We start from the raw sequence: 144,179 nt of genomic DNA on the forward strand, positions 1-144,179 counted from the left end.
TTTAACCCTGCTTTCTGAGGTCATTCCCCCTTGCCACAGACTCAGTCACAGAATATTCTGAGTTGGAAAGGACCCACTAGGATCATTGTCATTCCAGGCCCTTGTCCAAAGCCCATCTCCAGCTCTCTTACAGCTCCCTTAGGCACTGGCAGGGGGTCTAGAGGTGTCCCTGGAGCCTTCTTTTCTCCAGACTGAACACCCTCAGCTCTCTCAGCCTGTCTCCAGAGCAGAGATGCTCCAGCCCTTAAAGCATCTCAGTGGCCATTCATTCTTTACCCAGCCTGTGTTTGTGGTTGGGATTGCCCTGACCCATGTGCAGGACCTTGGACTTGGTCTGGTTGAACTTCAGGAGGTTCACACAGACCCACTTCTCCAGCCTGTCCATATCCCTCCCCATGCCATCCCTTCCCTCTGTGCAGTAGACATGCCACTCAGGTTGGGTAGACTGGGGAAATCATGGATGTGGAATCTGCCCAAGCTGAGTGGTGTCTACTGTATTTGATGCAGCCGCAGGAACTTTATCTTTTATGATAACACACTGAAGGAACACCCATGGGGACATACTAAAGGTTATACTGTGATCTTTAAAATTGTGCAGACAGATAATGACAGCCTTTTGAGGTGGTTAAAAAATTCAAATGACAGTTTCCTAGGGTATCTGTAAATTACACAGGGTCCTGTGTAATGCCATATACATGGGTGAGTTGAGCAGTACTCCTCCAACATTACTGCTCCAGTGTCTGCTCATAATTAGGGACAAAAGAAGCCACTCCTCAGCTGAAGCTTGCAAATACTCTGCTTAAAATAATCCAACAATCCTAATTAATGAACTAAGCACTGCAATTCAGGAATGATCTGGGTTATTAAAAGGCTGCCATCATGTTGAATGGTCATTGTGGGGAACTATACAAGGCAGGTACTAATCCTCTCAAAACTCATGAAAATCAGATGTAAATCTGAAACCTTATCCCTACAAACTTCTCATGGTATAATGTCCTTGGAAATGGTTCTTTTTTATGCTGACATAAAAAAACCCAACAATAAATCTGAAATTTAGAATGAGGCCAAAGCTTGAGCTAGCATGAACTGGAAATCTGCCAGGACTTCTTTTCAGCTGTATGAGTTACACTGCTACAAAATCACTAATAAACCCACATGGGTTTTGGGATCATATTTGAATTTTTCTCTGGGCAATATTTTACTTTTTAGTCCCTGAATTGTGGGTTAGAGCTCTCAGTCTACATAAAGCAGTAAATGCAATCTCCAGACACATGGCAGGTGAACTGCTATGGTAAGTAAATCACTTGAATTTTCTAAATATCACTACTTTATTATCACAGTGTGATTCACAGTGTGTTCCTGTGGAAATGAAGAAAAGTGGGAAAATTCTGCTATAGTAATGATGTATGGACTTTAAATTCAGCTAATCTAAGTAAATTAGTGTCCTGGTCTTCTCTGGGATACCCAGAGTTAATTTTCTTCTTAGTAGATGGTAGCAGTGGTTGTGTTTTGGATTTAAGATGAGAATAATGTTGATAACATACTTTTAATAGAAGGAGAAGGTGAAGAAGTGGGGGAAAATCAGTCACAGAAACATGTTTCATCTGAGGATGGACTTATTTTTTTAAAAGATATTTTGTTTTTTTGTTTTATTTTGGGCAAACAAGCAGTGGCATCTTCACACTGCTTCCATAAATTGTTTTTAGTGATTTATCTCAGGAAAAACTATTCTTACAGCTATGATCTTCTCTGATTTTATATCAAAGTCTAAGTTAGAATTAGTTTTGCTCCTTGGAGGAAACATAACAAGAGTCTCAAAGGCAGAAAGCATTCTCAAAATTTCTTGATGTTTAGATAATTTTGTCATTCTTAATGCATTTTTCACACCTTGAGCAAAGAAACAGCCCTGATTTCATCATCAAAATCAAGTTTCAATCGTCCAAGGCGAAGATGGGATGCTCAGAAGGAAGGAGAGTATGTCTTCTAATCAACCAGAAACCAGGAGGTTAATCAAACTGATACAACAGGTCCAAAATTACTATGTTTGAACTTCCTGATCTCAGCATGTCTCAGGAGTCTAGGTGCTTGAAAATAGTACACTGGCTATAGAAAATAGTGAAACAGAAAGGTTTTTTTTTATTATTCAATCAGAAGGAAAAAATGGAGATACACTTGTTCCCAGATCTTCCAAAAAAGGCCACTATATTTAATTATTTTCTGATCAGAGACAGCAACATCCAGATCTCACACAGAATACCAGGCTCAACAATGTCCAAAACTTAAGCTCAAGGTATCAAATTTATTTGATGCCTACATGCAGAATCAAACAATTTGGGAAAAAATGTCCATATAGATGTGTTACTATGGGATACACCAGGGAATCACCCAGAGGAAAAGTTTAGCATCTCCATTTCAAGTAGGAAGCATTTTGGAGAAAAACAGACCATGGTGACCAACTGCAAAGAAGGACCAGGATGGAAGATGATTACTTCATCCCACAAGGATGACCATCAAACCCCAGAAAACTTGACTTTCCATTCCAATTTTCATTTTAATTCCTCTTTTTAACAAGTTCGCTTTTTAATACCCTAGACCAAAATAAGTGCTAAAGACAACTCTATTACAGCACCTCACCACAACATGGATATTACAAACCCAGGAGTACTGCAGGTGAATGAAGGCTTACTGGGCTTCCAGCAGGAAGGTCTCCATGGTGTGGGAGATGCATAGTGCTGGGGACTGGAGGAGAGGAGGAGCAGAGGACAGGGTTTTCCAGCACTGTACAGAACACTGAACCCCTTCAGAGCTGTCCAGCCCAGTGAGAACGGGCATTTTCAGTGCTGTGTCACACACTAGGGACAGGCATTCCCAGTGTTTCTGAAGGGATGGCAGGACTGGTGTTCCCAGCAGTGCAGGGACAGGTGTTTTGGCTCAGTCCCTAATGGTTCCTGGCAGTGCCATGAGGATGGGCATCTCAAGTATGACCACGTACGCCAGGCAGGTGCTGCAGAGTGCTGTTGGGATGGATGGCCCTGGTGGGGTACTGGGGCAGGACTGGTGCTCTGAGAGTTGAACGATATGTGGGGATGGTGCTGTTCCAGGTGGGCATGGTCCCCCCTCAGCTCAGGATGGATGTTGCCTGGGTGGGATGGGATGGAGGTAGGTGCTGAGGAGATGGTTGCATTGGGTTTTGGTGTGTGTAGGCATCATGGTTGGTATGATGCGGCATGAGTTGGCCTGATGTGGGATAGCTTGGCATGGAATGGGATGTGTCCATGTGATGTGGGATGGGTTTCTCTGATATTGGGTTGGTTGGCACAATGTGGGGCAGGCAGGTCTGTTGTTGGACAGGTTGGGGTGATATGAGACAGCTTGGGGTGACATGGGGCAGGTGGATGTGCTGTGGAGAAGGTTGGGTGATGTGGCGCAAGTGGATGTGATGTGCAGAAGGTTCATAGAATCATGGAATAAGCTGAGTTGGAAGACACTCATCAGGATCATCAAATCCTATCCCTGGCCCTGTGCAGGACACCACAACAATCCCACCATGTGCCTGAGAGCATTGTCCCAGTGCTTCTTGAGCTCTGTCAGACTTGGTGATGTGACCGCTTTCCTGGGGAGCCTGTTCCAGTGCTCAACCACTCTCTGGATGAAGAACCTTTTCCTGATATCCAACTTAAAGCTTCCCCACCTCAGCTTCAGGCCATTTCTTCAGGTCCTGTCATTGGTCAGGAAAGTTAAGAGATTGGTACATGCCCCTCTGCTTCTCCTCCCGAGGATACTGAAGACCTCAACGAGGTCTGCTCTCATTTTTCAGTCTCTCCTCCAGGCTGAACAAAAGAAGTGACCTCAGTTGCTCCTTGTAAGGCTCTCCAGACCCTTCGCCATCCTCATGGCCCTCCTTTGGACCCTCTGCAGCAGCCTAAGGTCTTTTTTATATTGACACGACATAGACGGATGTGACGGGCGGCAGGCTGGCCTGCTGTGGGGCAGGTGATACATGGGGCAGGTGGATATGATGTGGGGCAGGTCGGAGTGATGTGAAGGGGTGGTGAGGATGACTCCACTGCCGATCCAGAGCCGGGTCCAGCCTCGCAGCCCCTGCGGGTGCCATGGCGACCGCCCCCCCGTCCCCTCCGCTGAACTATTTTCCGTCCCACCACGTGATGACAACAGCTCCCGCACACGTGACGGACGGCGTGCTGTCAATCAAACTCTGTCTCCTCCAATCACTGCCGGCGGTTGGGCGCTGTCCCGCCTTCCGGAAGCGCGCCCTCGGAATGACGCCGGCGCGCGTTCCAGCGGTTTGACAGGGCCGGCGGAGCGGGGAGTTGATTTGCGTCAGATTAAACCAGTCGTAACTCGAGAACTCGGCTGGGCTCCCGCCCCTGCGGCGCCAGGACCAATGGGCCTGCGGAGGTGGCGCTTCCCTCGCCGCCTGGCACTGCGGTAATATGGCTCCGTAGCGGGCGGCCGGCTCGGCGCTGCTGCCGCCATTAACCCCTGCGCGCCCGGCAGCCTCGGGGAAGTGGAGCGGGGACCCTGCGTGAGGATGACCTCGGCTGCCGGTTCCGCCGCATTACCGCCCGGCTCCGCCGCCCGCGCCCTGCATGTGGAGCTGCCTTCGCAGCAGGTACGGCGGGGCCTCGGGACGGCTCTCGGTGGGGGCTGAGGCGGAGGAGGGTGTCCTGAGGTGAATCGGGGGTGTCCCCCGAAGTGTAGGGTGTTCTGAGGTGAAGAGTGCTCTTTTAGGTGTGGGACGCCCTGAGGTGTACACAGGGGCGTGCTCACTGAATTGTGGGCTGTTGTGGGGTGAACGGAGATGTTTCCGGAACTGAGGGGGGATCCCTGAGGTGTACAGGGGGTGCTCCCTCGGGTGAATGGGGGTGCTCACTGTGGTGTGGGGTGCCCTGAGGTAAAGGTGTGGACAGGTACTCCATAAGGTGTCAGTGGGGCTTCCCCGCCGTCTGGGGGTACCTGAGGTAGAGTCCTCAAGCTGATGGGAGTCCCTGAGGCAAGGGTGAATTTAAGCATCTTTTAGGCTGGTAGGAGGGCGAGAGGAAGCATGGGGCTAGGGAGTCTGTGCCTCTCTCCTGGGGGACTCAGGTGGTGTTCCCTCTCCCAGGAAACTACTTCTATGTCTACAAAGGATCTGGAGCAGACTAAAGGTGGGAGTTGCAGCAGGAATAACACCCTCAAAATCGATGTTAAATTTGGGCACTTCGTGAGGCCAGTGCAGCTGGGGTGCCCTCTCCTTCTCTTGGTGGGGTGGGGCACAAGTGTGGATATAACATGAAGTGTATTCTGAAAAGTGGTGAAATGTTCTCTCCCCGTTGCATCCTTCCTTCACCCCCCTTTACCTGTTTGCTTATAGTTGGCTTTTGGTTTACTGGGCATTTGTCACATGTTTTAACTTTGGAGAGCATTAATTTTAAGCGAGGAAGACTAGGTTCTGCCTGAGCATTTAGCAATCCCTATCAAACTGACTCTGTGCCCTTTCCCCTCATGCATGTGGTGACTGATTGTACAGCAGCTGGAGCAGGAGTGGTGAAAGTGGGAGTAGTTAGCAAAGTTTTGGTTTTCTTTAGAAATACTGTAAGATGTGAGTGTTGTTTTGGCTCATTGGCTTGGTGCAGTTGATATTATTATCTGTGTTACTTGAGCTACAGATGGGAATATAAAGAGTGCCTAGAGAAAAAATCAACAAATGTTAACATGAAGTGGATCTATAACTGCTCTTTTGTTAAAGATATTCTAGGAGACATCCACTTCGGGGCAAAGGCAGGGAATAGAGATGGCTGTTGGCCACCCGACCCTACTTTGCAAGCAAATACGTATTCTGAAATCTGGGTGTGTTCTATGCAAATAAACATAAGCATGAACACTGCTCTGTATGAACAGCAAACAGTTGATTGTCCATGAGATCAAGTATGGCCTTCTCCTTGCTGAATTTTTGGTTTTCTTCTTTCTCAGGCTTCTGCAAGGATCAAGTGAATGCTGCAGGGAGAGGCCTGAGATATTAGTCATTGGACTTTGTTTGTGAAAGTGAGACCAAAACACAGCCTTTTTCTCCTAAGAGCAGAAACTTTTATAGGAGTTCCTAGGAGCAGAAATTGAGTCATCAATTATAGGATGTTCCAGTTCAGTAAATATTTATTGAGGATGCTTGTATGTTAATTGTAGCAAATATAAGGCTGTGATAGAGACTGAGGTATTGTTCTGCTGTGTGCTCTGCTGACACAAGGAACATGTGCTGAGGGATCTATGTACTGTGTCCGTACTTAGAATCAAATTGAGAGGCTCAGCTGAACACACTGACAGCAAATCACTCTCTGAGTTACCTGAGCTCAAAAGTCTGTTACTGAAGTGCAAGATACCTTGAAGGGGGTCAGCACACTGGAATTATTTTACTGCAGAATTATGGAAAAGTCATTTCCAGTACCACCTCTGTAATGCCATAGTCTGGCTGATCCAAGCTATGTGGTGCTGTGTATGGCAAGATAATTGTTTGCTATGTGCCAGCACAGAAATCAGCTTGGTGATTTATTTCAGTAGGCAGTTTTCTCTAGAACAGCCAGTGCTACATTTTTTTGAATATAAGGATCGAGAGCAGAATGGTCTGAGTCATGGCTATAAATCTCACTAAAGACAAATTCTCAACTGTGAATTCAAGGTGAGTGCTTTTAATGACTGTGCTGGTTTTGTATGACTGAAGCGACTTTTTAGGGGCATAAGTACTGGTGATGTAATTTGGGTTTACTAGTTTTAATTATTCCAGTAACATTCACACTGATTAGAAAACAACATTCCTGGTACTGACACTTTTGCAGGACTGAAAAGTTAAGTCCAAAACCTTTTGCTACTGTGATCACACTTAAGTCAAAACTGACTGACCTCTTCTTTGACTTGTTTGTGTGGTGGGATGTGTGGGGCATAGAATGCTTTTTGCTGTTGTAGTGTGTATTTTAAGGAAGAGAAATAGAGCATACATCTGTGAAGAAATGCATCTGATTAAACATAAAATTCCCAACTGAATCCCTTAGTAATTGTGTCAGGATGTTGTTCTCTTTTGCTGTAAGAGTGAGCACAACAGAACTGAAAATGTGAAATAATTGCACTTTAGGAGCACAGATTCTTTAGTATTATCTCTTCCCAACTGCTTAACGTAAGAAAACTGGGAGTGTCATGGTAACTTAAGGATTTCTGAATGCTCAAAATAAACTATTAAATCCTGTCATTATAAGCAGTTCAATGCAGTGGGGAGGCTGGGGAATCCAAACCTTTTAGATTCTTATATATCCTCAATGGAAGGGACTGGACAGAAAAATGAAGCTTGAATGTAGACAGGCAGTCATGCCACAGTCAAATGATCTGTTGAATGCTACTGTGCTAATTGCTGGCCAAAACAGATTTCACATGTGGTTGTCTAGTGACAGGAGAGCACATAGTCATGGACTCCAGAACCAGTGCCTGGGAGGGTGTATGTGAGGAAGGGAGATGTATCTGCTGAGTATGGATGTGGTGGTAAGGAGGGACAGGGTAAATTGTGCCAGTGTGCACAGCCATGAATAGTGTCAGAGCAGGTGACCCAGTGTTTTCTATATCTTTCAGTTCACAAACATCTCTTGACATATAGTGAAAGTTTCTGTAGAGAGGAGCAGCAATGAGGTTTCAGCTACAGGTGTCAGAAGTGTATGTTTAGGGTAGAGCAAAACAGAGCAACCATTAATGAGACTTCTCAAGGACACTCTGTAGCCTCCATTAACGCTAATGCTGGGATTCCTAAAGGTCCAGGTGGAGTTTTGTGCACTTCTAAGAGTCAAAGAGCAGTGCTCAGCATACTGCATATTGGCTCCTGTGGCTTCCATACTAGTTTAACTCTGGGACCATCTCTACCCTTAGGATTTGACCATCCTACCAATTTTTTTTCCATTTAACAGTCCACTCATCAAATCCATCTCTCCAATTTGGAGTGGTGGACCATGTCAAAGCCTTTAGAGAAGTCCAGATAAATGACATCTCTAACTCTTCCCTTGTCCACTCTTGTAGTCACCCCATCACAGAAGGCCGTTGCGTTGGTCAGGCCAGACTTGACTTAGGTGAAGCCATGCTGGCTGTCAGATCACCTCCCTTCCATGTGCCTTAGCAAAGCTTCTCAGAGGATCTGTTCTGTGATCTTCCCAGGCACAGAGGTGAGGCTGACAGGGTGGTAGCTCCCAGGGTCCTCCTTTCTGGCCTGTTTTAAGATAGGTACTATGCTTCCCCTTCTCCTGGGACTTCACCCAACTGCCATGATTTTTCCATTATCATGGGGAGTGGCTTGGCAGCTAAGTTAGCCAGTTCCTTCAAGACTGTGATGCATGTCATTGGGTCCCATAGACTTGTGCACATTCAGGTTCCTCGGGTGGTCATGAGCCCTATCTTACAGTGTGAGGGCCTTTGTTCCCCCAGTCCCCATCCTGCTACCCATCCATTCAAGCGGAGCAGGAAGAGAGGCTGTCATTGAAGACTGAGGCAAAAAAGTTGTTGAGTACCTCAGCCTTCTCATCACTTGTTACCAGTTTTCCAGCATTATTTATCAAGGGGTAACACCTTCTTTGACTTTCTTTATCTAGGTAGCATATGTGGAGAAGCTCTTCTTTTGCATCCCCTGCCAGGTTCAGTTCCAGATTCAACTTGATTTCTTTCTTTAAAGATGTGTACGCGAAATCATTCATGTGTACGCTAAAGATGTGTATCATACAACATTTTGGGCAATGTGGCAGAAAGGGATGATTCAAAGTGTGCTGGCAAATGTGTTTGATGGTCTTGTGTAGGAGAAGTGAAGGAAGTTACTGTATGGGCCCAGGGCTGCACATGAATGAGACTTTCAACTAAACAGTATAAAATATAATAATAAATCAAATAGTATCCTTTTAAACAATAGTTTCATATTCCTCTTGTTATATATTCTGCTGAATTAACTGAAAAAAATAAAAAAAAAGACTGATTCTTAAGTATTTTACTTCCCCTTTCCTACAAAACATGGAGGAATCAGAATAGTGGATGGAAAGTGTAGTATTAGAATATTGTTTTGACTTCTCTTTGACACACTCTGTCTTTAAATGCTGAGTGGGAGGGAAGTGCTGCTCCAGTGAAACACCACAATGTGAGTTGTGACCTGCTCATTTTACTCAGTTGTAACCATACCCAGCTGTTTCTATGTTTAGTGTTTGTTAGAGTCAAATTAGGAGGAATAATTGTTAAAGTTGCTGGGAAGTTGTAATTTCAGCCCAAAAGGCTGGCTGTTAACCTGGGGCTGGAATTTTTAGTCTGCAGCATACTACCAGTATTCTGTAAGGGATGTAGGTGTGTTTTGCAGACCAAATGATCTGTTGGTAAGTTAGAGAGACTGTTATGTCCAAAAGCCATACTAAATTGGTTTTCATGCTTTATTTGGGATATTTGTAGTGGGTTGTGGAATGCTCTTAATTGAGCAACTTACTAGCTAAAGACTGAAGTCTCATTTTTGAAGGGAAAGTGACTTAATTGTCCTTGATTTATCATCCAGCAACAAGATAAACATTAATATGCTTCAGGTTATTAATCATCATATACTGTTTGCCTGTGGAACCTAGAGCATCCTTAAGTGCTTCTTTAAGGTCAAAATTGCCTTTGCTCTGATTTTGTTGATGCCCTTGATAATGTAAGGCTCTGCTTACTTTTTGGGTGCTTTCTTCTGAGTATCATCTTGATATTCTCAGGTTATTCCCACAGCTAATGTGGACTAATGCTCCCTTCCCCAAGGTCACGTTTAGAGGCTTAAGGGACTTCTCTCAACTGCTTCAGTGTGTTATTAATGAGGTGGGACTTGCACTCTGATGTTCTCTTTTCTATCTGGTGGGTTAGTTCCCATGCTGTGTCAAAGAAGCACATGTTAATGTGTCAAAGAAGCAGCTACAGTTTCAATCTTTCATCTTGAGACTAAATACTTACTTAGACAAACTCAGAGAAAAACAATGAAAAGGGAAGATGTTAATTCTAACTACCCCTTCTAAAAGGTTTTGGTTAAATATAGAAAGACTGTCTAGTTTCCTGTTATTTGCATCTTATGTAAATACCTAGCAAGAAGAGCTTTGTCTGGCCAGTGGGCAATATTTGTAAGATTTTCTTAACCATGGTGTAGAGCAATTTTTTTAGGGTGTGCTAACAGTTCTTACTCTTTGGAGCTGTGATATTTGCCAGCTTGCTGGATCTGTCACTCTTGATGTTATAGTGACCATAACCAAACACAGCTGTTGAAAGAATACACAGAAAGGACTTCATTTGCCCAAGACCCTGCATTTTTGAGCCCTTCCTGCTAAACATTATGTTTAATTCTGTGTATTGAGTCTTGTTTTGCCATCCCCAACCAGCTATCATGTTTGTGTCCCAAGACTGAATGTGTCTACTGTACCTGCCCCTACAATATGTTTTAAATAACAGGCTTTTACAGTCTTTCTGCAGAAATTAGCACAAATTCTGGATGAGAAAAAAAAAGGATAAAGATGCAGAAGATTAGTGAGTCATGTGGAAGTCATGAGCTTATATCAGTTTTAGTTCTTTCATTCATTTTGGACTCTAAGTGGTGTAGATTTTCTATTATTATTATGGGGTGCAAAGAGAAGATTTCTTGCGCCAGCTGAACAGTTACCAGCTGTTTACATCATTTCATGGGGGTAGAGGTTGAGTTCTGAGTTGCTTCTCAGTGTGAATGCAATTACTTAGTGAGGAAAGAGTTTACAGGGTTAGCTAGTAGGAGAGGGTACAGGGGAAGATAGACCAAAGAACACAGCTGGCTTTCAAGAGTAATACACAGTCTTAAGTTTCTTTCAGTTATAGTGTAGTTATCTAAGTTTTAATTATCTTCTGATTCTACTGTTGCTTTAATTAGTATTAAAAAAGCAGATCATGCCATAGACAAACATATTTTGGTATATCTAACACTGACTTCAGATGTTGCATTCTTTAACTCCATACTCACCTTGCAAAGGGCTATTTTGCATTCAGATAGCTGGAAAGGAATTCTATTTCTGGATGGGCCATGTCAAGTATTGGGATATTCTTTATCCTTCCTGTTTCACTTTCTCCTTGTGTGAGTCAGGGCAGACTTGATGTTTTTTGAACATCTTCTGTTTGCTGACTATTCCTAGTGAAGCTCTCACTGCAGAAGCAGGAGTAGCCATGGCATGGGGTATGGATTGTTAGAAACCTGTATTGACCCTTGATGTGTTCACGTGAAAGCTTCATAGCTGTTTACCTTATTAAGGGAAACTTTCAAAAGCCTTTCAGCTGCCCAGAAGTGTAATGGAAAGGAGGCACATTGATTTAAGGAACTATAAACTAAAATTTGCAATTGTGCATCTTGGAAAACTTTGAGCCTGTGTTGATGAAATGGCTTTGATTTTTCTTGTGGTCATTTAGGCTTTGACTTTTCTTGTGGTCATTTAGTCTGGGTAAATCATTCAGCACAGGTTCAGTGTATCTGGTTCCTTGCATAAGATCTTCGGGAATGTGAGGTATGTTATGTATGTGAGCATGTTGTACCTTCACAGGTAAAAAAGTGCAGTTGTGTTCCTACAGTGCGTCTTTGAACTGGTGTTGTCCTCAGTCCCGATTCCTAGTAGAAATATTTTTAAAGGCAGTTCAAGAAAGTAGCTGAATCTTAAAATGGAAAAGGAGTTCCTGGGTGGCTGTTGATCACTTGACATGAGGAAACGGAGATAGGAAGGAGGCACAGTTAGGAGAAGAACCACAAGTGATTCACTGAACTAATTATGGCTGTGTAGCTTTGAGGGCCTAGATGTCTTCAGGTGTGTACTGGAAGACAGTAAAATAGAACTCCTAAAAATTCCTTATGGTGTGTCCCACAAAATTGCATATCAAATGCTTCTGCTTTTCATCAGAAGTAGATGTGAAAGCCCATTTGATTCTCTTGACTCTGAACTGTGGAAAACTGCTAAATTGTGAATTTCATAAATCTTCCTAGCAAGTGTGTAAATTGGAGTATGAGCATTTTCTTGCCCTTCCTATGGTTTTAAGTAACCATACATCTGTGTAGTGCCTGAACTTCCCGTGTACATTTATGGAATATTAAAAGCTTTGTGTTTTGCAGCAGAATTGACCCAAACCTTCTGCGAGATATGCTCCACTTCAAAAAAAAAGGGTATTAAATTGGAAAATGAGGCAGCTTGAAAACTCATATAACATTAAGCATGAATTCTTGTCTACCATTTGACTTGCAAGAGATGGGATAATGTGATTGCTTCTTAATATTCAAACCGGCATGGAGAGGTGAAAGCAAATAGTGAAAATCTGATTAAGTTGAAAGGTGCAATATGGAGGTGTAGAACAGTGCTGTGGTAATAAATAATGCTCATGTTGGCTAAATGTAGATCATATTTTGATAACTTTTTTTTTTGTTTCAGGGCTGGAGGTTTTATGCTTTTTAAGAAAAAAATTACCCACCTCAACCTGTCTGCTATGAGCTACAAAGTACACAGGGCTCTCTGTTTTAATATGACTTAATTCTGACAAATATCCAGACATCTAAATAGCTGACATTTCAAGCTCAGGTTCATTTAGTTCAAGAACACTGGATTTGCTGTAGTAACATTTGTGTCGCTAACTAATCTTTGCCTCCTGCTTTAATGCTAAAATAGTTTGAAGGATTTTGCTTAAATTCTTCCAGAGCTTCTGTGGGTCATAAATCAAGGAACCAAGCTACGAAAGTCATGTGAAAGCCAGGTAAAAACAGAGCATGTGCCATCTTATACAGAGGTCAGAGCTGATCCTGATCGGAATTCAAGGAATTTACTTCCTTGACAAAATTGTGAGGAGGCCACCAGTCTGAAAATAGAGATGGTGCCCAGAGATGAAAACTGTCTTGGTGTGTCTTGATTAAAAACTGTTTGATAAGTAGGTTACTCCATTAAAGGCTAAGGAAGAAGATCTGCTGCTGAAATTTTAGCCAGTGTTGAAAGTTCTTTGTTCTGGAAATACAATAATTGCTTTTCAGCTCATCAGGTGTCTGAGAGAACTTTGAGTGGTGACATAATTTTGGTGAATTTGGGCTAAGTAATTTATGTAAATTTCTACTTTGCTTGTACAAGACGATTTCCCAGCCTTCTTAATGCTGCTTTTAGCATTGTATTTACATTTCAGGCTAAAGTAAGTTTCTGGTTACATGAGTTGTATGGAAAGTCATCAGGAATGGGTAGGTGGGGCAGCCTTTTTCAAATTCAGTCAAAGATGTATAAAACTTTCTTCCTGGGCAATTGAATTTAAGCTTCATTCTGGAAAATGTATTGCTGTTTATAAAGTCCTTAAATAATCTACCTGACAGAACTTCTGAAACTTGCTTATGGCCATGGGTGCAGTGGGCCCACTGTTACTTAGTAACATCTCCAAGTTTTCAGTCAAACCCTCCATTCACAGAGGGGGCTGTTTGATGGCGTCTTGGATGGTTCTTCCTGGAAGAAACCAAACTGCCTACCTTGCTTAAGTTCAGATACTTCCTTGACACCTTTGCAAATTTATTTAACGTGTCAAGGGCTTGGTAAGAGTAGAATTCATGAATGGCTTTGCTAAAAGTGCCAGTGCTATAGAGAAGGCAGATGTGGGACAAAGAGATGACAGACCTCCCCCTTTTCCCAGCTGTGAGCCATTAGATCAGCTCAGCTGCTGCATGATAGGCTCCATGTGGTAAGAATAGACTTTGCTGTTGCCCATATTTGTGACCTGAGCTTCAGAACTGATACTTGGAGCCAGAGCTAGAGTCAGTGTGATGGCTGAGTACCAGAAATAGAAAATGGTGTTTGGCTGTGTTCTCAACCACCTTGGATATACTGACATTATTTTTGTTTTTTCCCAGGATCATCAGATTCTTGTAAGGGAATAATGAAGTGGTTAAGATGGAAGAGGAGTCAGAACTCCCCATGCATGCTTTTGCTACCCATTATATAACCTTGAACAAATACTTATGAAATTTCATGGATACTTGAGGCTGTTGTAGGTAGTCCTGTTCTCCTGCCATGAACAGTCCAGACCTTGTGTTAACCAGTGCACTTCTCTCTCATTTGACTTACTCCCTTTTCTTACCTCCCTGCTGTAATTTTTATTAATTATACCGGATTATTAGACAAAAAAAACAGTGAATATCTTTATCATTTCTGTTTCTCAGACCTGGAGGTAAGCAAAGAGTGGCATCTGGATCAGCTTAAGCTGTAAAGAAACTTAAGTGTTGAAGTCTGCTTGCTCTGTCCTCTTTTGTGGTGGGCACATCTGTGTTGCTGTAGGGAGCCGAATTGGAGTAACTTACCTAGATCTTGCCTTTACTCACACAGTTAGTTAGTCTTAGTAACTTGTGGTTTTGGCAGCTTTACCTTGGTTCAATTTGCTGACCCTTACCATAAGTCTGCACAAAACACATTGTGCAGGATGGGAGCATGCATCAGGATGCTGAAGGTGACATTCTAGGCAGAGGTAGTGAAAGATTATGGCATCTTAGTGTTGAGGGAACTAAAACATGAAGGGACCAGACATTTTCACTTGACCTGGTAGATGGTCTGGAATCATCTGATGAAAAAGCTGTCTTAACAAGGTTGATGATGAAAATACTTGATTCTGGAGTAATCTGATTTATTTATGGCCTGTGGTAAATCTGGAGGGGTTCCCAGAAGGTCATTAAATGGGAACACTGGATATATTACAGGACTACAAATAGTTCTTCAGAATGATGAAAGCTGTGTGCTTCTCTGAGTTTTGAATGAAGCTGGTGGTTGCTGAGCAGGGATGGTCTTGCTGCACTCCACAGCAGCTCTGTTAAGATGCTGTTGTAGAATTCCAGGAACCTGCTTTTCTACCTCTGCAGGCATGAGGGATGAAACCTGATGGTAGATCTGCTCTTCAGATCTCCTGCAGCTTTCCTGATTAAACTTTGTATTTATCTTTGGGATATCTGTCTGCTTATAACCTGTGCTATCTTTACATGCAGCAGTGCTTTTAAAATACAAGCTACTCAGGATTTCTCCTAATGGAAAATTAGTGGCTCTCTTCTCCCGGTTTGTAGTCATTTGTCTTCAACATAGAAGGAAGCACTAATTTCTTTCATGTGAGTCAACACGTAGTTGCTATATAGCAGTTGCTTTTAATCAAACGCAGCTTAGAATGGCAATCAAAGCAAAGGATAACCAGGCCTGCAGTGTAATTTCACTGCTCTATTTGCTTTCTTGGGAATTGCAAAGGTCTAGGACTTGTGTCACAAACCCCTGAGAATGAGCTGTTAGACTTGTTGTACTACCATGCTAATCACTGATCCAAATACGCCACTGTTAAAGCTGTGTGTGCTGAATTGAGAGCTCTTGGAAAGGTTAAATAACCCTTTCCATGGTATTAGTTCTGCAAAAATAACTTTTTTTGCTGTGGTATATCTTATTAAGATACTTGCTGTAGATGGCTGTCTGAGGTCTTCAGTCTTGTATTGCTGGTAATGTGTAAACACTTTGAGGAGATGGCAATGAAAATTAGCTATATTCATTGAATATTTAGCTTCTTTTTTTTTTTTATGAAAGCAGGTCCTACACTATCATCTTGCACATCAGGCCTGCACTGGCCTTTTTGAAGTTAAGTGACTCATGAGACATTTGTGTTGTTTTTTAGCCCTTTTATTTTGATTTTTAAGATGGGCTTTTTGGAATGACTGTTCTGGCTGCAGAGCATTTTATCCTGGGGGACTCCTTCATGATGATTTCTTGCCACTTTTTTAGGAAGAGCCAAATAGCTGAAAATTGTCACTAAAGAAAAGGGACCTTTTTTAGCACTTGACCCAGAGGGAGGAGGAAAGCAAAGAATCGTCTATTATTTGCAGCTACTGTATTCAACATAGAGTGTACTGGTTTATTCTCTAAAAGGAGTTGCTTTTGCAGTTTCAAATGCTCATTGTGAACTGCCTTCCCCTTGGCTTGTGTCAGTTCCAGACTCTGTTGCTCCATGTACACTTCAAGCTGGTGGTTTCATCCCCACAGTTCTCTGCCACTGGCCTCTTCCTGCTGTCCTGTCCCCTCCTTGGTCTGCTTGTCCAGATATGTGGTGAGCCATATTGAAGAACTGAGCTGGTGAAACTAACCTAGGAAAAGGAGAGGTGGTTAGTTTCCATCCAGACTGGTTCCCAGATACAGTTCTGTGAGCAGCCTCACAAGTGCTTATTTTTGGTGGAACGAATAAGAAAGGGTGATGCAGTGCTGGGGGCTGGCAGTATTTGATGCCAGTGTTAGCTGAGCTACAACACAGTGTTGCTTTTGTTTGTGTATTCCAATGTCTCCAGCACAAAATGGTATGAAATGCATAGGAGGTAACACTAGAGATTTAAAACTTCCCTCAAAATAATATTTGCTTTGTCACAAAACAAAGCCCTTGATGAGGAATTCTAGAGCCTATTTCAGTTGTCTTTGGCTGTGTCTTTGTAGGTGATAGTCTTCTGGTTGAACCTTATTATCTTTCATCAGGAGAGGTTAATTAACTCTGACTGTTGCCTCTGTAGAGTTCTGAAGAAATTTGAATAATTGAGTATAATATCAGCAAATATAGTGGGCAAATGGGAAGATTTCTTTTCAGGATGCAAGTCTCTCATCATGACCTCACACTAAAGAATGTGAATGATAAAATTGTCTATGTATTTGGAAATTTGTTCCCTGTCAGCCAGGCTAAATGGATAGGAGGACAGTACTGACTAAGCTGGAGATTCAAATAAACACTCATTACCTGTTGCACATTGAGTTCTGAACTCTGTTGTGGTCTCATAGCCCCAGATTTAATGATCCTCTTCCAACAGGTTTGGAAGTGAGACTTTAACCTCCAGATCCTGAAGGGTGCAAGGAGGTCAAAAATCATGGAGATAAGGACTCACATCTTGTTCAGAGGTGCAGGTGTAGGTTAGGACACAGGACAGCTTTTTTTTTATTTTTCAAACCTCATTGTGTACTGTGAATGCTAAGAAACTTGTTTGACATTGCTTGAGAGCTAATCAATGAAACATGCTACTTAAAACAGGCATGCAAATTGGTTTGTAATCCTAAAGAGACCTGGAGAAAGTTGCTCTCTTTGTTAGGGTGCAATGTGGGCTGTTCTTTGTAAAGGATGAAAGGAAACAAAAAGTTACCAAAAATGAAGGGAATGAGCATGGTAGTTGATTGATTTCTGTGCTACTGAAGTTAATTAAAGGAGGTGGCACATAAAATTCTTGAATCATTTTTATAGGTAGCAAAATGCATATTCAAAGCTGTTTCTTAAGGAGTGTTTCAGCTGCACGTAAAAATGGCCAGCAGAGCTATGCAGCTTTGAGGTTAGATATGAAAAAATGTTAAAGGTCCATGTGGCTTCTTTTAAGTGAGGCTTAATATTTCTGTTGACATTTTTGATACCAGTTTCTAAGAAAATAAGACCATGTAGTCCAACAGAACATTGTTGGTTGGAATTTTTTGTTTTTAATTTTGTAGTTGATGTATATACCAGACATACCTAGGCATCCTATGTCAGGCTCTGTTTTTAGTCTAAGTTGTAAATAGACTTTGAATGGAATAAATCCATCAATTACTTTTAGGCTATCACGTGAACAGAAATTTAGTATTCCTCATACTTTTCCATGAACGAAAACTAATTTATCACTGGAGTGGTGTTAAGTGGTAGAAAGTGTTATACTATGATTCTAAAATAGATGGTGGCCTTTCAACTCTTGTTAAAAGCCTTTTAAGACAAGCTACAAACAGGAAAATTGTCTTTTGGTTTCAAAAGCTTTTAAAATGTGCTTTTGATCAGTCAGCTTTTAAGGTGGATTCAGCCTTAAAAATCAAGATGCTTTTGAGAAAAAATGGTGTAAGATGAACTCTGAGGTAAAAGTATGCATGAAACCAGTTGTTTGAGGCTTGTTGGCGGATTGTGGTGGTCCACGAAGTACGTGGAGTCATTTGTCAACATCTCCATGGTATTGGTGAGACACTGGTGAGTTGAGAGATTGATTGGGAAAATATGACACTGAAGGATTTGGTGAGAACTTTATGTATTTGAAGTGGCAGTTCGCTGAGCACTGCATTCATAGGAGAGTGTTTGAAGCATGGGTCTTAGAAGTTACAGTAGAAACAACAGCTAAGCAATGCTGTTGGAGTTGGATGAAATCACTTAAACGAAATATTTATGACATATCCTACTGTATTCATTCCAAGAGAAAAGGACTCTCATCACAGCAGATGGTAACTCACAGTGAAATTTACTTGTGCCCTTTATTATCCTTGAAAGTCTTGATATGTCTTCCTGATGTATTTTACTTTTATTTAAGGTTGTTAGAGCAGTCTCCAGGTTTACTGTGAAATTAGGAAGCTTTGTTCAGCCAGTTCTTTATGGCTCTGGATTAGGTGGTGGTTTGTTTGAGCTCTTTGTCCATTAATGCTTGTTGAAAATAGCTTTGGCTGGAAAGTGTTTCCAGTGTTATGATGCAAAACATCTGGGTGATGGTGCTGCTGTGTTTGAAGCTGATAGTGTCACATATTTGCTTTAAACTGCTCAAAGACTTGGGGTGATTTAGTCATGTGGGATAACAATGACATACAGGACATGAATAAGAATAGCTTCTTGAGTATCAGTGTTGCTTAATCCAAGCTTGTAGGTGCTTGTTGCTTGTCCTGAGGCTTTGCTAAATCTTGGCTGTTTACAATTGCTGTCTGACAGAGAAAATTGAGTGTTTGGTGGGATTTTTTTTCTTTTTTTCCACAACAGTGCTTTAGGAATCATTAAAATGCTCTGAAAAAAGAGAAAGGGTTAATTTTCCATCTAAGATACTTCTTCGAATTTTCTTTTTCTTATTTTTAGCGCCGGCTTCGTCATCTTCGGAATATTGCTGCACGTAACATTATTAATAAGAATGGTTATCGCCTCTTGGATACATATTTCACTCTTCACTTGTGTGATAACGCCAGGATCTATAAAGGTAAACCAGGCTTGCTGTCAACCCTTTTGCTAGTTAATATTTGAATTCTTATGATATGAATTCTCTTTCTTTTTTTTTTATTTCTTGACAACTTGCTGCCATTAGTTATGTCACTTTTGCTAACACTGGAAAAGAGCTCTCCAGTTTCCTCAATTTCATGAAAGTTTTCAGTGTTAGCAGCCAAGGAAGCAAAACAGATGACAGGTTTTGTAGTCTCCTAAATCAGCCTATTTTTGTCATTGCTCTTCCCTGAGTGATGATGTAAGAAAAGGGGAACTTCCAAGGGCACATAAAAGTTAAAGCTTTTGGAGCTTTAGTTGTCCTTTGTGGGAAAGAGTGTCCCACTTGGTGTATACCAGTTGTTTTACAGAGCATATATCAGCACATACTGTTACCAAAGTTTTCAAAAAATAGAATTGTCAGCCAATGACATGAAGCATCTAGGCATCTGTTCTAGTTTAGATAACTGTGTCCAAGCATTAGATCTCCTCTCTTTCTTGCTTTTCTTTCCCACTACAGTATATAGTTCTTCATCATGAAGAGATGTCATTAAAAATGTTTTATGCTTATTTTGGTGTGATTAAGAGAAAATCAAAATTCATCTCCAGTTTTTATTTTCATCTGACACAGTGACAGATCTGGCATCTTGCCTTGCTTTTTTTACCAAGATTGGTGTTTTAGAAGGATAAGAATAGAAAATGTGAGCTTGTTGCCTGGACTTTGTTGTGGTGGTTGGTTAAACCTGTCACTGATGACTGTTTCTGCAGTGTTAGGTGTTAGGGACTGTTTTGCACTTCATCAAAGCTTTATCCTTGGTCTCCAGTGGGCTGGGATACTGTGCTAAATCTGTGTTCCTGCCTCTATTCCTGTATATCTGAAGTCTTCTAAGCTCTTGCTTTGACTGGGAAAGCCAAGGTTTGTGCGCCAGAAGTTGCTTATTCCCATTTAAATACAGGATTGTTGGCACGTCTGTCAGGTAACTTGGCTGTTCCCTCTCTGAGTACCTAGAACAGGTCGGCATCACTCCTCTGGAAGGTGCTGTAATTAATTTATCCAAGCTGCTGTGTCCCAGGAAGATGTTGTGTGGCAAACCAGTCATTTTTGCAAATGTCATCCAAATACTGTTAAGTATTGTGCCATGTTCTATCCTCAGAAATCGAAGCCTCAGTAAACCTTGAGGATTATCATGGGTATAAAGATGAAATACTAAATTTAAATAATGACTTGTAATAAGTACGTGTGAAGGAGTGATTTTAGTCAAAAGCATGACTGCATTTTGAAGTATCTTATCAATTGATTACTAGTAAACTGGGTCCACTAACAATTGTTATTGTAATTTTTTTTCTCGGTTTAAATACTAAGATTTGTATCAGTGTTTAAGCTAATCTAAAGGTGCTTTTTTACTTATTTTTCTTCAGAATTTTATAAGAGTGAGGTGATCAAGAATTCTCTGGTAAGTTACTTCAGTGTGGAAAAACTTTGTTTTAAAAACTGTTTATTTAGTGCATTATATTGTTTTCTCTGCTAAATACCATAACTGTTTAATGTGTCTTTTCACTGTTCAGTTCTGTTAGGAGCATTGTATTCTCCTCCTTTTCAGATTCTTTTCATTAGGGTTAGAATAGGGAGCTACTGAGCAGTAGAAATGCTGATTTCTATTAACATCTTTGTATTGTGTAGGAAAAGAGCAAGGAACATTTAGCTGCCAGATATATATGTATATTCTTTGAAGAGCTGATAGCTGTAGGAAACTGAAGATTGAAAACATGTTAGATTTTCTGAATTTTTCAGCTTAGATGAGGGGGCCAGAACTGAACAGTTTATTTCAAATGAGGAAGGGTGATAATAGGCTAGGAGTAGGATGTTGCAAATGTTAGCTAAGGGAGTTTGAAAACCTGCTGAAGACTTTTTAATGCCTGCATTAACAAGGTAGAACTGCTCCATTTATAGCACCCTGGGTAACTGTTTTGAAACCCTCCTGAATGATGGAAAAGCTGTCTGCATACTCAAGGCTGCTAACTTCTCCAGTTTCTCTCTTAAGTTGTTAGGATTTTTAGGTCTGTCTATTCTAAACCAGGAAAAGGAAAAACTGAAAAAAAACCTAAAAAAAAGGGAAACTAACCACAATACCTAAGAGATGGAATGACAAAAATCTAGATAAAACATGTCTTGAGGACATCCTGTATATAATCTATGGGTATTTTAATGACCTGGTATTCTTGTTCCTCAATAGCTATGAAACATTCCTTCTTGTTAGTAAGACCTGATTAAAGCATTTATTCTGTAATACTTACTGGGTAACTTTGCCTCTCCATTCTTTGCAGAGGCATCCTATTTCAAATAGACTCATCCCAGTTCAGGGATGCTAGGCCTTTTCCAAGCTGCTTAAGCAGTACAAGAGAAGGCAAGTTCTTTCATGGAGTGGTGGGTTCTTACCTTTTGTTTTGGAGGAGCTGCTGTTTCTGTGTTTAGCAGAGGAGGGAGAGAAATAAATATAAAAAAAAAGCACTTTCCCATTTCTGCTTTTGGACACCCTGTTGTCTCTTGGCACTAGTAATGTTGGATTGACTTGGTTTTGTTACAGCTTGGGTCAGTCCTTTAGGTGTTGTTAGGGATGAGTGGAAATTTTTGGAACACGTCGTGTTTGCAAATCTGAGTTGTGGTGGAATTTGCAGTTTAGCTTAATATGTGCTGCTTCTGAAAAGCTCCAGGTGCAAGTTTGATCTTGTGGAGTAAAGATGTGACAGCATTTGAGGATTAAGCATCAGTCAAAGAGGAGAGGAATGTGAGCAAATATGTCAGCAAGTTCTGCAAATTTAATTATTGGGGACTAGATCAGCATTTAACTTTGGGAATACAAGCTATATTCTGGTTTTCAGAAACTAAATTGTAACTGTGAAAGGAATATTACTTCTATTTTTAAAGTTACTGATTTGGTTAAACTGAATTAGTAATTTCTGAAGTAAATTCTTTGAAGTCTTGTAAAGGAAGGAAGCAAAACCCATTCACAGTTTCTGAAGTACTTTACAGCATGTACCTTTTAACTGAAGAATTCTGTCTAGCAAACAGGGTAAAGAAACAGCAGAGTTTGAAATGACTGCTGTTCCTCATTCTTAAGATTCTTAAAAAATCTTTGAGGTGGGCTTTGCTACTTTCTGAATTGTCAATTTATGGACTAGCTTCAGCTTGTTTAAATTGTGTTTATCCTTTGAATACTTAGAATCCAACATGGAGGAGTCTGGACTTCGGAATAATGCCTGATCATCTTGATACCTCTGTCTCTTGTTTTGTTGTGAGGATCTGGGGTGGCAAGAAGGAGCACTTTCAGCTTTTGATTGAATGGAAGGTCAATCTAGATGGGTTAAAATACTTGGGCCAGCAGGTAATGTGAGAATATTTTTTCACAACTTCTTTCTTCAGGAAACAAAACATCTGGATGAATTAATATAGAGAATGCTAAGAAAGGAAATGAGTGTGTTTGAAGATTGTATTTTAAAGTTTGGTTACAGATATTCATGTTAGTTTACATCAGAGCTTTAAATCATAAAATCATATAGTGGTTGGTGTTGGAAGAGACCTTAAATATCATCCTGATCCACCCCCTACCATGGGGGGGGGGGGGGGGGAACGACACTTTCCACTAGACCAGGTTGCTTCGAGCCCCACCCATCATGGCCCACTTCCAGACATGGAGCAGCCTCTGTGGGCAACCTGTGCAAAACTAGCACACTGTGCCAGGACCTCACCACCCTCACAGCCAAGAGTTTCTTTCCAATATGCCATCTAACCCTGCCCTCTGGCAGTGAGAATTCATTCCCCCTCGTCCAAAGCCTGTCTCCAGCTCTCTTGGAGCTCCTTGAGGCACTGGCAGGCACTATTAGGTCTCTCTGGAGCTTTCTGTTCTCCAGACTGAACTCTTGAGTCTTACCTTTGTATAGTTTCCAGTTCTCTTATTTATTCTTGTCACCCAGAAATGCGATAATAGGAAAGATCCTTTGTCTAGTGTTTCTGATTCCAAATTAGAATGGCTGAACATGGTGACAGTAAAGCTGTGAAGAAAACAGGTTTTCCATTATTGAAAGAGTTGTCTGTGTGGTTTTATGTACTTCTAGAATTACAAGTGATAAAAAAACTGCTTTAGACTTTTGGTGAAATTTTTGCTCATTTGGTGGGAAAATTTGCAGTAAACTGATTTGTTTTCTTCCTTCCCTACAGATCCATGCAAGAAACCCAAATGAGATTATTTTTGGTCTCAATGATGGTTATTATGGAGCTTCATTTGAACAGAAGGTAAGGGTGTCTTGTATTTGTTCTGTCTTGTTGGTACTGGTGTCAAACTGAAATTCAGCCTGTGAAACTGATTTTTCACATTTGGATGCTTGGAACATTAAAATGCTTTGTTTTGAGAAGGAATAGTTTTTTGACATGACAGATGTGAACTAATATCTTGCCTTGGTTGCATAGATATCTGTGATGTTTTGAAAATATTTAAAGTGTAGCATTTAGGGTCCAAAAACCTTCTGGTTACTGAAAATAAGCTTTGACTGTATTCTTTGAGGCAGACATTTCATTCAAACATAGGACATATTGAAAGTGATGTGGTTGTTAAGACTCATTTTCACGGCAAATATAAACCCACTAAGTTTTGTTTATCAGTCTGAAGCCTAGATTTCGTAGGTCTTTAATGGGAAGCTATTTATTTGCTCGTGCTGCACCTGTTTTACCCCATGGATTTTTTTCCCTAAGGATTCATGTAGTATTTGTGCCTATCCAGCCAATATTGTCTCTGGTTATTACCTCATTAATGATGAAAAGGTTTAAATTTACTTGTTGTAAAATAGTGCATCTAACATTTTTTTTAATCTCAAATTGTTGGTGGCAGTACTGTGGTATGGATAGGTTGTGTTAAGGAGTCCCTGGAAGCTGGAGAAGGAATGACTCCTTGACACACAGCTGCATTCAATTTTCCTGAAGCAGGATGCAATTGTAGTTTTTCAAAATTTCAGTACTAACAGCCTGGGCCTGAATTTGAAGATGGGAACATTATCTTCTTTTTCTGATTGTTGTCAGGGCTTGTTCCCTAGCTCATAAGGTTTAAAGGTACTTCTTGGTTTTGTTTATAGAATTGTATCACAGAATCGTTTGGGTTGCAAGGGATCTTCAAGACCATATTGTTCCAGCCCCCTGCCATGAGCAGGGACACCTCCCTGATTGCTCCAAGCCCCATCCAACCTGGCCTAGAACACTTCCAGGATGGAGCGGCCACACTTTCGTGGGCAACCTGTGGCAGGGCCTCAACACCCTCACAGGGAGGAATTTCTTTGAAATTCCTGATCTAACCCACACTCTCAGAGTGAAATCATTCCCCCTTGTCGCAGAGTCACAGAATACTCTGAGTTGGAAAGGACCCACTGGGATCATTCTGTCTTTCCAGGCCCTTGTCCAAAGCCCATCTCCAGCTCTCTTGCAGCTCCTTTAGACGCTGGCAGGGGATCTAAGGTCTCCCTGGAGTCTTCTCTTCTCCCCCAGCTCTCCCAGCCTGTCTGGCTGTACATTGTACACCCCCAGATCTCTCAGCCTGTCTTCAGAGCAGAGGGGCTCCAGCCCTAGGAGCCATTTTGTGGCCTCCTTAGACTTGCTCCAGTAGCTCCATGTCCTTCTGATGTTGGAGATCGCAGAGCTGGAGGCATCACTGCAGGTGAGGTCTCTCACCCTGCAGGTTCCTCATTCTGTATCTTGGTAGCAAATACAGTCCTAGCCTGTCATGTAGAGGAGCAAAGTAGGAAACTCTTGTAGCATTACTGGTGGGGAAACTCTAAGTATCCCAGACAATTGTAGTATAGTAATTGTCTTACCTGAGTTAAAGAACCATAGCCAGAGCCTCTTTATTGTTATTGTCACTGATTCTTAACTTTTTTTTTTCTAGAGATGCCATAAAACTTTTAAGTTCTGTATCCTTGACCATATATAGGTATTAGGAGCTTTACCTGTCTTCTACCTCTTCTGTCCAGCAGCAATTTGACTGGTCTCTTGGATTCATGCTCTTACTCAAGTTGCAGGTTTTTTACTGCCATGGATCCCTAGCTCATGGCAAGGAAAAAGATTGGCTTTCAAATGTTTCAAAAACCTGTGTGGGTGCTTTCTGAGCTCTGAATGGTAGTCTTTCTTTACTACAGATGTCTGACAGCAGCTCTTCTAGTGTTTACAGCTTTTCTTCTCAGTGTAAATTCAAAAGTGTGCTGCCAGTATAGCTGCTTTGTTCTTGATCACATTTGACTTTCAGATAATGGTACCTCCAACTTCTGGACTTGAACAAGTTTATTATTATTTTGTAGAAGTATTTTTACTGGAAGATTTCAGCAGCATTCTGCTGATCTCATCAGAACCATGTCCAATGTATTTCCCTGTTTCCCTTCTGGCACTGGACCACTGAAGCACTTTCTCCTCTCTGTTTCACCCTCTCTACTGATCATACACTCAGCCTTTTTTTGGAGTAGCATGAACTGGACTAATGTTTAAATAAGATAGATATGTGCTTCAGGGATTTATTTTGAAGCTGTTAACCTGGATTTAAAGTATTCCTGAACCTTGAGCAGCTTTCTGAATGTTTGGTTTTTTCTGAGCCTTCATGCTTGTGTGTAAAACCAGTATTTACCGAGGTTCAACATAATAAATTCTAGATGCTATACTAGATTACCTAAAGCCAGGCTTCTTGTCATGGTTTACTCAATCCCTTCCTGACTTACACATTGCCTTTCAACTGTTTTATGCTTGCTGCTTCCAACTGATAAAACTCACTCTTGTTCTTGCCGAGATACCTTTTCAGAAAGTGCATTGAGGGAAGAAAGTGTAGCTTCTAGTTAATGACTAGCTTTCTGATTTCTCCTTAAAGAAGTAAAAGCAGAACTAGCCAATACAGCTCTCCATAGCTCAAATGTTGTCAGAAACATGGAGAAGAGAAACATAAGTTGTATTTTTCAGGGATGCTGAATTATAGCTTCATTTTCAACCATCAAGAAGGAAAGAGCCTCATCTTTGGAAAGCTGCATCTCTCTATTTTTTCAGTCTGTGGTGTCCATCAATGTAGGCAGAGTCTTCTCCGCATATGCGTATTAAGTAGTTTTTAGCAGCTAGATTCTGGCCACTTTGTACAAGTAAAACCTTTTTGTGTGTATACAAGTATATGTGTCTATATGTAGTAAATGAGGCAGAGAAAAAGACACACTCCTTTTTCAGAGGGTAAACTTCTTAATAGCTAAGTCTGAAACCCTTAGATGTTCTGTAGATTTCCTCAGGGTAGAACAGTTTGCATATACCACTTGGTGCCTGACTGTTTGGAAAATTCCTTTCAAAACTGTAGTGGGGGGGAAAAAGAAAAGGCTGAAATAGGTTGCTGCTCCAAATTCTTTCACTCCTGAAACCAGTTATTCCATGTCAGTCCTCTTGTTCTCCGAGAAATGTAGCACTTTGCTTTCTGAAGGGAGTGTTTGTTGAAACACCATCAACTTCATGCTATAAAATCCTAGAACGGTTTGGGTTGGAAGGGACCTTAGAGCTCGTCCAGTTCTACTCCCATGCCATGGGCAGGGACACCCTCCACTAGATGAGGTTGCTCCAAGCCCCACCCAATGGGGCCTTGAACACTTCCAGGGATAGGGCATGGTGATGCTGGTACCTTGTGCATTTTCAGTTTTCCACCGTCCTAGTTCTTTCACACATTAAGATGATGTTATTTTGGTATTCTTCTATGGACAGATATCTGGATTTCAGCATTTAGCATGCAGTGTCTTGGGTGCTGAAATGAGGAGCTGGGATGGTGCCTCTACAGCAATGTGATGTGCTACGTAGTGTGTAGATCTCAGGATTGTTTAGGTGGAGCCATATATTTGTTGGAAAGGAATGTCTGCTGTGTGGCCTGTGGTTAACACACTTGTGTCAGGAGATGTTGATGTTTAACTCTGAATTTCAACATCTTCTATATGGAGACAGACTCCCATTGGGACAGGAAAGAATCTTTAGGAAGGGATTGTGGTACTCAGAATCTATCTGTTGGAAAGCTGGCTGATCACAGGATGGGGCTGCTTCATACACTAAAGTAAGTGCCTTGTTTCCTGCAATCCATAATCTTTCTCACAGTGCTGCCAGGTGGCTTGACTTGCTTAAAATTTATTGTGTAAAGCAACACTTCTGAGTCTGTGACTTTTCTAGGAATTTATGTGACTGTGCCTGATACAGAGAAGCTCAATATTTGACATTTGCAGCGTGAGGAATTGCTGTTTGTCTGTTACTGTTTTGATACCTGTTGTGCAGAATCGACACTTTGGTCTCTTGAAAGAACAACCTTACATTATTCTTACTTTTTAACTTCCAGAAACTTGTTCACATCACGCAAAACTAAGATTTCTTTGATTTTTTAATGTATTACAGCATGGATAAAGGGTAGAGCTTTATCTCATGTTCATGTAATTCTCTGGCACGTGGCTCTCAGGGTTCTCAGTTCTGACTGAAGCTGAAGAATGGCAGTGTTGTCAGTTGCACTTTTCAGTGTTTCTGTGCATAAAATTTGGGCAGTTATGGATTATATAGTTCAAGAAAACACACTATGTATCTAGAACACAGGAAAACTGATAGGTAAACTTTTATACCTTTATATGTAAGTGTATAATATAATACATTAATATATATAAAATATTATAATAATAAGTTATTGCCAGCTTAAAGTGTTCCTACCTGCCACAGATAAAACATGTGTAAAGACAGATTTAAAATACATTAAATGCAAGATCATTTATTCTACTAAAAGTGCATGCTCTTAGTCAAGATGGATTTTTTTTTATTTTTAAAATAATATTCTTTTTTTTTTCCTCAAGGATCACTCAGGTACCCTGAAGAACATTCTTCTCCAGGTGGATCAGAACTGTGTTCGTAACTCTTACGATGTCTTCTCTTTGCTTAGGTAAGGTTTTGGATAATACTTTGTGTAGCTCCTGTAACTTCTGTAGTGTCTGTGTGGGAGGAATCTTTCCAAATATTGAAAAAACCCCAACATTCTGGTGTGGAATGTGCAAAGGAGATAGCAAGGTTGTGCCGATACTCCTGTCGTTCCATGGTGGTCTCTGGGCTTCTGATGTGTAAATACTTGAGTACTCTGAATTAGGACTGACTGTAGAGCTGGCCCATGGACATGCCTTGTGAATGCCAAAATCATGGAGCTTCTTTGTTGGAAAATTTCTGTGGAAAGCCTCTACTCTGTTCTCAACAGCAATAAAATTTGTTTAACTAGGCAAGAGCACAGTCAGGACCTAGTTACTCCAACACAGATGTGGTATAAGAAAGGTACAGTGTTTTTTTGCTTTTGAGTGGCTACTTAAATGTCTGTGGTGATAAAAACCATGAAGTGCTAGTATTAAGTTAAACAAAATGTCCTTTTTCAGATCTGCTTTAATTATAATAGTTCAAAAATATTAGTTATGAAAAAGTATAATTGTGGTCCACCACTGTCAATAAGTTGGTTTTGAGGAATCTATTTAAATTGCATCTTACAAGACAGGATAATAACTTCAGTTCTTCAGTAAATGCAGTAGATGTGATATGAAGGAAACCCTTGAGTAGGAAATGTTTAATATGCTTTCAGAAGTCTATGTAAAAATACATTTGACTTTTTTAATTAGTTGTACAAGTAAAACCATTTGACAGTGTTGACAGTAGGTGTCAGTGTTGCCTGTCTAAAGAGGGAGGAAAAGTCAGCTTATGTTGCCTACTCAGATGTCTTTATTTAAGCTCTCTTAAAATTTGAATGTTGTTTCTTGAATCTGTAAAGCATATTTAAACTGATGGCTGCTTTCTAAGTGTTTTTTTTTTCTGTGCTTTTAGTGGGAAACAATCAGGAAGTTCTGATTACATTCTGGCACTACCTAACATTAAGTCTTTGTTAAACAGAGAAGGAAAATATGTGCAGTGTATCCTGATTACTTCATTGATGAGGGTTTTTCACATTTAGTATGCACATCTATGTAGTATGAGGTATGTTCCAGAAAACAAGACTCACTATGGCCATGAACTTGACTGCCTGGATCCTTGTCCAGCCCTGTGTAATTGATTGGTAATCCTTCTTCTGAACATGCCTGACTGTTTTTCCTCAAGCTGACAAGAAATTAAGATGTCAGCTGTGATAAAGTTCACTTTGTTGAGTCCTTACCAGTGTGTTTTAAATCCCGACTACTGGAGCTTCTCTCAGTTTTGAGGATGTGAGAGTTCAGGCTCAGTCTCTCACAGTGCCTAGGTATGCTGTTTGGTTTAGTTTGTGTTAAGTTCTGTCTCTGAGCTGAGATATCCTCCTTTTGTATTTTTTTCCGAAAAGGAATAGTGTTTTCCAGACTTCAGAACCAGGCCTGTTGCTGAATGTATTTTAGTGGATTCTGCATACGTGTCAAGGGGTTTACATTGCATTGTTTTGTTCCAGCAGAAGTTAGAAGCTGTAATTTGTGACTCTACCTAGGTGTCATTTTTGTTTGATTTCATTGTAGTTAGGAAGGTTCATCAGGAACTAAGGCAGAGTCCTTTGTGTAATTTAGAATCTGTTCTATTCCCTCTCACATAAATTATGGTTTTTTATAGGTGCATTTTCTATAGTGCTACTTACCTTTGATATCAAGCTGAAAAGCCTGGTGATGGTGTTTGCTTTAAAATAATGTCTAGTCAATTTTTGTCAGGTGTCTTTTTTCTTCTACTATGCAGTTTGGTTTGCCACCTCCTCCAGGAGTCCATGCTTGAATAATGAGCCCATCCCAAGGATCATTCATATGAGTGTGTTGTTCTTTGAACAGGAGAGAGAGATGGGCATAATTTGAGTTATGATTCATTAGACAGGATGTATTTTGGGAGGAAATGAGTTGCTGTCTTCCTTCTTCTGTCCATTGGCTGTAAAGAGAGTACTGAAGTGTCCACACCATGAAGTTTTTCATCTAGTCACATAAATCCCATCTTTTGAAGATTTTCAAATAATAAGATATCTGTCTGTAGTAAAAATTCACACTCAATTAGGAAGCCGTACATGCAGTTTCCTAATGTTTTCACAATAAATGTAAATATGAAGAACAGCTTTTGCTGCCTTTATTTAAACTTCTACAAAAGGAAGCAAATCCTGGTGACAGTGGGATCTGAGTCCCAGTTGTTGTGGTGGTACTTGTGCTGCCAGATGTGGCAAAGCCACTGATAGCCAAAATGGAGAGAACTGCTTCTAGCTCATCCCCTAACTCTTGACTGCACAGTGAGAGCTTCTGTGGTTGATTTGTGTTTCAAAACTGCTTTTGAGGGAAGAAGTGATGTAGTTTTTTCCTCAGAAGCGAATAGCTAAAATTTATGAAGCTTGTGAATAGACCTTAATGAAAAGTGTATGTTTGGCTCAAATTATGCTGATTAATGAAATTAATTGGGAATGACAGAGTGTGTTAACAATAGAAATTTTTTTGTGTGTTGGATTAAAGTAGTGCTTGTGTGTTCAGATGCTGAGTTACATGTTTTGCAAGTTAATTAAGCAGGAAGAAAGAGTTAAATGTCCAGGCAACTTCTCTTTACACGAAGAACGTTTCAGCACCTCTGCAGCTCATGACCCTGCTTGTCCTAGGACAGGGACAAGATCCTCAGGCAGACATGGTGCTGCTTGTTAAGTTGTTTGCACCATATGGAAGTTACAAATGTTCTTCTAGCCATTTGCTTTAAAAGGGCTAACTGACAAAAATTCACCACATCAACTGGGAAGCTCAAATTTTGAGGTTTTTGTCCCTTGTCATATTTCCTGAAAAAGAGATAATTTAATGACTTGATAAACATTATGTTGCTGGTAGTAATAGGTTATACAGTAGCACCTTTCACACAGCACTTGGGATGGGCCAAATTCATCTGAGGTCATGTTCTGGACACATCTCAGTCATCAAGTTCTCAGCACGTTTGCAGCACTAATGGGAATATTTAGTATTCTCTTGGTTTTCTAGCCTTTCTTTTCTTAAAGCTTTGCAAAATGGACATTTAGTATTAAGTGGTGTTGAAAAGATGAGATCACTAAAGAAAGGGCTTAAAATGCTATGTAAAAAAACGTTACTTCAATTTCTAAATACAAAAATTAGTACAGTGTATTCTGCAACAGCTTTTTGCGTTGTTGTGACACTTAGAGAGCAATTGGCTTGTGCCTCTAAGTATGTGAATGCCTGAAATCCTCCCATATTCTGCCTAGAGACAAAAAGAACTAGTGAAAATCTGCCCCTTTGAAGTTTTTCTTCCTGTAGTTTTTGTTACTCCATTCAGAACTGCTGTCTCTATGGCTTAACTGTTCCTTCAGCAGATGGCATGGTATGTTTGTGGTATTTAGCCAGCCAGTTAGTGCAAATTGAAAACAATTTGCTTGTGTTTTTGCTTAAAAAAAGTGGTTTTTTTACAACAAAACCAAAACCAACAACAAAATCTGACATTGGCATAATTTGAGTGCTGGGATGGGCAAAAAGACTAGCTTTAGGCAGTTGCTTAACATTATTAGTGTCTAATCTGGCAGAATTTGATTTGAATAATACCTCTGGGTATTAATCTCTCATGGGGCGGGGTATGCTTCAAGTGAAAGACTTTGCTTCAGTGTTTACCATCTGTAATGTAACTGTTCATTTAAAAAAAGAGTGCATGTCTCATCACTGAAGAGATACTATTTAAGAATATAAATGTTGGTAGTGTTTGTCTGTGATCTGAAACTGTGATATTCATAAAATCACCTTCTAATGACCAAGGCTAAAACATGTTGTCATGATATAAAATCAGCTTTTGTTTAGCTCTGCTTATTTTAGGAAAGATGGTTTTAAACAGCTATTTTGTTTTTGTATAAAATCTTCCATCTTTATTAACAGTTTTATTGAACAAACAGAACTTTATCTTTGAAACTAGAAATGAAGACAAAATATATGGTCAATGTAGGCTAACACAATTTCTTCAAGTCTACAGAGTCACTGGGATTGCATATGCCAAATGTAGTAACTGTGTTTGTGCAGCTATTTTTAATTCATGGAAATAATGCTGAAAGTGAAACTGTTTTTCTTAAGCTCTGAGTAGTGAATAGTAGAGTGGCACAAGGGCTTCATGGGCTCAAGCTGCTCAGTGCTTAGGTATATGTCAGGTACATTGACTTGTTTTCTGTAAACTGGTCCTTCTTGAACAATGTCAGTGTCTTGTCTGATGGGAGGTCAGCCAGACTTTGCTATTGTATAGTTGATTTAAGTAGCAGTTCCAAACTTTAGGCTTCCAGTGGTTTAGTGGGGTAAAAAGGAGGTAAAGCTGGAAGAAGACATGCTCTCATCACTGGCTGTCTGACTTAAGAGAGTTGCACAGCATCTAATAAATCTAGATATAAGCCATGCAAAGCTGTACTGCCTTTTGAACTTTCCTGAAGTTCCTCTATTTCCATCTTCATCTTCATGAAAGAAGTGAACTCAATGGAGCCAGGCAGTAGATGGGACTACATGGAAGTGAGTTGCTTTTTGCTACTCTATTCCTTGTGGTCTGCTGGTAGCTGCATAGAGATAAGGACAGGCAGAAAAGATCTAGTTAAATTTTAAAATATGCACTGACAATGAAGTCTCCAGTTTCTGGCTTTTTTGCTTTGCTTGTCCTTTAGTCACAGAAGGGTCCCAACTCAGCTGTGACCAAAACATCTCTAAACATTGCAGTTACAGATGTTTATGTGGTGGAACAGTCTCACTAAAAAAATAACCTGATACCCTGATACTCTTGCAGTGGCTTGCTCTAGCTTTTTCTGAGAGTATCTTGGTAATCACATTGCAGACTTTTGGACTTCAATGTTGTTGCTGCTGCTGCCATCATCCTCTCCCAGTAGATGAAGAAATATACCATCTAAAGTGTGAAATGCATTGTAGGAATCCTCTTACCTGCTCTTAAATCACAAAGTTCCTCTGCTAAAACATCCCTGTGATAGTGATAGTGTCAGGTGGGTTTTTATGATGGCCAGGTTTGATGTTTCTAAACAGGAAGAATTTACACCTGGAAGACTTGGCACTTTTTACCCAAGAGGCAGCACAGACCAGGCAGATATCCTCCCTTAGCTTTGGACAGGCAAATCCAGGCGGCCTAAAGCCAGGATGAATAAATAGGAGCTGGAATAGGACCTCTAGAGTGCCTCTGTATGCGTAATTAAGCAGTACTGAAATGGATGAACAGTTTAACAAGTGTCCTCCTTCTTGGCCTGAAAACTTTGTGAGTTGGAATTGTGTTGTGGTGGCTTCCTGAGAAGTAGCGATGCAGATGAAAACTGGGATCTGATTTTTATTTATATTTTGAGAGGTTCCTTAGGGATTTTTATCGGTGACATCAGACTTGTAGAGATTTGTCTCTACAAGACAAATCTGTTCCCAGGCATTTTACCTCTATAGTGCTGAGCTCTATTGGAACTGAGGCTATTCAATCATTAGAACACTAGATTTACAAGCCTGCCTATTGCCAAAAATCTGTATCAGAGAGTGGCATGGGTCATAGCAAGTTGAAACACTCCATGAAGTGTAAGAGGAGGACATGTTTATGAACTGCTGGGTTAGTAGTCTGCTGCTACTCTGATCTTCAATTTTCCTAATATGCCATGTGCAATAAGCTACCCCTGCAGTGGCACATTTTTAGCATAGATATATTGCTAGCTCTTGGTCAAAGATACATTGCTTGGCTCTTTGGTTTCAAAGCACTTTAGAGAGGAATTACACAAAGCTGTGCAGGGCTTAAAAAGTAGCTTTATTCTGTCTCTTTATTTGTGACAGTGTGTAAAAGATGGTATCAGTGAAGCAATACTGAGAAGTCAGAACCCAGTCCTGCTCCTTTTTTGGCTCTGTGAAGTGCATGAAAACCAGCATGTTGTAGAATCTTAGAACAGTTTGGGTTCAGAGGGACCTTTAAAAATGATCCAATTCTGTTGGCAATGGAGAGAGACGGGACAACTGAGTGGTAATCAGAATTGAGTTTACTCTGGGCTACATATGCTTATATACTATTCTAGGAAGGCTAGTAATTTTTACTACAATGATTGGGTTAAACATCATACAATTAAACTTACACATTTTTGCAACATCTACTTGATTCAGTCTTCTTCCCTGTAGCCAGTCTGATCCAATCCTCTTGCAGTCTTCAAAGCTCTGTTTGTTCTTGACAAGGCATCCTGATTATCAAATCTCTTAAGCTAATCAGGCCCAATGTACTTTGTCTTTGCAATACAGTTCCACCTTCCTGCCATGGCAGACCATGTTGCTCCAAGCCCCATCCGGCCTAGCCTTGAACACTTCCCAGGATGAGGAACCTTGAACAACTTGTACCAGTGTTTCATCATCCTTTTTGCAGAAAATGTCTTCCTTATTTTAATCTAAATAGCCAGGTGTCACCAAAGGAGGATGTAAGTAATTACCTGAGGATACCTGAAAGATTTTAAGAAGGAGGATTTTGTGAACATCAGGATTGTTTATTTTGTTACACCTTTGTCCTAGATATGGCCATGAGAATGGTGCTATGAGTTGCTTTCCTGAGCGAAGATTTTGGTGAACGCAATCATGTCTCTAAAATTCTCAGAACTATCCAACCACACTGGGAAAATCAAGGCAGGATTTTGACTGAGAACAAATAAAATGGATGAAAGATCTTGTTGTGGGGAAAATGCTCTAATGGATTTGCTCATTAAAGCAGGGCAGGATAGGGAATGCATGGATATCCAAGAAGCTGCAGAACACTCCTGAGAGTCTTACGACCATCCGGTTAGGTAGGAGTTTTCACTAGTATAGCTGGAGAATTCTGCTTCTCTTGGGGAGAAAACTCAGATTTGAATTTGGGGCTGGCTTCCAGGAGGAAAGTGCAGCTTTGAAACACGAGTCACCTGAATATTGGCTAGTGTTCTACCTCCTTCCATTGCATAATCCTGCATTCTGCTGTCACAAGCACTTTATCAGCTGTGTGGCCTTGAGTGGAAGAATACAATCAAGTGGAGAGCAAGTGGTTTCTTTTTGGGTGGAGCCTGGAACACACTCAGTCTGCTTCCTTTTCAGTTGTTCAGTGAATCCCAGTCTTGGGTTTGCTCATTGTCTCAGAGTGAGAACTGAAACTTCTATGAAGATTTGTTAGGAAAAGGCTGTTGAACTCTACTGGTGTTACTGTCCATCTGGCTGCAATCATCTTGACATGTTTATGCACTTTAGAAATATGATTTGCATCTAATTTACCTTTTTTACTGAATACAGTGGCTTGAATATGATGTTGTGTGCCCTGGCAGCAAGGTTTCTGTAATCACAAATGGTGAAAGAACAAAAAGAAGCTTTCTTTGTAATTTGCCACATTTGTTTTTTGAAGTAAAAAATATCAACCCATAAATCCATCTGTGAAAAACAGCGTAACTCTTCAGGATTTTTAAAAAGTTTATTAGGGAATAAAATAAGAGACAAAAGTCCAGCACTGGGGTGTTCCTGCTGAACAGCCAAAGAGCACCCCATAGATTGGAAGTAGTTTGTATTTATACTGTGTCATTCCAGAGGCTTGTGCATATTCATATATTTTATTATTCAGACTTCCTTGGGAACTCTTGATATTCCAGATTCTCTTCTTGTTTGATTTTTAACCTCTGACCTGCCTGCAGGATATTCTATAGCTAAGGTGTTCCCATGTTCCTATCCTGTTATTTCGTACTCTGGATGCTTATTCATCAGTTCACAAATGTAAGGAAAATTAGTGGTTTTGCACCTTTCTTCAAGCTGGTTACATAGAGGTATTTTTAGTCTCTATTTTTAACAGTTTGCTAATGCCTACAGCACAACGTATTTATTACATTACTATTCATATAAACTCTACAGTGTACATGGAAACTGACTGATTATACCATCCAAAAGTAGTTAAAAGTATAAATTGTTCTATATTAAAATAGTTGTGAAACAAAAAGTTAATATATCAATGCAAAAGCTGATATTATATTGTTGTCTATAACACACCCATTTAACTGGCGCTATATGTGTGACTTGGAATAAGAGAACTTGAGACATCTCACATTTTGTTGCTTCATTTCTCAAAAAAAAATGTGTTTCACCTTAAGGGTCTCCTCTTCCATTCATGCCCTGTGAGTATTGAAGGTGATCTGTCCCCTAGCTAGCATTCTTAAATATTCCTCAAACTGGAGGCTGGAACCTGCCCTGCTGACCATTTGACAGACATGTTTTTTCCTTTACTTTGTTTCCAGATAGCTCAAAGCATTCACTGTTGCAGTCCACAAATCCACGTGAACTTGATTATATTAAAGCTTAATTTGAGTCTTAAATGTGTAAGGCTTAAATGTAGACTCTCCAGTGTAAACATAAGGCTTACATGCAAGTGATTTACATGTGTAGGACTCGGAAGTGTTTGAAAGAATGATAGAAAGTTATCTGTGCTGCAACAGCACTATCTTGTGTCAGTTTCTTACAGCATTGACTGTTGTAGAGGTTTGATGTCATAAACGATTAAGTCAGACTTGAATTTTATTATTTTCTTACTCCCTACTGTATTTTCTTGCCCTACATCTGCTTTTGACAAACTGTAGATATAAGTTTCTGAAGAAATTGAAAAGGGAGTATATGGTTAGAAATTAGGAATTTTTTGTTGTGGAAAATCACATGTAGCAAATTGTGAAAAACAAGGTTCACTGTCCTGGTAAAATTTAAAAGGTTTAATAAAGACAATAAGAGACACAGATAATAAAGCAAAGGATAACGGCCAGGTGCTTGGTGCTCTGCCAAGAGCACACCTAGTGTTTTGGAAACACCCTTTATATACCATTTCTATTGCATCACTTTTGTGCATATTCATAGACTTTATACATATTCAAACTTTTCCATTAACTAGTTTACATCTTCCAGGAACTGTCTTGCATGGTCACTCCTTGGAGCTGCCTTTTTAGAGCACGCGCATTTCTTGGCTTGTGGTTTTAATTCTTTTCTTATCATCTTTTAATTTGGGCTTTGGCTCCTTCTTTCCACAGGGATGAGTGTTGATAGCAGCCAGGTCCCCATCACCTGCTCACTGGGGGTTATCCTAACTTGTGGGCAGTTCAAACATACTATATGAATTATTACCACTTATGCCTAAATTTTTGCTAATATCAGGAGAGAGAAAAAAAACAACTACATCCACACAGCAAAGCCATTCTAACATTATACATATAACATTCATCTTAATACTTGCTAAAAGACAGTATTATAATAGATATTTATAACAAAATGAGGGTTTTAAGGGGTTATGAAAAAAATCTTATAGCTGGCTGGCACTCTCCAGAATCTAAATTTGTGGACTGACATAAAGTAGTGTGTATTCTAGTTTCTGAATTTGATAGGAAAGTCTTTAATAATTTTTTCCTTTGATAATAGTTTTGGGTACTTTACTTTTAGGACTTGTCACTTATTGCCAGGAGTGTTCCATTCTAGTTTCTAAATACCATGTTGTAATTTTCAGTTTAAATTTAGTCATGCTGTAAACTAAGGTTGCTCTGGCAAATATGACCAGAGGCATTTATTTCTCTTGTGAGAAGGAGCTATAATATGCGACTGCTATAACTAATTGATGTATTTATGGCTTAAAGTTCTGCATATGAAAAATCCAGATTTGTCTGATAGAACGTAGATATTGGGAGTGGATGATAGAACTGCAAAATCATGTATCAACTGACTGATAAGGTGAGACTCATTAATGTAAATATAAGCATATGTCTTAATGTTGGGGGTTAGGATTTTTCCTTTTGTTTCTTTCTCTCCTAGTATTTTGTCCCGTCTGTTGCTAAGAGACAATAATGACCAGTACTTAAAAGAGACAAAAAATGTCACTAAGGGGGATGGGGAGGAGTGCAGCTGGCTGCACTACGGTAGCTGAGGGGCTTTCTCTTGGGAAGGGCAGAGATACTGCCAGATTTTGACAGGGCAGTGCAGGGCTAGGCTCCTCTTGGACTCTCGGGATCGGAGGAAGGACCCGTTGGTCTGCAGTCGCTGCATGGAGGATTTGCTGCCACTGCGGACCTTTTGCCCTCGCACTGCATCTTCTACCGTGGGTGAGCCTGTGCTCATTAGAGAAGCTGTTGGATCGGGCCCTTATTAACACCTGATCTGACTGGAAAAAGGACCCTCACAATCTATTTGGGTGCCCCAGGGGGAAACCCGGGAACCTGACCCCTTCCCTATTCCTGGAGGGTATCTCCCTGGCTGCAGCATGCATCCAACCCCTGTGGCTTCTGCTAAGGCTGTGGAGTTTTCTATTACATTTTGTTTGCAATCTCAGGGGGTGTGCCTGCCTCTGCCATCCCAGCCGCTGCTCCAAGGTTCCTGCTGCCGCCTATTTTTGACATCCAGCCCGCCAGGCGTTACCATGGGAAGTAGATGCAACTGACCCGGCACCACAGCACCCCTTGCAATTTTGGGGGAATCATCACACCTGCCCTGCCTGGCTGGGAGCCAGCAGCGCTCCTGCCAGCTGTTACTGTAACTACACCAAAGGGGAAAGTGCCTGACAGCCGAAAGAAGGCTGATTTTACTGGGTTCCTGGTTTTGTTTGTTGTTGCTGCCATTGTTGTCGTTTGTTTGCCTTGTTGTACACATATGTACTAGTAAAGAACTGTTATTCCTTTTTCCATACCTGAAAGCCCTGTAATTTCCAGGTTATAATAATTTGGAGGGAAGGAGGTAATTTTTCCATTCCAAGGGAGGTTCTTGCCTTCCTTGACAGATCCCTGTCTTTCAAATCAAGGCACTTAATAGGCACAACTCTCACTACACTCCAGCTTTCAGTTTTTTAGAGATTGCTGCCAGAAATGAACTTGCTATACAAGCTAGCAAATCACTGGATTTATGCATGATCAAGAGAGACTAGGATACTGCAGTGTATTATAAAGGAAAGTGCTCCAGCTGAACTTTCAAACTTACTGCAGGCTTAAAGAGAGTGAATGTGTTGTTACAGCACATTCCAAAGTTTAAAAGTCAAGTTATGTTGGACCACTGCACTGTTCAGTCCTGGGAAGTAAGGAAAGCTGATTGATCTTGCAAACAAGACAAGAACATTATGTCAAGGAAGTCTAGTAATAATGAAGAAGTCCAAAACTTGGTAACTATTTTTTTCCCCATCCCCATCCAGGCTGGTACCCAGATTGGTTTCAAATCTTACAGCCAATGTAGAAAGTGGGTTGTGGGCCTTTTTTTGCAGCGGGGAGGGGACAGTGGTTGTTGCGGAAAGCATTTTGATGTAAGACTTGAAAAGCCTTGAGGAAATTATCTAAATTGCCTGTATTTGAGGAACTTGGGATCTAGAAAGTAGAGGAGAGACACTGAAATTTTATGTGCTGGTCCTCTGTAGACCAAGTAGGGATACAGCTTTTGTTAGTCTTAGCTTACAATACATGGATTGCACTTTTAATGTATCCAACTGTTTTCTAAACTGTCAAAGGAAGAGAGAGTGTTTTGTGTCTTTCTAATCTCCCCATCTCAGAAAGCAGGTGCTATGGGGATGGAAGTAGAACAGCAGCCTTGTGGATCTCCACCTCCAGTCAGTCAGGATGCTCAGGAATTTTAATGTCTGCTTTGCTTTCTGATTCTTTCCCAGGCTACAGCATGGAATTGATCTGATGTTGGACAATTGCACAACATCTCTCAGGGCCCCAAGCAACAGCAGTAAATTTGTCACACTTCATGTTCCAGTTGCTCTGCTTCTGGCTGACAATGGCTATGAGCTGCTGCAGACACTGGATGACAACACGGTTGGCTAAACTTATCCCTTTAAAAAGGCTGGAGTTTCTGCTGTAACTGGCTTGGCTTTCCCAATTGCTGGAGGAAAATTGGTAGCAGGCCAGTGGCCTCTTCAAGCCCTCAATTAGCTTTTAAAGTGCTGTGGAAGTGCTAATTTTAATAAAATACATTAAAAAACGAAGTCTTGGTCAATATAGGAAGAATCCCATGTTGGCTAATGGCATATAGGGGATGTAATCAGTTGGCTTACGCTATTGTTTAATAACCTGGTATTGGTTATTAAACCAAGCAGGATTGTGCTCAAAGTACAGCTTGTGCTGACTAAGCTGTAGCATTGGACCTGCATTTAGCCTCGAAATGGAAACAAGATGTGGTCAGTTAGAGTTGAAGTTTCTCTCTGTTTATTCTGCATGTGTTTTAATCCAGATTTATGGCCTCAGCTTGCTGATCTCCATTGGTGTAATCGTAATTGCTTCCACCAAAGTCTGCTTGTGCAGAGGTGATAGACAAAATTTCCCTGTTGGCATTCTTACAGCTTAATTTGTATTCGTCTTGTTGGATGACCAAAGATTTCTATGTGGGGACATTTTCTTGGCTGAGAAAAGAATTTCTGTTGATAGTTGCTGTGTTTGTGACATAAAGTCCCTAATCTTGGTAGATTTAACTTTGGATTTGGTTATGTTACCATTTTAAAGTTCTTAGAACAAAAGTGGATGTACTGGGATTGAGTCAACCAATATCAGTAATTTTTCTGTCTTGAAGTGTAAATGGCCCTCTTTGGCATCAAGGCAGCAAAGTTTAACTGTGCAAAGAATGAGTGGATGATGCTTGGCTTAAAAAGAAATCAATTTCTTATTAAAACCATATTTTATTGCTGAATTATTTTGTATAGCAGTTTTTATATGTCAGGAATATATATTTAGATACTGATTCACCCAACTGAACGAGTATTCCACTGTATGTACTGTTTTGAGAAGTCAGTCTCTGTAGATATTTATTCCTTACCCTTTGGGCATGGGTAGGAGAATTTAGAGACTACACAATTTGTAGGTTGTTAATGAGTATTGATCAAATCACTGTGAGAAACTCACGTGGCAAATGACCTTTCTAACAATTTCTCCATTCCGTAAATACTTTCAATGAGTAGAGCACTGTAAGACTGTCTCATGATCACCTAATAGACTAAATCAAGAATGTTCTTCCAGTGTTAAACTACATAAAAAGGGGAAATGTCACTCAGTAAACTTGACCTAAAACTTTTAGCTTTCTTATATGTAGAAGGAAAACATTCCAGACTTTTGGAAAGAGACAAGTTGGCAAGTATGGAAGTAGAAAACTTAGCTCCTGCTGGATGACATGACAGCAGAGCTCTGAGTGATGTTCAGGATGGTCAGCAAACCTTGGCTTTGACCTGCGTAACCGCATGTTCTCTAGCCAGCAGCCTCAGGATGCATTCACAGAGGTGGGAGGTGTAAGAAGTAGTTCCCAGTAGGATCAGAGTTTCCAGGAGGTCTCAGTTCTTCATGGAGCATGTTAGACCAAGCCCTTGGGTGATGGAAGACTTTTGGTCTCAGTAGTCTTAACCCCCTCTCACCCCCTCAGCAGCCAGCAGAGTAGTGTTTCTTAATACAGGATGGAGTACAGCTGCTCTTGACCAGCTCTGTCACTGCTGGTGCTATGAGCAGTTTGAAAAACTCAAGAGAAACCAAAGAAATTACTTAGATTCTTGTTTTAAATTATACTATTACTGGTGTTTAGGAGAAGGAGAAGTGTGAAGGAGCTAAAGGCATCTGATGACTTAAGTGTATTCATTTAGAACCGTGACATGTATAAGTCCTAAATCACAAGACCTTGTTTATTAATATTACTAGCATTGTTTGTTTCCATTCCATTCCACTCCTCTCTTTTTCTAATAAATACAATAATTTCTACTCCATGTTAATTTTAAGAAAGAGGTTAATGTCTCTTGTAGACCTGTTTTTGCCATCTTTTTTCTCTGATTTTTTTTCCAATAAATATGGCAAATAATTATTTTTCTCTCTTTACCCTGAAGCCAGGGCTAACAATCAAAGTAACACATCATCATAACCTTTTAATGTTTTCAAATGTGATTCAATTATGAAACCTATGTTTTTGCCACAGAAGGGCCTGTGGCATAGTGGGAAATGCTGAAGAATGTTTCATGTTCTTGGCTGGGTAACTGTGTTAGCTAAAGGATACTTGCTCTTTTTGTAAAGCTGGCCTGTGTTAACAATGTTTGTGTATATCCATCTTCATGTTAATGGTGATTTAACTTAAATGCAATACCCATAATTACCTGCTCTCTCTCCTTCAGCATGAGCAGCATCTGTTGAATTGAAAAAATTAGGAAGAGATTTTGATACTTGATGAATTTAAAGACTTTGTGGTTTTCTTCATAAACTATGCAAGTTATCACAGAATGGTTTGGGGTTGTGGGACCTTAAAGCTCATCCAGTTCCAACCCCCTGCCATGGGCAGGGGCACTTTGCACTAAATCAGGTTACTCCAAGTCCTGTCCAACCTGGCCTTGAACACTGCCAAGGATGGGGCAGCCACAGCTTCTCTGGGCAACTTGTGCCAGGGCCTCACCACCCTCACAGGGGAGGAATTTAATTCCAGTATCCTGTCTAACCCTGCCTTCCTTATGCTTCCTCATTTGGTATTTTGAAGTAGAAGCTGACAGTCTGAGTTTGCATTCCTGCTGCTGGTTTTGAGGTGTTTGCACATGTGGGGAACCTTTATCACAGCTGTAACTTTCTCCTTGCAGGCTCCACAGAGCTCAGTGTGCAATTAAACAGACTCAGGTAACTGTTCAGAAAATAGGAAGGGAGATTGAAGAAAAGCTGAGATGTACATCTACAAGGAACGAACTGGTATGTTTGATTTATTAAAACTTTATTTTATGGGCTTGCTGAAGCATCTGGCTGATGTCTTGACCATAAGCTTGGTTTTTATTTTTAACACTTGAACTTGAAATCTTTATTTACACCTGTCTTTTTAAATGGGAACTCATCTGAGAGCTGTATAATATCATCAGTATGAGTTGTGTGTGTTGCTCAGCTGGACTGCTGATCGCTTATCCTATTTTTACCTTTATTTTGTACAATCATGCTATCAAAACATAAACATTGCACAGTGTATGAAAGAATTCTTTTAGAAAAAACAAACTTCTAATGATTTATATGAAACATGACAGGAACTTGTGGTGGATTTAGGGTGAGGTGAGTCTACTGGGTGTATCTTCTTGCACCCTGATTCCTTTTGGATAAACAGAATTCATGCAAATGCCACCACTCAAGTGACACAGTCATTTTGAGCAGAAATTGTTCTAGATCTTACAACAGCTTTTGACAGTTGGTTTTGCCTGCTCTCCTCCCTTCCCCAGAGAAGTCTGTTGACATTAACTTCTGCTTTCTGCCCAGGAAAGCTGATCTTGGTTTAAAGATGAGTTGACAGAACAGGAATGGTTTGTGGTTCTTTATTACTTCCATGGACTTCATTATGTTGGTACTGGTATGTGTCTGGTGCCTTGTAAAGGGCACATTTGCAGTGTGAAGTTCATTTATTGCTGTGAAGCAGATTCTGAGTTGAGAGTACTCAGCTAAGTTCCAAAAGTGTCAGGCTTGCTCAAGGATTTGACAGACTGGGAAAAATAGAAGCTTGTTTACTGGCTGTAATTACAGGGGTTACATTGTAGATGAAGAGGTGAAGAAGTCACCTTCCATAAGGGACAATATAAAATCTCTTGTGAGTCATTCCAATCCAGAGCTTCTTTACCTTCTCCTGGTATTATGACTGTTTAACCATAATCTTTTCAGTTATGGATATGCTCATCCCTCCTTGCAAAGGCTTTTCATTTTTAAATATCTGAGAGCAAAGCTATATCATACAATCCTAGTATGTTTTTGGTTGGAGGGGACCTTAAAGCTCATCCAGTTCCAACCCTCCTGCCATATGCGGGCATACCTTCCATTAGACTAGTCTGCTCCAAGCCCTGTCCAACCTGGCCTTGAACACTTCCAGGCACAGGGCAGCCACAGTTCCTGTGGGCAGCCTGTGCCAGGGCCTCCTCACTCACCCTCACAGCAAATAATTTTGTTCCCAATATCCCATCTAACCCTGCCCTCTGGCAGTGGGAAGCTATTTCCCCTTGTCCTGTCATTCCAGGCCTTTGTCCAAACTCCCTCTCCAGCTGTCTTGGACCACTGGGGCGCTCAGGTCTCCCGGGAACCTTTTCTGTTCTCTAGACTGAACTCTCAACTTTTTCCTTATATCCTCTTATTCTCATTGTCCTGAAGCTGGGAATTGAATCTAATAGTGCAGCTTGAACATCTCCAGCCTTTTTCCAGTTCCTGGGAAAAAAAACCCAAAAAATTTCTACAAGCTTCTTACTGCTCACCTTCCCTCTTGCTGGTGAGCCCTTTGCCAGGGAGTGAATGCTCATCCTGCTGCTAGTGCTGTGCTGTCAGTTTTTATGTCCTGGTGAAGCACTGTTCTTAATTTTTGGTCTGGGCTCAAGAGAGGTGATACAACCCATAGGAGGAGCAAGCACTGTGGCACACAACTGTGTTGCTTTCCTTCCAAAGCAGCAAAATTATTAGAGTCTTTGGGAATCTGTTTCCTGTGGTAATCTGTGAACTCAGTTCTTAGACAGGTGCTAGTCTTGTCCTGTTTTTTCATTCCCTCCTATCACCTTTTTATGAAACTGCTTTTGTGCAGTGAAGCTTTTTTTTTTTTTTAATCTGTATTTCTCCCCGTAGAAAAAGGAGAGCGAATGTTTACAGTTGAAGATCCTGGTGCTACGTAATGAACTGGAACGGCAGAAGAAGGCCCTTGGTCAAGAAGTAGCCTTGTTGCATAAGCAAAAAAGTACTTTGCTTGATAGAGGTAAATGTAGAAACCTTAGCCTAGTTTATGACCAGAATGAAAATGCTGGTTTCTTTTCTATTTTCATTGCCTGGCTGTAATGTGCTTGTGTTTTTTCTCTATCTGAAATTTGCAGCTAGGTGTAATTTCTTCACTCTCTGTGTTATACTGAGTTTCAGACAGCAGTTTCTGGTATCTTGTCTCTAAATAACTTCTTATTATGACATGTCTCCAAAGCAATCTTAAATCTATGTTTGACATTTTATGAGAACATCAGAAGAGCTGCAGTATAGTACAGTAAACATTGACATGATAAAGAGACTTCATAATATCATGAGGGAAGTTGCTGTACCTGTGGTTTGGATTCAGTTTTAAGCATTAGAAGACAAAAATCCCTCTTAATATTTTGATATGAAAGTCACAAATGAAATGCTCAGCCATCTTGGTATCATTCTTTACCGGGCAAGTCTCCTGTAGTGAAATGCTGTATCACTGCCTCTTTGGAGCTCACCAAGACCAAACCAGACACATGTTTGATCTTGTTGCAGGATTTTTTGTTTCAATACTTAGTTGAGTCTAAAGTAATTAGTCACTGCTAAAAAGGATGGTTTTTACCGTGTACTTTATTCTGGCTATGCTGATATTGAGACCTGATAACTGGATTACTGCACTGTGTGGTTGTGAGAGGAATAGGTATTAAAGGAGGATGAAATCTGATGGGTTGTATTTGGCTGGTGAATGGTGTGTAGTGCATGAAGACAAGTGTTCCTCCTGTGATGGCATTCTCTAGTTTGGGAGCATAATATGGAAAATGGGAGGGTAAGAATAAGTGGAGGATTATTGCCAACATTTTGTGAGTATCTACTTCTAAAACTTTGGATAATTAAGAAAATACTTCATACTGGTTTTTTTTTTTTTCTCTGATTCCTTATGTTCCTTAGAAAATGCATTTGGAACTGAGTACCAGAAACTTGAAGAGCATAATGAATCTCTGTATGAATTAAAAAAGGAATGCACTGCTAAGAGGTAAAAGGACCTATGTTTATTCTGTAACTAAAAAAAAAAAGACAAGCTTGAGAGTAGGCCATTGAATATGGGACTTCTGGCATCAAATTCTTCCTCATGTTGTCCTAAAACTTCTGTTAAGACATCCCTGCTACAATTCATAGATATCTAAAGTAATAATTACCAGTGGCAAGTCTAGCAGAGAAGAAAACAGAGGCTTGGTTGTATGTGTTGACTCTGATAGGACTTCTAGATGTGCTTTAGTGTAACACAGCTTTGTAATACCCGATTCTGGCAGCTATATGTCTATAGCTATATATGTCTATAGCTATATATAGCTATGTCTATATATATGTCTGTAGCAAATATGTCTATAATGTATGGTATGCGTGAAAACAAAAATTAGCTTTTAAATGCTGTATTATTTTTTTGGGTGGATTTACCTAACTTTTTGGAGGATAGGAGGTGATAACTGGAAAGCTGCAAAAGGGATGTGACAGCTTGGTACCTTTATTTGGAACTTTTGAAGAAAATAATGGTTTTGGAATCTCTTTCCCCAAAGAGAACAGTTTTTGAAGACAAATGCCCAGCAGACTATTCGATGCAAGCAGTTGCTGTCAGAGCTATCCTACATCTACCCTATTGATTTGGTATGTTTTCAACATCCTGACAACCTGCTCAATGTGAAATGGACTTCCTATACTGCAAGCAAATATTATGCTTTACTTGTGACAGAATCTGCTCTTTGTTCATTCTGTTTATTTCAGCTTTTTCTTACATTTGGTCTTTAGATTATGAACTTTACAGGGAGGGAGCTTGTGCCAGCGCCTCTTACACAGTGCCCTCTATGAAAATAGAATAGCTATAATTTAATGGGTGTTTTCCATTTTGTGTACAATTACATAAATTAACCCTGACAGTAGGCTAGCTGAGTGCACAGAAACATATGTTAAAATGTTGAGCTTCATATATTCATATATGAATTAATATAAAGCTCTTCACTCTTTAGAAAAGTGTTTTATTTTTTCGAACTGTGTGAGATGCGGATTAAAATACTGTCAGTCACTGTAAGTTTAGTTGAATGTTTAGGTTTTTTTTATTTTTATTTTATTGTTTGTTAGGTTTGTTGTTCCATTTAATGAAGGTTTTGGTGTTCTGGGTGTTATTGTTCCATGCTCACTTTCCACTGTTGATTTTAAATTTACAGAATAACCAAAAGGATTACTTTGTTTGTGGAGTCAAACTTCCTAATTCTGAAGACTTTCAAGGTAGCTGCATATTCCTAATGTAGTTGTTACAGTTAAGACTGCTTCTAAACTTTGTAAAATTAATAAGCAATAGCTTGGGGTCCAATTTTTGACCAAAAAGATCTGGTCAAAATTAAGAATTATTTGTTGGCATTTCCTAGCTAAAGCAAAGGTGGTTTCTTTTGACTCTTAGCAAAGCACCTCTGTGTTCTAAGACTGCATATTGAAACACCGGAACAGGTTACCTAGAAAGGCAGAAAAGTCTGCATCCTTGTGAATGCCTAGAATCCAGCTGGACACCATACTAGGGACAACCTGCTCTGACCTGGGGTTGAGGGCTGTGCCATTCCCAGAGGTACCTTCCAAACTCCGTGAACCTGGAAAATATTTGTGTCTGGCCTAAAATTCTGTTGGGGCTACTTTTAGTCCATAAATCTTGGCGGGGCAACAGGCATGAATCCCCATTTGATTTGCTGTAGTTGCTGGTGAACTTGTCAAATAAATACCTTGCAAAAAAGTACTTTGAAACTCTCTAACAGTATGGAGTACTTTATAAGTGACATTCTACTTTAACTGTCAGCTCTCATCCTATTTCAGAAGCAAATATATCATATGCCTGCCTGTATAACAGTTGTACGGTAACTGCATGCATTCATCTACAAATGTTTGATGTGAACTGGCAATTCATTAAAATCCCCTTGAGGGTTTCTTGTCCCCAATACTTATTCACTCTGGTTTCTTGAGCAAAAGTCTCCATCTCTTTAAAGCCACCTCATAGTAATTACCTTGTACTAATAATGTGTATATTGGATACTAGAATATTGGAGGAATAATCTTTAGAACAAATTTGTTTGTCAGTAGGACAAAATTTATCAGTCTATTGCTTTGTTTCCATGATTGCATTAAATGTGAGGATGAACTCAGTTTGCTGACTCTTGAGAAATCAGTGGTGTGCCATCTTCTGGCCAATTTTCAGTTTCCTGGTATTAATTCATTGCAAAAGAATTACTAATTCTTTATCCAAGTATCTAGAAGTATTGTATTGTAAGGAAGAAGTACTAAGCATTCAATTTAGTGAAATGGGCAGTTAAATTTGAAACCCACCTGTCTGGCATGGATCTTATCTCAGACTCAGTAGATACTATTTTTAAAAAAACTAGGCATCTGAAGGATGAAAAAAAAATTCCCTAAAAAGCCAGTTTTGCTGCAAATTTTCAACATTTTTTACAAAATCCATTTAAACAGGGGTGTAACTTAAATACATATATCATGACAGGCTCTGGTAGAGCTCATTATGGTCATTAAATTTCATTATAAGCTTTCTTGAAGGTCCTCTGTTCAGCTAGTTTTATGGATGCACCAGAAGGGATGACTATTGCTAGTGCTGTCTGTATCCCTTGAAAAAAATTAAAAATAGCAAAAAGAGAAAGGAAAAGCCTTTATATGGCTAAAAGATGTAGTTTCAATTGCAAGATCTGTTCCTGGCAGGTGAAGCTTTAATGCTAAAACCTTAAATGTCAAATTGAAAATGATACTTTAAAACTAAGTTTTAAAGTCAATCTAAGTTTTTCCAGCTATTGGCAAAGAACAGAGTTCATAGCTTGGGGTTAGTGTCTCTCCCAACTGATCTCACTCGTGAATAAAGTTGAGGAATGCAGCTTTCCCTATCCCACTCTCATGTGTCAACTCCATCTAGAGAAATGCAAAAAGCTTAATACTTGAGTTTTGTCTTGGGAATTTTGTTTTACTTTTCTCATCTTTTCTTTACCCTCCCCCATCCTGGCAGTGTAGCTTTGAAAGTAAAATTTGCAGGAGAACAAGCCATCACCCATTTTCTGTGCCTTGTCACAGGAGGCAAACACAACACAGTGAAGTGCAAACACTTGTAAAATGCTCCAAAATTACTCCAGGCCTCCTTCTGTCCCTGAGTTCTGAGAGCTGTATTAATTGTTGTTCTCTGAGCAATAAAGATGAATACTAGGATTCAATGGATACAATTAATAATAGAATCCTTTTGTCATTGACAGCAAAAGATGATGGAAGCATCGCTGTTGCCCTGGGCTATACTGCTCACCTGGTTTCCATGATATCCTTCTTCTTACAAGTGCCACTCAGGTATCCTATAATTCACAAGGGCTCCCGGTCTACAATCAAAGATAATATAAATGACAAGCTGACGGAGAAAGAGCGAGAGTGAGTATATTGTAAATACACTGATCTACTTTCTTCAACACAACACCAAAAAAACTGATCTTAAACAGTTTTGGGTAGTCTGAGGTGATAGGAATTTGAAGTTACTTGTTACTGCTTTCAGTAGCCATGGAATAGTCGTTGAGTTTCTCTTGTTGGAATTTTGGGATACAATAGAGTAACTCAGGTTTGTTATTTTGGGTCTGTTGGCACATATATGGCTTTGATTTGGCATCCACTAATGCTAGAAAAATTTAAATAGTGTTTCTTAGTGTTTCATGAGTTTTAGAATTTCAGGAGTTTCTATTTGGAAAACTTGCCTTTTATGTTTTGCTCTTGGCTGTGGGAATAAACTGCTGATAGCAAGTGTAGTTTCACAGAGGAGCTGCTGCCAGTGCCTGAATAGTGGTTGATAAATGGGAGAAAACAAATAGCTTTCTTTTAACACAGTTTTTTAATCAATTGAAAAAGCACAGTAACCTGCCACCTACTGTAAATCTTCCAAATATTCAATGTAGAGCTTTTCATTTGTTCTGTTATCATTGTCTTTGGTCATGTAGCTACATTGTTACTGTTCTCCTTCTAGGAAATTGTCTTGCTGTCTCTAAAATCACCCTCTGAATGTCGTCTTCTGTGTTTTGGAACTTTGCTTATTTTCCCACTGTCTTTGCACCTGTGTGCTGTAACATGAAATTAGTGGCAATTACTGGGTAAGGTTCCCTTTGTAGCCTGAAACCACTGAACTGCCAGGAATCCAGCACTTGGTGGGAATGTCAGCATTTGAGGGAGGCCAACTGCTCTGTTCAGTTTCTGGGCACTGGCAAAGTTTTCCCAGAGAGTTGATGGACTACCCATCCCTGGAAGTGTTCAAAACCAGGTTGGATGGGGCTTGGAGCAACATGGTCTAGTCGAAGGTTTCCTTGCCCTGGCAGGGGTTGGAATGAGATGAACTTGAAGTCTCTTACAACTCAGGGATTCTGCAACCTTGTGTGTGTGTATGGATGGCTGCAGTCAGGCTTGTAGCATCAATAACTTCATTTTTCCACAAAACTTCAAAAAAAGAGCAAAGGAAATGACTGAGGGGAAATTAACTTGAGGAAAGTAACTGACTCTACTGACAGGAAGCTGTAAAAAGCCAAATTCTTCTATTTGGAAATAGGGAGTCAGAGTATTGCAGCATTTTAACACTAATTCCTCATAATCCAAATAAAGACAGATGGGTTTTATTGTGCCTAGTTGACAGGATTGGGATGCTTGAAAGTGTCTGATTTCTCTTTAAAGGTTAGTGACTTTTGGCAGGACAGGCAAGGTAATTTGCCTTAAGATTTAAACTTGCTGAGGTCTTTCTGTTTTGCCACCATAGAACACAACTCTATAATTATGTTTTGCAAAGTAATTTTGATACCATTTTAACAACTTAACACACTTTCTGGGTGCCTTAATAGAGCATTGACCTGTTTTGCTTCAGTGTAATTCTTGAAGCAGATGATCATTCTCCTTCTTGTACATCACTTTGAGAAAGGTTGCAAACTAGAACATTTTTATCCCAAAAACGAATTTCTGAGTAGTAGAGCTCCCTGTATCTGGGTCTGCAAAGATTAATCCAGTTTCCTGTTCTCTCCTACAGATTGAAAGGTTTAGTCCTTCATGTTACAGCCTTCCAAACTCTTGTGACTTAATACTTGATTTCACAACAGATTTTTGAAAAGGAGAGAGTTTAACTAAGTATATGAATACCTGTTTGGATATTTACCTGTGTTGTGCAAGATTTTTTCAGAATCAGCTCCTGCTGGAGATCTCTTCCCACCTATTGGAGAAACAGTCCTACCATCTCCAAGGTCTTATGTCAAATATCTTAAATTGCACTTTTCTTTCTAAACTAATACATCATGTTTCTCTGCTCCTAATTGTGTTGAGCACAGCAGTTAGCATGCATTATTAAATTTCTTTATCAGTTACCTGTTCTTTATCACCTTTTCAAACTCCAACATATGTTGTTGAGTAATTGCAGTGATATATTCCCTATATTTGATCTTTACTATAACACATAGTTTCCTCATTATTGACTGGCTTATACTTACATGCTTGGCTTTTTTTTTTTTTCATTGTAGGGTGTTGGAGGTTAGGATTTTTCCTTTTTTCTTTTCTTTCTCAGGAAACTTTTCTCCCATTTGTTGTCTCAGAGATGGGAATGACAGATACTCAAGAGAGGTAAAAGATGTGGCCAGGATGGAGAGGGGGCACAGTTTGCTTCTCTTTCTTAGCTGGGAGGTTTTCTCTTGGCAAATGTAGAGATACTTGGAGAATTGGCTGAGGGCCAGGGACTGGGCTCAGCTCACTCTCTTGATATCAGAGTGGAGACAGTTGTGGTTTTAGTGCCAAACTGCTGCTGCCCCCGGGGATTCACTGCTGCTGTGGAGTTTTTTTGTCTTTCACTGTTTCTCATTTCCGTGGGTGAGCCTCTGCTCGTAGGAGCAGCTGTTGAACTGGGATCTTTTCAACATCCAGCCTCACTGCAAAGGGGACCTTGACCTCTCTCCAGCAGGAGTGTCTCCCTGCTGCTTGTGAAAGCCTGGCTGCTGCTGCCCTGCCCTATTGTTTTCTGCTGGTGCTTCAGGCTTTTTTGCTATACTTCAACTCCACAAACGGTGTCCAACCCCACGGCTTATGTCACTGATTTGGAGTTTTTGCTGCACTTGTTTTACCATGCTGGATCTGCTTCTGCTGTTCCAGCCTGCTGCTCCAAGGTTCCTGCTACAGTCTGTTTCGCCATCCAGAGTGGCCCTGAGACCAGCTGCCCTCCATGAGTTTGCAGAGGGAGCCCCTTGTCTCTCCCACCAGCTGAGGTGCCACTGACCGTGTGGAGAGAGGTTGCTGAGCTCACATCACAGTGCCCCCATCCCTGCCCAGCTGGGAGCCAGCAGCACCCCTGACAGCTGTGGCCATAACTACACCGAAGGGGAAAGTGCCTGACAGCCAAGAGAAGGCTGTTATTGGGTTTCTGATTTTGTTTGTTGTTGCTGCCATTGTTGTTGTTGTCTTGTTATACATATATATATACTAGTAAATCCCTGTTATTCCTTTTCCCATATGTTTGCCTGAAAGCCCCAAAATTTCAAAGTTAAAATAATTTGAAGGGAACGGGTTCATATTTTCCATCCCTGGAAGGTTCTCGCCTTCCTTGGCAGACACCTATCCTTTAAACCAAGACACAGGGTTTCTCTGAGATCTTTATGAGGAGTTTCTAAAAATTGTTCATTGGGGGAAATAGCTGAGGTTTTCTCTCGAGAGTAAATTCATAACTCCAGATGTTTGTTTTTAAAGTTACACTGGATAAAGATGTTACTACACTTTCAAGTGTCTTTACCAGCTTTTCTAAGTCCTCCTTTTGAGCTGCTTAAATATTTTGAGAGCTTTCAGAATGTAAGTAAATTCTGGGAAATGTTTTGTCTGCTTCAGATTGGTTTACTTGCATGATCCAGGTCACTTCTATGAGGACCTTAAGAATTTACAGGTTTTTTTGCATGCAATATGTAGGAAGAAAGAATCCTCAGAAGTTCTGGAGTCTGAAAGATTTCAGAGCAATGAGTGAGCTTTGAGTCAATTTGCAGAGGACACTGTGTTTGGCAGGAGTGTTGACCTGCTGGAGGGGGCAGGGAAACTCTGCAGAAAGATCTGGACAGGCTGCATTGATGGGACAAGGCCAATTGTATGAGGTTCAACAAGGCCAAGGGTTGTATTGTACCCTTGGGTCACCACAGCCCCATGGAACACTGCAGGCTTGAGGCAAAGTGGCTGGAAAGCTGGGAAGGGCCCTGGGGGTGCTGATTGACAGTGGCTGAACATGAACCTAGGTGTGCCCAGGTGATCAAGAGGCCAATGGCACCTGGTCTGTACCAGTAATGGTGTGGCATCAGGCCCAGGGCAGTGACTGTCCCCCTGTGCTGGGCACTGGTGAGGCACCTCCAGTCCTGGGCATCTCTGAGCAAGACAGACATTGAAGAGCTGGAGTGTGCTGAGAGAAGGGGATGGAGATGGGGAAGGGTCTGGAGCACCAGGAGAGACTGAAGGACTTGGCAGAACTAAGGCTGGAGAAGAGGAGGCCTTTTCACTTTCTACACTTCCATAGGAGGGTGGAGCTAGGTGGGGGGTTTCTATTCCCAGGTAACAAGTGACAGGATGAGAGGAAACAGCCTCAAATTGTGCCAGAGAAGTTTTAGGTTGGATATTAGGAAACATTACTTCCCTGAAAATGTTGTCCAGCCATGGTCTGGTCTGCTACAGTGGTAGAGTCAACATCCCTGGAGGGATTTAAAAACAATGTGGATGTGGCACTTGAACACGGGTTAGTGGTGGCCTTGGCAGTGTTGGGCAGGTAGTTGGATTTGGGATGTTCTTGAAATCTAAGAACCTTAATGATTCTGTGAGTCCAAGGGTATGTAACTCCCAAATTAAAGCTACTTAGGCAGCAACATGGTCCTCTTTCCAGTGATGAACAAGCTTGCTCGCAGAGTAAATCACCTATTCTTTGGCCGTGTTCTGGTGAAACTGAAACCTAACACTTCATCACATGCTCAACAAGAGTGAGAATGCTGAGAGGAAACTACTTCTGATACATGTCTCAGTTTAGAAGACAGGTGTCTGCTAGGGAGGGCAGCAGCCTCCCTTGGAATGAAAATGTAGACCCCCTCCCTCCGAATTATTATAATTTTGATATCAAGGGGCTCTCAGGCAGAGATGTGGGGATAGGAATAACAGTTCTTTACTAGTGTGTATAACAAGGCACACAAACAACAATAACTACAGCATTAACAACAAAACAGAACCAGGGACCCCGTGACAGCCTTCTTGGCCGAGACGGGAAGGGATGGAGGAGAGGCTTTGCTTCACAAACCCCTCGGGCAGTCAGTCCCGGTGCTCCTGCAGGGCTCTGAGGAACACTCAGCTGGAACAGCAGGGATGAGCTGAGATCCCGGGCTGGTGGCTGAGGTGTATCAGCAGCTCTGTGGCAGTGCCTGGTACTGCAGGATGTCCCGGCAGGACGGGGGTGCGAGGCCCACAAAGAAAGAAGGAGGAAGCAGCAGCAGCAGCTCTGTCTGAGTGATGGCAAATTCCCTTCTCTCAGCCGCAACAGCTCCCAGCAAGTGTCTCGCTCTCAAGCTGAAGAAACCAGCCAGCCCCCAGCTGCCCCCGCACCCACTAAGTACCAGCAATCAGGTTTTCCCCAAAACTAATGGGTAAAAATTCGATAGGTGAGCCAAAACTAAAGGAAGGACACCTAACCCCCAACAATATATTCTGATACTGTATCTCTCAAGCCCTATATTTAATGCTTCTATTAGTCTGCTAGCAGTTAGATAGTCTGACTAGATAGCTAGCCTTTCAGATTTTTAATAAAGAATGACTGTCAGTTTAGGACAAAATAAGGATTGTTGTGGCTGGAGTGAGACATATGTTTTGACCTTCTGTGTGTTGGTGTTGCTGCTCATGTCATAGTATTTTTGAGTATAAATAGCTTGGAGATACATATATATATTCCTCTAAGAAGAAAAATAAGGTTTTTAAAGTTTAGTCATCTTTCTGGTATGCTTTGTATATCTGGGCAAGTGAAATGCACATTCAGGTGAATTATTTATGTTGAATTTTTGCACTATCACTCCTACTATATCTTCAAGATTTTCAAGAGCTCTTGCTTCCCTGCTAGGTAATTTGGAACTGGAAACCATTTCAATAAATGGTTTTACTAACATTATTTCTCTGTAATAATAGTACAGAGAAATCAAATAGTGCACACAAATCTCATGGATGCTACACCTTCTTCCTACCAAAGTGTGTTAAGGGAAGACTAGTAGGAGCAGTAGTAAGAAAGTGGCCAGTGTCATATTTCAGACTGGGGAAAAAATGAAGGTGTAGAAAATGGCATCAATGCCTAAAAAGATTTTATACTTAAAAGGTAGCAAGAACATTGTCATTTCCAAGCATAGCTTGGCATTGCAGAGTAGTCTGATCTCCAGAAAGGTTATTTTTTTTTTTCTTGTCATATGTTTAAATATTGAACTTGTTGGTCTTCAATGTTATAAAGGCCAAAAGTATATATGAAATCTAAGATAAACAGGACCCAGACAGTAATGGAAGAAACCTGATCTAGTCTGGTACATTTTTTGCAGGAATATTTGGCATTAGTTGGCCTGAGATAACAGATCTAACTAACTGAGTAAACAAATATAAAGATTTCCTTGGAATTTTGTAATTTATAGAAAGACTTTTTTTTCTTTCACTCTGCCTGACGAACACAGACAGCAAAGGTCAAAGGATTCAAACAGCTACTATGCATGTCTTGGGCATGTACATTGAGGCATCTGACATCTTTGCAGTTGTTTTATAACTTCGATGTACCTCAAGAACCAAAAGTTGTATGAAATAGTGTAAGGTGGAGTGAAATTAAGGATGCTACCATGGGTTACTTGTCCTGTCTAAATGCCTGGTTTTTGTCATTAAAATAGGAAACATCTGTCTATTGTAACACTGGGTCCTCATAGAAAACAGGATCAAAATACAGCTACGTGATAATACAGCTAGAAGGGATAGGTTTGTTCCTGAAGTAATTTCCTGGAAACTGTTTCTCTGATGTGGAGCTACACCTCAAATTTGTCTCTTTCTGCAGCTCAGCTTGATCATTACTGAGAACCTCAAGCATGCCAGAAAATTCCAGTGATTAGTCAGTTTTTGTCTTGATGTTTGATTTCTCTAGGTGCTGATACTTTAAAGGCCAGTTTGATTTCATTGTTGTAGCCCTTGTGGGAAGGGCAGATGTATAAATAAAAAAAAACAGGTCATCCTCCACTGGGATGATGCAGACTTGTTGCAACTGATGAGTGTATCAAGCATGAACCAGAGATGCCCTTCTTGGGTCTTCAGAGTGGTTATGGATTCCCTTAAGGATGCAAAACATTGAGTAGGTTTATCTTAATACGACTAAAGTTGATGTACAAGGTCTGCAGCACCTTTGCGTGTGGAGAATGTTGGTGTATCTCCATAGTTTGTTGACTGAACCTTGAACTCAAACCCCAGCACACTGAATTACTGCAGTTTGGGGTTCTTTTCATTAGTTTAGGAAACCAGATTTCAGATATGTGGAGAAGATTAAGTAAATCAGGCAGGACTGATTTTGAATCTGCACATACTTAAGCAATTATTTTGGACATATTTTGAATCTGCGCATACTCAAGCAATTATTTTGGTACATTGGTGTTGTATTTTAGACCTACTCATTTGCACTGCCCAGGAAAACTTGTGTGTGGTTCACACAGTGTTAAACCATGAAAAGTGAGTTACTGACAGTGGAAGTTCTGATGTAAAAAATTTATTTTCAGCCTGTGAATAAAGCATACATATGGGATTCCTTGCCAGTTCTGCTCCAAAAATGCTTCCAAATTTTCTTTCTTGATGTATTGTCTTTAATTTCTTTTAAGTGTGGCAAACTGGATTTGCAGATAAGTGGAGCTAAGCGTTGCTGAGCTGGACTATGGATAATTTTGGAGCATTTGCAATCCACTTGTTGAATGAGTATAATCTGTAAGTGATCCTCCTTATTGTGACCTTACTTCAGTTTGGAAGAATGGGATTTCAGCTGCAGCAGACTTAGTGCAACACGGCTGAAGTTGTTATTGTTCTGTGCCTGGTAACAGAGAAATCACTTGCAAACAAAGTCTGAAAAACTAGAACACAAGCATGTGAAGAATAACTTTTCACTGACGTTTTTTCCAACTCATTTGAGAAGTCTTTAATCATATTTAATACTTTGGCTGAGGTAATGAAATGGCAGCTTTGGGAAGAAACCTTGGCAAACTTAGATGGAGGGAGATGGTTGCTTGAGAAATCTAATAGCTATCAAAGAAAAATTGATTCTTTGGGTTAGACTGAGTGTGTGTTAAGGATTCAGCTGTATTGCTCAAAGAATGCTTTTTGCCATGAACTTATCTTGAACTATAGTTCTACGTTCTACAATTTTTGAGGGTATTTAGCTAGAATCCTGGTGTATTTGAGTCTTGATTAGCAAAATAACAATTTTGCCTTCATTGAGTCAGCAAATACTGCTGTGTATAGATAAAGTATTAGATCAGGTGTTGTTTAATGAATTTAGATATTTAGATACTGTTAACACTTTCTGGGAACTAGAAGTTTTTACATGCTCCTGGCCAGTATGAGAAAGCAGATTTTGTTTACTCAGTAGATGAGACCACTGACCCCACACATCTGAGACCAGCTGAGAAATGTTTCTGTGAAGACATACTAGTCTTAATTTACTCCCATTGGAACACTATACTCCTGTTGAGATTTTTTTATTCCAAAACATTACTTCATTTTTTTAAATAAGCCAGGACTTGACCTGTATATAGTGTCTTCTAGTTAAAAATGATCCTTCAGTGGCAGTGAGATTTAAAGTCCTGATAGTGAGGTTGTGTGCTCTGTCCTCACAGATTGTCCATGTGTTGTGACGTCCATCATGGCTTCTATGGTGCAAGCCTTGAATCCAAGCTGCAATATGTCATAGAAATGCCCGGTTTAGAAAAAGTCATCAGTGTCACTGGCTCTATGGATTCTTTGCTGTGATTTTGAGGTGTTTGAAATTATTTGCTGAAGCAATAGAATGATACCCTCCTGTACAAAATGGTGACTGTCTTGTCAGGAACTGCCTGACTTTCATAATCTGGATGTTTGCTTTTATTTTCTCTCTACGGTCTGTACGTACTGAAGCTGTTCCCCAAGAGCAAGGTCACAGCAGTTACACAGAAAGATGCTTCTTCTTTTGATTATCATCATCTGAACTGTTCAGAAAAGCATTTTGAAAATACATTTCATAAAGTTAAACTAATGTTTTCTTTTCCCAGTAAACAAATTATTTATGTATTGTATAAAGCTCGAAGAGGGATATGCTTTTTCCTCATGGCACTCTATGTTTTTGTCAACAAATTTGTTGTACAAGTGGAGCTTTTTCTGTTAAGTAGGAACTCAAAACCACATAGTAATCCAGTCTTAATTTGCTTGTGATTTGTAATTCATATTTATGTCTTAATCTGTAATTACAAGCAAAGTGCATGCTTGTAGTCCTTTATTCTTTTATCCTGTAGTCTTTTCATTTAATTTTGGGTCTTCTGCAGAAGATCTCTGGAGTCCTTGCTCTGAAGCTGATAGAGCTGTGGTGCAGCTTATCTGAGAAGGAAACAGGTTTTAAAGCTGCGCAGCCAAAGCTTCTTGCGCCTTGATCTTCAGGTGAAGTGCTAAGATGTTAGGAATGCTGGATATTTTGGTGCTTGTAGCTCTTGAGTAGCTTATTTGTCCTAGTATTTGATTTGAGTTGTCTTGGGGAATTGTGATTTCAAGAGAGCTGTCTGGAGAGTGGTGGTCCTTCTTACTTAAAAGGCTTTCAGAGTTTAATTTCTTTGGGTTCAGAGAAGCCCCAGGACTTTTAAATAACACAAGCTTCCTCCTCTGGATATGACATTCCATTATAGTGAGCAAACAGGATGTGGTTAGGTTGGAGGGAAAACACTAGTTCTTTCCTACCCTGCCTGCTCCTCTTGCAGACCCCAAAAAGGGGTGAGGCTGAAATAACTCAAACTTAAGTAAATATTTAAACCTTTTCTTGTACACTCTTCATACTTCAGCCATATCAAACAAGAACTTGTGACTTTTTCAGGCCATTATCTTATCTGGATTGTGCTATTTCGTCCTATCCTTGTATAGAGTGTCCTATCCATGGTCTAAAGCTTGAAACTAATTTTTTCTTAACTGACCCATTTTTAGTAGTGTTGTGTGAGATACAGTTGTTCCCCCAGATCTGATAGATGACTCTGTTAAGTATGAATGACTTGCAATCACAGAATTTACATCAGTTCTTTATCTGTATGATAGTGAAAACTGGGTTTCAGCTGCAGCCACCTCCCTGCAGTCATTCTGCTTACTGTCCTTAAAAATGAGAAGTGAAAGAATAAGCCAGGTTGAATTTGTTCTCTGACAAATTTGACACAGTTGGGCAGGAAGTATCAAAGATAGTGTAAATACGATGATGTGAAAATGTGGTGGTGTCAGCTTCATTTAATCTTTGGATTAAGATTCCAATCTGCACTTAACTATTGGGTAGTGTCTTAATGTCCAAAATGGACAGCAGTGACGATTGGTGTTCTCATGATTAGGAATTGTGATCAGCACTGTTTAACTTCTAAGTCAATGACATGGGCAGTGAGGTGGAGTTTGCCAGTGACACCAAGCTGTGTGGTGCTAGAGGGAAGGGATGGCATGCAGAGGGACCTGGACAGGCTGAAGAGATGGGCCTGTGCCAGTCTCCTGAAGTTCAACTAGGCCAAGTGCAAGATGCTGCCCTGGGATTGTAGCAATCCCAGGTACACGTTCAAGCCGGGTTGAGGAAGGATGGAGTATGGAGTATGGTAGAGTATGGATGGGTGGAGTACGGAGAAGGACAGCTTGGGAAAATGAGTTGATGAGAGACTGGGCATAACCTGGCCATGTGTGCCAACACCCAGAGGGTCCCCCCACCTCTGTGTGCTGGGCTGATCCCACAGCATGGGCAGCAGTGGAGGGGGGAATTCTGCTCCTCTGTCTTGCTCTGGTGAGCCCCCACCTGCAGAATTGCCTCCAGCTCTGGGGTCTAATATCAGAAGGATGTGGAGCTGCTGGAGTGAATCCAGAGGAGGCCACAGAGGTGCTCCAAGGGCTGGAGACCTTCTGCTCTGGAGACAAGCTAAAGAGCAGAAGGCTCCAAGGAGATCCGAGAGCTCTTTCCAGTGCCTAAAGGTGCTCCAAGAGAGCTACAGACGGATTTTAGGTAGGGGCCTGGAGTAACAGGACAAGGGAGGATAGATTCCCACTGCTAGATGGCAGAGTTAGATGGAATATTAGGAAGAAATTCTTCCCGGTAAGGGTGGGGAGACCCTGGCAGAGGTTGCCCAGAGAAGCAGTGGCTGCCCCATCCCTGGAAATGTGCAGGGGCAGGTAGAATAGGGCTTGGAGCAACCTGGTCTAGTGGGAAGTGTCCCTGCCCATGGCAGGAATTTGAAACAAGATGGGTTTTAAGGTGCTTTCCAACACAAACCATTCTGTGATAATTAAGTATTCTTAAAGTATAAGTGTCCTGATTTAGATTATAAAGGTGCAAATATTACTGGTCCTTAAAATTCTGAATCACTTGGAAAGTTAAGGCTATGTAAAATGATTCCAAACTGGATTCAGAATTTTACTTCGATTTGCCAAATGAGATGTAATCTGATATTTAAATTGCACCATACTCCAGCCTGTGCAAGACAGTTGGATGTGATGTATAAAAAACAGTTTTTTACTTACTTCTTCCCTTAAGAGCTTTCTGAAGTACAGTTTAAACAGTGATACTTTAATATAATTTGGGATATGGCAGAGATCTGAACAGATGAGAGAATAAAAGATTTAAAACATATAGTGTATTCCCAAGTAGATGCAGGTGAAAGCAGTTAAAAATTAAGCAATTTCATGAGCTTTAAAAATAGTTTGTATTAAAGGCAGGTGGTTATAGGCAATAAAAGTGGGCCATCAAGTATGTTGGTACATATGTGATATTTCTGGATGCAGAGTTCATAAATCACAGAGCACAACAATAAATGTATTTGGACTTGAATTTGTAAGAGATACTTGAGGACTGAAATAAATGTGTGGAATAAGGATTCGTTCCGCTTTTCCTAACATTTACCATATTCCTGAGGCAGGAATTTTGTAGTGATTCACTTGAGTGTTCATCAAGCACCAGAGTGACAATGTAAAACATCTAAAGATGAGCTGAAGGTATGAAATTAAATGAGATCCTGGTGGCTGATAAATACTTGTTAAGGGTCAGCTGGAAAAAGTAGGACAGTGATGAGTTTTTAGTGGTTAGAGTAAAATACTTAGGACAATTTATTTGAGTTGTAAGAATGGTCTAATGCTTAAAACACCACAAGTAGTCTAATCATAATTCTACCTTTGAAACATGCCTCTGATTTTCCAGAATCAACATCTGTGGGCAACTTTAAAAGATATCTTTTTCGGTAGTCAGTTTTCTGGTTTTTGAATATATCAGTATTAGTGAGCAGTTTTGGTTGAAGACACTATGTTAGCTGATTGTTGCCTGTGCTCTTACCGAAGCCAGGGGGTTTTAAAAGTCAGTAAGAGATGGATTGCAACCTTTAATTTTGTTGAGAAGTCAATAATATTCCCTATAAGGTAAAAAGCCCCACCAGAATAGATTATGGAGATGAACTGCAAGCATCACACCTCAAAATGTAAATATGAGAATGAAAAGTCCTTGCAAGTGGCTTTTTCTCTATCTGCCCCTCAAATTTCTTGGTTTTACTTTCAGCAGCACATGAGCACAGTCTTCGTTACATCCTGAATCATGGAAAATACTTAAATTAACAATGGAAGGTGACTTTAACAATCTTCCTACCCCTAGGAAGGATGAAGTTTATTTAGAGGAAAGTGTTAATATAACTGAGTGTACAGGGTGGTTTGAACTTGCCTTAGAGGTGATATATTAGGCTTTCTTGTGCCTGTAGCTTTATGTTTACAGGATGATCTCCTTACATCTGGATGAACAGCAACACAGAGCAGTGTCTTGTGGTCTCATGGAGACCTTGGGATCAGAGGATCCTGCAGGGATCCCATGGAATTAGAGAGCTGACTTCTACCAGAAATTCCTTCTGGCCCCTAGACAAGCACAAATAGCAAAAGTGTTCATCTGAAATCCTATCTGCTGCTCCTGTACTGCCACCAAACCACTAACGTGTTTAGACATATTCAGGAATCTTTCTTGAACTAAAAATTGGAATTTGCCTTGGTTTGACACTGAGATTTCTGTTCAGCTGTTTGCATCTGCATAAGTTGACTGGAGTGGAAATGCTGACAACCAGCCACCACTGATTTTTCATATGGACTGGAAACACATATATTTGGTTTATCTTTTTAATAGAAAGACTTTAAAACCAGAGTGGATGATTTAGTATCCTGTCTAGTCTTTGTAATCTTGATGTGATTTACTGTAATGAGATATTATACTTTGCTTTTAAGTTTCTTAGAGTTATGTGTGTTTCTTTTGCCTACAAAGTGTTCTATTTGATTAAATGCCATGTTAGAATAAAGTCTAATTAGATAAACGAAGTAACAGCTCCCTGAGAGTCCTGTTGATGGCGTACCTTTAAGCTTGATACCTACCAGAATATTTTTTAATGCAAATTTTCAAACTAACTATTTGAAAACTTAGCATTTGTGAAGTGTTGTCAGGTCCTTGAACTCAAAGCTTAATTCCATTATTGATGGTAGTGTGCTGGTTTTGTAGTTTCAGTGTAAATTATAGGTAGATTTTCAGCCCTGGGTTTTATGTAAAAGCCTGATTTTGTTACTTTTCCCCATCGGGGTAACTGTGAACCAAGTACATAACCTCTGCCTCACTTTTTCTTTTTCACAACTCTGTTGAGCCTTGACCTGCTCACACTTGTTTCCTTACTCATTGCATATCAGCAGGTCTTCCATAGCTTTAAATATTTAAATATTAGGTGCTTTTGATAGAAAAGCAAGTTTTAAGCTGAAGAGTTCTTTATCCAGTAGCTGATGTCTGCTTAGGAAGTGTGGCAGGAATTAATAGGGAATGGATCAAAATAAAGTGATGGATAATGACTTGCTGAAATGAAGATAGCAGGTAGAGGAGGTATCGGGATTTTGCGAGAGAGACGGGACCACTGGGAGACGTTTTAAAGCATGATTTATTCTTCTTCTTCTACAGTCTCATGAAAGAGTGAGTGAGTGCGTCTTCACCTTACTCACCAGATGTTCTTAGTCAGTGGTCACAATACTACAAGTTACAACATCTTTTAAAGATTATTTAACCAGTAAACTAATGCCACAAAAGAATGTTTCTACTTTCACACCAATAGCTAATTATTTTGTTTTATATGTCTTTGCTGCAGTGTGGACATTCTTAACCCATCATATAATGACACACAAAACTACTTGTTATACCTTAAACTTATTATTTTTATAATTTTATATACTTTTATAATTACTTCTATATCTTAACTTTAAAACCTTAAAACTTCTTACAACCTAACTTAATATCATTCTGTTTAAACTCACATTCTTATGATTCTAAATCAGAAAGCTTTCTCCAAGGTCTATATCTATGCTTACATATGTAAAATTTTGAGAGCTTTCTGTGCTTGGAATTCCCACAAGGAGGGCCTTATTCTTGGAACCCTCTAAGCAGAAGAGATGGGAGAGAGGTCAAGTGGGTGAGGATGAGAGAGGTAAGGTTAGGGCAGATGAATTGTCATCTCTATTCTAAGCTCCGCTAAAATGAAGTTCTTCACAGATTATTAAAAGTGTATTTTATCTGCTTCTATTATTCTGGGTTTTATTTTATTTTTTGGTCACCTGTGAGAAATGACAGACAAAACCTCTTATTGTGGGGCTGGAAATGCTTGGGTCTTGAACATAACAGTGTTGGTTCACTAGGGGAGAAACTGTTCAGTCATTGTGGCATCACTATAGAAAAACACAGATTTTGTCTAAATTGACATGCCATGGAAGGAGATATGAGCTATGTGCCTAAAAACGTCATGTATATGTTTTGTCATTTATTACAGATATTATATTTATTATAGATATGCATTATGATGCAGCTGGGTAACACTGGCCATCTGACTTGTATCCCAGCAAGCCCTATAAAACAGAACATGACTCAAAAAAAATTAGTAAAAGCTTAGTGTTTGTCAAAGTCCTATAGGATTAAATAAGCAAAACATGCGACTCCCAAAACAAATAACTTTTAAGATCAAGAATCTTCTTTATATTATCTTAGACCTTCAAAGCACATATTGACCATCTGGTTCAAATCAGTCTGGTGCGCAGTTTGGATCACTCTTATCCAGAGTTCTCCACCTTCTGAATTGAGAGTGAGGGTTTAATTTTGGCATGCTTGGCACAATTGTCATAGATCTAAAGCCACCTTTACACATGCTTGCAGGCTGATTATTCCCTTAATCAGTCGTGGTTCTTGTGCTTTTCCTCAGCATAGGTTCGTACCATTGCTGACATGTCTTGAAAGCAGTGGGAGCACCATATGCAGAAACAGCTCCAAATGGGGTAAACCTGTCACAAGTTACTAAACATGGTAGGTTTTTTCTTGCATCAGGTTAATGTTCTCTAAACTAGGATCTTTAGAAGTCACTGTTAAAACTGCTATTGCTGTATTTCCTATGTCTTTATATACAGAAATAGTTCATCTACTGTAAACTCCGGGTGTGTTAGCCCTGTATTTTAAGAAGTCTACATGCTATTGAAATACTATATCCGTAGTTGTATGTAAATGACGACATATTTTTACAAAGACACATGATGATCCTCAGTGAGAAAAAGCTGTTTTGTTCATAATTCCTAACTGTTCACATGGCAGATGCTTGGTTTCCTAGAGTGTATAAGTACTACTCTGAAGAGGACCAGAGCTCGACTTCTGAACTATGTTCTGGACCGAGAACAAATTTCCAGCACTTGATAACTTCTCTCAGATAATATTTTCTGTTGATTATAGAAAGGGTACCTGTAGCTTGTGGTTTTTGAATCTTTCTACTAAACATATCACACTCAGTTGAATTTTTTATCTGAGAATAAGTATCTGTGTTTTGCTTTAAAGGAGCTTAGTAATTTTTTTTTTCCCCCAAATATATCGGCAAGAATGGAAAGAAGGAAGGTACACTTTGGGGTAGAATAGGTAGGTGAATGCCATTTTGAATTTTATTATGTGTTTTGTGATTATAAAAACAGTAAAATAGTGTTTCTCAAAAGTATTTATTTATAACTAAATCCTTACACAGCAGACTCAGCTTTTTACAGCATGCCAAAGGGAGACATTAAGCTTACCGTCAATGCTTTTCTGTGGAGCAGACAAGAAGAATTTCACAGAGGGAGGCAGCAAGTTGGGTTCAATTATACTTACTGAAGCACTATGTAAAATGTTTGGGTTCCTCTCCCTTGAGTTTATTGCTTGTGAACAGCCTTATTGGGAAAACAAGATAAAACACAAAGAGAGAGGCATAAAACTTAGTAATATTTTTCTCTTGAGTCATACATGTGTATATGCAGAGACATCCACTTACAGTTTTCAAGACTTGTTTAAGTGATTATGTTGTGAAAGCTGACCTGAGAATATATGTGGTTTAAAGCCTTTCGAGATTAATTAGTGGAAGTTAGAGGATAGAAATGTGAGTATTGGCAAAGAGGCAGGATCAGCATGATAAGCAGAAAAGCCTGATTTTCCCTTTTAAAAGAATCTGTGTGGGAGATTTCAGCAAGCACCATAAACCAGTTTTTACCCCCTTTCTATACGTGGATCAAAGAGCTCTGTATCTAATAATAGAATACATGGTTTCCATTACCAGTGACTTCATGAAATGCTACCTTCTAGGGAAATATGGTTTGTGTTCTTAATGGTGCTTTTATTGTAAAAAAAATTGGTTAGTTTTAGACTGTTAATTGTAAAGTTATCCTTTGAATCTAACCCTTGCTCTGTTTTGGGTAGTGTAATTGGAGATACTGAACCGAATTCCTCTTGCTTTGCATTTTACACTTCCAATAATATGTTGCAGAATTTTTGTAGCATGTGTTCATTTGGACAAGTTTCATTTTCTTGCATGGGGAACTAGTCTGATTTGTAGATCTATTAAGCAAGGTGAGCTAGATATATACTATTCACAGAGATTTTTATGTTCCTTGAGTTAAAGAGACCTAGTAAGTTTGAAAGTAGCATAAAACCTGAAGCTGAAATCTCAGTATTTGATCTGCTGTGATCGTGACCTGTTAAACTTCAGCTTTAATGGCACTGTATAATTCTTAAAATTACAAATGTACTCTACTGTGGGGCTGATGGATGATAAAATTCACTTTGCCTAATCACCTCTCCAGAATGTGTGTTGTTTCTACTAGATATTGATCTCGCGTATTTGTTTTTTGAGAGAGGCTTTGGTTTCTGCTGTAGTGTGGGGCTAATGAGAATAATTCATTCAGCATCTTGATTAGGAGCTGCATGATGTGTTTGGTGAAAAGGCAAAAGCTTGACTCATGCCATAGTTCCCATAAAAATAAATTTTAGTTTGTACTAAGATTGCTGAATTTACCATGATGACCTCATAACCTCTGGTGCTAAGGAGGAGTCGAAAGACAATCCTTAAAAGTACAGTGTACAGCTGTTAAAGTTGTTTGAGAACTGCTTCACTTAAGCAGAGGTTCTTTAAGCAGATGTATAAAATTATATTCTTTAATGCAGAAACTGTCAAGGAGTTTCAGTATTTAAGGGACTAATGTTTTGGTTCTCTTGTCTCACACAGCAGTGCCAAGCTATGTTCTTATAAAATATTTGCTAAATCTGAGTACCTAAAACGGTGATCAATATTTCTTATGTAGGAAAAATAAAGACTAGTAATAAAATGTTCACAAGGGCTGTAGTGACCTTTGGTACTGTGACTCAAGTGTGTGTGAAGTTTGTTGAAGGAAATCAACTTCTATTCTGAATGTTGTTGTTCTGGTAAGTGAGCCTGCATTGCACATTTCTTTGTGTGAAGGGCTCTTTGTGCTCTGTCAATCACAGGATAATGATCAAAAGAGAACACCTTTTTTAGAAGATTATTTCTGTTTGTAAATGAGCTAAACAAGTGTGACTGGCTGAATGCAGAGGGATAACAGGGGATCTGGAATTGTGCTGTATGCTTCTGAAATTACACTTTGATTGGTGAGAGGGATGTTGCAGCTCTGGGAGAATTATCAAGTGTATTTTAGAAACCTGAAACACTTTAAAAAGTGGAATTCCATAGCTGAGCGTTGACATCAGTTTTTAAATTCTGGTTGACTTGAGCTGCAGAGGGTTCCTAAATACATCCTATGGACAGATTCCTGGGAGAAGTCAGCAAGGGAAGCTTTTTAAATCTTCACCTTCTCAGAAAAGGAATCTGGGGCTTTTTGAAATTTACATAAGCATCTGAATAATTTCACCTTAAATACTTCCCCCCCCTTTTTTTTTTCTCCTCATCAGATTTCCTTTATATGCAAAAGGAGGGGAGAAGCTTCAGTTTGAATATGGAGTTTATCTTCTCAACAAAAATATAGCACAGGTTGGTACACTTGAGATTATTTTTTATTACTATTATTTATATCTATTTTCTGCTGAGTGTGCATGTGTTGTCTTGTGATGCTGCTCTCTGTGGTGAAAACCTTGAAATAAGAAAAATGTCCTTGAAAACATAATTTTCACTTACCTTACAGCTTTGTGCTTGAGATTTGCTTCTGTGGTGCTTAGAGAAGAACTTGCTGTATAATAATGAAACTTCTCAAATAGTACATTCTATGAGTCTATAAACTTCATACTGGTTTGAAAACTGTAAATATTCTCTGTTTTTATTCTGTCGTATTTGAAGATCTGTTTGTGTAATTCTTGCTCCTGTGTTTTTGATTTTGCTGTACTACTTCAAATAGTATTCTACCCTTATAAGAATACACAATACGTGGAAAACGTGAAGTATTGCAGATGTGTGACTTTTATTTATAAAATCCTCTAATCAACCTTACTTCCTTGTTTTTAATGTATTTTAAAAAACATCCTTTACTCTGAAAAATGCAAGAGACTTTGCAAACTTGTATTTGGGATGACGGTAATACCTGCAGCTAACACACTTGGTATGGAATTGAGAGAATGTTCAGAAAGCTGGTCTGAAAGAGGCCTGGCTGTTTCAGCTGGTATGTAGTCCTAAAGCAGGGTCAGCTGCTCTTATGCTGTCCCTGGTGATGTTCTGTGAAAAAAAGCCTGTGATAAAAGTACTGCTTAGTTCCAATGCTTGACTCCATTGGCCACTAAAGACATCTAATTTCTGACACTGAATCCAAACAGTCTTGCCTCTGTTTATATATTATAATAATCTGACCCATTTAAGTCTCTTCCTCTTTGCAAACTTTTATGCATTGAAAAACCACTTTTCAACACTTCTCTTGTCTCAAATTCTCCATCAGAAACCACATTTTTCTTGAAATGCAATGCCCAAAGCTGGATAGAGTGAGCAACTGTTGCTTTCAAAACATTGAGTAGGATGGAAGAAATACTTCCCAAGTCTTGTTCTTTTATTTCCAGTTCATTGGTTTCTAAAATATTTGCGCTCTTAAAAGCCTAGCAGAGTAAATCTTACTATTCTGTGCTACCAACAGCCCCAGGTATTTTCAGCACAGCATCAAAACAGTCCATTCTGAATTTGTGCAGGTGACTTGTTTAATTCACATTTTATATGCTGTACCTTGAATGTATTGTATTCTTAAAGATGAACTTTTTTTATTCTTAATCATGTTTCTGCTTTGGTGACATAACATCAGAGGTTGAGAACTCAGCTTTATTCTGGATCCATCTGAGCCTATACCCTATCCACATTACCTAATTAAAATGTTGGATAGAACTGGGGTTCCTAGAGCTCCATTTTGCTACCACTTCAGTTGTAGCCATGAACCATTCTTTATTGCACCCAGAGTACTTTCTGTGGATTCACTTGTACTTCATCAATATCCCATTAACCCACCATGGTTGTGAGCATATTATACCAGAAAATGCCACGAGATTTAAATTCCAACAGAAATTGAATGTTTCTGTTTCGAGCCTATTTGAAATTATATTAGCCTTACAGTTTTATTCCTGAAAAATCTGATCTTTTTATGCATAGTTTCTAAGTCTTATTTGTCTTTCCAGTTTTCTCTTCCGTCACTTCTTTGACATTCCTTACCCCAAATTGAGGTAAAGCTTCCAAGTTTTTCTTTGTTGTTTTTTTTAAGTTTGGATTGCATTTATCATTTTCCAGACTTGCCCATGCTTAGTGTATTTTGGACAATAACCTTTGAAATTACTTAAAGGCTAAAATATCTTAAGATGAAGTTAATCAAGTCCTACTAATCTTGGAACTTCACTTAGCCAGGCTGTTAATGTATCTTAGACTGTGCCTACTTGTTGGTGGTATTAGTGATGGCAGACAGATGTTCACACTTGACCTCCAGAGGGAAAATCAATGAGAAAAAGGGATTAGTCTTTCCCTCAAATGCTTTGATAGATCCCTCTCTTCATTACTATCAAATCAATGCTTTCCTTAATCTCTGCTTCCTAGTTCATTCTGCTTACACTAGTTAATTCTGTAACTTTTCAATCATGATGCTGCTGGCTTTGCCTTTCAGCCCTTCCTGTTTTTTTACCTTATTCTAGACTTTCATTCAGTGATGTGATGCAAGCAAAAAGCTCCGTCATTTTTTTCATCCAAATGAGTTTTTCGTTGAGCCCAGGGTGGTTGTCTTTCCTGTTCATGTACTTTGGGTTACTTGACACTTGTGCCTGTAGTATTTTTTTATAGGAACTGTCACCACTTCTCATATTTTCTCATTTATCTCTTTGACTTGTCACCTTTGAGTTGTTACCACTCTTGGACCTACTGAAACCTCTCATTCTGATTTTCTTGTCCTGTTTCTGAAAGAGTCTGGGTAGTTGAACACATGATCACTCACCCTGTTGCCTTCCAGTTCTTTGCAGTTGGTTTCTGAAATCACTGGTGTGTGTTTATTAAACTTTACAAAAGTAAGTGAAGGCTTTAAGTATGTATTGGTATAAAAAGAGTTTTTAACTCTACTTGGGATCATTGGTGCTGGTGCAAGCTAGTCAGTGGGCACACTTTAAAGTGGTTGATACAATACTAGGGGTTCACTAATGCTTGAGATTGTATGCTGTTGGATATTAAAATGCAATAAAAGTAAATCGGAATTTCTGAGTGTGCTTCTACTACTTATTTAATCATGAAAGTGTTGCTGATGTCCACATAAACTGTTGTAGTCACCTTTGTTTTGATGTCCTTGGTCAAATATTGCTTGTTTTTATAATTCTGCCAAGGGGAAATTCCATCGTGAAAGCAGAGCAGATAGATAATGTGCAGAAATGCATCACAAAACCTCTGTGCTCTGGGGCTGACTTGACCTAAAAACCCAAGATTGTCTGAATCCTTTGTGTGTTCCTTGGGATGCTGAAATGTTGAATTTACATAGCCTTTACCAGACCTTATGGCTGCTTTTAGAGAAGTATCCAGATATGCTTAGTTGTTGTGAATGTGTGAAAAATTAAGTTTGGACAGAGAATGAGCAGCTGTCTCTCCCTTATCTCCAGAACATTACCCAGAGGTGTTTGCCTTAATTCAGAGAATCAGTACTCTTTGTCAGGAAAACTAAATCAGTTGCTTATTTCCCTCTGTGTGCTGTGGGAAGGTTAGAGGTACCTGGGAAGAATACTGGTGACTTCACTGTAGCATGAAAACAAGACCCTGGGTCTCTTTCACCTCGCTTGAATCATTGATGCAAGTTTGGAATACTGTGACAAAGAGCCCAGAAAAACTCTATCAACTTAAAGAAATATTTTGAAATTATTTGTATAAGCTTCTCTGGTTTCACAGATTATTATTTTTTTCCCTTTCACAATTACCTGAAATTCTGGCAGCAAGGAGAAATGTAAATGTGGAAGAAATGAGATGGGCTTGATATTAAATAAAATTACTAACAAAAAAAATTCTTCTAGAGATAAAGTGGTACAGTTTTGTAAAACAGCAGGATAATAACACTAGAAACCGCATCTTGCACTCAGGAGAATTCAGCTGGAATTAGAAGCAGCTTAGTGCTGGCTTGGTATAGTATTTTTTGGAGAAACTTGCTTTGCTGTTACATTCCAAAGCTGCAACAATGTGTGTTAATTCCAAGAGTTCATAATAACTTCCATCTGTATGTGAGCACAAATTGTTTCTGTTTTTAAAACTGAATGCTTCACAAAGTTCACAGAGGAGCTTTTTGAGTTGGATAACATTATCTAAGGCTATACATTTCCAGTTAAGATTTCAGCTATTTGACTCTCACTAGCATAGAAACATGGGGGTTTTTTTCAAAAAGAAATTAGTCACTTATGTCTAATAATACCTACCAAAAAATTCACTGTCATTGTCAAAGGTGAAGTACAATAGAGTTGCTAAAAACGGAAGTGAATTACACAGCCCTCCAAAGTATTAGACAGTGGGAGAGCATTCAGCAAGTACTGGCCCCAAATTCTGTAGGTCCTAAGTCAGGGATATATATAGAGTATCTGAGGAAGCTGAGCCTTTAGTGGGAGAAAGAAGTGAACTCTTGTCCTGGTATTCACACCAGAGTTATTGAGATTACACCATGAAAACCTCTTGTTATGGTGGATGAATATTAGGAAATCCCTGAAGCATGGTGAGTTTTTTTTGTGGGTGATAAGTGAACACAGAACAGAGTCAAAATGGCATCTCTCAGTGTTCTTTTTGTTCTGAACATACAATGTGGGTGGCATCCAATGTGGGTGGCTGGGACACAGACATGAACCTTGTGGAACTGAGCTCTTCTTACTTGCCTTTATTCCCAGAGCCTTAATTGCTTTGGGCTGACTTCTGTATAGATTCTTCATTGCACATGATGAGTTGGTCTTAATTTGGTGACCATCCTCCTTGAGGTGAGTGAGTCTGTAGTGAGCACACCCAGTGTTACTGTGGAAGAATAACTCACCTAAAATTGTATATCCAGAAAAAGATGAGGGTGGTAAGGCCCTGGCACAGGTTGCTCAGAGCAGCTGTGGCTGCCCCATCCCTGGAGTGTCCAAGGCCAGGTTGGATGGAGCTTGGAGCAGCCTGGTCTAGTGGAAGGTGTCCTTGCCCATGGCGGGGGGTTGGGATGAGATGTGCTTGAAGGTTGCTTCCAATCCAAACAATTCTGTGATTCTATATTAAATTATTTCTGTCCTGTATTGGTCATTATGTCTAATGCATGCATTTATGATGTGTAGCCACTGAGGAGAGCACATCCATCTTGTTCATCAAAGTTCCAATTTCTTTAGGTATTTCGGTGGTTGTCTCTTGCATGATACTTAACAGGCATTACTCCTTGTCCAGTTGCGAGACTGCTTGTAGAGGACATAATTTCAGTGGAGCTGTAAAGCCAGTAAGAAGGGAATTTACTGCAGCTATTTTCTTGCATAGGGCAGTCCAGTGAAGTTATTTACACTGTAAGTGTCAAATGATTTGCTATTTAAGTCAGCCACTGAAGGACATCAGATTAATTTACCTCTTGATCTTCTGGGTTTCTTACTTTTAGTCTTATCTCAGCTTTACCACAGAACCAGAGGGCAGCTGTATGACTGTTGTGAGACTCCTTTTATTCTTTTGCTGTGACCATGGTGACTATCTCCATCTGACTATTGGATGTGGCCTCAAGAATGGTTGTGTTCTGTCCTTGTCTAAATTAATGGCTTTTGAAAAAAAGGTGCTTTTCACACCTTTTTTGCAAAACCAGGTGTCAAATAATTTGGACCATTTTATACCTCTTTGTTTTCCTGCAGCCAACCCAAGTAGTGAATGCATCTAGTCTTAATTCATAGAATCACACAACAGTTTGTGTTGGAAGGGAACTTGAAAACCATCTTGTTCATGGGCTGGGACACCTTCCCTAGACCGACAGCTTCCCAGCGCCAACCCTAGACCAGGTTGCTCCAAGCCCTTACAACCTGGCCTTGAACACTTCCAGGGATAGGGCAGCCCCAGCTTCTGTGGGCAACCTGTGCCAGGACCTCATCACCTTCTGAGTAAAGAATTTCTTTCTAGTATCTAATCTAAATCTGCCCTCTTTTAGTTTAAATCTCTTCCCCTTTTCCTATCCCTGTCTGTTCGTGTAAAAAGTTCATTGCTGTTGTTTGTTAGTGGTGTCTCTGCATATGGTGTCAGACAGAGCATCACGTTCGAGGCATCACTTCCAGGTTTAGTGAAACCTGTGGAATTTGTTACACTGTATGAGTTAAGGTTATTTTTTCTTCTGTTCAGCCTGAATGCTGTGGTCAGGATCGTTTCACAGGGAAGGCTTCTTTTCTCATCCTCATTTGTTTTGTCAGACCACTATTGAGTTGTGTTAGAGTGATACTCCTTACTCACATTGGCATGACTTGCTCAGCCCTGGCCAAAGAATAGTTCTGCTGTCATCTGACAGTCATTAGCAACGCATGAACTTTGCTATTTGACATGAAAAAAAAAATAAAAAAAGTCACTCTGGTCAGCTCCCCCAAGGTTCCTTTTCTCATCAATAGAGTACAGATCCAGAGAAGTAACAGATGTCTAGCCCTCCTCTTAAGTCCATGGCCATTGTGTCCACATGGTGGCAGGTGGCGTTAATGTGCTTTGTGTAACCTGCTTACAGGAAGAGAAGCTGAGCAGCCAATGCTGCTTTCCTGGGAATGCTGCTTTGTGGGTGAGTGGCTTGTCTAATGCACAAAGAGAGATTTTTAGTACAAAAGCTCAGGATGAATGAAGTAATAGGAAGTAAGTGTGCCCATTTCCTATAATCCAATAAACATCAATTAGTGATACTGAACCCTTCTCTGACCTGAACCTGTAAAGGTTATGCTATATAGTTTCATCTTATCAAGCTATAGATGCAGCAAGACTGCAGTAAACATGGTTTTAGTTATTTGAGTGCTTCACTGGGGAGTAGGGGGAGCTTTTTGGAGGCTCTATCTTCTAAATTGCCTTTTTTAATGTTCTTTTATGAAACAGTTGTGGCATGTGAGCCTTTATGAGCGTGGGGGCCCATATATGTTGGGTTTTGTAACAAGCCCAGTAACTGCAAAGTTTTACAGGAATACTTTACTTACCAAAGTGGCTATTTCTCCCAGCCTGTCTTTGACAGTGGTTCCTCTTACTGGGACACCAGACTGAAACCATGAAGGCTAATGTTGGAAACCTCTGTGGAGGGGTGTTATGTTTACTCTCAAGAAGGGCTTCATAAATATCAGTGAGGGAGTCCTTGAGGAAACATAACTTTTTGGCTCATCTAAATGTTTACTTCTACAATGTGCTCTACATGTACTCAAGTACATACTCCTATTTTCTTATTTTCTTGAGGTCTATCTCCGATAAACTCTATTGCTGTGAACTCAAAATCCAGTATTAAATATTGCTGCAGTTTTAAAAATTAGAACACTGCTTCATAAATGTTTGGCAGAATAATATAAGTTGCTGTGTATTTAGAATTGAGGCTGCTGCTGTCTTTGAATAAAGATCAGACTTCTCTGATTGCATTTTGGTGAATACGAGAGGAAGAGGCAACTGACTTCTATCAAAGAATTCAGACAAATCAAAGAAGATAAAAGGGAAGTATGCCTGTTATCCTCAGATGAGAATATAGTTTCCCTGCTCACTTCTGAATCATTCCTGTATGTAGATTTCATGCATGAGTTTCCCCTGCCTTTCAGATAAAAGTGAATTAAAATTATCCAGGCTGAGAGGAGAGGAAAGTAGATAGGCTGTTCTTGGGGCAGGAAGAACCAGGCAAGAAAAAGTTTCCATCTCAGTTTGATGCAATTTGTGAGAACTGAATTAGCCAGAGGTCTGTGAGGATATTTTGCTCTGTCTTGGTTCTAGAAGACAGGTGTCTGCTAGGGAGAGCAGGAGCCTCCCTTGGGATGAAAGAATGTAGACCGCCTCCCTCCGAATTATTATAATTTTGAAATCAAGGGGCTTTCAGGCAGAGATCTGGGGATAGGAATAACAGTTCTTTACTAGTATAACCAGGTAAACAAACAAACAATAACTACAGCAATAACAAGAAAACAGAACCAGGGACCCCGGGACAGCTTTCTCGGCTGAGACGGGATGGAGGAGAGGCTTTGTTTTCACAAACCCCTCGGGCAGTCAGTCCCGGTGCTCCTGCAGGGCTCCGAGGAAACAGTCAGCTGGAACAGCAGGGATGAGCTGAGATCCTGGGCTGGTGGATGAGGTGTATCAGCAGCTCCACGGCGATGCCTGGCAGGACAGCGGGTGCGAGGCCACCAACCAAGAGGGGAGAAGGAGAAGAAGCAGCTCCGCGACCCAGCGCACGAACGTCCTTCCTCCCCGACGCCGAGGAAAAAACCAGCTAAAAACTGTCCCCACCCTCTTTTTTCTGCCCCTTTCCCCCGCCACCCTGGGCCCGGCCACTCTTTGTCCTTTGTGAGCACCCCTAAGTACCGGTAGTTAGGTTTCCCAGCACATAATGGGTAAAAATTCCCACCTAACCCTCAACATGCTCTAATGTAAAGATGAATGTTTCTGAACTGTACTAGAGACTGTCTTGATCCAGGGACTGTGTAGCATCTCCAGTGTTAGTTATCACTGTTACAGGTCAAAGTGAGAGAGTGAGGGGTCCTCAACATCAGAAGGACATGGACCTGTTAGAGTGAATCCAGTGATTCACTCTATGAATCCTCCAAGGGCTGGGGCCCCTTTGCTCTGGAGACAGCCTAGGAGAGCTGGGGGTTCAGCCTGGAGAAGAGAATCCTCCAGGGATTCTTTAAGGGGGACCTTAAAGCCCTTTCCAGTGCCTAAAGGGGCTCCAAGAGACCAGGAGAGGGACTGGAATGACAGGACAAGGGGGAATGGCTTCCCACTGGCAGAGGGCAGGGTTAGATGGGATATTGGGCAGAAATTCTTGTCTCTGAGAGTGGTGAGGCCCTGGCACAGGTTGCCCACAGAAGCTATGGCTGCCCCATGCCTGGAAGTGTTCAAGGCCAGGCTGGACAGGTCTTGGAGCAATCTGGTCTGTGGAAGGTATCTAGGCCCATGGCAGGGGTGTTAGAACTGATGAGCTGAAAAGTCCTTTCCAACCCAAACCATTCTAGGATTTTTTGATAACAGGGAATTATCTTATTGATATCATCATCTCCCTTGTAAATGTGGGACAAATTAGGATAGTTCAAACTAAGCATGCTTTAAAAATGACTGATTGTAAGTATCCTTCAAAGGTACAGCATAAAACACAGTTATCTCCTCTTACTGCTTTGATTGCTGTTTGTGTGTCTTATTTGCTATTGCTAAATCAAAATTGTGATGGGAGTCTTTTATGATGGTTTTAGTGAAGGCTTTAGGCACGCTGAGTCTGCTTGAGGAACTTGAAAGCATACGCTCAATGGATTAATGAAGGACACGGGTCTTCAAGGATATGGATGTAACTTGCTTTGTTGTTAATTTAATACTCTTGAATGAGTTACAAAGTAAACGTCTGCTTTTCAGCTGTAACTCTGGGAGACAAACACAGGCATATGAAGTCATAATATCTATTGAAATAGCTGTTTTATTTGAGCACTTCCTCTTGCTTGGATGTGGGCTGTCACTACTGTGGCAGTCCTCTATTTCCTCCTTCTGAAAGCAAGATTGAGGACTTCAAGACTTGAGGACTTATTATAATTATAATATTATTACAATGATTTTTTTTTTTTAGCTCCTACTTCCCCAAGAATCTTAAAAAAGTTTTAAAAACCTTTTTGTTATGTTTAATTTGAAACTGTAATTGATGCTTACTGATAGTCTTTTTAAGTATGAAGAATGAAAATTATTTTTAGATGCTTAGTTTGGAGGTACATTATCTAAAGAGCTATTGATACCACAACTTGTTTCACTAATGTCGTCGTTTAAGGGTTTTTCAGTAAACCCACATAGGTGTTCAGAGCTAGAACAACTGGCCAGATTCAATCAAACAAGGGCAAGCAACATGTGAAGAGTTCAATAATCTAAAGCTTTATAATTGCCCCCAAAAGGTATAAACACAGCTGTTTATATAGCAGCAGGCACTATTTCACTGATCCCCCATAGTTGTTTATGTAGCAACAGGCATTATAACAACACTTCCCATTTTCATTATTGCAGTGCTTAGTCATCTGAATCCCTGCCAGTGCTCCATAATACCCTGAAAAGTCACCCATGAGCTTGTAAAACAACTAACTATGTCATTTTATTTAAACATCTAAAACTTAATATTTCTGTCCCAGTCTTTGACATTCTCTGAAAACCTTATGTAAATGTTTGGCTTGTGACCAGCTCTGCAAATTTGATTAAAAAAAATTTTTACTTCTATTTTTACTCTATGTTTTCACATTTGTGGAGCAGATGTTCTTTTGAAATCATTGATGCTATCAAGAGAAACTCCTCATATATCTGAAAATAATTGAAAATTTCTTTTAACTGTCTTAATATTTTAAGATCTTTGCATAGTGTAATAGTGGGTTGAGTCCACCTATTGTGTAGGTACAGGTGCTGCTACAACATCAAGAACTAGTTGCCTGCAGTGGGGACTAAGGGAAGTCCAAAATACAGCAGATTTTGGCGTAGACTTGAATATTATGCACAATATATACTGAAGTGCCTGCTATTTTGAACTTTAATAACATATTTTGGCTGTTAGACTGCTTCTACATGGCTTAGAATAAGATGAATATGGCTGGGGAAACAATATGAGAAATTATTAACAGATGAGTTTAGAATTGGAGTCATTCTGCACTCACCCCCCAAAAAAAGGTATTTGAGTCCAGGTACTCCATGGTTTCTGGCTGGAAGTAAATGTATAAGCCAGTATACCATTACTATTTAAATACTGCTGAAAGAATTAGGGTAGGAAGTGGATGGTTGTTCTTTGCACATAAATGTAGGATATCATTATTTTTCTTAAGAGCAGGCCCAGATTGGCAAAACCCTAATTTTGATCTTGGATACAAACTGTAATTGCCTGGAAGTAGAAAGATAATTAAATGGCTTCTTTTTAAGCCAACTTTAATGAAGGACTTAAGTAGTCCTAGTACTTCTTGTGGACTTTATAGGAAAGTAACTGAACCTTTGCAGGTTTGTATTTTAGTTATTTAACAAATGATGTATCTCTACTGGTAGATTTGATGAATGGACATTTTGCTGTGGAATGTGTTACCTTTAGGAAGGCAGTAAGCTTTTCTATTGCCTAACATGATTTTAGGTCATGATTTTTAGGTCTAACAGTCCAGTTGATGAAATAAAACCTTGGAAGCTGTTTGGTTGGCAGTAGAGTTGAGGTGTTCAGATTGGAGCTGGTTCACTGCTGGGGACAGACACCTTCCAGTGTAAGTTCCAGACCATTGCAGAGAAAGAAATACAGGTAGAAACTGGAGCAGATGAATATTATTTTTTCTCATTCTAAAGAGTATAAAATAATTATTTTGTTTAGTATAAAATATAAAATAACTATTTTGTTACAATTTAACATCCGTTTGTTCTGCCTCGCCTTCAGCTAATGGTGTGATTTTGTTAGTATTAGTCTTTTAAGGAAATTCAGTCTTTAAACACTTTCTTAGAAAGCTAATAGAAGTTTTTTAAGAATAAATCTACCTTTTGCTCTGAGAACCACTGTTTTAAATGCAGCTTATTTTAACATTTATGGTTTTCTATGATGTTAGAATATATAGGTATAATAGAAAATGCCCACTGGTATGATTGGCTGGTCATCTGTAGAGAAGCTGGCCTTAAAGTAAATGTATTATCCTATTTCTTCAGATTTCTCCATACAGATAATTCTTTAAGTTCTTCTGCCTTGAACTATTCATAAAATATGATGCATCTCATCTCCTATATCTTGTTTCTATCGAGTAAGTGTTGCAAGTAACTAATATGAGAGCAGCACTTAGGAAAAGAAAGCTGTGCATAGGAGCTAAATATTGGTATGGAAATCAGAATTAATATTTTATCACTGGAACATCATTTATGATTTACTCAAAGTCCTGTGGAGAATACATGGTATTCTATGTGAACACAAATCTTGGGACACCTCTTCAATTAAAGCAGACGTGTTTTCTTTGGATGGTTGGGTCTGTAATGTCCTGAAGAAACGAACTAATCTTTAAAATCCTGTATAAAATGCTACTTTTGAAAATTATTGCATGGGAAATCTGTTGGATCTTTAATTTCATCACTAATGGGACGCGACTGCAGGTAGGCACTCTTTGAGCTTTTTATTCAGTGTCAGCCTCATCAATACAAGGTGAGACAGGAAAGATGTTGAAAGCTTGTGTCATAACAGTAACAGCTAAACTGTCTTGGTTACAACGCCTTTTAAAAAACTTTCTAGCCAATAGCATAATGATAAAAGCTTACAAGTGTTTGCTTAAGCTAATCATTAAAACTACATGTATACCTTGCCTCTAACAATTCCTGCTTGTCATAGCTTAAAAACAACGGATAAAGCTTTATTATTAAACTTCTATTTTTCTATTCTCTTGCTTACCATGTTTTCTAAGGCCTATCTCTACACAGCTCAAAAACACAGCCTTATTATTTCCTGTCCTTGCATATCTGTATTCTTGCACTCTTCTATTCTGAAATCTGCTTTCACACAGCCTCTGAGAGTTTTCTACCTTTCCTATTTCCCACAGTTCCCACTCTTGGTACAATCACAAAGAAATCCTCTTATTAGGTTTGTCAGTCATTAATTACTTTGCATTACATAGTTCTATTACAGCACATTTTTTCTCATCTAGTAAAACAGCGTTACGAGTTTTTTACACAAGGTTAGATTAACAACCTTTAAAGTTTATTACTTAATACGTTTTTTTTTGGTTTTTAAAGGCACTTGTTTTAAATGTTTTTACTTTAAACTACAGTAGTAGTTTTAATGTTGCAAAAGATCTGGTTGATTTTAAGGAGGTAAGTTAAATCTGGTAGTAAGTGCTATTTCTTGATTTGTTAAGTCTTGTCTGTTCTAAGGCCTTGAATCAAAGCCTTTATCTATGTCCACATTTGTGTACACTACCTTGGGATCAGTAGACAACTCTAAAGATCCCGTGATCTCTTTTTAAGATTTTGAGAATTTTCTCTAATTTCATTTCTTACATTTTTTTCTTGGACTGCAAAGGCTTTTTTGATGGATCTGTCCATCATCTATTGCACCCACTGAAGTGCACTAGGCACTACTACTACTATCACTACTAAAACAATCAATACATATAAATCTCTCTTGCAAAGCTCTCTTAACTAATTTGCAAAGCTCTATTCCTCAAACAAATAATTTAACCATGATCTATCATATTTTTTGATTTGAGATGTTAAATCTTTCAGCTTTTGTATGATTTTATGGATGGACTTGGAGTGGTCAGACAAGTTGATACAACATAATCCTTCAAATTTTTCACAACCATTTCCTTGTGCTAGTAAGAGAAAATTAGTTCTATTTTGTAGGGTGGCATTTCTAACAGTGCTGACGTCTGTCAGCGTATCACTGATTGCAATGGATGTGGCATTGGTTTGTTTACTTAGCAAGCACTGGAGTTGATCTAATTGTTTCAGTGCCATGGCTGAAGTAAACTGGGCTAAAAGCAAACTTGCTGAAACCCTTTTTGCAGTGTTTCAGGGTCTAAAATTGTTCTTACAATTTTCTTTATATGGATAGGCAAATTTTTTCCCCCTGTGTTTTTTCTTAACGACTGCTGTAGCACTAGGTGCTATCACAATGAGCATTCCAATGCTACATGGACCACCTTCAAGGTGTGATGGCATGCCTTGTTGAGCCCTATTTCCATAAATGGACTCATATCTTTTTGGTAGTTGTGGATATTGGTCAACCCTGGAAAGCTCATCCTGTCAGAATAATTACACCAAAAACTCAAATTTCTGTGTGCAAGGTAATGGGGAGTAACATTGTACTTTGGAGGATCACTTTCTTCCCAATTACTAGCTGAAAATGTAAGGCAGAAATCCATTGTTAAAGAGCAACGGATTTCCAGTTCTTGGGGTTTGGATACTGCTTTGGGAAGTTATTTGGTCCAAACGTCCCAGTCAGTCATGCTCCTGTTGGCAGCCTCACTTGGCCAATATTTTACTGGCACACTGACTAGACAGGTCAAAAAATGCTTTTCTGGGTTTGAATTAGACAGGCATATGGTGTCCAAGCCTACAGCCTTGACAAGGCAACCCAAACATTTGTTTTTGGTTGTCCCACAGGCAAATCCACACTGCATGCAGCAAGCAAATCTAGCAAGCACTAGTATAGCAATCGATTTTGCTCTATACTTTTCATGAGCTATTTTTTGGCCAAAGACTTCTCCATATATTTCAACTTCTAAATTTGTTTGGGGGTTAGCCAACTGTAGCAAAAAAAAAAAAAAGAGTAATTTTACCTTTACAAATTTGGTGGGAGGATACACCCCTCTTTCATTAAGTAACATAATGGATACCAAGCTTTTGTCAAAAGAGCTCTAGGAAACCAATGATTTCCACACTTTTTCCATTGACATGAAAATCAAGGTTTGTAGGTTCCACGGATGAACAAGGAACATCAGATGTAACCCACAGTCTCTCTGTTTGGCTCATGTCTGTGTACTTGGTTCTCTGCTCTTGAAATTGTCTGTGCGTTCTTGTGTGTGGTATGGTTTGACATTCTTTGCTGGAACCCACTTCAGGTCCTGCACCTGGGGAAACACAAGCATACCTTTTGCCCTAGGTTATTAGTCAAAAAGGACTTTCAGTTTGTCCTGTCTCAGGGTTTCTAACCAAAATGGGTATTTTTTTTTTCAATTTTGTCTGTGTATTATTTGAAAAATGCCAAAAAATTGGCAGATCGGGTTCTGCAAAAGAGCTATTAAAAAAATTAAAAACATATAAAGCTTTGCTCAACCTAGTCACCTCTACTCCCCACTTCTGTTGGTCTAGAATGTGTTTTAGGGTATGAAGTGTCCTTTATACACATACCTTTACAATAATAATTGCCTGACTTGCGGGGGTGTAGGGAATACTAGAAGTGTGGCAAGCATCTCAGTCCATTAAAAATGTGGTTAATTTTTGGGCTGTATATGCAGGGCCATTGGCTGTTTTTACTTCTTGGGGTACACCTTGTGAAGCAAATGCTTGCAAAAAATGTTGACAGGCGTGATTGGCTGTTTCTCCTGTGTGGACAGAAGCAAAGACTATGTCTGAGAAGGTGTCCACTGACACGGATATTTTTAAATTTCTTAAAGGAAGGGTACTTAGTGATATCTGTTTGCTATAATTGCAGGCTTTGTAAGCCTCGTGGGTTGACAGTTCTTGTAGAGACAGGAGGTTGTACAAGCTGACAATCAGGGCAAGAACTAATGATAGCTTTTGCTTGACTTAGAAACATGAAACATTCGCACAAGTGCTTGTGCATTGTGGTGAAAAAAGGCATGACTTAGTTTTGCTTGTTCAAAAATGTTTGGCAGGGTGTTTGAAACAACTATTGTCAGTTTGTCTGCTCTTGCATTTCTTTCTGCTAGAAATCTTGGAAGCAAAGAATGAGCCCTAATGTGAGAGACAAAATATTGGTTAGTTCTGTGTTGCAAAATAGTATGAAGACACGAAAGCCAATGATATAGGGTATTATTGCCAACATTTTTTAAAACCAATCCTTCTATTTTTTTAATTACATTGGCTACATAAATTTGTAATTAAATTAAAAGGTTCTGAAAAAAGCTGAAAGGCCCTGACTACCGGGGCCAGTTTGGTAATTTGAGGGAAATCTTTTACTGTTTGAATATCTGATTCTTGTGTTTTAGTTCTTTGGTTTAGCTATACTACTATTGATTTGTGGTTTTCTCAGATCTATCAGTGAAGAGAGTTATAGCACTTAAAGGTTCTTCATTTAGCATACGTTTTTCTTTAAAACTTAATTTTACTTGCAACAATTTGTGGCTTGGATAATGAATAGAACAAGCACTTGAAAATTTTACAATGTATTTTGTAAATCATCTGAATTTTGTAATGCCTAATCAAGGTAAACTTTTTTCACAGGTAAATAAATAATTGCAAAGTCTTGTCTTGTTAAGGTTAACAGTTTTGTTCTGGCTTTGATTACTTTGATTACTAGCTTTGATTTGTGCTGTCATTTCTATAGTTGCAAAAATTGTTTTTAGTGACTTGTAAGGAAGAAAAACCTACTCTATTTTTAAAAAAGGATCTTTCTCAGAAGAGTCCTGTTGGAAGATGAGGCCATAAAGTTTTTTCTTTTTCCCCCTGTATTTTTTAGTACTGTTAGAAAGAAGGGCTTTTTTGGAGAACGATGATGGGCTTGTCTTTTCTGGAAAGCTTCTTTGACTTTTTTTTTTTTAAGATCTGTCTGTGAGTCAGGTGTTAAAGTTCTGGGAGATGTGATGTTGCAGTCTCTTCTCAATAAGTCAAAGAATGGGGCAAGCTTATCATTGGCAATTCTTAAAATAGGCCTGACCTAATTAATTTTTCTTAATAGCTGTTGTAAATCTTGTAAGGTATTGACACTGGTTCAGAGTAGTATTTTCTGTAGTTTAATTGTTTGTTCTGTCGTCCTTCATCTCAGATGTTTTTAGGGTGGGATTTCTTTTTTGTTTTTTTAACGCAGAAATTTCTGGTGCAGTATTTTTTACTTCGGTAACAACACTGTTACAAGTTTGTTCTATTTCTGTCTGTGTTGGTGCTGCAGTGAGCAAATTGTCTATGTAGTGTAGAATTATGGATCGTGGGTGCTTCCGTTGAGCTGGAAATAGAGTTTGTGCAACAAAAAAGGTATTTTTATAATGGATTGCCTTTATTGTTAGCTGGAACTGAAAAGGCAAACTTTGGTGCGTCTTTTGGGTGCAGTAGAATGTTGAAAAAACAGTCTTTTAAATCAGTGATAACAAGGGGCTAGTCTCTTGGAATCATTGACAGAGAGGGAAGTCTGGGTTGTAAAGGTCCTGTGTTTTTGATAACTTCATTGATCTTCTTTAAGTTGTGAAATAATCTTCAGGAGTCAGAAGTTTTCTTGTGGATGATGAGCACTGGTGAATTCCAGGTGCTATTTGTGGGAGTGATGTGATTTTTTTGTAATTGCTCTTGTACTAATTTTTTAAGGATACTTATTTTTTTCTCTGATAAAGGCTATTGATCAATCCAGAGAGGGTTATTGGTTTTCTACGATAGTTTCAGAATGGCAGGCATTGACATGGTCTCTATCAAAGGCTCACTTCGAATCTGGTTTTCTACTGGGACAGGACATCTCTCCCCCATACTGTGATGGGTTTCTGCACAACAAAAGGACAAGTAACAGCTGTCTTCCCTTCAGGACCTGTAATATTAATCATAGATATACTTTGCAGACACACAGTGGTACAGTTAATTCCTGTGAGGGCACCCATAGGTGACATTAAATTCCAACCACTTGGCTAAAACATACGAGAAATCACATTGACATTAGTGCTGGTGTCTGGTATGTTTGTGATGTAAACTGTTTTACCAAGGTGAGTCAGGTTGCAAATTAGCTCTGGTTGGTCACGGCTAACACATTTCACCTAAAGGACATCAGACACTGGGGTAGGATTCTAGCCAGTAGTGTAATGTTAAAAGCTTACAAGCGTTTGCTTAAGCTAATCATTAAAACTACATGTATACCTTGCCTCTAACAATGCCTGTTTGTCATAGCTTAAAAACAATGGATAAAGCTTTTTTATTAAACTTACATTTTTCTATTATCTTGCTTACCATATTTTCTAAGGCCTATATCTACATAGTTCAAAAACACAGCCTTATTATTTCCTGTCCTTGCATATCTGTATTCTTGCATTCTTCTCTTCTGAAATCTGCTTTCACACAGCCTCTGAGAGTTTTCTACCTTTCCTATTTCCCACAAGTGTGGAGATGGGTGACCTTTCATAGCAACAATTGAAATTTGAACTGTTTCTTAGGAGAATCAAGACAGCACATGGTTATCTCTGTCTGCTCTTGTTTTCCTGCCTTCTTAATCTTAAGAGCAAAGCAGCTTCCCCCTACATTTTTCTCTTTTTACAATTGATTTTGGTGTTCAGAAGTACCTGTGTGAATCCTACTGTAACAGGTCACAGGGAATCATCTAATAGTTTGGATTGGAACAGTCCTTAAAGATCATCCAATTCCACCCCCCTGCCATGGGCAGGGAAACCTCCTCTAGATCAGGCTGCTCCAAGCCCCATCCAACCTGGCCTTGAACACTTCCAAGTCTGGGGCAGCCACAGCTCCTCTGGGCAACTTGTGCCAGGGCCTCACCACCCTCACAGCCAAGAATTTCTGCCCAATATTCCATCTAACCCTGTCCTCTGTTAGTTTGAAGCCATTCTCCCTTCTTCTGTCCCTTCAGGCCCTTGTCCAAAGTCCCTCTCCAGCTCTTGGAGCCCCTTTTGGCACTGGAAGAGGCTCTGAGGTCTTCCTAAAGCCTTCTCTTCTCCAGGCTGAACACCCTTAGCTCTCCCAGCCTGTCTCCAGAGCAGAGGTGTTCCAGCAACCCTTGGTGTATCATCATGACATCCTCTGGGTTCAGTCCTTATCACTGTTGTTCAGTGCCTTATTATTTATTGGATGAGGTGGAGTAACTAGCCCTGCATGTGTAGTGTTGGATGTTAAAAAAATTTAACTTAAGGGAAGGTGTGTGAGAAATGTCTTACAGATTGGGGGAAAAAAACCCAGTCCATTTTTTTTTAACTTTGTCAGAGGTTAAGGAGAGGAGGAAGAGGAGTTTTGATCTTTTAAGTAAAAACAGTTGTTTTTAAGCTCCCTCCACCTCCATGTTCCATTTGCTTGGTGTTGTACCTGTAGTGGCCTGCATGATGCAGCAAAGCAGAGATTTCTTTGTCAGGATACGTGAAACTTCTACAGAATTATGTGAAGCAGGAGTTAACCTTTGCTGTATTAATGGAGAGGTAATTTTGTATCCAGACTAAAATCCAATTCATCAGCTCATTTTTGTATGTTTTTTCCTGTCCCTAGAAGGCAGACGAGTTTTTCAGCAGTTTTTGGGTTTGTAAATACTTCAGCAGCAGCTTGTTTTGATGCAGACACAAGGTCGTATTGCTTTGTTTTTAATCTGTTACAAAGCCAAAATAGTATGCAGTTTATGAAGTTAAATAATAACTTTTTCTAGAGGTTTCGTATAATTTGCATCCTAACTTTATTTAATATGCATCTCTACTATTGGAAATCTGAAAATGTCTTTCAATATAAGCAGTGGTTTTGCTCATGTTTGGGTACTGGGGTCTCCCATACATTCTTCTCATCTTGGCTGTTGGAAAGATCCCTGAATCCACCTTATTTTCATGCTCTGAAACCTTAAAATGTAAGAATGACTATTAAAAGGGGTATTCCATGAACTTTTCATTGTTGGAGGAGGAACAAATGTAAAGTTTTTGAGGTTGGTGGGTTTTTATTTCTTTTGCTCCAGGCTAGTTCCCCTGTTAACCAAATCCAGTCTAATCCCATCAGGAGAATGTGGTGATGGTTTTGTAATTTATATTGTATGGTTGTCTTAATCCAGATTCTGTCATTGTGGTAGAAAATACGAACCCAAGCCCACCATATGATTTGGCTTTGTCCATATGGAAATAATAAACTGTAATAAATGGCTGGTGTTGTACAGTGCAGTACTGAGGGTTATTTTCTTCCAAAGTAATTTTTCTTTCTGAAACTCAGACAAGCATAAAAATCATTCCAAATTTCAGGAATATTTTTCTCTGAAAAACTGATTGATTGGGAGAAGTCAAAATGTTTTGAAACTTAAGATACTTTCCTGTATCTTACTGTCAGGAATTATGGAAACAGGTGTGTGATTCTAAACAAAAAAAATTTTACTTTGAGTGGGACTGTTCCATGTTTCAGCAAATAGCTCTATCAGCACTGAATGAACATACTTATTGTGTGTGCCTCATTGGAGTCCAGCAGAGACTTCTAGAGTGTGTTAACATATGCTGAGAACTGCTTATTAAATTGGTAGTGCATCTTTCCAGTAGCTTTAGAGATACTAGAATGTAGGGTGTTGGGGGTTTTTTTTCATATTTTAACCACAAGGGATAAATTTCTTTGCAAAGTTTCCCTGAAATTTTGAGATTCAAACTTGAAAGACAGACCTTTTCCCTTCCATGTGCTCTTTTCTTCAGAGGTATTTTTAATTTGGTGACTTGTTAAACATGGAGTTTATAATTCTCAGCAGTGACAATTAGCTCATGTGAACAACATAAGAACAGCTTGTCAGAGTCAATATTCAGGTTAAAGTATGCCAGTGTTTAAAGCCTTTCCCTTAGCTAAGTAGCATCTGATTTGAGTGCTGGGTTTAATTATGATACTAATAACAGGAGTTTAAATGCTGATATAAACTGTGTAAGGAGCACAGATATTGATCAGTTGTGTGACAATATGTATTTTTACTCATTGATGTTACTATAATAATTCCATTACTGATTCCAGTATACACTGATACACACAGACTGACAAGTACACAGAAATAAATATTTGTAATTCATGAATATAAAGCTCTGTGATGGAATTTTGTCTCTTCCTATAATAGCCTTGTTTTATTAAGCTGTGATCCTTCTCTCCTGTTGCAGATAGTAAATGGAGAAAGTGTAAGGAGGTTTAAGAGTTAGGCTGACTGATTATTTTGTCCCTGTTCTTGGGTGGATTTCCTAACACAAGTAGTAAATGGAACATTTCCTTAAGGGGAATAAATATCTTGGAACTGCTGGATAATCATCCTAAACTTTCTGAAAACTTGGTAACTTAACTGACCATAATGATGTATTCTTTGGGATTTAGAAAGCTGTGCTAATTTTAGGATTTTTTTTTCTGTTTTTGTAGCTTAGATACCAGCATGGGCTGAGTACTCCAGATCTAAGGCAAACTCTTCCTAACCTGAAAAACTTCATGGAGCTTGGGCTAATGGTTAGGTGGTAAGTATTTATTTTTTGTAATTTAAAAGAAAGAGGTGAGTGCTACAAAAAATTGAAGGTAAGGATCTTTCTCAAACAAGCAGCTCCTCTTCACAAGCTGAGCATGCTTGGTGAGATTATGACCCTCCGAAAATACAGACCATGTAACTGTCCACAACATTCTACTATCTGTTTTCTTATGCTTTCAAGTTATTCCATATGATGGGCACACAACCCTTCTCAGAGGTTGATGTACAGAAGGTGCACCTTCTGTATCAAATCTGCTTAAGCAGAGCAGGTCATAGCCTGGGTAGTCCCTGACTGTGAAATTCAAGTGAGCTGCATAGGAATCTAAATGATAAGCAACACAACCTCTGTGTAGTGTAATTGCTGCTAATGAAAATAGCTGTTGCATGTTCAGTGTTCTTGCTAAATGAGAAGCTACATAAATAAATAACTGAAGGTTATAGTATCTTCCAGGAAAATCCCATGTAATTCTGATTTACTTTACAGGATTCAGATTCATCTTCCACTGTCTGCAGAAAATCAAATCAGACAGGTTTCTATGTTTTAAGGCTAAAGTTATTTTAGGTTTATCTTGCAGCAGTTGTTCGAGCAGGAGGCTTAACCAGTTCTCCTTAAACAGAGGTGAACTTTACTAAATGTGAAGCTCAATTTACTGTCCAGTGTGTTTCAATGGGTGATAGATGGTTTGTATTCATGTGTTTTTAATTTATGCTCTTTGAATTGTATGCACTCATCAAGTCTCTTGTTTTAAGCGATTATTTTGTCCTACATTCTCATCTTATCATATAATGATAGAATAGTTTTGTTTTCCTGCCTTCTTTGCTCTCATGAGCAAAGCAGTTTCTTCTCCCTACATTTTCCTCTTTTTAAAATTGATTTTGATGTTAAAAAATACTTGTGTGAATTGTACTATAACAGGTCACAGGAAGCCATAGAATGGTTTGGGCTGGAAAGACCTTAAAGGTCACCCAGTGGGACATGTCCCACTAGAACAGGTTGCTGCAAGCTCCATCCAACCCTTGAACACACCCAGGGATGGGGCAGCCCCAGCTTTGCTGGGCAACCTGAGCCTGGGGCCTCACCATACTCACAGAGAAGAATTTTTTCCCAATATTCCATCTACCCCTTTCCTCTCACAGTGGGAAGCCATTCCATCTTGTCCTGTCATTCTAGGCCCTCGTCCAAAGTCCCTCTTAAGCTCACTTGGAGCTTCTTTAGGCACAAACATGGGCTTTATGGTGTATCTGGAGCCTTCTCTTCTTCCAGGATGGACCCCCCCCACTTCCAGGTTGCTGTTTGGAGTCTTGGCTAAGGAAAACAAATAAAGGAGTAGAAAGTTTCCTCTTTGAGCAATACTGTAAAAAGTGTTGCTTGATAGAAATTCAGCTCAGCCAACAGGAGGAAGTAAATAGGTCCTAAAAAAAGGAAGCTCAACCCCTTGTTTAGCTTTATTCTCTAAGTAATTTCAGGCACAGCTGAAAAGACTCTCCCTGCTTTTATTTTTTTCCCCTAGCAAGATGCATAAAGAAAAGCCTTCTTCATTGGGAAAATATCAGTGTGAGTTTTCGTGTGGTATCCATCACAGTAGTGTAAGAATCCTCAGATGATGTGCGGTCCCCTCAGAAAATCTGAAAATTAAAGGCCAGACTGTGTTATCTGTAGCACTTCTCTCTGCTCATCAGTAGAGGGGGAGGGGTGAAAGTCATGGATGTCTCCTACAGTCTTGAATAAGCAGAAGTGGGTTGACACTGGAACATGTGAAATGGGAATAATTTTCAGTGTGGATGCCTGTTCTTCCTTTCTGGCATGTGCTGTCTCTGAAGAACTGATCTGGAAACTTTAGTTATGCCTTGGAGGTTTTGCCACCATACAATCCTGTTGTTTTCTATAGGTGTTGCACAATCTTTAACAAAGCAGAGCACTTTTATTTTTTGGTTGAATAATACATCCCCGTAGGAATATTAAGCATCATTCTTCAGGAGTATTATATTCCTTTATTCTCCCCATGGATGTCTATGCCTCATTTTTTTCTCGCTTCCAGAACTTGTATGAATATTTGTTAATTTTTAACTTTTTTTTTTTTTTTTTTTACTGATGATTTCTAACAATGCTTCTTAGTGCTTCCTAATAATATAAAAATGGAAATGAGGCTTTACAGAGAGTCTGTCTTGAGGGGAAAACTGGATAGACTTTCATAATTGGGCAGAATACAGATGTCAGCTGTCCTGTGGCTAATACCTGATTATGAACACTGAAATAAGCAGAAAAGCCACTAGTTGTTAAAATGACTATTTGAAGGAATTTTTTGTTTTCAGGTTACTGTGAGTCATCTGATACCCTCTGACACAAACTGTAGACCATAAAATATTTCCAGGTTATTCTTTGTTTGAAGAATAAGAGCAGGGAGACAAGAGGTTTTCTTATCCACATATTCACTTGCACTGCCTGATTTGTTTGGTCCCCTTGCTGGTCTTCAGTTTCCTTTCTGAGCACTGTAGCTGGGTTTTTCTGAATTTAAGTTCTGTTACCACCATAATCATTACCATTTTAAATTAAAAACAAACCCAAAAAATCCTCCATGGCTTTTGTAGAAGAGCTATTTCAAACATCTATCAGAGCAAATTTGGCTCTAAAGTCCCTGCTTCAGTCTTCTGCGAGTTCCCCTGTTTTGCCTGGAGCTCTGGGATAGCCTTTGGACCTTTGGAAGGTCTGCAGAGTTCAGTGTGCATCAAGGTTTAGTGGCTAATTCCCTGTGCCTGGTGAGGTTTGTGTTGTTTTGGTTTTTCAGGCATTACACTTAAGTGATTAATACATGTTTTCACATCCCAGCTTGTGTGATTTATTGCAGCAAGCTTGCAGGTCTGCAAGCTCTGCTTCCATCTTCATTCCATGAATGGTGGTACCATTCATGGTATTTTCATTCCATGAAGAGGTGCTATGCTTCTCATTGGTGCCTCTCCTGGTACCAGTATCCTGCTGTGATTACTTTTGTCCCCCAAATCTTTTCTGTTTCCTTTTGGGAATACTTCTCTTTGTGTCTAGTTTTTCAGTCCTGGAATTTCACTGGATTCCAGAAAAGTGGCTCAGTTTTTAGGTTAGCTTTTGTGGATGGAAAAGACCCTACACAGATTTTGTCTTAAATTCTTTTTCTTGTGAGCAGGTGGTTTATTCTAGCATTTGAGACTGAATCATAGAAAGGTGTTGATTGGAAAGGACCTTAAAGGTCATGTTGTTCCACTCTCCAGCCATGGGCATGACCTTCCACTAGACCAGGTTGCTCCAAGCCCTGTCCAACCTGGCCTTTGAACACTTCCAGGGATGGGGCAGCCTCAGCTTCTCTAGGCAACCTGTGCCAGGGCCTTACCACCCTCACAGGGAGTAATTTCCAATCTCTAATCTAAATCTACCCTCTTTTAGTTTAAAACCAATCCCCCTTGTCCTGTCCCACTCTGCCTTATTAAAAAGTTGCTCTCCCTGTTTTTCATAAGTCCCATTCAAATCCCCACTTTTGTGTAGCCTGTACATTTTTAACATAGTTTTTTTCTTTTTGCATGTTCAGATTAATCTTTCACAAGTCTGGGCTCTTTAGATCACGATTGCTTTAAATCAAGAGACTGACTCATTTTCTCTCCTATTCTTCAGCTTTTTTTTTCACTCTGTAACTTATGAGGGATAGTATATGTGATTAACAGAAAGTAAAGAATGTGCTGCAAACCTGAGCAGTCCAGCAAGAAGTTATTTTCTTAGTGAATAGACAGTAGACTTATCTAATGCTGGCAAATACAAGATACTCCTTTGGAATGGCTTGTCTGTAGGCAAGGAGATGCCCTTTTGATCTGCATTTAAAGGCTTTCCTCAAAAAAACTTGAGTGCCAAGGCTTAAATTTGTGTTTTGAGGCTATGTCTTGATTAATACACTGCTAGAATCAAGAGGAGCTCAAAACTTCTTAGTTATGAAAACTCTACTGGCTTGATTTATGAAGATTTCATTTTTAAAAAATGTGTTGCAGAATTTCTTAGCTGCCGAAAGATGCAGTTTTGTCTTAACTTCATATTGGCAGCCTTCCTGTTCCTATTGTACATTATTAACCAGTAATCTCTAAGAAGGTGAGAAACTATTATTGCTTTTTAGCACAGTTGACATGATATTGGCTCTGAACTGTTCGTGGAGCTTCAAGCATTTCAGATGGCTATAAACCAGCTAAAACACCTTCATTTAGTATTCTTACTGCCATGAGGTCATAGTTTTCAACACAAAATGATCAAATAGTGTTTAGGTTTTTGCGGTTTTTTTAAAGCATTCTCATAGCAAAGAGATGTAGCTGTGGATTTTGGCTTTTGGCCAAGCAATCAAAATTTAGTATTTTGGCCAGCTGTGATTCAGTAATGTTCCTCACAGGAAACATTTTGTGGGGAGAAAGAGATACATATTTGAGCCTGTAAATGGTATTTTATCCCTCGTGTTGTTTTACAGTTTCTCTGAGCCATTTGCAGAGAGATTAAATAATCACGGGTGAATCTGACCAAAGAAACGTTTTATCAAAACTGCAACGAAAATGTGCTTACTAAGAAAATAATTTCAGAAATGTTTGTGTCTTACTTCAGTCACTTTATCTTACCTGTTTACAGTGCGGAGTCCGTGTCTTCTGCCTTAGGGCTAAGAATGCTCAAACTGACTATTTGTTAACTAGCAAAAAATAATATTTTGAGAGTAAATAGCTACTTTTGTCATTTTTCTGCCAGAAAAACTTAGAGCTGAAGTCAGACTGGTAGAATTGGCTTTTGAGATTTGGATGCAATTGAAACATTGAAATTGGTGACTAGAGGCTCCTCACTGTTTTGTTTTTTTAATTTAGAAATCCTGCTTTCTGACAGGAACTGCACATACCCATATGCATAACCAGTTCTAGTGTCATCTAACCTGATGACTAAAAGCCATTAGGGCATGATGACAGTTAATCAGATCGGTTTTTATACTCCACAAGGCACAAGCCATTCTTTTTGGACAGACGTCCACACTTGTCTGTTGTCTCAGGAGACTAACCAAGGGATTGTTGCTGGAAGCTGAATGAGCCCAATTTGAGTCAATTAAGCTCAGGGCTGTGCCTTAGAGTAAAGGGCTGTGCTCCTGTGTAAGCCAAACCCTTCTCACTGGGGACAATGGAGACTTGACAGTCTCTAAAGTTTCTGAGTAACTGGATGATAGTTTTCTAACATTACTTTCTTTTTTATATACTTCTGTATATTTTTTTATTAATTTTATGAGCTGTGAAGCTCAAAGGACAAGGGACAATGTCTTTAAACTGATGGAGGGTGGGTTTAGTTTAGAAATTAAGAAGCAGCTCTTCCCTGTGAGGGTAGGGAAGCCTGGCACAGGTTGCCCAGAGAAGCTGTGGCTGTCCCATCCCTAAAAGTGTTTAAGGCCAGGTTGGATGGGGCTTGGAGCAACCTGGTCTAGTGGAAGGTGTCCGTGCCCATGGTAGGGGAATTGGAACTCAATGGTCTTGAAAATCACTTTCCACTCAGACCCTTCTGGGACTCTATTCTGAGATTCTTTCTCTGAACTTCACCTTGATGTGAATGCTGTGAATTCTGGTAACAGTACAGCCTCAAGGGAAACACAATTGGAAAAGACATCCTTCATCAGCTGCTTGTTTTCATAGGTGTTAATAGCAACCTTGTATTTCTGTGCTCTGTGCTGCTGGGTGACACTGGTGATTCAGTTCTTTTCCCCAGGACTGAGACTGACGAGAGAGAAACTTGTTTTCATGTTCGGGCTTAGGATATTTATTTTTCCTTATCTATATTACATATTTACAGAGTACAAGGAGCTATATACACTAGGATAACAAGGTGCAAAAGGGCTGAAGAAGTATCTCTTCAAGGTCTTTTAAGTGTCAACCCATCCAATAATGAAATGCCAAGTAACTTATTTTCATTACTAACCCAATAACCTGACACCTGTGTCCAGCAATGCAGATTCTTTCATCCAATGACCTAATATTACCCAAAAATCCTAGAGGAAAAGGAATAAGAGGAAGAAGAAAAGAGGAAGAAGAAAAGAAGAGGAAGAAGAAGAAAAGAAGGAGGAAGAGGAAGAAGGAGAAAAGGACAACACCCTAAATCCTCCATATTGTTTCTTATTCACTAATATAGCTTAAACCCTAAACTCTTTCTCATCCAGTGACTTAATATAATTCTATCTAACTTACACACATTCTCAGTTTCTAAACTTAGTTCTTGAAGCTTTCTTCGTGGCTTTAGGTTAAACTCAATATTCTCTTGACGGTCAGAGCCTGTCAGCCCAGATAAGGGAATATTCTCTGTGACTCTGACTCTGACACTATGCCTCTGTCTAAACATTACTTTTGAATTAAAACCTCAGTATAACTTCCATTCTCACCTGGAGACATAACAGTTTAACCCACTATTCCCAGAGTCCTTATGAATTTGTTTTACTTGCCTGCAAGACTATGATCATTGTTCTACTTAAAAGTCTATAGAGAGCTTTCATCTTCTCATGTTTGCCTTGTAGACACTTGTCACTCAGCCTGAGCTTGTTGCCTAGGTTGCCCCCCTGTGATCAGGAAGAGGCATCCAGGGAAGATGACTTTCTCACTGATCGTAACTGGCTCTCAAATAGAGGATTACTACCCTTTCTTATTTTCTGGGCTCCAAGGCAATTAGCTCTTGAATGGCTGATCTCCAAAGCCCTTCTTACATACTCACTTCTATCTAGATGCCTTAGGTAATATTTGATAAGCAGATAAACCATACTATTGACTTCATTCCTCCATTCTCAGATTTGGGATGTGTGATGGATTGGCATTTAGGGGAAAAAAAAGTGAGGAACACCCACAGAAGTGAGGGCTCTGAGAGAGGCTGCTGGGAGTTTCTTCTCTGCTTGAGACATGGCCAATAGCTGGCCATTTCTGAGAATTGACAGTGTTTATCACCACTGAAAAGTGAGATCAACTTTGTGAATACCACCTTTTAAACCTAAGCCCAGGAGCTTTTGTCTCTCTTTGTTTCTGCCTTTGAAAGGTAGCAGAACTCTGTCTGGCCCCGCTCCCCCTGCAGCCTGTCTGGCCTGCAGGGAGGGGGCTGAGCCGGACTCCAGCGGCTCCTGGGCAGGGAATATTGAGATTGAGGGGCTTTCCCCGAGCCCAGGCTGTGGCCAGGCTCTGCTGTGGCTCTCCTAGGAAGCCTTCCCGGTCCTATTCCAGCAGGGTGGCTGAAGCCTTTCCACAGGGGGCCCCTGCCCTAGGCTGGGCTGGGCCAGGGCTGCTGACATCCCCCCATGGCCTGCACAGACAGCTCTAAGCTGAGAACTGTCTGCTCCTTCCCTAGCTGCTGGGCTGAGAAAGAGACACCTGAAATCCAAAACCATGAATACCTGCCATGGCGTGGGCCAGATTTTAACCCTCTCACTACCCAGATGAGACCTGCAGACTTAAATCTCCTCTCCAAGAAAGGAGGAAAGTGGGAGCGATCAACATGTAAAGAGACAACATGAACCATCAAAGTCAGTGAGGGAAGGAATCTAGCCTCAGATAGAAGGAGAGTGAGGAGATGCTTAATTAAGCTAAAATATTCTTTTGGTAAGGCCATGGAGATGAACAGTAATGTTCTAAAAAACTCCTTTAATTCATGAAAGAGTATTTGGGGGGAATGAAGTATGTCAAAGACCTGAGCAAAGGTATCCATTGATAAAGCTAAGCAGATGGTGGAGTAGTTGTGATCCCATGAGATGCTGGAACAGAGAGAGAGAAATGAGAGTTGATGAAGACCCTTGGCCCCCAGAGAGAAAAGGAGAAAACTTCTATTCCCAGAGATGATCACAGAGACAGACGAAGAGAACCTTTGCCTTTGAATAACTCATCCTTAAAATAATACCCCTTGAGTTCATGGCCCATGAACACCCCTCAGAGTGGTGTGAAAATGGGAGGAAAGCATGATGGCAGAGTTTTTTTCTGGGCAGCTGTTAATCATGGACATGAAAAGCCACAAGAAAACTGTTTTTCTTGTGGAGAACTCTCCATGAAATTACAAGAAAAAACCTCTCTCTCTACAAAGATTAATAAAAAGACTATTGTATAATTGGGACTGTTTTAACCAACAGGTTTTGTCTCTATGTTGTCAGTTGAGCAGAGAAAAAGGTTGAGTGGGGAGGAAAGGTTTCTGGAGGTTTTATTCTAGTTTCTTATTCTTGTAGTTCTATTAATAAACTTTATTTATTCCTTTGAAGTTTTAAGCCTGTTTTGCCTCCTAATCCATATCTCACAGCAAGAAATGAGTAAGTTTTCTGGTGATTTTTAGCTAGTGCTTAAAACCACGACAGGATGTTATCCCTGTATTTATTCCCGACTGAAGCTCAAGCCATCCTATTCATATTTATTGGTAACAATGGATGGTTTCTGAGTTCTGTCCCCATATTTCTCCAGCAGCTTAAAACCTAATTTTAAAGTCTTAAGGTCCTTTTCAGTGCATGTCATTCAAGGAATCTGGCTGCAAGCACTTCTTGTTCTAATACATTAATTTGAATATCTACACAGTAAATGGGAGTAATTCCTGCTTTACTGCCCTATGGGGAGGTACATAAGTACATAGCCCTTATGTACTCTGCTAACGGAGAAGTTACTTTGTAGATGAGAGAGATGAACAACTTGCTGCTGCTACGTTTAGATCACTTGGTATAGATTGTTCTGCCAGTTCAATTTAATAAGGAAGGGAAGATTTTTTGGCTGCTGGACTAAAGAGGTATTATTCAGGCATACCTAACATGCTGGCTTGAGTAGCCTTGTCTTAACAACCTCTTAAAAAACTCTCCTGGTCCTGCAAACTAATTTCTCACCTTTTTTTCCTGTAAGGTCTAGTTTTACAAAGGAATCTAGGACTTTTCTTTTGAGGGAGAATTTAAATTTGTTCATCCACTGCAACAGTTTTTAAAGCTGTTTTTCTTGTGCTAGACACCTCAGTTTTCACGTTGGTTTACTTGGACACTTAAATTTCTTCTGCTTCATAGAAGAGTTGCTGCTGTGCCTAAATTGAGCTGATCAACATTTTCTGAAGAATCACAGAATATCCTGAGTTGAAGGAGCACACAGGGATCATCAAGTCCAACTCCTGGCCCTCACAGGGCACCCCAACAATTCCACCCTGTGCCTGAGAGCATTGTCCAAATGCTTCTTGTGCTCTGACAGCCTTGCAGGTGTGACCATAGCCTTGGGGAGCCTGTTCAGTGCCCAACCACCCTCTGAGGGAAGAATGTTTTCCTGATAACCAACATAAATCTCCCCGACACTGCTCCAGCCGTTTCCTTGGGTCCTGTTCCTGGCCACAGAGAGCAGAGATCAGAGCTGCTGCTCTGCTGCCCCTTGGGAGGAAGCTGCAAACTGTGGGGAGATCCTCAGCTTCCTCCAGGCTGAACAAGCCAAATGACCTCAACTAGTCTGCACGTAACTTGGGGTTTGCCAATTAGGCAGTCCTATGCCATTCTGAAGTCTGTCCTTTAAAGAGTCCAGCCTAAGATAAGTTAATTTGAACAAGTTTGAGACACAGCACAACAGATAAGAGGTATTACTCATTCAAGATGACAAAGAGACTTTGCCTTGGGTTTGATCTTTCCTAGAATTACCTGTGTTTTGCACAACAGTATGCCTCTGCAACTTCAGAAGCTGGGATTAAACGTGCTTTCAGCTCTCCTTTCCCTCCATGTCCTTCTCATCTGAGATGGCACTTATTTTTGTGAGGTCTTGCATCTTGTGCTGCAAAGTGATGTATTCAATAGGAGAGTCTCCTCCAAACCCATCTATAGGCTATTCAGGCCACTGTGGAACTTATCTGAGCCCAATTCTGACTGCTTATGTTCCAGGCAAGAATTTTTATCACTCAAATATAGTGTAAAGGGTAGATAGTCTTGTCATTATTTTGAAAAATGCACATCTGTACTTAAATCCACAAGGTACAGCTTGAAATTCTTCCTGAACTAGATTTTAGTCTCCTAAATACCTATTTTAACCTGTGGATGATTGAATAAAACCCAGAGAAGTGGCAGAATTTCCTATAAACCTTTTAGTCATTCTGCCTAGAAGGGGAGATGGGAAGCCCTCACTGCTGTACAAGGTGTTACAGATCTGATGCTTTGACGTCAAACTCTTCTTTTACTTTGGGAAGGATACAAGTGTCCGGTACCATAACTTCTGTAGCTGCTAGAGACTGTTCCTGCTGTTGCTGTGGAAGTCTCTTGGTGAGCCTGAACATAAACTGTTGGAAGAAGAACTAACATGATACATCTCTGCATCTGCCTCTGCACAAGGGGGAAAAAAAAACTATCCTTCCAGTAAATCTTGTATTGTAACTAGTCTTGGGGTTCTTTTTTGATTTTGTTGGTTTGATTTGGTTGGTGAGGGTTTTAAAGTATTTTTTAAATTATTTTTTTTTAATTTTTAATTTTTTTTTAATTTCAATGTGGGAATTGTTTCTGTGGATTGCAGTCCCCCTCAGTTCCAATTCAGCAGTAATATATTTCCATTTCCTTACATCTTGATAGAAACCAGCGGAATGATTTTTATCATTATTGTTGCAGAGGGTATAGCACTGACAGTAGTTTTTGGGAATGGCCCATTTCTTTTGGAAAGGGATGGCAGTCATACAACCATTAAGACTGGACAAGACCTCTGTCATCAAGACCAACCATTCCCCAGGCCAAGGCCACCACTGTGCCATGTCCCTAAGTGCCACATCCACACATCTGCAATAAGTGGCCCTTGAGTTTGAAAAGAAGCTCCTGTGGGAATGGTGTCCACCCCATCTTCTTTGCATACTATTTTAAATGCTAATGGCCAACTGATTTGTCAGATATGTCCAGACTTAAATTATATACAGCTCATTCTAGAGCTGCTAAAACTTAAAACTCTCTTGCATGGAGGCTCCTTTTTGTACTCCTCCAGGCTTGAATCAGACTTAAGCTGCTCTTAACAAAAAGAATAGTCCCAGCCTGTGCTCTGGGATCAATTCTGTAAAGAAGAGGGAAGAAGGAAGTCAAATTCTGTTGCATGGAGCCACTGCCTGGCCTTCTTTCTGTAGCTCAGGGAGGGACATGCATCATGCCACACCTCTTTGGTAACACATGCAAATCACCTTGTTCTACACTGTCCTTCCCAAATAAGAGAGAGAGAATTCAGCTCTGCAACGTGGGTGTATCTAGGATGGGAAAGGCAGCAAAACCTGAGATCTCTTGCACTGAAAAGTACCACTACTTCTTTGCAAATTGTCCTATAATTTGAGTAGTGATCTGTATATTCAGCTGTCACTTGTCCTGAGCAATTAGTTCACATAAAAATGGGATGATGTGGCCTTTTACCTAGTGAAGTGTCTTGAATATCTGTCTTTGTGAATATTTGCATATCTTGGAATTTGGGTAAATTCCTAGAACTTGTCATTTAACTAAAAGATAAACAGAATCTCATCAAATAAGTAATACAGAGTATTCCTTTATTTTTCCGAATGAAGGCAGGAAGCACTGAACTGAGGGAAGGGATGCCAAAACAGATATAAACAGATATAAAACTAATATATATTTGCAGTGCAAATTGCCCAAGTACAGTCACAAGTCTCCTGCTGCAGATTCTTGTGTTTGTTGTATTACATCATTCTGAAAATAAGTGGTTGATGGTTTAGGGGTTGGTTGAAAGACAAAGCTGTAAAGGCTTTGTGGAGTTTGCTTTCAAGAGGTCTGAAACAGCTGTTGAAATCTCAGAAGAAAGTTGGTATGTTTGCTGCTGCCTTATGTGTGGCCCTTACCTCTCTACTTCACTGTCTCCAACTGTGTATTCTGAAAAACAGCTTCTCCTTAAGGTGATTTTAGGGTTTTGTGGAAGAGACAGAAGCCCTACAGATGCATTTAGGGGCAGCCTGGGAGGAGGTAATATGAGAATGGAAATTGAACAGCAGTAGCACTACTTACTGCCCTCCCATGGAGACTCTTACTCTTCACAGAGGGACTTGTTGCAATCGACTTCATTCTATTTATAAAGGGGAGCAAAACAAGAAAATTAATGTGCAAAAGGATCTGCACTAGGCACTTCCCATAACTGCTGTTTCCAGACAAAACTCAAAATGTATCAGGCCTTAAGCAGAAGTTGCTTTTAAATGGAGTTCATGAAGGAGTTTCATACTGACAGTGGTTGACTCTTCGAGTGGTTGACATCAATAATAGCTGGGAATTTCACTATTTTTTTTAATTTGGAAGGAAAATTAACCAGCTGCTTATGTTTATGTACAGCATACTATTTGCATATAGGGTAGTGATTATAGTTGGGTAAGTATTGAGCTGATGAAGGAAAATTCTCATAACATACCCAAGATGACATAAAGTGGATTTTCCAAATTACAGAGGTTGAGACAGTGCAAGTGTCTTGTGGAACTGTATTAAACAGTAAATTAGACTTGTAAAATAGGCTTGATTGGTTCATGTTCCTTTAGAAATAGAGGTTGGCATTTGTCCAAAAAGTATTGGAATGACTGGCACAGAAAAGCAGAAGATCTGGCAAGAATAACCCTCTGCAAATGGTGAAGTTGGTGTGTTTTTTCTCCTTTGTGCAACTGTCAGGGAAGTCCACTGTTGGATTCTTTGCTCATAGAGGATTCAGCCATTAATACTCACTTTTGAAGAGTTTATGATGACCCAGTACAGGCCATAAATACGTAAATATATGGTTGATAGTAATATTTCATAAAGTACAGTTTGGTCCTATAAAATGGTGTTAACAGTATGAATTAGGATAATGTGATTTCTTGGGTGATTGGCTTGCCAAACCATAGAGCTGTGTAAATGTTCCTGTACAACCTCACTGTTTTTCAGTACAGCTGTCCTCTGGAGTGTCTTCTGTGGTTGATATGGTACTAAACCTGTTAGTGCTTTAGCACTTTGGCATACAAGTTGTTGGTCAAACAGAGCCTAGAATTGTGATAAAACAATTGTTTCAGCCTTTGGTTAAACATCTGTATTGCTCATGAGCATGCCTGATGGGTGTGACCTATTCTTTCCTTCTTTTGTAGTGACCGACACCATACATCCAGTGCAATTCCTGTTCCAAAGAGACAGAGCTCTAGCTTTGGCAGATTGGATATTGGCTTTTCCAGTGGGCTTCCTTCTCCAGATAAAGGACTCCGAAAACGAGCCAGCACAGGAAATGAGAGACTACAGTACAAAACTGCTTCTCCTAGTTACAGCTCTGCTTTAACACAGCCTGTTGCTGTCACAGCCCATGCTGGAGAGCTGGATAAAAAACCCGGACCCATATGTTCTTCCTTGGACACCTCTATGGACTCCTCCAAAAGAAATACCAAGAAAGGCCAGGACTTGTGCAGTAGTTTAAATGGAGAAAATGGAAGCCTAAACAATACCCAAGACGGGCAGGAATCTTTCCTAGGACATTCTAGTGCAACAAATGGGGCATTTCTGCCTGGCGAGTGCTCTGGCACCGTGAGCAACAAGCAGCCCTGTGAGCTTCAGCCTGCACTCAACCCCGTGCTTTGCTGCACTGTGGAGCAGGCAGAGGAGATCATGGGCATGGAAGCAACAGGGTTCAGCACAGGAGATCAGCTGGAAGACTTTAACTCCATCCCAGTGGAACATGCTGTAGCAGTTGAGTGTGATGAACAAGTCCTAGGGGAGTTTGAGGAGTTCTCTCGAAGGATCTGTGCACTGAATGAGAACATGTCCAGCTTCCGCAGACCTCGTAAAAGTTCGGACAAGTGAGCTCGGACAGGGATTTAATAGCAGACATTGAGGTGAAATCAGTGATCTGGAATAGAAATAAAATTGCACTTATTCTTTATATTAATTATAAAAATAAAAAAGCTAAAGCTGTTCCTATGGTGTTAGACAAATGGACTTGAGCACAATAACACAAGATCATGGTGTATTCACAGCCCAGGTAAATTTTCATTCCACTTTAATTCCTTTTATGTCCGGTATTTATGATCTGTTGGAGGTTTTGTGGGTTTCTTTTCTTTGGCATTGGAATCCATTTTTAAAGGCTTTCCTGAAAACAACTTCTAGTGCTGATCAGCACCTTCTATGAATGTTTGTTAAGTTCTTAATTATTATTTAGAGTTAAATTAATTTTAATCTTTTCAGAAGGAAAAAACCTTTAATTTAAAATATTTTTATGATAAGATGTCTTTACATTGTCCCATGTACATGTACTGTGTTTGCTTGAACAATGTAGTCAGTATTAAGAGAAATACCATTTATTTGTTACAATTGGACAACTTTATTTTGGCTGTGCTCTGTAGCCTTTGAAGTTCTAGTTTGCACTGAGGAGTCTTCACTTGGTGGTGTGAACTTGCCAGAGAATGAGCATCTGTGTGATTTTTGCGGTTTCCTTGCATCTGGTTAATCAGAGGTGATATTTGGGGTTTTTTTCACTCCTCCTTTCCTCCATACTTGCTTTTCCTACCAGTGGAAGCCTTGAGGAGTAAATCACCTCTAAGGTTCTGTGTAATAATCTCATCCTGACCAATCCCCGGGGATTAGGCTGGGCACGGATCTCATTAGTAGAGACTTAGTGAACCCAATACCAAAGTGGGGTTTAGCTGCTACCCTCCAGGGTGTGCAGTGGGGACAGTGTGCCCTGAGATACTTCAGACATCTTCCAAAAAACCCAGACTGGGAATGAAGCACTTTGGAATTAAGTGAATGTGTGGAATTGCTTCACCCTCTTTAAAAAGGAGGCACTTAAAATTAATCATGTGATTTTTATTTTTTTTTTTTCTTTTAACCATCTATACTTTGAGGGAAGATACTTCCAGTGGTTTGCTGGAGGTACCGTTTGCTGTTGGGTAGGTTACCACTGCCACATGTGTTCAGCTGCACTAATGGGAAAGCAATTTGCAGCCTGCTTTGTGATTTCTGGTATGTGTTTCAGTTTGGATTTCATTGCTTTCATTCTCACTTTCTATATTCTATACCCAAGAATCTGGGCTCAGCTGTGAGCTCTGAAATATAAAAGTATATAGCAGAATAAAAATACTTCATCATGCCTGGCTTTTTTTTCTCTCCCTGGTTTATGTTTTCTTTTGAACCCACAACCTAGTCTAGTCTAGTTTCCTAACTTCACCATAAGGCTAGCTGAAATTAACTTTTTTAAAATACAGATATGTATAATCTCAGCTTTCTGTTGTCAAAACAAAATGTGTTTGTGAGAACCAGTATACATAATAGCACTGTTCTAGAATATGCATTTTTCCAGGTAAGGCCTTAATGATTGTAGTAAAACTATATTCACATTCCTTCAGTTAGCTTTTAATGACTGTGTCCGCAGTTGAGTGGTTGGATCAAGCCTCTCTGCAGTGATTTATTGGCTTTGGTTTGTCCCAGGATGATATGCTAGATGGGAGCACCTGGAGATCTTGAGACACTGAACATGATTTCAGGTGCATAGTTGGACACATCCATGAGTGTCTTCTCCAAATGAGTTCCTCTGTTCCAACCTCACGAAAACTTCCCCAAAGGAGGTGTTGCAGCAGCTCAAAGCACTGCCATCATCTTTGGGAAGGAATAGGTAGGAAGCTCTTGTTGTGCTTTGGCCTAGAGAGGAAGAAAGGAACACCTGAAAGAACAGCACTTCGTAGTGATGAGCATAAGATAATCTGTCCTGGGCCCTCTACCATCTTCTGATACCAGTATAATTTCAGGTGCAATTCAGTAACTTAAGTCAGTTTTGCACCCTGTGCACACTCAAGGCAGCACAGGCCTGTTTGTACACACACTTGTATACTGTATAACAGAAAAGCATTAGCTTGTGTGTGATGGTGGCTTTTCAAAGCAACCCAAAGAGTAGTTGTGAAGTCACTGTTTCATAGGTGAACATGAAGCGTCTCAGTGCAGTTGAGCAACATGTGAAATTAGGTTTGTACTGCATCAGTGGGACTTTTTTTTTTTATTAGTTGTTTATTTCTCAGGTTGCACAAACCAAATGAAGTCTAATTCTCCTTCCCAATGTTGTGTTGCTGTCCCTGTTTAACCCCTGTAATTATTAATGTGTCAAACACTACGATTGATCTTTGCATCTGTTGCACAAAGATGCTCAGATGGGCTTTCTATGGATGTATCTTTAGTTAGCCTTAAATGATTCCTGTGATTCTCTTCCACTTCTGCCACCTTCCATGTAGCAGGTGGTGTGAGGTGGGACAGCATCACAGGGCTGATGAAGCATTGACCACTCCTTGTGGCTGTGAGGAAGGAGGTTGTACAGATGGCATAGCTTTCTCCTTTTGGTGTTTATGTTTATTCAGCCCCTGTAAATTACTTTGGAAATAGTGCAGTGGAAGAGAAATGAACAGGAGGTTTGAGGGAGAGATAATGGATCAAGTGTGCTTTCAGTTTTCAAGAGCCTTTCAGTTCCTGCACAGCTGTGGCCATTAAAAGTCTACAACTGTCTTCAAATGGAGAAAGCATTTCATTGCAATTTCAACCTAATTAATTAGAAATCTTTAAGGTTTTTGAGCCTATTAGTTTTGGAAGATCAGATCCCACTATATTTTTATAGCGAGCACAACAGCATTGGTTTATCCTTGCTTGACCAGGTATTTAAAATAAGCAAGACCAGAATATCCCAGAGTAAATGACACATTAAAGCTATGTTGGCAATTGCAGGAAAGCTCATCTGTCTTTATAAAATAAAACTGATTTGTATCTCTCAACTTGTATGTCTTCCTCAGTGGCTCCTTTGTGTTGGTTTTCTTTATGAGCCTGGTTTAAGCCCCAGTGCCCTTCCCAGCCTCAAAACTCCTTCGCTTATTGTTCATCAAATCTATATTGAATGTTTGGGCAAGAAGATTTGCCTGAAGAACTGACTACCTTGATGGCTCCAAATCCTGTTTCAGGAGGACTGGTACTGCAATTCTTTTTCATGCTTCTCCCCAAAAGATGGCCTGCAGCTGGAAAAATAGCTCCAGCCTATGTTGGGGCTGCAATTAAGCTGGATTAATAGGCATTTATGGATAGTGGAAATACTGTGTTCCTTCAACAGGGAAGCATTGCTACTCATCCAGCACCTTCTGTGATCCCAGATAATAATCAACATATGTCTGCCCAAAATGCTGATGTGCACCTTGAACAGGAGTCTGCTGCATGAGTCTTTGCAGGAGTCTGTCCACAACTCATGAGTCTCTGGTGGGAAACTGAAATGTGAAGAGCTACAGGGACTCTCCAGGCATCATTAGATTTTTGGGGTGTTTGTTTGTGTTTTGTTTTGTTTTGTTTTCCTTCTACCCACTCTGTCTGCCAGCAGAGAATAAAAACCCAAGGCATCATCTGTACAGGTCAGGAGCTGAAGTGGGAAGATACAGGAGAGAAGTTTATTTAACCTATTTTACAATATTGAACAGCATTACTGAAATACAATTGCATGAAAGTGAATAACGAGTGGAAAGAATAAGATGGAGGTGCTGCTGGAATTGTGGGCTTAATCTAGATAAGCCTTGGGCTCTTCTGTGCCTCATTCTATCACCTTTCAAATGGCCAGAGAGGGTATGTCTCCTTGCTGTCTGGATTTTGACCTTTTTCAGGTGGAAATGTTTGCATGTGCTCTGTCTGCTCTGAAATGGTCTGGCATAGCTGGTATCTCTGGGCAGCCATGAGCACCTCCAGTCTGCAGGCAAGCTGTTCTTAATCCCAGGTGAAAAAATATTTTCCAGGGGAAAAAACATTATCTAATAAAATCTTTTAATTGCTCATTATTTTAATATCACTTTATTTTGTATATGGTAGAATGCAACATTGATTTACAATTTTTCATTAATTAATATGAAAGCTTTTTTGCCCTAAGTAACTGTGAAATGTCAGCTCTGCTGCTGCTCAATTTAGTGGTGAATGTATTGCACTGACTGGCTCAGCATTTAATCTGCAGGACTTTTCAATCTTGCTTTACTAGGCTACTTTTAATAGACTCATAGAACAGGCTTAGAAGGCACCTTCAACATTATCCAGTTCCACCTCCTGCCATGGGAAGGATGCCTCCCACTAGACATTGTTGCTCAGACCAACCTGGTCTTGAACGCTTCCAGGGATGGGGCAACCCCAGCTTTCCTGGGAAACCTGTGCCAGGGCCTCAGCACCCTCACAGGAAAGGATTTTTTTCCCAATATTCCATCTAACAACCTCTGACAGTGGGAAGCCATTCACCTTGGTCCTGTAATTCCAGGCCCTTGTCCAAACTTCCTCTCCAGCTCTTTTGGAACCGCTTAGGCACTGGCAGGGGCTCTAAGGTCTTCCTGGAGCTTTCTCCAGGCTGAAGAATACTATTTCTCTTGTTTTTTCTCATGGTAGAGCTGCTTTAGCCCTTAGAGCATCTTTTGGTGATGGTGCTTGAACTGTGAGCTGAGCCTGGACTTCTATGAGTTCATCTGGCCAGCTGCCTTATGTAGTGTGTTTCTTATGTCTCTGTTAAAAGGAGTTTGCAAATCAGGTGGTATAGTCTTGTCTCAGGTGTTAAGTGAAACCATGGATGAGAACCAGCTGACAACTCGAGTTGAACTGCCATAGCATACTTATGTTTACACAAAACAGATGTACAAACATAAAACACTCCTACGTGCCTCAAAATTTCATACAAAATGTGTTTATTTTTAAAATACAGCACTAAGGTAGTTCAGTCAGTTAAGATGCACAAAAAGCTGTAAACCTTGAACATGCAGAGTTGGTACACATAGAAAACCTGCCAGCCCAGCCACTGTGCTGCTGCCAGGCATGAAGGTGTGAGATTGCACCTTGTGGACAGGGCAGGCAAAGGAACTCCTGCTCTTGAGGAGACATTTCTCTCTTTGTGCTTCATACAGAAGGTGGCTAGATGGTGACATCACAGTGGATGGTTGGGTTACCTATCCCTACCCCAGTCTGAATCCCAGCACTATCTCTTGGTGACTGTTCTACTTACGAGTCCCTTAGAGCTCCTTTCAGGAAGGCAATACCTAGCTGGCCAGTTGATTGCTGCCAATACTGCCAATGCTAAGTGCCTCTATTTTCATCTGAGATCTGCACATGCTACTACAAGCAAGGTATTTTTTGGGGAAAAAAAAATCTCATTTTCCTTACAGGGCGTCTCCAAAGGAGTATGTACACAGACTTCCTTATCCTTGATGTCCTTGATGGAGCTCTCCTGCAGAAAACCATCTGTCTCTTTTTTTCAGCCCTCGCTTTTCTGGTTTTTCTTTCATGAGTCTGGTTTTGGTTGTTGGTGTGGAATTCTTGACAGAGTTTGGAGTTTTCTTCTGTAGTTTCATCTGACCTGGCTATCTCTGCTCAGAATATGGGTCCTGAGTTTGGAAATAATTTTCCTGTATTAATCTTCTCCCAGCAAATTTGCAATGATGGTGAAATTTCACTGCAACCCAAAATGGTTTAATTGGATATATGAGTTCACATCAGAAAGAGGACTCTTCTGTGGGTCTGTTTTCTGGGTTCAGTTGTGCCCTTTGTGGGACTAAGAGAAAATAATTCCCTTAGGTAGATGCCTCATCTGCTGGAGGTTTCGATAACATCTCAGTTTTGGGGTAATCTCACAGACGTTCTCTTTTCTTTCATAGATGTCAAAACTAATGCTGAAAAGAGTGTTAATAAACCAAGTTCACCACTGTCTAAATTGCTTTCTAGGAAGTTCTCCTGTGTCTTGATGCCTTGTCTGGAAGATGCTGAGGGTTCCTGTTCATGAGCCACTGTGCTTCTGGCCACAGCATGACACCTGACCCTGAGAGATCAGAAATCAAATATGTCTGGTGTTAAAAGATCTCTGGATGAGTCAGAGTTTCTGCCATGGGAATTGCTGGTTGTACTCTGCTCCAGATACACGTTGGAATCACAGAATGGTTTAGATTGGAAGGGACTTTTAAGACCATCCAGTTCCAGCCCCCAGCCATGGGCAGGGACACCTTCCACTAGACCAGGTTGCTTCAGGCCCTTTCCAGTCTGGCTTTGAACACTTCCTGGCATGAGGCAGCCACAACTGCTCTGGGCAGAAGTCCTCACACCTTTGCAGAAGGCAGAGATGTTCCCTGCTGCCTTGCAACACCTGCGCAGCATCAGATTTCTGTTCTTTTCCCTTAAAACCAAAATGCTGGTGACAACACTGGTTTTCTTTTCACTGTTCACTACAGATGAGGTTCTAGTAGTGAGTGTTAAAGCTGAGCTTAGCAGAGGAGCTTTGAGTTCCTCCTTGTGACCTGGCTGTAATTGCCATGAGATGGGCATTGTGTCAGAGGACTGTGTGTGGTGAGATGGATGTTCCAGCCACTGTGATGGAATTAGAAAGCACCTTTCTGGAGGCAGACAAAAGTAAAGCCACACAGGCTGTATGGGCAGTCGGGGCAGTGCACAAATGCTCTCCTGGTGATCCGAAACAGAACTGTGCTGGCTCCAAGACACTTGATCTGAAGAGCAGAAACACTTCTCTTCCTTGCTGTTGGGCTGTTCCTCCTCCAGCCCAGGTTGTGTTGTGTGCTCAGGTAGGACACCTTCAGTTCCTGTGCAAGAGAAGCATGAAAGCAATTGTATGGTGGTTTTCTGCAGTCTGGGAACACCTCCTTTAAACCCCTCTTGGCAGGCTGAAAGTTACCTGGGATTCTCTAAAATAATTCCCTATTTCTGTTACATTTGTAACCACAAAAAAAATACATGTTTTGGAAAGTGATTGCCAATTTCATGTATTTTTCAGACGGCCTTGAAAGGCAAGTGCCCTATGGATTCTATATGGGGTCTCCACCTATTCATGTGTGTCACATCTCCCTTCATCCTGTTGGTGTTCAGACCTGTTCCCTTCAGACCTGTGGGTGTTGGTCTCTCCTCTCAAGGAACAAGTGATAAGACAAGAGAAAACAGCCTCAAGATGTGCCACAGGAGATTTAAATTGGATATTGTGGAAACTTTTTCCCAAAAGTTGTTGGTCAGGCCCAGCACAGGCTGCCCAGGACAGTTGTGGAGTTCCCATTCCTGGAGGGTTTTAAAATGTGTAGATGTGGCACCTGGGGACATGGGTTAGTGGTGGCATTGACAGAACTGGGGGAACAGTTGGACTTGATGATCATGGAGGCCTTTTCCAACCTTAATGATTCTGTGATTCTATGTCTGTTCAGAGTATTGACTTGGGCAGCTAAGACCTCTTGAAATGGCAGCATCTTCTCATTTAATTCCCTGGTGAGTTTAAGCACATTCAACCATGTTCCTGCTGTACATTTTTACCACCTACTTCATTTTGTTTTAACAGCTCACCTTTGGATTTTATCTTCCTCATCTACCAGATGGACACCTCCTTTCACAGATCACTTTGCTTGGACTTTGAACACTGATACAAGGCAAGCACAGGTCCCGAAGTGCATGCTGTGGCAACACTCTTTGCCTCCAAGTGTGCCTTTAATAACTTTTTCCCCTGAGCTAGCAGGAAATGTTCTCATGCTGGAGTAAGTGGAGGGCCCTGGCTGGCTTGGCTCGGTGTTTTTATAGTGATAACTTTGTCAATAACGCATAGTGTGACAACAAAAAGCAGTTTGGTATCCTATTGTCCATGGAGGAGGCTTGCTAAATTGGGGTAGGATTTATCCTGGGTGAGAATTCCAAGATGTTGTCAGCTTTGCTGGGAACTTAAAGAGGGAAGCTTTAATCTCCCTGATGTTAGCCAGATATCAGGTGCTGGAGTGTGTGGGTTCGCTCTGTGCAGCAAAGCTTCCAGCCTTAATGAAAAGTGTTGCAGCCTTGAGCAGATTTTGTCAAGCTGGGGAGCAGTGGAGCAGAGGAACATTTTTCATTCTCTTTGGCTAAGCATCTTGATTGAAACCTGTGCCTCAGCTGTGATTTTTAGCATAAGATAAACAAGCAAAACAGACACCATTGATCCTTCTCTACCTGCCAAAACAAATGAGTCCCAAAACTTTTCATCATTTTCATTATAAGCCTGTCCAGCCCCAGAACAGGCTGCCCAGGGCAGTAGTCCCCATCCCAGGAGAGATTTAAAAGCTATGTGGATATGGCATTTGGGAACAAGGTTAAGTGGTGGGTTTTGCAGCGCTGGGGGTGTAGTTGGAGTCATGTTAGTGATCTTTTCTGACCTAAATGATTCTGTGAACTACCTTCTGCCCTGACAAAACCACCATGAAATATTTGTGGCTTTAGTTTGACTTAATATCCCTCCCTTTAATTTTGGTGCTAGTGTAGTTAGTGAAAGTAGAGCAAATTAGAGGCTCTGGAATCTGAATCATGCAAACAGTCACTTGTACAGAGAAGGAAGAGGATGAATTCTCCAAGGCTGATTCTTAATTACTTGGCATGGGCAAATGCTTCCAGCCAAAGCTGTTTCCAGTGATTGGAAGCCAGAAGGAAGAGTGGACAAAGGATGGAGATGACCAGCTCCTCATGCTGCTGAGTGTTTGCAGGGAAGAAAAGAGGCTGCAAGTGCCCTGCAAATACTACAAATACTGCAAATACTGTGAATTCCTAACCAGTAATTCACAGGCGTGTGTGGCCATGGTCTGCCAGATGATTGCATGTGTGCATGTGCAAGGCAGAGAAATTCAGTGCTCCCTTGAAGCAAATAAAGATCTGATCTTATCCCCAGATTCACCATAAACAGGTTAGAGAATTATGGGGTAGAATTATGAATGAAGATTTATAATTATTTTATTTAATTTTTTTCTAAGACTTCAGTCCCAGAACCTTTGGTGGGAGGAACCAAACTTCACCTTCCTTTTCTCAAAGTATTTTCTCCATCCAGCTAACTATAAAATGTTGTAGAGTCTCTGTGAGAAGAATTTAGGAGGAAACCTCAGGGTATGTGACATTAATTAGGGAGAACATCAGGAATAATAACATTAGCACCTACTGAATAGAAACTTCAACAAAACCATTTATTTAGAGATGGTGTGTATTTGGACAACACTCTCAGGCCCTTGGTTGGACCTGATGATCTTTGTGGGCCCCATCCAGCTCAGGATATCCTATGATTTGCATTGGATTTTTCTCATCAAGCTTGAAATTATTTTAAAATCTGGCACATGGCTTATACATGAGATTTCAGCTTCCTCTGAGCATCCCCTTGGTAGGATACCTTTTCCTACCCCTGTGTGATGGTGTTACCCCTCTGTGGATGTCAGCCTGTGCCTCCTGCACTGCATAACACCCTGTGGGTGCTGCTGTGTGGGTGCAGTGAGTAACGGGTGGCAGAAGGGAATCAACTCTCACTTCCGAATGCTTAGGATGAAGCATAAGAAATGGAGTTCCCCAGTTTTCCAGTCCAGTCTCCCTGTTTCTGTATAAATCCAGGTTGATGCAGGAGTGTGGATGAAATCCCAGGCACAAGCTGTCAGCAGCCCTTGAACAGGTAATTCCTGCAGCATTGTGGCAAAGTGCCTGGAAAGGAAGACGTGTTATCCCTCTTGTCCCTGTCCACCTCTCCTCTAACATACCATGCTCTGGATTAATTCTTTTGTACCTTTAGCACAAAGGGTGGGATCTTGTCTTCACCTGTGTCTGGGAGGATGGGAATCATGATTGCACCTGGGACTTTAGGCTCCCAGAATTACACAAATTAGTGTGATTTAGATGTGTACTAATAGAGGAATTTAGCCTCCCAACACACCTGAACACTCCAGAACTCTTTAGGCAGCCTCTAATGAAGCCTTCTCAGCCAAGGAAATCCTGGGCAAAGTAGGAAAGGTGGTGGGGAGAGGATGAGGGGGCTCATCTCCAAGATATAGTAGGTTTGTTCAGTCTTAGCTGTTATATTTGCACAGGGAAAAATACAAATTGTCTATATCTGGCCAATTTCACTCTGGAGTTCCTGACAGATGACCCCAGGGTCCAGCTGCATTCTCTCAGTGTTTATTTTTGACATTGTAATCCAAATTGACGTTCAGTGCTTGAATATACAATAAGTTCATTACAGCTAAAACCTCCAGCTCACGGATTTCCTGTTAGTAAGTCTCAAAAAAAAATCAGGATTCCCAGTGGTATCAGGCTGAAAACGTTTACAGATAAAATTCAAGTTAGCAAGTTATGCCAAAATGGTGTTGGAGCCAAAGTGTAACTATATTTTTAGCTCACTCCAGTGGTGCCTTATACTTCCTTGTCCTATCTTACCTCTTCCTGCCTGGGACTGGAGGTGGAGGCGCCTGCCCTGTGTAGCTCCTGAATGGGGTTTTGGTGCTGCTCTCAAGGGGAGCTCGTTAAATTGTAGCAGATTAATCCACATCCTATGGCTAAGCACATTTCTTGAGTGTGTTTTTGCAGCTTACAGTTTCCTCTTGTCTTTCTTTCTAATGAGCAGGAGAAAAATCTGCACAGCATTTTACCCAATCACTGTGTGATCACCCTCATAAACAAACACCACAGGCAGATAAGATTTCAGATATCCCAATTATCTCCAGGAGTGGAGATAACTCAATCTTTCCATGTCTATATGAGGGTTGCAACATGGTGGGGTTACTACTTGAGCTCTTGACCTGCTGGTTAATAAGCTGTTATGATGAGGTGTGAATTCGGCCTTGGACTGGTCCATGCCCATCTGGCACATGGACAGCAGCTCTTTTGCTTCCAGCTTCTCCCCTTGATGGAGCTGATGCCTTATAAAAACAGATGCAGCTCTCTTCATCCAATGGATCTCAGCTGGAATTTGAAGCTGGCTTTCTAATAAGATGAAGGTAAAACATTCATTGCTGTGTCCCAAACAGGAAATGTGAAGTAGCTCTGTGTGGGGTTGAGGCATAGGAGAGGAGCCGAGAGGTTCCCCAGCGCAGGTGATGCCAGAGTAAGAGGTATTGTTATAGAAAAAGAGATGCATCTCCTATGAAGCATTAACAAGATCTAAAGAGAACAGGAAAGGTCTCATTTCTACTCATCCACCACCACGTGATGAGAAGAAATGCATGGCCACACAGAAAATGTGCAGTTGGTGTATTTTAGGAAAAAAATCAGAACTGTAGGAGTAGGGAATATTAGAGGAGACGATCCAAAGGGACTGTAATTCCTGATACTGGAGAGTGTAAGAACAAAGACATGGAATCATAGAATGGTTTGGGTTGGAAGGGACCTTAAAGCTTATCTCATTCTATCCCCATGCCATAGGCAGAAACCCTTCCACTAGAACAGGTTGTTTCAAGCCCTGTCTAATCTGGCCTTGAACACTTTCAGGCATGGTGCAGCCACAGCTTCTTGTTCAGCCTTTGCCAGGGCCAGGGAATAATTTATGATGATAGAATCTGAGTACGCAAGAATGGAAGGACCAGCTTTGAACCTGAGGTTGCCCAGGGTTTTTTGTCAAGAGAGTTTCAAATATCTCCAAAGGTGGAGATTTCCTAACCCTGTTCCACTGTTTGACCAGTTTAATGAGGAAAATGTTTCCTAATCGGATTTCCTTCTCTTCTCACTTGGATTGTTAACTCATTTCCCATCATTGAGCATCTTCCATGACAGCTTGTCCCTCTCTCATCTCTACACCATCCCAGAGTTGCAGACAGTAATAAATCTTTGCCTGAGCCTCTCCCTGTGTGCCCTGGGCTTCAGTTCCAACCAGCTTGGTGGCTTGGCTGTATTCTCTCGCCATTTACCTGGTACTGGGGAGCCCAAACTGGTCCCAGTGCCCTGTTTGCCAAGTGTCAAATGGAGAGAAGGAATCACTTCCCTGGTCCTGCTGATTCCACTCCTGCCACCACCACCCACAACATGGTTTGTCTTCATTGTCCCAGCTTCTTTCCCTGAAAGCTGTTCTCCAGCCCAGCAGACTCCAGGCTGTAGACACCCTGAGAGATGTCCCGTCCTGTCTCAGCATCTGAGGCTGATCTACTCTGGCTCCTGATCTCCTTTCCAGCTCCATGTTTTTGTTCATCCAAGTCACGTGTATCCTTAATGCCCGAAGAATTAAATAAAAAAACTTGGGAAAAGGTTCCTGTTCCTTCCTCCCTCTGTGGTTTTAAAATTTTATGCATCTTAAACCCAAGTAATTTGCTTTTCACTGGAATTGTAGCATCCTGTATGGCTTCTGTGAGAAGACTATGTTGTAAAAGTAGGATTATCACTTTCAGGAGCAGCACAAGAACAAACCTGGTAACATATCCTTCTACAGCATGGGACCTGCATGGAGAATCAGCCATGAGTTCTTAACTACCAAACCTGGAAACAATTCCTTGCTGTATCCTCCTGCCTGCTGCTCTTGGTAGCTTTTTCTTGTGACAAATGACACAATTGCTTCTCCTACGGGCTTATGTTTTTGTGGCAGGAGTGTCTAAAAGCAGCTGAGCTGAGCCTCATTCTTCCAGGGGCTGCCTGGTCACCTAGAAGGGGACGGGGCTGTTCCTGGTGGCCACATCTAGACTTTCCCTAAGATTTGGAGAGCAGAGGCTGCTGTGGGGGTTAGCAAGGAATGAATCTATAGGTGAGAAAGTCCTGCAAAGTTTGATCTTTGAAAATGCCCTAAGGGGATAGAAACCTGCTCAACCTGAACTCATAGACCTTGCTGGTCCAGACTCTTTCTGGCGACGCAGAATAGATCCAGGTCTTAAAATTTCACATTTCTAGGAGTCATACATTCCCAAATTATTCCTTCTCCTGGCCCCTGTGTCCTTCCTTCTTCTCTTCTCCAGCTTAGTGAGAGAAAGAAGCTGCCACTGCCAGGAGGGGAATACAGGATTGCTTGTCCCCATGGCTTGGTATGATGTCCAGTTGCTGCTACAACTATTGCTTTTGCTGGAGCAGGGATGGATCAGAACCCTCTGTCCTGATCCAAGGTAGGTGACACACTGCTCAGGTGACAGGCTGTGAGGAGAGAGATGGGTTAGAAACAGGAATCTGGTTCCATTCCATCATGTTTCCAGTAAGTCTCAGTTTATAAATAGTTCAGGTCAACTACTTGCTTCTTTCTTTGACACTTTGTTGAGGCTGAGGATGCTTTGGGGTTAATACTTTGAAACTCTTCTTTCCTGGCTGTCCCCATCTCCTTGCCTGCCAGGAAAAATCCAGCACAAAAGTCAAAAAGGTTCCTGTGTGGATTAATGAAGAGCCAGCACTGCGCTTTTCTCAGGGCATGGCCTGGTTGGTACCAAGGAGTCTATAAAGCATCATGGGTCCTGGGTGCTGAGCTGCTCTCAGGGCTGGATCCCAAATGAGGGAGGGCATGGAAGCAGGGCTTGTCTCCCATTCTCAGCAGTGTGGAAGCAAGCTGGGAAGACAGACACAAGTGGTGCTTGCAAAGGATAGTTTAACATCTGGAAATGATTAGCTGCAAAGTCACCAGTCATGCAGAGTGATCTTCTGTCCTTGTGAACTTCTCTCCTGAGCAGATGGGAATTGTAACACCTACCTGGCAGGGTAGTGTGGACATAGCCTAAGGGCTTGGGGATGGGGATTTGCTCCAAGAGTTCTCTTCTAACAGTGTTTGGGATATTGAGCAACAGATCTACCTTTTTCCATGAGCTGTGTGAAATGAGTATCCCAGCAGCTGTCTCCTGAGGTGGGGTGAGGACACGAAGACTGAAGGGAAAGGGCAGACAGATTTGCATTGCAGTTTAACTGACTGTTTGGAGCTCCAGTTAGATTCAAGGAAGAGAAGTGAGCATAGGGTCCCATTCTTGGGGCATCTAAGGCATCCCTTGGAATAGGTAAGTCTTGCTATAAAAGCTTTATTTTTCCCTATCAGCAATAGAAACAACTTGTGAGGAGCAGCACATGTCCATTCCTACAGAACTGCATCCTTAGCCAGACCAGGTTGCATTTTTCTTAGAAGACTGGTTTTCCTTCTTTCTTCAGGATCACACTGTTACTTCACAACTCAGATGGCTCCAAATCCCGAGGCAAGAAATGCATGGGTAGAACACAGGAGACAAGGTCTGATAGTTTTCAAGTTTTTTTCATCAGTGAAATGATTCTTTCTTTTAATTTTAAATTTTTAAAATCTTCCTTTTTCTTTTATTTAGAAAGAAAGCTCTTATTCTGAAGGGCAGGAGAGCTAGAAACACTTGGAAATGCTTAGAATCATAGAACTGTAGAAGGGTTTGAGTTGGAAGGGACCTTAAAGCTCATTCTGTTCCAACCTCCTGCATCTTCCACTAGACCTGATTGCTCCAAGCCCCATCCAATGTGGCCTGGAACGCTTCCAGGGATGGGGCAGCTCAGGCTTCCCTGGGCAACCAGTGCCAGTGTCTTCATAGTTGTTGGGTTGTGCACATCAAACCTTCCTGCAAGTGCTGAAGTACAAATGAAAAAACTGGAAGACTCTTGGAAAGCCAGCGACTGAAGCATCCTGCAAGAATTAGAGGAGACGAGGTAATTTTGCTGGATTGTGGGTTCTAATTCTTATGTCAATTGCACAATGGTTGTGTGTTATTCCTTACCACCAACCAAGTCCTTCCAGAAACTGGTCTGTTTGTTGCTGATGGTGATGGGGAGAGAAGCTATATGGCTTTCTTCAAACTGTGCAGGGAATCAGGATCAGCTTTGGAATTTTTTGAAGCCAAACATGTCTGAAGGGTTTAGATTGGGGATTTACAGTCTGCATCATGGCCCTCAACAGTGAAACATGGGAGATCTGCAATGACTTGCTGTGAATTTCCAGAATTCTGTAGAGGCATCTCCTGATGCCTGAGTCCCTCTGAGGTCAGAACCTCAAGAAGAGGGGATTCCTGAACAGAGAGGTCTGAGCTGAGCCACAGCCACTCAACTAACCTAGGAGACACTGTCCTCTGGTTCCTCTGCTTTTCTCCACACAGATATGTTTGAAGGAGTGCTCCTGAATGGGGCTCTGAGCAACCTGATTTAGTGGAAGGTATCCCTGCCCTGCCCTTATGTCTTGGTTAAAAAGAGACATCTGCCAAGGAAGGTGGGAACCTCCCTTGGAATGGAAAATGTGACCTACTTCCCTCCAAATGATTATAACTTTGAAATTACTGGGCTTTCAGGCAAAGATATGAGAAAAGCAATAACAGTTCTTTACACACACACATATATATAGCAAAAACAAACCACAGCAATGGCAGAAACAACAAACAAAATCAGAAACCCAATAACAGCCTTCTCTTGGCTGTCAGACTTGTCTTGACTTTCCCCTTCGCTGTAGTTATGGCCACAGCTGTCAGGGGTGCTGCTGGCTCCCAGCTGGGCAGGGATGGGGGCACTGTGATGTGAGCTCAGCAACCTCTCTCCACACAGTCAGTGGCACCTCAGCTGGTGGGAGAGAGAAGGGGCTCCCTCTGCAAACTCATGGAGGGCAGCTGGTCTCAGGGCCACTCTGGAAGCTGACTGGACTGCATCAGGAAACCTTGGAGCAGCAGTCTGGAGCAGCAAAGGCAGGCACACTTGGGGTGGAAAACAAAGTGCAGCTAAGACTCCAGAGTGGTGCCAGAAACCATGGGATGTCTGGGTGGATACTGGGTGTTGGGTTAAAGTGTAGCAAATAGCCCTGAAACATCAACAGAAAACAGCAGGCTGGACAGTGGCAGATGGGCTGCTGCAGGCAGGGGTCAGGTTTTCCCCTGAAGCACCTCAGTGGATGGTGAGGGTTGTTCCCAGTGAGGTCAGGTATTGAAAAGATCGCAGTTCAATGGCTGCTCCTAGGAACAAAGGCTCACCCAAGGTAGGAGAAGCAGTATAGGACTGACCTCTGTGATGGCTGCAAATCCTCCCCTGCTGTGGCACCAACCTGACCATTCCTCTCTGGTCCCTAGAGTGAGAGAGAGCAAGGAGCTAAGCCCAGCCCTCGTGACACTCCTCTGCCTCCACGCCAAAATCTCACAGTATCTCTGCACTTTCCAAGAGAAAGCACCCCAGCTAAGAGAGTGCAGCCAGCTGCACCCCTTACCCCATCTTGGCCAGTCTTTCCTCTCCCTTAAATATCCTCATTACCATCTCTTAGGCAACAAATGGGAACGAGAAGGAGGACAAGGAGGAGGATGAGGAGGATGAGGAGGAGGACGAGGATGAGGAGGACAAGGAGGTGGAGGGGGATGAGAAGGACGATGAGAAGGAGGAGGAGGACATGGACGAGGATGAGGAGGAGGTGGAGGGGGATGAAGAGGAGGATGAGGAGGAGGATGAGGGAGATGAGGAGGAGGACAAGGAGAATGACAAAGGAGGAGGAAGACGAGGAGGAGGAGGACGAGGAGGATGAGGAAGAGGAGGAAGAGGACAAGGAGGAGGAGGAGGACAAGGAGGTGGAGGGGGACGAGGAGGAGGACGAGGAGGATGAAGAGGAGGAGGATCTTTTATCTCTCATATTATTATAAATAAAACTCAAAACTCTAACCTTTTTACCCAGTGATTTAATACAATTCTATCTAACTCACATTGCTAGTTTCCTTAATTAACTTTAGAAGCTGCCTCTATGGTTTTAGGCTAAACTCAGTGTACTCTTTGGTGTCAGAACCTGTCAGCACAGATAAGGGAATATTTCCTGTGTCTCTGACTCCAACAAGGTCCCTTCCACCAAATCATTCTGTGATCCTAGGATGTCTTTCTTCAAATGGAACAGTTATATCCAGTTTAGTTTTTTGGAGACTTTGGCACAGATGAATGTAGAAAAAGTAACCTCTGCCCCAAAGAGCTTGGAGTCTAAATGTGGAAGAAGATTAGGACAACTAAAGAAGTAATGAATCAGTAAATTAGTGAGGAGAAAGATGTTCTCTGTATTTCAGTTCCTTTATCAAATTCTTTTCAAGTATCTCAATGAATGAGAGTTTTTGCCCTGGCTCAGTGTTTGGAGGCTGCCCTTGAATTCAGGCGCTGAAACAGCCTTGGGATTGTTCTCCTATTTTCTGTTTAAATATCAGAAATCCTCATGTCTCCTAGAATATCAATCTGTCAGGCTGCAGAGATGATTAGACCATTAAGATCGTGCATGGAGCACTTGCAGCCTTTACTCTTTATTGTTACTGCTGTACATGTGCACACAGGAAGAATGTAGGAATTAAAGAGGATAACTGTCACACTATATTAGGAACAGTGAGAAGTATGACACAGACTCTCTCATGGATTGTACAAGAGAGCAAATTTTATTATCCCTTATCTTCATTCGTAGACAGGTCCGAGAAAGTCCAAGAGGTAAAATTCTCATTGGTCATTAAACGTACACATCAGTATCATTTGACTAGTGGAACACCACCCCTTGACTGTTTCTTGCAAGTAAACAAGGATCCTAAACAGCACCTGAAAAGGTTGTTGTCCTTCTCCAAGGACTGTTTGGATTCCTTCTTTTGCTTTCTCAGGCCAGAGTGAGAACCTCATGTGACTTAGTTTAACACAGACACATGCAGAAACCTTCCTTGAAGTAAATAAAAATATAAACTACCCCTCCGCTTCCCTCCAAAATATTATAATCTTGAAATCAAGGTGCTCTCAGGAAAAGATAGGAGAATAGAAATAACAGTTCTTTACTAAGGAAATTAAAATAAAAAACTGCAGCAGTACAGAAAAGAAAACCAACAAAACAAACAACCCCAGGGTCAGAATGCAACCTGACACCCTGTTGGTCAGGATGTTGGTAGCAGTCCAATTAAACAGTGGCTGCAGTTCTCCTGGAGTGACAGATGTGGTTCTGTTGAAGCAATGATCCTGTAGAAAGGTGTAGTTTTCCTCTGAAGGTCCAGTGGTGGTGTAGATGGGTCTGGTCTCTCCTCTGGGAATCCAGTGGAGAAAGGCTGCCTCTGGTGTTCTGAGTCTCAGATTATATCCAGGTAGGAATGCTTGGCTCCTCCCCCTGGGTGGAGCATCTCACAATGGGATGATGCAATTTTATCAGTCAGGCTGTGAGACTCAATGGCCCATTAACAGAAGAGATCCCCCTGGAGGGAGGATGGGTTGTGGAAGAGATAAAGAACAATGCCACACCTGGTTTTAACAGCTGACCCATTAACAGAAGACACTGATTTACTAAATATCAATATTAATCTAGTATCAATATCAATCTGTTGATGGATAAAAGACTCTCTAACAGTTTAAAGTTAGAAAGTGTATGTTTAATCGGCACCGGGCAAGCGCATGAGGTAGTTCCCTAATATGTACTGTGAATTCACAAAAGATTCCAATGTCTATTTATATACAAAAGCCTTGAATACCCAAAATACTAATACATATTCATAATGCTAACACCTCCCATTCCCCACTTCTTATTAAAATACATGGTAATGAGTTTAGAAGGTTGTTACGCCTGCATGGTCGGTTCTCTGAATTGAGGGGTTGGTTGTTTTTAGTGAGGAGTGGTTGTAAAAGATGAAGGAAAATCACTCTTCCTCACTCTGATCTTTCTACCTTTACAATGGCTGACATTACAAATGATACTTGGGGGAACTTCAATTCCCTCCCTTCATGACTTTTAAATGGGTTTCCAGATGTAAGGTCTATATTCTTCCTGGGCCTATTTACTAGTTTCTCCATTTCTCATTAAACCACAGCTAAACAAACATGCAATGACAAGTAATTCGTTATCTAAATCCGGGATTCATTATCTCAAATCCTGCTTCTAACCTAATTATTAACTCTAATTAGTTCCAGCAAAGTCTATCTCTAGCTAAAAGCTTTAACTTTTCTAAAATTCTTAATTATTTTAAAATTTGTGACTCAGTATCCCCCAGTTACGAGGGATGGGTCATGGAGGAGATAAAGAACACTGCCCCACCTGGTTTCAAGAGATGGTAATTTGGTTACATCTTGCATTGCAACCCAAGACAGTAGGGAAGTGGCCAATGGACTGGAGATCAAGGCTGAGAAGAAGGGCCTGAGCAGGCCTGAGAAATGGGCTAACAGGAACTTGACCAAGTTCAATCAGGGCACATGTGAGTTCTTACATATTGGGTTGAACAATGGCAGGATGGGCATCTAAAGCTTAGATCACAACTCTGCAGGCAAGGAAGGACAAGGCTCTGCCCCCATCATCTTGTGTGAATAACTGAGCATTGCAAACTTTCTGCCACAGAGAAGGGGTGCAGTTCATCAGGTAGAAGTTTGAAGGCTTTCCTGAATAAAATACAAAGGAATGTGTATACAGCCAATGACAAAGGACATTTTCCCAGCAGTTCAACACATCAACATGTAGCTTTTCCCACGAACTGCATCTTCCAACCCCTGTCTTTCCACACACAAGTCCCACAAAATTATGCACTATTAGCAAGTGGAGGAGGAAGGTCTTCCTCCAACATGTTGGTCTTTGCTTTTCATTATTCCTCTTAAATGGTGAGTCATAGAATTATTGAAGTTGTAAAAGCCCTCTAAGATTGTCGAGCCCAGCTAATCCTCAACAAACTACCAAGGCCACCATTAACCAATGTCCCCAAGTGCCACAGCCAGGGATGGGGACTCTACCACGGCCCTGAGCAGCCCTTTCCAGGGCTGACAACCTTATCAGGAAAGGAGTTTTACCAATATTCAACCTAAATCTCTCTTGGCACAACTGGAGGCTCTTTTCTTTTGTTCTGTCCCTTGTTCCCTGGGAGAAGTGCCTAACCTGCACCTGGCTACACCCTCCTGTCAGTTTGTGGAGAGTGAGCCTCCTTTCTCCAGTCTGAGCCCCACCAGCTCCCTCAGCACTCCTGGTACTACAGCCTCTTCCCTAGCTCCATTCCCTTCCTGGACATGCTCCAACCCCTTGGTGTCCTTCTTGTTGGGAGGGCCTAGAACTGCCCCCCAGTAATGGAAGAACCTCAGCAGTGCCTGGAACAGGTCACTGCTCTGGTCCTGCTGCCACACCATTGCTGGTACGGGCCAGGTGCCCTCGGCCTTTTTGCCCACTTGGGCACACCTAGATTCATTCCCAGCCAGCTCATAATCAAAATGAAGCAAGAAGACAAAGGCTAGTGGACACTTGCAAGTCCTGCATTTGTATTCGTGCTCTGACACAAAGCTCCTCTCTGTTAAGTCTCCTCACACAGAGATATTCCCAAGAATCCTTCTTAGGGGCACCATCAGAGAGATGTCAAAGCATGGAGGTGTGAAAAACAAAGTTCACTCTCCTGTTAAATTTTAAAATGTTTAATAAAGACAATAAGAGACAGAAAATAAAGCAAAGAGTAATGGCCGGGTGCCTTGGTGTGCTGTCAAGAGCACACCTGGTATCTCTGGAACACTCCTTTTATCCCATCCTGCTGTGGGGATTTAATGCATATTTAAACTTTCCCAAGAAGTATTTTGCATGGCTACGCCCCAGGTCCGCCTTTTTAGAGCATGCGTCTTAGAGGTTTGATTTCTCTTTATCACATTTTTATTTGGGCTGGGGTTCCTTTTTCTGCAGGCAGTCAGTGTTGATAGCAGCCTGGGCCCCATTATCTGTTTCTTGGAGGTTATCTTGCTTTGTACAGACAGAACCTAGCCCTAATGTCCAAAATTCTTCTTGACCTACACTTAAAACTAGCAGGAGAAAAAGACATAGTAAAAGCATATAACATATAACAATCATCTTAATACTTGTGGAAAGCCAATATCAAAATATGAATTTATAACTGAGGTATTCCAGGAATGTGGGTGCTCACACGCAATCAGCGGTAGTGGGGCAGGGTGTGTTATGTCCATAAACAGAAGCATTTGAGTTGCTGCTAACCTTTGGTGGATGCCAGGAAGTTTTTCTCCAGCCTTTGCTGCCCTGCTGAGATGCTGATGAGGGGTTGACTGGAGGAGTTGTGTTGCTGAAATGCCCAGATTTCCTTTCCAGGCCAGTCAAAATAAAGAGCTTGGATTCTTTTCTGCATTGCCTGCTGGTGCTAACACCTCTCTGGGGATGGTGCTGGAAGGGCCAATGTGCAAATGTTCTCTGAAGACAGTCCCAGTAAACACCTTTTTGGGCTGAAGAAGTGAAAAATGACAGTAATTTCCTGCCCACACCAACCATGCAGAAATGTTCCCCCATGAAGTTTTATGAGGCTGCAGAGCCTGGAAATGTATTAAAAGTAGAAAGGACTAATCAGCAGAGAGGGAAAAACTGATTGAGAGGAAATTAATGGTGTGGAACTTTGTGAAAATTTAGAAACTCCTCTGAAGACCCAGGGTGTGATTCTGACCTGACCCAGAGAGGTGACAAAACACTCGATCCAAGGCCGCAGATTTGCAGAGCCCCTTGCAGAGACTGACACACTAAAAGTGGGCAGGCACTGATGAAAAGTGTGGACACAAAGCAGACAGATGTCTAAGCACTGGTGTTTTCCTGCCCTAATGATAGAATGAGTCTGTTGTAATTATGAGTTTTGTGGGGTCTCATGATGTCTTCAGGAACATCCCAATCACCAGTGTTCCATGGAGTCTGCCTATGCCCTGCTTGCTGATGAGTCCTTCAGGGAAGGGCATAGGAAGGGATGTCTCACCCCATTCCAGGGCACAAGCACTTACAGGCATGTATTTTCAGATGTTCTGGCTCCAACCCAGAGGCTGAGGCACATGCAGGGACATGTCTAAACCCTGGCTCCTTCTTACCCCTTCCATCCTGAGCAGACACACCTGGTAGTTTTCCAAGGGCTGGATCTTTTTCCAGCTGTTCAAGGCCTCAGGTGTCACTGGTGGACACAAAATGGGAACATAGATTCAATCACAGCAGCCAGAGGTTTTTCATCCCAAGAAGGCAGAAGACTTTATTTTGGGGTTTTTAAGCCCCTTTTATAAGGCATTCCGATGCAGGTTTAACATGATTGGTAAAGGGAACAACACCTCTCTCACCCCATTGGTGGAACAAGAGAAAACACTCAGGACATCTGTACAATATTGTTTTGGGAACCGAAAATCTATTTACAAAAATCAGTCCTTGAGAGAAAAATGTTCTCAAGAAACTTTCCTTTGGGAACAGATCAGCCACTGACAGGCTGAAAACTCTCTCAGGCTCAGAAAATCATGTCTACGCTCAGGTTCCAGCTTTTCTAGTCTCAGCCACCTTCTAGATCCCTGTGCATATGCTGCAGGCCCAGGAACAGGCAGTCTTGGTTTGGTGCAGACTCAAGGCACCAAATTCTTGCCATGGGCTAGACAGGATGAGGTGAAGCACTGCCCTGTGTGTAAGAGCCCCAGGAGAAACAATCACAATAGGGGTGGCTCTGCTGCTCTTCTACTGTGAGGGATTTCATTGATGCTAAGGAGTCCAAGCAGAGCTGCAAGGGAGAACATAAATGGAAAAAAATTGTCAAAAAGGAATTAAAAAAGATAAATACTCTAATTTTTGTATAGATTGCAGTATTCATTGCCTTTAACTTGCCAAAATGATGAAAAATACGGTAATTGCACTGAGTGTGGTCACACAAATTTTGTGAAACATTGAGTGGGTGACTTAGAAGAAAAGCACCTTTCTTCCTCAATGTGTCATTTGAAAATTGCTGAAAGAAAAGGAATGCTTTTTGAAGAATCCAGTTTGAGCTATGGGGAGAGTATAGATATGATCTAGTTGAAGGTGTCCCTGCTCATTCCAAGGGGGTTGGACTAGGTGACCTTTAAAGGTCCCTTCCAACCCAAATCTTTAATTCTTTGATCTTCCAAACTGAGGCAACCTTTTGCAATTCCTTTTTGCAATTGCTTTTTGCAATTCCACTGCAAGTTTTCTATATGAATTCATTACTGACCTTGTTGTTAACCTTATTGTGATTTTTTCATTAATAACATCCCCATATTACAACTGTCTTTTCCCTCAAGGATCTTCAACTGCTTTTGAGACAAAGGCAGGTTTATTATCTCTGCTTTAGAGATGGAGAAAACAAGATGTATAAATGGGATTGGTCTGGTGTGATGGAGTTTTTTACATCTGGACTAATTGCTTGAGACTCCCTTTATTGTTTCTTGAGAGAAAACAGACACTTCTAGTCATTATTTCCCAATATAGATAATTAAAATAGGTCATGTGACTAGCTTCATATTTACATAGTGTTTGTGATGGGAATCTACAGGGAGAGGAGGAGGGGAAGTAGAGACAGCTTCTCTAAGAGCATTTTTGTCTTTAACTACACACGCAAAGTACTTATATCTAAATAGTCACAGGCTCTTTCCTGTCCTAGTATGTGATGATGGATGGATAGATAACCTTTCTCAATAAAAATATACATAATTAAGGGTAAATTTTTCATTGTCATCTCCAGCTTGTGTTAAACAATTTTCCTCTTTTCCATCAAATATTGTTGTGGGTGAAGAGATCTGACCTATGTCTAACATAATATTCTTGGATGCATTTTTTGAGTAATGGCACTGTTATTGTACAACCTCCAGCAAAAACAATTTGCAAAGTGTTGTGAACTTTTGAAAATGACCTGACAACAGCTCTCCAAGCAGAGTAGTTTTACAGGGGTCTGTTCCAGCTCCACAGGGCTTGGAAAGAGGGAGATAAAAAAAAAAAAAGGCATCAGAGGTATGTGCAAGCTGCCCTTCAAGTTTGTGGTGTTGGTAAAGGGGCCTAGTGTCTGCTGTGCAACACCCGTGGATAGATGCGTCCTTCTCTTTGGGGTATGAAAAACTCCAAGTGCTCAATATTTTTGAAAAAGTCTAAACCTAGAGCACAAGATCACCTTTATGATTTCCTCAGAAGGTTTATCTTCACCCATGGCCATCTACAACGTGTGAATAAAGAGCCAGCAGAGCCAGCAGACTTGTGCCCAGAAGCTGCAGAGACCTTATGGATAAGAAGAAAAAAACATGACTGCAGATGCTGTTGCCTCCCTTTTGGGCACACAGTTCCTCTGGGACACCAGGACTTTGCTTTGGTCCATTTTCTCCAAAGTTGCTTGTGATAAGATACAGGTAGGTGCAATCACCATGAATTTAGGTGAGACCTCAAGGCAAGCTGCTGCTGTAACAACTGACATCTTCATGATGTAGCATGGGCTGGTCTGCTGCATCCAAAAGTCCCGGTGTGATTCTTACTTGATAGGATTTTTATAAATTAATTTTTTCCTCCATGCAGGGTTTGGGTCCCCTGAGGGGCTGAATGGAGAAGGTGAATGTTCAGAACAAGGCTTCAATTGGCTGAAAGTCATTTGTCTGCCAAGATTTACTGCACGATCCCATGGCAGAAAGGGCTAATGTGGGACTTCTGTGCCATCATTCCAAGAGTAACAGCAACGAGAGAAATTGGCTGTGGAGTCAGGGTCAGATGGGGTGAGACCCTAATATTAAGGTGCTTTGATGGTTATCAAAGGATTTAAAGAGGGGTTTTGCTGTATGGGTGGGATGAGAAGACAGCAAGGGAGAGGAAGAGCAGGTTCATGGTGAGCTGGTGCGGAGAAACCTTCAGAGGTGTGGTGGGACCCTGATATCAGCACCCTGCAAATACCTTTGGAGGAAGCCCTTGAGCCTGTTAGGGGAATTTCTGGAGGGAAGCCCTTCAAGGAAGCCTGAGTGCTTAGGATGAGACAAAAAGGCTTCCCCATGGTGCTATGCCACGCTAGGTAAATTTATCTCATTTCCTATAGGTCAGTGACCTCTGCCTTGCCCCTCTGCCACCCCTGTGCCCCTAGACTATTGGCTCCTGACCCCATACTTAACCTGAGACACTGCAGGAAGTCTTGGTCTTTCTTTCACTGGAACCCTTTGGTGGGGTTTGCAATAAACCTCTCTGGAATATCATGCAGGAGACCCTTTCCATCTTTCTTCACAGAGCTATCCATGGTGTGTGTGAGTTTTGGATACAGTGACTGTGTCTACCCAAGCAGCTTCCTCATGAGATGCTTTCAGAATAGTAGCAGAAACAATATCCATTTTTCCACACTGCAACACCAGTGGAGTGAGGATAGATGGATTTTCTGTCTGTAACAAAGCAGTGATGGAAAGCATCAGCTGAGGAGCCATTATGGGCATTCTATCAACACCCTCTGGTGTGTGCCCCTGGGGCCCAGGGGAAGTCAGCCTCTTTCCTCTGATGCCAGTGGATGCTGTGGGTCTGTTAATATGCAATTAGAAGGATCTGGTCACCTCTCTCACTTCACCTGTTCTAAGTGGCCTCTCTCTTGAGTGTGACAAGGAGTAGGGTCTCAGCCAGACTCTGGCCAAAATGCCAGGCACAGATGACACACAGCAAAGCTGATAAAACCATAATGAAGGGAAAAGGCTGGTTTATTAATTAGAGTGGATTACAGAGGAGGAACCAAGGACAGGGACAAAGGAAGCCACCTGGGCTGGCGGTTTAGATGGTTGGAAATCTCCCCAGATTGCCTGAATCTTCTTAACCATGTTTTAACCATAGGAGCCCCATGCTGGCATCCACCTCCCAGGAACCTCTGTCCATGATATCCCTCCATCCAGTGAGACTAAAAATAGAGCCTACAAGAGAGACATTAAGTTTACCTGGACTCCCAAAGATGTGTGATCAACACCCCCTTTCTCCCCGCTGAACAAAACTGTACACAGCTGAGATGTCCTGACTTCATTCCCTTGAGATGAGCCCTTCCGCTTTTGTGGTACCAAACTCCTCAGAAAGCAGTAAAGCTGACTTGAACCATTATTAAAATAATAGAGAGACTCCGGAGGATCTTTAACTAGGAGATCTTTAATAATTACTACCTCTAAGGCTGTTGCTACTCAATTTGAACCAGGTCTTCTCATGCTGTTTGAGTCCTGGATCAGGTCAAGTTCATTCCCACAGGGCTATGAGTGCCCTGCTTGACTTAATTGTCCTTGATATTTTTCTAGTCCTTGATATTTTTCTAGTCACATCACGGGTTTCCTTGGAAATGTTATATAGTTGAGAAAGAATTTATTACTTGCTGTCAGGAGGCAAATAACACCAAGGCATCTCTGAAGACAACTATTACATATCTGTGTAATGTGAAGGTTAAAACAAATCAGTAAAAAAGACCCACTCTCTTGAGGGCAATATACTGTAAAATATTTCATCAGAAGGCCTGTATATTATTGCACTTGCAATTAATCTTCTTGGTTATAGCACAGCTTATTTTCTCCTGCCACATTATCTCTGTTTTCAGCAGCCACTAGATGTCAGGGGGAAAAATCTTTTGGCATTGTTTTTGAGAAAATTCCTGTCTAAGTTGGAAGCTGTTGAGTTTTGTCATTTGTTTGAGGTCCAAAAAAATGCCTGATATGGCTGGAGATGCCTCGGTATCTCAGCTGTCCCCCAGCTTCTCCCCTTGCTTTGCAACCATAGATCACTTCATGCAGCTGAAGAGGCTTAGCTCTGGCAAAATGATAACCACAGCACTGACCATCTTTCATCCACTACGTGCAAGTCATGGATATTTTATTATTACTACTCCTGAATTTTGCCTGGGTTTAAACACTGGCTTTTGGAGTGTTTGTAACCCTTCTATTATCAGATCATCACGTTGCAAGTATTCTGTGACTTGATTTTTATGACTGGAGTGAGTAGTTTATGTTTGTAAGATGAGTGGTGGAGACAAATCTTGTACAACAAAGAGATGCTTGCAAGGATCCATGACACCAAATGGACTTTGGGAGCCAGTTCTTGGAGAAGGTGATGGGAGAAGACACTTTGTGGGTGGTTCTTGCATGCAAGGAGGGCATACTGGTGCAGATGTTCCCCTCCTATTACATGCACCATCAGCATGAACCTCCTCCCCAGGAAGGGACAGGCTCTTTCAGACAAAGAATTCAGGAGGAAAGTGCCAGAGACCCACATGTCTCCAAGAGTCATTGCAACACATTTATTTTTACTGAGGGGAAAGGGGGAACAAATGCAAACCGTGAGTCCCACAAAACAAACACTACTGAAATGTTTTCTTGTCAGTTTTCTTCCTCTGCTGTGCACTTCCTGACTCTTGAGCAAGAACTGATTGATGTGAACAACTCTACCACTCAAAGCAATGACCTACTGGAGAGGGACAGTGCTCTTGTGAAGGGTTGTGTCTGGGAAGAGAATGCTTAATTAATGCAGGAGGACAGAGAGAGGGTCTCTTGACATTTGGAAATGATATGAATACTCCTGCCTCTCATGTCCCCTGGCAGCCCTCCCTGCCCTTTGAATGCCTTTGCTTTTTAGCCCAGCGTGCTGCAAGTTTGAAGTGGCTTTCCCCACTGTGTTGGAGAAAAGTGGCTTGGGAAAATTTCTTCCTGGTTCATGGTGTATTTTGTTTCATAAGCTTCCTCCTAATGTGCGTGGCTTTTCCACTGGAGGCTGAGAATCAGAATCATGGAATCATTTAGGTTGGAAAAGCCCTTAAAGATCACTGAGTCCAACCATTAACGCAGCACTGCCAAGCTCACCACTTCAACCACATCCCAAAGTGCCACATCTACATGGCTTTTAAAACCCTTTCAGGGATGATGACTCCACCCCTGCCCTGGACAGCCTGTACCAGGACTGCACAACCCTTTGAGAGAAGAATTTTTTCCTAATTTCCAATCTAAACCTCCCCTGCTGCAACATGAGGTTGTATCTTCTTTGGAGGGTATATATTTGAATCGATGCAATATGTAATAGTTTTTCTGTGATGGAGAGAGGCTGCAGCCATGGACATGGTGCTTGGAATGAGACATGCTTTCTAAACACAAACTACAGGTGTGACCTATGTTTCTTTTGTGCTATGGTGTTTGTTGCAGGCAGGCATCCTGATGCACCTTGCTCCAGCTCAGGCAAGGCTCATCTGTACTTCATGTAGCTGAAGAAATTTCAATGTATTCCAATGTATTCTGTGAAATGCTGAAAATTTGCTAGGAAATGAAACAAAACAATTTTTGCTCTTTTCTCTCTTCTTTTTTACTGAACTTACTGGAATGTCCTCAGCAAGGACAAAAATCTCATGTGAGTTTCTTGAAGAAAGACTTTATACTTAACAATACTGAGAACAGGATTTTGTGGAGGCTGGTGGGCTGGCCAACAATGTGACCACTCTCTCCTGGAGAGAAAGCCCTTAGGCTCCAGCTTGCCACTCTCCCCCTGGGGAAGAAACCCAAGCTAGTAGTCTTTGCCGTCATGACAGGTGAAAAGGAGTCACTCCCACCCTGCAACATGTCTTGCAGCCCATGCAAAGTTTGTGAACCCCATGCAGATTCTATGTACCCCATTGGTTCTTCCCCTTTGCTCTGCCCCTGAACCCTCAGCTGATATAAATGCCTCTTTCTTCTGACTCCCCAGCTTTTTGTCACGAGACTCCTTGGAGGAAGGAGCCGAATAAAACCTCCCAAGAGATTCCCTATGAAGGCTCTGTCTCTTTCCTCCACATCACCTGAAGAGCTGCATTCACTCAGCAGCCCTTTTCAGGGCTCAGAGCTGAAACGGCAGAGTGGCTGCAGATGAACCTGTGCCTCCAGGATGTCCATCTAGGACCCTTCTCCAGGATGGTTGCAGCCCCCGGACCACTGACCAAACCACGACATTTGGTGCTCTGAACAGGGACTGCTGCCAGCGGTTCCCTGGAAAAGCATCTCCTGCAGCAGCAGCTGTGGGAGTTAAGTCGCTCTCAGGTTTTGCCATTTCCCTAAGGAGAACCCCTTGAGTTTTAGCAATGGCTATCTGAGAGGTGACCGGGACCCTCTGAGCACCATCTGGGGAGCGAGGAAGACTCCCTGAGGATGAGTCAACAGGTGACCACCCACCCAGCAAGTTTTCATTCCCCAGCAGGCTTCCCATGCCCAAAGAAAAAGTGTATTGAATTGGGGCTTTTCTTTTTTGAAAAGACACACACTTTTACTGGTGGGTGTGAGAGAAGAGTGAGGATGGGCAACAAGCTAAGCTTGTCCAAAGCTCAGCCCTCCTCAAAGAGACATTTATCTCCAAGTTGTGGGTGACGTTGTTGTGTATCAGAAAGAATGTATACATATCTATGTTTACAGTCACTGTCCTGGGAAAGTGCTTAGAAATTACGTAAACAAGATTGAAAAGTTGAGTTTTCAGGGCGACACTCTAATCCTGGTCAGGACTCAAACAGAAGTTCTAGACTGGACCCCTCCTGGCACCAAGCTGGAGAGGAGAAGAAAAACTATCTGAGCTAGCTGAGAATCTCTGGCTTGGATCATGGTCCTACTTGGAATGCCTGCTGAAATGCAATCATGGTGGTCCTAGGATCCAAGAAAGAATGGTGGTTCATTCCAGTTAGAAATGATAAGATACACAATGGTGCTGAGTCTTTCAGTAGGGCTTGAGCTGCAGCCCAGGGATGCCACGGTAACCACGGGAGGAGAGGGGTCATCTCTGGGAGGACCAAGCAGAGGCAGTGGTGGAACTGCTGGGTCCTGCTGCAGCTTGGTGCTCTCCTTGATCCCACACTGCTGTCCAGGAGACAGGAGGCCTAGCTGAACCATATTTCAGAATTATGGGAACTTCATGGTAGCTCCCAAAGCTGGATGCTCTGGAATTGCACAGAAGTGTCCAGTGTGGTGTCTGGAAGGCTGAATGTGATCTATGAGAGGCAAAACAAGAAGTCTGGTCCTAGAGAACAGAAATAAACTCCAGAGATGGGAAATTTCTCTGAGAGGAGAAAAGGCACAACCAGATGGGCTTTTGGATCTTTCTTCCTCCCTTAATTTCTGCAAACATTAAAAGAAGTTGGACAAAGCCATAGGTTTATAGCGTTGGAAGAGCGGATGTCCAATGCTTGGGGGACTCTTGGTTATTTCTTGGTGGGACACATCCCCATAAAGCTCCCCCACACTTGGACAGAAATATCATTAAAACAGGTGCCTTTGTTTTGATGAGATGCTGGAATTACAGTGTTTCTTTAGTGTCTGAAATGAGTATAAAATTGTCAGTAGGGCTCCTCTGCACTCTTCAACTTCTCTTTATAGAAACAGAGCCACCTTCACTGGGCAGTGTTTGCCCAAGGAAGAGTGGGTGCAGGGGGACTGGAATAGCCCCTGAAATCCCATATTTAGTAAAAAACAGTGGGGGAAGATTTTAATTTTTCACTTTCAAGTAAATCTCCTCCTGTACACAAACCAACCTATGCCCCTTCTTTTTTTCTTCCTATGGAGAGCCTCTTGAGCCAGAGACACCCATCAGCCATCTTATATTGCTTAATTTAGAGTGAGTAGTATTGGGTCATTGCATCCTGTGGAGAGGATTGTCTGTTCATCTTGCATCTCCATCTCTCCTTCCTCACAGTCCCCTGAAGGAACCACTTTGAAGAAACAACCCCTGGCATGTGCAGACTAGTCTTTGATGGGCAGACTCATATTCTGGGGATGCATCCCAGCAGGTCAGTTTGTTAACTGTCCATATATCACTCGATGTGAACTTCAACATGACAACCCCATCACAATATCTGTGATATCCTCAGTGTCTTACATTACACTAACATCAATGCTTTAGAGTTGCAGAGAGAGAGTAGAGTTTATGTGTTGCTAGCTAGAGGTCAGAAAACATAGCAAAAGGAATTTCTCCTTTATTAATAGAAAGCCCAACTTCAATTTAACATTCTGTTTCATTATAGTTAGAGCTTGGAAAGGGAAGACCATCATGGCTTTGATGATTAGTGGATATGGATATAGATATTGATACCAATCCATGGATATGGATTGGTGCTCATAGGTCTTTGCTCACTCAGATGTTGCCATTGTTATTGGACCAAGGCATGGGCTGTCCCCCATGGATGGGCCTCATCCTTGGAATTGGAAAGAATTTCTGTTAGTTCCGACCAATCTCTGTGGAAAATATCTTCACAGATCACAACTGTTTAATAAAGATCTAATTGCCACAAACTGGTGCTGATCTACTGCTCAGTTCAGTGTACTAGGTGGACAGTGGACACTTGGCCCCTGCCAGCACAAAGGACTCATAAATCTGTAGGTTTGAGAGGCAGGGTGTGATTCAGACATGTAAACTTGGGTGCACCTGTGATGTTTGCTCTGCCTTTGTTTTTGATGGAGATCTATGTGGTCAACCATTCCTACAGACTTTGTTTAACCCAGTTTATTTAATCCAACTGGTTAAATGCAAGCTTTAGTGCCTAGAGCATGCCTGGAGAATCTAAGATACCCAAATGACCCTGAAAATGCAATGAAATGTGTATGAAAGACTATTGCCATTCCGTAGTGCCATCTGGAGCTTGGGTCAGGTGCTCTTTGGGCATCTCAAATGATTAAACACCTCTGCTGGGCAGTGGTGTCCTGCTCCAGGTGAACAGGTCTCCAAGTTCCACCGCCTGTTTGACTGTCCTCTGCTATAATGGAAGAACAGGCAACCCCACGCATTGGGTGACACATTCATGAAGGCACTTCAAGCTAAAGGTTCCACATGCATAACTTTCATGATTGCCTCTGCATCTGATGTTATTTCCACTCCCTGCTGCAATGCAGGAGGTATGGATAGGTCTAAAGGACAGATGCTCTCTAATCCTAGTCCTGTATTTTCTGCAATAGGTAGGACTTTTCTGCTCAAATTTAGGTGTCTTAAATGTACTCATTGTCATCTGAGCTCAGCATCTAAACAACTGCTACACTCCATGGGAGGGACCAGACTCACCCTGTTATCATTCATCCAAACAGAGGGAAAACTACTGGGTCAGAAGATCTATGCTTCAGACCAGCCTCTTTTCTCTATAGCAGACTCCAGACACCTAGTTCAACATTAAGAGTCCATCTCTCTGCTTGTAGGCATCTAATGCAAGCTGATGCTGTAGAGCATTCTCCTTGGTTTCCAGCTTCCAACATAGGAGAACATTTGTGTCTTGTAGGTCTGTGTTGATGCCTACCATCTCTAAGTATTTATAAATACATTGATCTGACTACATTTCCATTATGATATCTTTTCTTATCCTAATATCTTCCATTCAATCTCTGTATTGTCACTTGAATTAGCCCTGATGGAAGAACAAAAGGCAACATTGCTGGACTGCCCCTTGACTTGAGCACAGGCTGACCACAGACTTAGACCTCCATTTCAGCTTTTTTCCCATCATTGCTGGGTGGCAAAGGCAGATAGATGGAAGCACTCTTGGCTGTTACTCTGGCCCCTGTCACAACCTCTTGTAAATAATGTAACCTCTATTTCCTTATCTGTCACATTGCAAAGATACTGTGGCTTCACCTGGGGTTTGCAGCAAATGTTTGTAGAGTGTTGGGAGATATTTGAATGAAAGGCACTACAGAGCTATTAGGTAATCATGTTATTTACTGTGCTTTCTCAAGTGGGTCCCCTTAACAATGCAGTGTGCAAGTAGTGTGATTCTAGCACCATATTTGACATTCAGTTACATTACACACTCCCCACATTCCTCTGGAGATGAATGCCCTCCATGCAACTTCATGGTACTGGAGGTAGAGCACTTATGCTTGTCTTCATAAAACACACTTGCCTGCTTTTCTCCTTTCCTAGGCTGGTTTTCCCTCAGGAAATCCTCACAGTCTGGTGGAATTTGATTAAGGCAGGACTGAAATGAAGTTCTGTTGAGCTGTACTTCTAGAATTGGACAAGACTCTTCTTTCTGATGCTCTTGAATGTCACCCTGTAAATTTGCAAGGGCAGAAGACAATACAGTGAGGAGACTTGGATTTTTAGCAATTTTCTTATTGAAGTGATTTATCTTTCTGGTCTTATTTACTTCCATTACTTTCAAGTTGGCCCTTTAAATTACGGGAGAGAAACCTGGTGATGTAATTCATTCAATGTACTGCCAGAGTCTATGCTGAGAAAAATTATATACTACATGTACTCTTGGTGATCTCTCTGAGCAATTCAAAACTTCAATCTGGAAGAAAATGTCCATTTTTTCCTTTTTTTTTTCTTACCATGAGGACATGTGGTGATGTTCAAGTCACCATCAGTTAGGCACTGGGTGCTCTGGCCTCTGTGCTGTCTGAGTACCATTTTGAATGGTTTGCCTCCTGGTTATGATGCACACATTGTATCTAGAGACTACAGTGTACAAAACATGATTAGAAACCATCTGAAAATGTGTGTTCCTGAAGAATTTCTGATGCTTTTTAATTCAGATATTTCTAGACAGCCTGCAAATACTAGAGGGAATTGCCTTCCCAGCAGGGTTTGAGTGGACTCAAATCCAGACAGAAATGAGAAGAACAAAGAATGACAGGAAGCAGAGTCTGATTGTGATGGATTTCTGTCTCAAAGCCAATGGCTTGTTAAATTGATTCTTTTTAAGATTGTCCATATATTTTTCTGTTTCCCCTTTAAAATTCCCCATGGCTTTTTGTACATTTTGCCTACTACAATCTGCTATGTACGTCACCTGCCCTGTAGAAATCAGCTAATAGGATAAAAATTAAGAAGAAATTGTTAAACTTCAAACCATTCCTTTCTCTGAATCATTATTTAAATATTGAAATAGGAGCATAATCTCTTTGGAGACCTTCAGTCTCCTGTCAAAAGTGTTTGAAAAATCAACAAGTGGAGAAATCTGTTGGGGGCAGGTAGATGACAGACTGAATGACCATGTAAATTTAAATTCTGGTGGGGAAGTTTATATAATAAATGGTAAAATAAACTGACAGGGGGTTCCCTCACTGTATTTCCTGTACTGAATGGAGGAGAAATGAATTGTGGAAAACCTTAACCCAGGTTTGAATCTGGGGACTAAGGCTATCTTTTAAATAAATTGAGTTTTTTACAACAGATCTTGATTAGACAAACATTTCATAGATTCTGAAGCACTTCCTTTAGTGCCAAGTGTATCTATGTATTTGTCCATAATGTGCTCATCACTGAAGGAAATCTGAACGACTTGTCCACGTGATGAGGACACTATAAACCCCTAATTATTGAGTCTTTGTTGATTAGCTTAAAACAAATGAGTAATGGCCCCAGTGCAGATCAGCAGTTATCCTGGCAGAAGTTATTAGTAGTTTAACTTACAAAGCAGGATTTCAGCAAGGAATCATAGAATCGTAGCATAGCTTGGGTGAAGAGGGACCTTAAATCTCATCTCATCTCAACCCCCTTCCATGGGCAGGGAACCTTCCACTAGACCAGGTTGCTTCAAGCCCTGTCCAAGCCCATCCTGACGATTGATGTTCTTGGAAAAGTGGAGCAGGTGCATGAGATTGACCATAAAAAACAAGAGTACATACATTTTGTTACTGTCTCCCAATGTCTGATAAAATGGGAAAAGGCTTGATCTGGGGTATGTTGTCTGTTCAGGAAGTCCAGTGAGTGCAACTGCAGGTTGTTTCCTTGAAAGGAGGATGATTACAAAGGTGAAAGGAAACATGGGAGAGTGAGAGAAGCTACACTACATGGATCGAGTCTTGAGACCATTGGGTTGGAAGTGTCACATTTGGCCTTAAAGGAAACACAGCTGAATACTGACTATTGAAAGTGTTTCAAACTTCTGGGGACAAGTATTTTAGAAGTGGACACAGATCCCTGCAGAGATTAGGCCCCTCCAGATGGTTGTCCTCTTTCTGGGACCACAGTCTTCATCTCTGGCAATAGGAAATGTGACAAATGCAGAGAGCCTTATTTAGGTGCTCAGCAAAGCAATGATTGGACAGACAGGATTACCTTGCTCCTGATTTGTGAAGTTCATACCTTGTGTGGCACATTTATCACCCCTCTTCCTTCTTGGAATAGGGGGAAGGGAACAGTAGGAGGGAAAAGAAAGTAGAAGACAAGAAAGGGGGGACCCAGACAAGGGAGAGGGCTTGTGGGATATTCTTCCCATCCTGAGTGATTTATTTTTCTTCTGGGAAACACTGAAACTTCCAAGTTGGAATTAATGAGACAAAAACACTTTCCAGGTGCTCATAAGTGCAAAAGTGCAATAAATCAAAGAGGTAGTCTAAAGGAGGAATCTTGCAGACTAGGGAGAAAAAAAAAAACAGGCGGAAGAGCTGTGTGTGCCCTGATGTCCAGGACAGTCTCCAAATTCCTGTGACGCACTGAGGGTGTGTTTTGGGCTGCACAAGGAGCTTTCTTGGGCCAGTTGAATCTCTCAGTGGAGGAACCTGGTATAGGAGCTTGTTCTCTGGGCTTGAAGCACAATGAGCAAGATGTGGAGAGGGCAAGAAGGACAAGAAGAACCAAGAGGGAAAACTGGCAAAGGCAGATGACAGATTCACCTGTTGTCTACAATGGAGAGAGATCTCTGGTCTCACTCTGTGACCCCAGAACTCTAGGGCAGCTCTCTGCTAGCATCCCAATATCCTACAAGATTACATTTACTCAGCTTTTCTTGAAGGGGTGCAGAGCCAACTTTAAAGCAGATGATGCATCATGACCTCTGGCTCTGACTTCCCAATTGCCCCCCTGTTGATGAGAAGAATGGAGAGTTGCATCAAGTTTGGTCTTTTTACCCTTCTGCAGGGAAGCACAGCTCCATCCCACCCCACTGATGAGCCCAAGTCAGGGCACACATGATTTCATGCCCTACAAAGATACACAGCAAAGCACTTTGGAGCATGTGGTATTGTAAGCTAAGGGATGTTGTTGCCCCATGGCAATTAACATAGGGCATAAGTGTCCAGCTCTGGGGATCCAAAAGTAAGAAGGATGTGGAATTTTGGAGCAAATCTGGAGGAGTCCATGGAAATGCTTCAAGAGCTGGAGCCCCTCTGCTCTGGAAACCGGCTGGGAGAGCTGAGGGTGTTTACCTGGAGATGAGAAGTCTCCAGGGAGACCTTAGAGTCCCTTCCAGTGCCTAAAGGGGCTCCGGGAGAGCTGGAGAGGGACTTTGGACAAGGGCCTGGAGGGACAAGACAAAGGGGAATGGCTTCCCACTGCCAGAGAGCAGGGTTAAATGGGGTATTGGAATGAAATTCTTGGCTGTGAGGATGTTGAGGCTGTAGGACAGGTTGCCCAGAGAAGCTGTGGCTGCCCCATCCCTGGAAGTGTTCAAGACCAGGTAGAATGGGGCTTAGAGCAACCTGGTCTAGATGATTTTTAAAAGGTCCATTCTAACTGAATGCATTCTGTGACTATGCTATGTTTGAATGAGTTGCTGATGTCTTAAGGAATGGCTTCATTGTCAGTTTGTGGCTGGTTGCCTCTCCTGAAGGCTTCTGGACAGAGAGGTTTGCTCTTTCATGGTTACTGATTACCTAAGAAACTCCTGATCCAAGGCAATGCTGGCCCTTTTCATCTGCAGCATTCACACAAGAGCTCCTTCAGTGCCCATTATCCCAACAATACTGACCCTGTTCTGACATCTCCATTAATACTTATTTATTTATTTATAATTTTTATTTTTATTTATTTATTTTTTTAATCAGAGAACTCATTTCTCATGTACTACTGGGATTTTCATTAGAAGAATTTGCAGGGCCATACGGAAAATGGGTTATTTGAATTCTTAGAAAATGGAAGCATTTAGAATGTGTTTTTGTGGAAATAATTCCCCATCTTTTTCAAAATCACCTCCCACACATTATTAAATAATTAATATTATTTTTTTATTATTTCTTGTTACTCTATGCTATTAATAATAATTGCTGATTGCTAATGATAATTATTATTTATTGTTATTGAGGTAACACCTGGAAACTCTGGGGCAGCTCTGGCCTACATCCTGCCAGAAGTTAGGCAAATATACTGGAGAAATCCAGTCTTGACTCTCTTTTTGCTGTCTCTCAAGTTGTTCTGGGCTTGGGCCCAGCAGGCATGTTATCCATTCCTGATTTGCTGAGAGCTGTAGTAAACACAATGAGTCAGTTCCCTACGTGAGATGAACCACTGTTCAAGTCAACTTTTACTGAAAATGTCTGGGCATAAGAAAGGAAATGTTTATGAGCTAATCTTAAGAGTGGTAGGGCTAAAGGGGAACAAAAGCCCTCCACAACTGTAACGAGGGAAAATGAGAACCCAATCTCATTAATAAACAAGGAGCAGGATGTAATTAATAAACTCCTCTAAACCTGCCAGAATATGGAATTCCTTTCTAAATATGTCCTTAGGAAGAGAAATAAAGTGAAAAATTAAGCTGATAAGGATAGACTTGGAAACTTTGAAAGTATACAAAATGTAGGAGCTGACATCCTTCTTGTTAAAGGCATTTAACTAAAGAGTTAAGGAATCACTGTGGAGCATGTGGAAGTGTGGCCATGAGATATAAAATCACATGTTTCTAGTTTGCTTTTATGTAGCAGAAGTTGTCTGCTTTTCCTGTCATGGTGTAAACAGAGCAGGGGGACATGGTCCCAGGTGAGAGGGAAACACACCAGTGGATCTGCTCTGTGACACCATCCCGCAGGGAAATTTGTAGATGAAGGGAAAAAAAAATATATTTCTGGATCTTCCAGAATCTGGGGAATAAAAAGCTCTGCTACAAAACAACCATACTGTCCAGATTAGTAGTGGAGAAAAATGGTACACAGAAAACAAGTATATTATGGTTTAAAACTACTTCTAACTACTGGAAGGTAAATCACAACTTTTTCATGTCTTGGACCTCACACTCACTTGACCCTTTCATTATGGGCCCAAAAGCTCTTCCTTTTATCTTCTTGAGATGCAATCCAAGAGGGGTGTGGAAGGACCCACCAGCCCCAGACCGAGTAGCACTCTCTCCTGAACTTCATTTGCTCATGTGTCTTGATGAATCCAGCACTCATCTAAGAAACCTGAAATGGGCAGCAGATGCAAAACCTGGCATTAGGGAAGGCCTGATAAAAGCAAGGAGAAGCAGCTCACAGTGGATGTGGCACAGATGGGGGAGTCTGAGGAGATCTGTTTGGGGAGGAAGAGACTTGATCAAATGTATACTTGGTAAGGATGAATGTCAGTATGACGGGATAGCATTTGTCAAGATTAGAGGAAAAGAGGTCCCCACAAAAGGATTTGGTGGTGTAGATGGGTTGGAAAGGACATGCTGCAGAGGCAGTGTGTGTAAGGAAAACAGCCAGAACTGAACACAAATTCTGGAAATTATCCGACTTCCCACTAGTTATCATATTTAAACCCAATTGTTATTTTTCCCTTGAAAATGAAAGCTCCTGTTCAATCATGAATTATCAATCATTGCAATGGAGATCTGCAGTAAGATTGTACCATTGTAGAAGTCAACATCTTGTCTGCAAATCTATGTATTTGTTGAAGGTCATTGCTTCACCTTACATCTCCCTCGGGCTTTTTCCTCACTTAATTATCACTGGGATAAGAATCAGCCCCAGAACTGTCCAGTCCAGCTTTTTCCAAGTACACAAGTTACACTATTTTGGCATCTTATCTGTGATATTTTTTAGCTGTCTTGTTCTTTTTCTGGACTTTAATATGTGTTTCAAATCTTCACTGCAAAAAGTAAAAAGTAAATAGGGACAATTTAGATGGGTAATACACAGGCCCTAACAGAAGATGGAGAAGAGAAACAGTAACAAGTAAACCTAAATAAACAGTCAAACTCCTAATAAATAATGTCCGATTACCAGACAACTGTAGCAGAGTAGCCATATTAGTTGGCATACCCTGATACTGATAGTCTAGATAAAAAATTAAAACAAATCCGGACCAAAGAGAGGCTCTTTGTTGCAATGGTGCAACAGTTTACTTTCTAGCCAAGGCAAAAATAACATATAATCATTTAATACCATTTCTTCAAATAAACTTCATTTCGAGATAATAATTTCCAGATGGATGAAAGTTTATAAATGTATCTGCCACATGATACATTACCACTGGGTAACAGAAAGGTTAAAAGAGGGATTTAGTCACTGGGTCTATACTAGTAAATTAAATGTGCCCTGTGCTGATCTCATGAGGCCAAACAGCGAGGGAGGGTTGTGTCCACACTGTCGTCCCTTCTTGCTATCCAAAACTAAGTGGTTTCTTCCAAACTGCCTGTTTGGAGCTGTTGACTTGTGCTGCCTTCTGAGCTGTGCCTGGGAGGTGTCGACTGTCCAGATGTGAATGGTGCCAGGAGCATCTTAAAAATTAAACCATCTAGAGAAGGGAGCTCTCATGTCTGGAAAGAATCCCAGGTGCTTTTTGGTTTACCCATATGGACACAAAGAAAAACTTTGCAGAAAACAACACAACTCTCTCTGCATCAACCAATATTGTCCTTCAACCTATTTTGGAAGCTCATCTAAAGTTTCAGGGCTGGATTATCATGGCCAGCTTTGAAAACACAGAATCCCATACAAAAGATCAAGTCACAAATGGTCATCCTCAAAAACAAGGCAAGAACCTGTTCAAGATGTCCATACAGTTTGTCAGCTAATGGCCCAGCACCATTTATTGGATGAAATACTAGCCTTGATCTCCTTGGAGCCAAAGCTGCTAATCAGGCTGTCAGTGTTACATGTGTTTGATTGCTTTGTTAAGTTGGGGCCCTGCAGAATCAGCACCAGGAATGTGAGGGAAACAATGGCACTTCACACTTAGCACGGAGAACTTTGAGTGTTATTAATTATTTTTCATTTTCCTGGTTAGCATTAAGAGACAGAGCTGAAACAAATCCAGGCAGATATCAGCCACAGTTATTAGTGTCTCAAATCTTTGTCTTGTAGGCTTCAGTCTGGTTAAAACAACAGAAAAAAAAAAAAAAAAAAAGTTGCACATGTTTCAGATTAAGGCCCCTATGATATGTGGGATTTTAAATAAATTGCTTGGGTTGGATCCAACACTAATTATTTCCCTTTAAAACCTCTCTTTTTCCCCCCACTGCTTTCAGGGGATTGTTAATTGTGAGTTTTTCCTCAGTTTTATCCATACCTTCTACCATGACAATACCTCCACAGATCCCACAGCTGAAATCTAAATGAACCATGGAGACAGTTGGTTTTCATCAAGGGATTGATGGAAAACTGGCATGTCTCTACCTCATCCTGCTTCATTTTTCACCTGGTGGGTTGGAAGAAGAGTTCTCATCTTCTAGGATCTCACATCTTGGGCAAATCAACTGCTGTGGAGCCAAGGCCAGAGGTGCCCCAATTCTTAAACTTCTCCCCAAAAGTCCCTGCATTCCTTGGGTGTCTACATGTTGCCAGATTCTCTACAGCTCATTTGCCAGACTCCTTTTGGCCTTTCAAAGCAGGAGCTGTGTAGCCATGTAGCTCCAGAATTTCCTAGTCCTTTGGGGTTGCACACTTATGGGGCTCTGGAACAGCCCCTTGATGGTGAAGATGTTCCAGGGACTCTTCTGCACTTCTGTTCCACATAAAAGTATGAAATCCAGCACATTTTGAAGTGCTTATTGGAAAAGCAGGTAGGCTTTGGGATTATATTTTTAACTTCATGAACAAACATAAAGAGTAGTTCTTAAAATTAAGGGTTAGTAGTGGATTACATTCCCAAATGTTTTGAGAAGATGGTGGTACCCAATGTGATTTCTCCTGATTCTGAGCCACAGAGGCTCATCAGAAGAGGGCATCACTGCAGAAACTTGCTGAGAGGAGGTCAGAAACTCATTATAATATATTTTATTTAAGTGGAAAACAAGAAAACATACAGAAAAGGATCCAATTTTGTTCAAAGGCCCTGCACAATCTAAAGGACTACAAGGTTATTGAATGCAATTATCTTTGGGCAAGACTGAAGATCTGACTTCAGGGACTACAGGTTGATGTAAATGATACAGATGCCACTGTGGGTGTCATCTTTTTAATTTAGCACTTTCAGCTTCAAAGCTGAAGTTTGGTGGGCCTGACAACAATGAAAAGGGAGAAATTGGTATTTTACAGTCTACTGAGTGTATTTGCCTTTTCCATGGTAAAGGATGTAAATCCAAACACATCTGGAGGTTGCTTGGTATCTGAAGGGAGACTGACAAAGATTTTCAATGGCTGAATTGCCTCTCTGCCAGTTTTCAAAGGCTGCATGTCTGGAGGACTTAACATATATCTGCTGTCTGCTCCTCCTTCTCAACTGAAGGAATGACAGGCTGGGCCAGCTCATTTGGATCCAAGTTCCCTGTCTGGAGAGCAGAGCATCACCAATTCCCAATCTGAATGCATGCTGAAATTCATGATCATGCCCAAACTGTTTCTTGAAAACATTTAATCTTGACTGTAAGAACAGCTGCTGTAGATGACTCTCTGTTACTTGTTGCTCAATATGTTTCTCATTACCTGATATTCCAGAAACATTTAACAACTATCTCATTAACTGTTAAACCCTGCATGGTTTTATCTCAAATCCTTTGTGAGATATTAAATCCACTGCTGCCAAGCTGGATGCCAGGCCTTAGGCAGGTAGGAGAAACCATGAACCTGTTGTGCTGCCCTTAAAACTACATAACCCAGCAAATAGTGTAAAGATCTTTCTCAGTCATCTTTGCATGTCAAAATCTCCCCAACCTTCCTTCTTCCTCCTCTACTGACATGACAGATGTTTTTGTTCCCAGTTTCATCAGGTCAGTTCTTGGTAGGCTGGAAATCTCTGTTTCACATATAGTCCCCCCAAAATATGAACAAATATCATCTGTGGTGGAGCTGAGCAGTGGAAAGGTTCTATGTCCTGTAATGGCTTCATGTTTACATTAATACTGGGAGCAGACTAGGTGGTTTCATATTCTTGGAGTTTGTTAGTTCTCTTGCTCATGCCATAGATTTTTAACCCAGCACAAATACTAGGACTCTTCTTGAAAAGGAGTGGCTTAGAAGGGCCTTAAACATCCTCTACTCTCTCTGGATTTTACAAGCCAAAGTAAAATCCATTTATCCATTTTCCACAACATTTCTTCCATGACTCTTCCATGTCCTTCTCTCCAGGTAATCTCTGCTAGGTGTGTAGTCCCATCTCATGCTGACATGATAAAGGTGAGTATAGAATCACGGAATGGTTTGGGTTAGAAAGTGCATTCGTAAAGATTATCCAGTACCACGCCCTTGCCATGGGAAAGACACCTTCCACTAGACCAGGTTGCTTCATCCCCATCCTACCTGGACATGAACACTTCCAGGGATGGGGCTGATTTACCAAAATATGGATATGATCTAGTATCAATATCCAACTGAGATGGACAAAGACTCTTTAACTGTTTTAGGGTTACAGAGTGTATGTTTATTAGCAGTGCTGGGCCAGTGCTGGGCCACCCCTTAAATGCACGACCCCAAGTACAGGTGAATACTTTTTATTTACAGAAGTATTGAATACAAATACATATTCATAACCCAGTTACCACCCACTCTCTGCTTCCTATCCTACTTAGGAAAAAAGCAATTAAGCATGTGTAGTTTGTTCCTTGAAATGGGTCAATGGTCTTTTTATGAGGAGGCATCACAGAAGGGAGGAAGACATATAGCTCTTCCTCATCCTGACCTTTCTACCTTTTCCATGCAAACTGACAAATGGTGCTCTTCTATGATGGGGCTACAGAATTTGTGGATAGGTGCAGAGCAACTGACATCATCTGCCTGAATTTCCACAAATGTTTTATACTGTCCAACACAATAATCTTGTCTCCAAATTGGAGAGAAGGATTTGATGGATGGACCACTCAGTGAATAAAGACTGGCTGGATGACCGCACACAGAAGTGTCATCAATGGCTCATTGTCCACATGGAGACCACTGACAAATGGGGACCCTTGTCACTGGTGCTGGGGGTGATGCTGTTCAACAGCTTTGTTGGAACATGGACAGTGGGACCTAAGCACCCTCAGCATTGACTACATAGTTCATTGACTACACTGAGCTGTGTGCTGCAGTCACACACTGGAGGGAAAGGATGGCATCCAGAGTCACCTAGACAGGC

At 40.9% G+C, this 144,179-nt stretch overlaps 1 protein-coding gene across 2 annotated transcripts; it reads left to right on the plus strand.

Annotated features, from left to right (window-relative positions):
* The first annotated feature begins 4,362 nt into the window (after positions 1-4,362).
* On the plus strand, positions 4,363-104,415 carry UVRAG (UV radiation resistance associated). 2 transcript variants are annotated; one of them, XM_058830003.1, is made up of 15 exons: positions 4,375-4,633; positions 18,880-18,997; positions 20,416-20,450; positions 22,218-22,379; positions 23,213-23,287; positions 27,868-27,953; positions 42,554-42,659; positions 44,547-44,673; positions 45,594-45,678; positions 46,220-46,307; positions 46,865-46,925; positions 48,932-49,097; positions 67,195-67,273; positions 87,605-87,696; positions 100,765-104,415. In XM_058830003.1, the coding sequence occupies exons 1-15, from the start codon at positions 4,553-4,555 to the stop codon at positions 101,465-101,467; spliced, it is 2,064 nt and encodes a 687-aa protein (XP_058685986.1). In that variant the 5' UTR covers positions 4,375-4,552; the 3' UTR covers positions 101,468-104,415. The 2 variants fall into 2 exon arrangements, with proteins under 2 accessions (XP_058685987.1, XP_058685986.1); XM_058830004.1 differs by lacking the exons at positions 87,605-87,696; positions 100,765-104,415 and adding an exon at positions 67,425-68,536 and having other exon boundaries at positions 4,363-4,633.
* Positions 104,416-144,179: the final 39,764 nt, after the last annotated feature.

The sequence above is a fragment of the Poecile atricapillus genome, chromosome 1 (genome assembly GCF_030490865.1).
Source record: "Poecile atricapillus isolate bPoeAtr1 chromosome 1, bPoeAtr1.hap1, whole genome shotgun sequence".
Classification (NCBI taxonomy): Eukaryota; Metazoa; Chordata; class Aves; order Passeriformes; family Paridae; genus Poecile; species Poecile atricapillus.

Excerpts from the sequence above, each read along its gene's own strand:
- UVRAG (XM_058830003.1), top strand. The coding sequence starts at position 4,553 with ATGACCTCGGCTGCCGGTTCCGCCGCATTACCGCCCGGCTCCGCCGCC. Across the intron at positions 4,634-18,879 it reads TGGAGCTGCCTTCGCAGCAG|CGCCGGCTTCGTCATCTTCG; the intron begins GTACGGCGGGGC and ends TCTTATTTTTAG. Across the intron at positions 46,308-46,864 it reads ACATCTACCCTATTGATTTG|AATAACCAAAAGGATTACTT; the intron begins GTATGTTTTCAA and ends TTAAATTTACAG.